The sequence below is a fragment of the Mirounga angustirostris genome, unplaced genomic scaffold, assembly GCF_029215605.1.
Source record: "Mirounga angustirostris isolate CCGP_5_RB_7025 unplaced genomic scaffold, mMirAng1.0.hap1 SCAF_2, whole genome shotgun sequence".
NCBI classification, from domain to species: domain Eukaryota; kingdom Metazoa; phylum Chordata; class Mammalia; order Carnivora; family Phocidae; genus Mirounga; species Mirounga angustirostris.
In genome coordinates, this window is record NW_026991710.1 from 44,264,989 (window position 1) to 44,386,737 (window position 121,749).

A 121,749-nucleotide genomic window follows, 5' to 3' on the forward strand; every position below is an offset into this window, starting at 1 on the left:
AAGCTCCAGATAGATCTCCTATTAGCACTTCCTCTGATACTTTTCAGGTACAAATATCTTTTCTATGTTCCCTTTTCTTTTGTGCCATTTATCACTTTTAAACATTCATGCTAATTATTACAGTGTACTCATCTCTATCAGATTATAAACTCCTTGGGGATAGAAAATTCACCCTCCCAAGAAACAAACAGAAAGCTTTGCCCCAGTGGATACCTAGTACATTTTTCTTTGTGAGTAGGAGCATAAACAACATCAAAGTGAGCCCATTTAAACAATAATTCGGACCCAGGAATTGGTGCTGACTTTCACTGAAGCAGAGGTCTGATGCATTGCAGGAGGGGAAAGAAGGAGGGCAAGAGACTTGTTGGAAGCGTCAGGAGCTAGCACTGACGCTTTGTCTCCTGCCGATGATAGCAAAGTTCTTAACGGAAGATGATCCCAGTCAATAGAGCCAGACGTCTGATTTATATAATGGAGTCAAGCAGAAGCAGTGGTCTTCCTCCGCAGAGCGACGGAAAGGGAAAAGGCTACTAGACTAGAATAACCGAGGGACTCCACAAGTAGAGCTGCCGGTGTTCAGAAACGCGTTCCCCATCAGCAAACCACAGGAGAGCTCCCGAGAGCAGCCTCCTTGAGCCTGGATGCTGAGGAGTGACGGTGGGGCGAGTGTCGCTGCTGGGTTTTGGCCGCCGCCGCAGCTGCCAGGGGCACGCTGCGCAGTGAGGGGTCTGACCGCGCACCGACCGCCCTCGGCCCTCCGCTCTCCCGAGCCTGGGTCTGGCTGGGAATGAGAAGTTAAAGGGAGCCAGGGCTGGGAGGCGCAAACCCCAACAAGAAATCTAGGGAGCGAAAGGAGAGCGACGGTGATCTTGAGCCAGGACATCAGGCCAAGTGGACCTGGAGGAAATGTCATCATTGGTAAAGGAGGACTTGGAGAACAAACTGTTTAAGCCGCTCTCGCAGAATCTCTACGAGTTTATTGAGATCGAGTTCTCGGTCCAGGACAGGTATTACCTCTGTGTGTCAGGTAATCTGTTCTTTCTGTTATGACTTCAGAATGTAAATAACTCCAAGAGGCATGGGTGGTGGAAGGACATGTTTGTATGTATTTTCCGAAATAACAACAGCACGTGTATCTTCTCGTGATAGAGCTTAACTATGCCAAGTTTAGGAATTCAGATTCCACAGGATTTTATTTTCAGTGCTAAAATGGAAGACAGAAAAATAATATCATAGTAAGAATATCTTGGTTGGCTGTTCAGAATGAAACCGGGTATGTATTTTCCTGCTTTGATTATTTTGTCTCCAATCTTTTATTTAACTCACTTGCATGGTATACAATCTTTATGTGTAAGAGCTTATTTTAAAAAATTCAACAGAGAGCTTTCTTTATATTTTTAAATACACTAGAGAATTGAGTTATACAGCTCTATTTCCAACCAGCCTGGACAACTAGGAGATTCTCCTTTTTCATGCTAGGAAGGAAAAAAAGACCTTAGATTTTCTTCTAAGGGCTTATTTAGACTTCCTGGTGGTTTATTTTGAAAAGAGAAATGATCTTCTAAAAATTCTTTCTCTTCTAGGAAGTATGCTCACAGAAACAATACTTTAATCATAGAAATTAGTTCATGAAGATGGAACTTTAACGATAAGGGGCTGCTCTCTAAACTACTTAACTAAAATACAGATTTTTCCCTCATGTTCTTAAAATTCACAAAAATTGTCCATACATGGGAATAGGCTTTTGTGCTTAATTATGATTTGCCTAACCTGCCATGTTTGTGAATTTAGACAGAAATGTTTGTGCCATTATTGAATTTAATATATAGCATTCCCTTTTCCCAATCCATGCCTTTTGCTACTTCTCAGGGGCTTAGGAGGAAAGAGCTCAGAAACTCTAAGTGTTCATTGTGGACTTTCTTTTTTAAGGCACACACCTCAACATTTTCAGAAAACAACTCCTGATAATTGCCTCAGAAGGAATCTCTAAAGTTGTCAAGTTGGAGTACTATAAGGGAAGTAGAACAGCCTTAAATAAAGTGCTCAGAATTTTTTAAAATTCTATCATTCCTAATAAGAACAATGTTTACTCAATAATAAGCATACTAATATTTATCTAACACTTTACCTAGCATATGTTGCTGTATATAAATACAAAGTATGAGGACTTGGCATATCAGCAAGGTAAAAAACTTAATTGGCCAGGAAAAAGAAAGAAATCAAATTATGGGAAAATGTCAAATGAAATAATTTTAGAAACTATATTGTATCCTAACCACGAAATCACTGTATAAGTATTTTGACTTAATATATTAGAGAAGATGTTTATTCCATCATTAATATTTAATCATTTTATTCCTCTCATGATCCTCTTTATAAAGTTAATTACTCATCATGTAACATTAGTAAACAAGTATTTTTAAGGAAAACTTATAAAAATAAAATAATCTGAACAATGTATATATCTAACTTACCAAATATATTTTAATTCCTTTCTCCAATCATATAAATAACTAAACTTGTCCTATCTGGTATGAAAAAAAAAAGTCCCCTGGAATTAAACTTTTGGAAATGGATAATGTCTTTTTTTCTGCTGTCCTTGAGTTCTAAGAAAGATACTGTGGGCTGGGGTTACCTGCTGTCTTTTTTCATACATGACCTGAATCCTTTTAACAATGATCAGAAGGTCAAGGGGTTAACATTCTTAATATGTGTGAAGGCAACCTCTTCAGGGTTCAATTTTCTCATCTGGAAAATGACAAGAGTAGGTGATCACTTTCATTAGTAAAATTCAATGATTCTCTTCTGTAAGAAGTAAGGAAGGAAAAAAAAAAGGTCCTCTCAGATGTGAAGAGAAAGCACGATTGTGTTATTTCAGATAAAAGTTAACATTACAAGTCATATTTATTCCTAATTTTTCATACTCTTCTCTGTATCACAGCCATCAAATGGAGAGCACTTTCCTTAAATGTAACATCTCTTTATGACCCTTTAAATACATTTAGGCAGACTGGTAATTTAAAATGAAGTCAGTGTGATGATTGATAGTCTTTAATCTTTGATCATGCTTTACTCAGAAGATTTCTATTGATATGAATCAAACAGGTCATATCACAATTATTGAGGCAGGTAACTCCAAATTTTGAATGTTGGCGACCTTCACAGAATAGAGACTGATGATTATAATTTTCTCTTTATTTCCTACAATCTAGCAGTTCTAAATTTGTAAGAATTGAAAGGCTAGACTAGCTGAATTCCATCAGGCACTTTTCAAACTAAAGAAGGTATGTTTAGATAAGTTAAATTTTCTACTTATCTGATCAGAATCTGTCTTTTGTAGGGGTCTCACAACCAGATGATTCTGATTTACTGTTATCTTAATATTTTACCTGATTGATGTCAAAAATCAGATGTCATAAACCCAATCTCCCTCTCTGTATTTTGCTAGGATTTACATTGAGGATTTCCTGGCACCTCAGTCTCCTCCCAACTCAGAGTTTGCATGGTCATTTCTCCTTGGGATTAGCTTCCCCTAGCCTAGAATATCATTATCCCTGTCAGTTAAAAGCAGCATCTTCTTATAGAGGATAGAGGAGCCCTATTTTATGCAGTCACTAGAAAGGGATAAGTCACTGTCCAATGATGAGTGCAAATGAATTAAAGGAATTCTGAAAGACTTGAAATAGTATATCCAGCATTTGCCATAACTGAATGGGAAGTAGCAGGGCATAGTAGAACGGACCCTGGGATGCTCGCAATCAGGTCTGGTATAAAATGTGACTCTACTTTGTCCACCTGCCGGCTGTGAAATTTGGGGCAAGATAATTAACTTCTCTGGCCTCAGTGTTGGCATCTCTGAAATGGAAATAATAACACCTACATATGCACATAGTGCTCTCCTATTAAATCCTAACTAGGGGAAAAAAAAAAACATGATAAATTATGTTCCAAAGAAATAAAATAAAAGATAGGGTTATATTTTTTAAATGTATAGAAAAATATATTTACTGTAAAAATATGCTGAAATATATTTGTATAAATCATATATACCTTAAATATTTATAATAAAAATAAAATAGACACTAAACATATATTATATTTAATATTTAATGAAAATTGAGATATTATATTGTATATACATATTCAGATACAGAGTATTTTAAGTATTCTCATATATTTAGAAAAACATTCTTCATTCATAAATATTAATTTTAAAATAAATGGAATTGTCTAGAATTATGAAAACTGTGTATATAAATTATCCATACATATTACATTTTAATGTCAGAACAGAACTTCTCTGTGAACCAGGAATCTAACCATTTTGTCAAACCATTTACAGTAAGAGTGGTAATAATAAGAGTTAAATAAGAATAAGAATAAATTAACAAGAAAAAGAAACAAATATTAGAGACCAGGTGCTTTATAAACAATAAATATTTATTTCTCACAGTTTGGGAAACTGGGAAGTCCCAGATCATGGCACCAGTAGATTCAGTGTCTGGTGAGGACCACTTCCTCAGAGACCACCATCTTCCTGTAACCTTACATGGTGGAAAGGGCAAGAGATTTCTCTGGAGTCTTTACATAAGGGGACTAATGCCACATCACCTCCCAGTGTGCCCACCTCCTAATACCATCACTGTGGGGGTTAGGATTTCAAAAATGAATTTTTTGGGGGGAACACAAACATTCAATCTATAGGGCTCAGTATAGCCCCAAAATTGATTTTATAAAAATATTTCTAGAAAAAAATATGATTTGAAAATTGTTTTTTTAATGAAATCAATACTAGCATTCTCAACGACCCCAAGACATCACCCATACATTGAAACATTTTCACTGAGGCTTCCTATCTTTGATATCTCATGGTGATTTTTTCATATTATTTCATTTCAATGATGAAAACAATTATGTAATACTAGGATTGTAAAATAGCAGTCATTTGTTTATTTAAAGCATTTCTGTGTAGCTCATTTGTGAGCTATTGTTTTTCCTCTATTCTGCAAAATTATATTGGTTCAATTAGCCAACCTTCTTTCCATTTAGTCTTATGAATTATAGTGACTGTTTTACCATGATAACAGAGGCAGTTATTAATGAGTGTTTCTTTCGAAATTCAAAGTGAAAATAAATGGTTGGTGTGAAGTTAAGATTGTAATTCTGAAAATGCTAACGAAACCGTTGATACTGGAGCAGGTTACTTTGAAATTCCCTGAGTCTATAGATTACTCACTGAATCAGCATTATATGACGGCGCCTCTGATGTTACTGAAACCAACTCTCTAACACTTTGACTATATAAACACATTTCTGTTTTAAGACAATGTGATAAGTTTCCACTTTGCCGCTGCATTAATGTGGATACGGCCATTTAATTTCAGCTGGCAGCACAGGGCAAGCATGGAAATTAGGGCTTGGGTCCACTCCAGCGTGAGTAGACTTCTTTGACTCTTGGCTAAAGACAATTCTTGGAGCCTCCTTGACTCCAGAGGATTAAAGAGTCTGCACTGTCTCTGTGCTGAATCATTGTATCAAAAGGTTGGCTTTTAAAGTGTGCTTGTTTCCTTAGTTTGGTGTTCCCGGGACAGTAGTCATTAATGTAAGAAAACTTGATAACTGGTAGGTTCTACCTTCTTAACATCTCTTTCCATCCTTTATAGAACTGCTCAAGAAAACTTTCTAGAATTTAAAGTTTAGCCTATTAGTTAAAATCCTTCAGCGACACCCGTCCTCCCAAGGGACCCCTCCACACACACATAGCTTTTAGGATCGCATTTGAACTCCTTAGCCTAGCATTCTAGACCCTTCAGGAACTACCTCCTGCCTTACCTGGTTCCTACCACCTATCCACCCTCACACTTCATGCCAACAATACCTAATACCTATCATGACTCAAAAGGGTCAAGTACTTCATGCTTTTGTACACATGCTGTTCCAGAACTCCTTCTACTACTTTCTTTATTCTGCTCTTACTTCCCTTTACAACTCAGATTACCCCCTTCAAGAAGCTCTCCCTGACCCCACCTTCTCCATTTTCCTATATTACCCTGTCTGTGCCTCCCTCATTCCCAGCACTGTGATCATGTGTGTTCTTTCTAAGCCCCTACTCCCCGTAATCTCAGGGAGAGCAGGAATGGTGCCTTATGGGAATTCATTGTTTTCATGCCTAGCATAGGGCTTTGTACAAAAGGGGAACTCAAATATTTATCAAAATAATGAAATGAATCCGTGGGCCTATAGGCAATCAGCTAACTATCATAACATGTAGATGAGGCAGTGGAATTCGCTTCAGGTTACATTTTCATATAGTATCCAGTTATTTGTCCCCATACCCATCCTCTCCCACACCCTAAGTAGCGACTGAGACAGCGAGCCGGAACAAGAACACTGTCCTTTGGTTCTGAGGTAGAGCCTTTGTCTGAACAGACACAGCTGCCTCCTCGTGGAAGGAACTGTCTCCAAGATCTTGTCCTTATTAAGTCTGACAGAATCAACTTGGCCTCCACGTCAACACTCCATCCTAATGGCTTCCTTTTTAATCCTTTCCTCTTCCCAAAGCTAACATCTAGACCAGTAGAAATGGAGAAATATACATAGGCAAAAACCCACCAATTTTTGGAGGCTCACAGACTCTGAGCCAGTTTGTTGATACTGAATTAAGATCTTCTGTTCTGGGTCTTCTCAAGGACATGGTTTTCAATCACTCCCTTCATCCCCCAGAATACACGATCCCTCCTCTTCCAAACTCGTGGAATGTGTGATCTAAATCATAGCCTTTAATCTCCTCCTGTTTCTTTTTCTAATCCTACCTAACCTGGGAACTGGCACACAGTATGACTCAGTATTAGCTAGTGCATGGAGGAGTCCTCTGCAAGTTGTCTTCTGCCCTCACCATTCCAGAGAAACTGCCCTCGGCAAAGAAATCAATGATATTCCCCAAGTCAGATTCAGTGCCAGGTCTGAACTCTGCTATACCCAAAAAAGTGACCTCACGGGATGATCTCCAATTTTTTAAAATCCTCCGTCCTTTTGATTTCCATAGCATTGCCTTGTTGGGCTTGTCTCTTCCTGCGGCACCTTCTCAGACCTCTCTGCTGACACCTTTATCTTCTCTGCTCTGTCTCACCTCTTTCCTCTGCTCTTTTCCCTATAAACTTGGTCTTGGAAACCTGTCCACACAGAAAAATCCCAAGCCCATATTTCCATTCCTAAACTATAAGCTTCCATCTCCTTCTTTTCTGAGATCGTTTATGGACACCTTGTCTGAATGTCAAAATCTAAACTCATTATTCTGCCCAACCATCTCACTGTCCGGACTTTCCTGTTTGGGTTTCCATCCAGTGTTGTCAATGCCTCATTTGAAATCTTACTTAGATTTGCCACAACTATTCTATTGCCCACATTCTGTGCCTAGATTACAACAACAGCCTCTTAAAACAAACAAAATAAACTACTTTACCACTTACTGCAAACCAGGCACTATCCTACCTCATCTATATATTTTATCTTTAATCTTTACACCTCAAATCTATGAGTTTGTACAATTCTGATGTGCACTTTACAACTTGAGCGAATGGAGATTTAATCTCTCTGAACATGAAGTAGTTTACTCAGACCACACTGTAAGAAGTGGTGTCATGATTTGAATCCAAACTGTCTAACGCCAGAGCCCACTAAGCCTCACTGCCTTTTCCAGGGATCTCCAGCCCTTCTTTGTTTTCTTCTCCAGTGTATCTTGTGCATCACTGCTCCCAGAAAAATACTCCTTTAACAGGGCACCACTGTACTAGCCTCCGGTTCAAGGAGGAAAGAGACTTATTGAATATGTATAACTGTATGAGCTTTCACTGAGCACCTGACAGAGAGCCCTCTTCTTAGATTTGTGAACCTGCTCAGACTCCCTCCGCTAGAGGATTGAAGTCACTGAGCAACTCTAAAGTTAGACTGGTTGCCTTAATTTCAGTCTCACTTGCACCTTCAGAGAGTAATTACTCCCTTCACCAGCCCCAATTCTGGAGCCCTCACTGCCCAGGCCAGAATCCCATCCCTTCCACCAGAAGGAGGATTCGGGTATCACAGGTCCTCGGTGGTCTCTGTCCTTTTTCAAATCCAGAGGTTTTCAAAACATTTTCACAATCTTCTCAACCTAGTTAATCCTATTGCCCACCGTATCCTATCACCAACCAATCTACACAGTCCACTTGTTCTAATTCTATTGGTGAGGTTCAGCTTCTATTGTCATCCATTTCCTCATGCTGTCCTTCACCTAGAGATGCTTTCAGTATCATCCCTGCCTTCCCAAACAGGACTATTATAAATCTGTCTCAATTTCTCCCATAATTCCTTCCTTAACTATTCCAGTCCTCTCCGTCCTCAGAAATCCTGTTGAACATATAGTCTGCTGCACATTGCTTATCTAGCATTATGATTGTATCTTAATGTATTGCTTTATATCTTCTTAACCAAGAGGACATGCCAAAGGGCACTTTCCAGAACCAAAAGAAAGTTCCTCAAAGACAAATTCCAGTTTCACTCTTAGAGGACAGAACCAGTTTGCAACTCTCTAAGTGACATCATCCATCTTGAAAGAAGCTTTCAGAAATTCAATTCCTACTGCAACCTCTTTATAATATACCTACATACCATTGTATAATATACCTATATACCATTATGTAGCATCACTATATATTTTGTGTGACTCATGTGTGTTAGCAACAAAACCATAGATTCTAGAGGGCATGGACTATGTCTCATACTTGTATCCCCTCTGGCATCTGTAATAGCTCTATCAGGTAAATAGCAGATACTCAGTAAATATACCTTTATTAATTCATTGATAATTTTCAATCCAAGAGCTCCAACATCAAATGTTGATTCCTCTGTCATGTTCATCTGAGACCAAAGATTTTAAGTCCAGGAAATTATTTCCCTCATTTTGTTCACATCAAATAAGCAATGATTTTTCCCATGCCTTTCAAGGTATAGTACTAAAGCTTTTTGTCTTGATGGAACAGTTTGAATGCTAAAATTTGGAAACATGCTAAAGAAGATTAAAAATCTCAAACAATACCAAACAGGTCAACAGTAGCTGCAATGCAAGCACTTCTACGTAAAAAATCTCACGGCGACTTTAAAAGAAAGCATGCAGAGTAGTATTCATATGGTCACTCTTCAAAACTGTGTTGCTGTGTGAGCAGAACTGTTTGCTTTCCTGAACTCATTTTCTATATTGTCATAAATTAAAATTCCAATTTGTTCTGGTAAATACTTTGGCACTGACTGTATGCTAATGCTAAGCCTCTTATTTCCTGCCATGAGTTGAACGCCATTCTCCACCACAAAGCTCATAGCTGAAAGCCCGTAGCTCAGTGCACCATCCGACAGACATTACCAGGGCAGTATGTAACCACGGTTGTAGCAAAAAGTAAGTTAACATATGGAGCAAATTAGGGGGCATAGTCATGAAGGTTCAGATACATCAGGATTCATCATTGGGGTACAGATACAATGAAGGCTCAAACTCATTCTATGAAAAGGAGATACATAAATACTGAAAGGTATAAAAAGTATAACTTGATGAATAATTTATTACGTTCTAAGAGTTTATGAAAACTAAATGTTTTTCTGCCCTCCAGTGACCAAAAATGAAGAAGTAAAAATAATCATGGTGAAACACTACAGAATAGGTTTAGATGAAAAATACGAAGTGACAAAAAAGTGGTCTTTGAACGATCTGCAGATGATTGATGGAAAAGAAGCAGATACTGTAAGTGTTATGTTTTGCAAGGGAGATGTGGGATCAATATGCTAGAAATCTTTGTGTTCAATATCCTACTTCATATTATTCTTGGCATATACTAAGTGTTAAGATGACATATTGTTCTTAAGTGCTATAGGTTTTTTCTGCTGGGATAATCCACGGGATTTTTTGTTCCATTTTTCTGAGTTGGAGTTTGAATTTTTGTCCATTAAATTTAAAAGCATCTTTCCCAAGGGATTCTTAACAGGTTAAACACGATCTGCCAGTCAATCCTAAAACTTTATATGATGCTTCCACCACAACCTTCTCCCCACCCCAAGTTCCTCCATTAAATTTTGGGGATTCCTTCCTCATCTTCTTCAAACTACTGTTAGTTAGCCACTTGATCCTCCAGAAAAACCAATAACTCCTGGAAATCCTACAACCTTAGAGTTGAAAGGTGGGGAGAGGGTGTATATGCCAATCTCTCCACATAACCTCTTGACAAGTGGTTTTCTCAGTCTTCCCTTGAATTTGTCCATTGATGGGGAACTCATTGTCATGTGAGGAAGTCCATTCAATTTCTGAATTGCCATACTTTATTTTTAAATTTTCTGCTATGTTTAACCAAAAATCTGCTTCACTCTAACATCCACCCATCAGTCCTGGTTTTGCCATTTGGAGCAACTTAGAAAAACTCCAATCCTCCTTTCACATAGCAGCCTTTCTAATATTTGAAGATGATTATAATGTTCCCTCAAGTTCTCTATTTTCTAGGTTAAATGTAACCATTTCATTCTTTAAATAACTTTCACATGAAGATCAAATCAGATAATATGATGGGACAATACAAATATTAAGAGGTAGTAGCATTGTTGTGGTTTCTTTCTCATGACATTGCTTCAACACCCTCACTACCCTGTTTTCTCTCCCCTGGAATGCTCCAGCTTTTCCAGAATTAAATACAATAATTTAGAATTAGTGTGACTAGTTTGTATTTCCTTCGATCTGAATTCTTTATTTCTCTTAAACACTTACCTGAAACCTCAGGTCTTTTGTGCCTGAATTACCATTTAACCTGATCTGCCATTACTTACATAGCATAAAGTTTAAATTAGGGCTCTTGGTGATTTGGCTCCTTTATTTCTGGTCATTCCCCCTTAAACTGTATACATCCACAGTGCTTAACTACTGACTCTTGAGGTTTAAAATGCCCAGGCACCTCCATCTCTCACCCCATTCCCAGATTCCCTATTGGGTAGAGTCCTACTAGTGTTTCCCTTCCCCAAAACCACCATTGCGTTGTGGATGTAAGTTACAGACATAATTCCAGAAACTGCAATTGTTGGCTTACTCTGTCTCTCCTCTGGATAGAAACCTCCTAAAAAACTGAGACCATGACTTTTGATCTCTTATCGTAGCCTTCTGCCTTATAGATATTAAGCATTCAATAGGTATTTGTGTTTTTGTTGGATCAATTAGAATTTAAGCTTATTTATTCTTTTTTTTTATTATTATGTTCGATTTGCCAACATATAGTGCATCATTAGTTTTCGATGTAGTGTTCAATGATTCATTAGTTGCAGATAACATCCAGTGCTCATCACCACACGTGCCCTCCTTAATGCCCATCACCCGGTTACCCATCCTCACCCCCCTCCCTTCTGTAACCCTCAGTTTGGTTTCCGGAGTCCAAAGTCTCTCATGGTTTGTCTCCCTCTCTGATGTCTTCCCATTCAGTTTTCCCTCCCTTCCCCTGTGGTCCTCTGCTCTATTCCTTATGTTCCACGTATGAGTGAAACCATATGATAATTGTCTTTCTCTGTTTGACTTATTTCACTTAGCATAATCCCCTCCAGTTCCCATCCATGTCGATGCATTTATTCTTTATCTTAGTGAATACCATATTCTTAGTTTAGCTTATTATTCCCACCTATCAAATCTTTTTTTTTTTTAAAGATTTTATTTATTTATTTGACTGAGAGAGACACAGCAAGAGAGGGAACACAAGCAGGGGGAGTGGGAAGGGGAGAAGCAGGCTTCCCATGGAGCAGGGAGCCCGATGCGGGCTCTATCCCAGGACCCTGGGATCATGACCTGAGCCGAAGGCAGACGCTTAACGACTGAGCCACCCAGGCGTCCCTATCAAATCTTTTAATACTTGATTTTTTAATATTCACTGTGGTATGATGCAGATTTAATGAGCACAACATGTAAGACTTGATTCAAGTCAATAATAAAAATGATGAAACAAGCAGAGCTAAGCGCCATCTGGGTAACCTCTAGGTAATTGATTGGTTATTATTACCACCACTTGTAATACCGATCCCTGCTACTATCTCACACTTAGTAAACTCTTATCAGATGCCAGGAACCACATGAAGCTCTTTTCATATATATTTCACATAATCATCACAAACCTTATAGAATTAGATTCTGTTATTACTTCCAATTTACAAATGAGGAAAACGAAACTTGAAGAGATTAATTGACTTGCCCAAGGTTACAAAGCTATTCAGTGGTGGAACTACACTTTGCCCAGAAACCTTCTTTGGACTGCTTGTTTAACATCTCTACAAATTCATATATTCATTCATTCATTCATTCATTCAGAATTTGTGGTATACCAGGTTCTACTAGGCTCTTAAGATATGGTGGTGAAATAGACATAAGCATTTAATCCTACCTGACTTACTTATTTACTTAATTATCTAGTCTGAATACATGAATTTTGCCCTTATGATCTTTACTGAAATCAATATATACTATCTGCTATTATCTTGACATTACCTAGGAATCAATCCTATTTTTAAAATTTGGTATGTTTGGCATGACTTCTTGGTGAAAGCATGCTGGATTTCGTTGCTTTTTTTTCCTGAGTACTCACATAGCATTTTTCTGATAATATATTCAACCTAAAAGTTCAACACTTAGGAAATAGTTATTATTGCATATCAATATGGTGGAATGTTACATGTCATTAAAAATCATGTTTCCAGAAGAATGACTCAGAACTCAATTGTTCACTACTTAATAAGTTTTTTAAAAGTCAGCCAAATAGGGGCACCTGGGTGGCTCAGTTGGTTAAGCGACTGCCTTCGGCTCAGGTCATGATCCTGGAGTCCTGGGACTGAGTCCCGCATTGGGCTCCCTGCTCGGCGGGGAGTCTGCTTCTCCCTCTGACCCTCCCCCCTCTCATGTGCTCTCTCTATCTCATTCTCTCTCTCAAATAAATAAATAAAATCTTTAAAAAAAAAAAAAGTCAGCCAAATACAAAATTTTTCTACTGTTATCTCATTTTGCATATTTAGAATATTTCATATTATTGAAAACTGAAATCTGAACCTTAAATTCAAATACAAAAAATACATATAGGTATATGTATTTATGCATGTATATCTATATATGAAAGAAAGCAGTATTTTAACAATAATTATCTCTGTGTGATAGGATTACATATTTTTAAATTATTATTTCTTCTTTATACTTCTATGTAATTGTCAAAATTTCTTTTTTTTTTAAAGATTTTATTTATTTATTCATGAGAGACAGAGAGAGAGACACAGAGGCAGAGGGAGAAGCAGGCTCCCAAGGAGCAGGGAGCCCGATGCAGGACTCGATCCCAGGACTCTGGGATCATGACCTGAGCCGAAGGCAGACGCTTAACCATCTGAGCCACCCAGGCGCCCCCGTAATTGTCAAAATACTATACTGCATTGAATTTTATCAGAAATCAATCTCAAGGTGCTCCTGGGTGGCTCAGTTGGTTAAACGTCTGACTCTTGATTTCAGCTCAGGTCATGATCTCGGGGTGTGAGATCAAGCCCTGTGTCAGGCTCTGCACTGATTGTGGACCTGCTTAAGATTCTCTCCCTCTCCTTCTGCCTCTCTCCATCCCCCACTTGTGCACTCTCTTTCACTCTCCACTCTCTCTCTCTAAAAAGGAAAAAAAAAATCTTACTGTGCTGTTTAATAAATAAAAGAAATATTTTTTTAAAAAAAGAAGTCAGTGTCAAGTTCACCAATCTAGTTCCAGGAATTAACCATCCCTGCCTCTTTTTTGGCCCATTTTTCTTTTCTTATTTTTCTCTCAAGTTCTCAAATATTACTGATGTCCATAATGATTTCCTACAAGTTTGGTCAGTGCCTGGGGTTGTATTCAGCAAGCCTGTCAACTTAGATTCCCTGGAAGCAGCTCACTGTGCTCTATTTTCTCCTCACCTTCCTGGCCTTAATTCCATCCCAACCTTGTTGATTCTTCCCTTTCCTGTTGAAGATCATCATCTTTTATAGTGATCTAGATACAAAAGAGAAATTGAGTATTTCTAATTTTCTCATCACTTTAGGACCCAAAAATACTAAACTGCCAGAAAAAAAAAAAAAACCCTATAATATCCAAAGAGCAGTTCTTTTAAAGATTTATTTTCTGTGGATGAAACGAAAATATCCCAGTTGTTCTGGGAATTTCTATGTCTCCTCTCTCTTGGAATTGAATCCTCAGAAGTCAGCATCTATTATATTTTTCTCAATAGCAACAATACGGTTTTAAATAGAACAATTCCAAGCCAGAGAGTTGTCAACTTTAAAATGGAATGGAATTAAAACTGAAGTCAATCTATAAAGCAGAAATCAAAAGGACTGGGGATTTGGAGAGTGATGTGGTTGGTATATCAGGAGGGCAGATGGTGTAGCAAAACATCAGGCTGAGTTGATTGAGATCTTTGTTCTTGTCCCGGCTCTGCCAACAACTACATGTGTGACCAGGGCTCTCCCTCTCTGGAAACTATTACCCCAGACATAAACAAGAAGTCACTGAGTGATCCGTGAGACCCCCTTCTAGCTCTAGGATTCTATGGAAAGAAAGAATGAGAGAAGGGAGGGGGAGAGAAAGAAGAGGAAGGAAGCACTTGTATTCTATGTGCATGCCTGCTCAGGCTTCAATTATTAGGCTAAAGTAGAAAAGTAATCATCTGTGAGTATCGCAAAGGCATAACGGGTATTATCTACAGGATAAGGAGCCAATGTTTTAGTGAGAAAACTATATAAAGAGCATGATTAGTATATGGTGATGGAATGGGTGTGATTTCCTTTTATTGAGATTTCCTGCAGAAGTGTCTTTCAAGCTGCAATTATGACAGCCAGGAAAAATTTTGCAAGGTGTGGCTCAAGGGAACACTGCATTTAAAATCACATCACTTTTGAATCATGGAACACTACATCAAAAACTAATGATGTAATGTATGGTGATTAACATAACATGATAAAATAAAATAAATAAAAATAAATAAAAATAAATCACATCACTTTGTTGGTTTTTTTTAATTTACTGGCATGAAGCAAGGCAGTATTCATACCAATATCACAATCTTTGGGGGCAGATTCGGGGAAAAAGAGCTATTATTCATTAAACTCTACCCTTGCAGTTTTTTAAATTAATCTCATGTAAATTTCATAGCAACCATATTTAAAATGAAGAGTGAAGGTCAGATCAGGTAAGTATTTTGCCCATGGTTACATCAGAGATTCAAAATGGTTATCTAACTTCAAAACTCATGTTCTTTTTCCTGCATCCTGCAAGAATTTTCCTATTTAAAAGAGAAATTGCAAATGCATAGCTGTTTCTTTATAATGTTTACACACTACCTGGTAACAAATTATTAATAGTCTGGTTTGGTCTCTCTCCACCTCTTTGTCATTTAGGGCAACATTTACCTCCACCTCTCTTTTTATAGGACTACTTCTGATCAGTTCAACACACATTTGTTGAGAACTTAGTAGTTGCCAGGGATAAGCACTAGGAACTCAGAGATAAATAATTCAAAACCTCTGCCCTCAAAAAGAGTTAGGGGTTAGACAGTTAATGAATGTGGAAGCATTTTGTAAACTGAAAAGCATTTCATAAATGCAAAGCATTGTTGTTACTGCTCTTAGTAACAGCAATTATTATTATTTTAATATATAGGACCTAGATGAGGTTTGATGTTTTTTCCTCCAAACACCTCTGCTAGAAATATAGCAACAGCCTAGAGCAATCAATAGAGGCAGTCTTAAGTAATTTGACAATTTCAGTCAAATGATTTAATGATCCCAGCTGTTAACTTCAAAGGTAATTCCTTGCTATTAATATTAACTTCAAAGTCAGCAAGCTGGTGATCTGTATCATGCTAAATGCTAATCTTGCCATCTTGTATTTCCCCCTTCTACCATTGGAGTAGCACAAAGGATCAATAAAGAAAAGGAGGAATCTTTTCTCCCCTCCAGAACGGGGGTTTATTTCTCTTTTTCCATCCCAACTTATCCTCTCAAACTCACTACTGTGGGAAAACTTGATAACTGTGCATCCTGAAACATGTTTTGTTTGAATAATTGAAAAATCACAGAGGCTTCCAAAATAATCTTCCATATTATTCTCTTTAGAAGAAATATGTTCAAAGCAGATAGCTTTGGAAAGTTCATTTGTAGGTTTTAGAAATATGTTTGATACTGATACTTTACAATCAATAAGCATATGTAAGAGAATATGAGAGAATCCCCAGGAAATCTAGCTACTTTCCTGGCTACAAGCAAAATCATGTCTCTGTTTTTCTTCTAGGACAATCCATTTTTTGATCTGCATTTCAAGAAAGTGTACAGTTTGGAAGCATACAGTTGTGCTTCTAAATATGCCTTTGCTCGAACTGTAAATAAGCTGAATCATGCGTATCTTAAGAAGGATTTACAGATTGTGAACTTTGATTCTACTTACATTAATGATGATTCTATTTGGTCCTCCAACAACAAGGATTGCTTGGTTCTTATGAGAATATGCTTTTATGTTTTCAATCTAGTGTGCTTATCCCTGTGTCCCCTGCCACTCTGAAGATGTATATCATGTTCCTTCATCAGTGTTCTATGAAGATGGTTCCCTAGGTAAATACCGATAATCGTGATCTTGTTTTTCCCCTTCATCAGTGACTATGATTTATATGAAAATAAAGTGATTTGCAGTGAAATGTGTTTTAATGCAATCATTCAACAGTTGGGACTTTGGCCTGTGCATTGCTTGGTAACTTTAGAAGGAGTTGGATGGTTTTGCCTACATTTGTATTCTACCAAAAAGTATCAAGAAGTATCTTGAAAGGCCTAAGTAAATGGAAAGACAACCATGTTCATGGATAAGAATTAATATTGTCAAGATGTCTGTACTACCCAAAGCAAGCTACAGATTCAATGCAATCTCTATTAAAATTTCAACAATATTTTTAGCAGAAATGGAAAAGTTGATCCTCAAAATCATATGAAATTGCAAGGGGGCCTGAATAGCCAAACAATCTTGAAACAGAAGTACAAAGCTGAAGGACTCACATCTCCCAACTTCAAAACTTACTACAAAACTACAGTAATCAAAACAGTGTGGTACTGGCATAAGGATAGCCATATAGACCAGTGGGATAGAATTGAGAGTTCAGAAATAAATCCAAACATCTATGATCAGCAGATTTTTGACAAGGGTGCCAGATACATTCAAAGAGGAAAGAATAATCTCTTCACCAAATGGTGCTGGGACAGCTGGATATCCCCAAGCAAAGGAATGAAGCCCCTATCTTACACCATATATAAAAATCAACTTAAAATGGGTTAAAGACTTAAATATAAGACCTGACACCATAAAATTACTAAAAGAAAATATAGTGGTAAATCTTCAGGACCTTGGATTTGGCAGTGGATTCTTATGAAGTCAAAAAGTATGAGCAACAAAAGAAAAAATAGATTGGACTTCATCAACACTGCTTTTGTATCAAAGGACATTATCAAGAAAGTGAAAAACCTACAGAGTGGGAGAAAATATTTGCAAATCATGTACATGTTAAGAGTTTAATACCCAGAATATATAAATAACTCCTACAACTCAGTATCAAAAAGACAAACAGCCCAATTCAAAAATGACCCACATAGACATTTTTCCAAAGAAGATATACAATAAGCACAAGAAAAGATACTCAACATCTTTAGTCACAGGGAAATACAAGTTAAAGCCACAATGAGATACCACTTCACACCTATTAGGATGGCTTTAAAAACAAAAACAAAACCAGAAAATAACAAGTATTATCCAAGATGTGGAGGATTGGAGCCCTTATATGTTGTTGGTGGGAATGTAAAATGGCACAGTCACTGTAGAAAACAGTTTCACATTTCCTCAAAAAGCTAAACACCAAATTACCAAATGACCCAGAAATTCCACTCCTATGTATATATTCAAAGGAATTGAAAGCAGGGGCTTGAATAGATATTTGCACAGCGATGTTCTTCGCAGCATTATTCACAAGAGCCGAAAGATGGAAACACCCCAAGTATCCATAAACAGATGAATGGAGACACTAAATGCAGTCTATCCATACAGTGGAATATTTTTCTGCCATAAAAAGCAATGATGTTCTGATACATACTACAATATGGATGAATGTTGAAAATATACTAAGTGAAATATCAGACAAAAAAGAACAAATATTGTATGATTTTACTTACATGAAATATCTAGAATAGGCAAATCCAGAAACAGAAAGTAGGTAAGAGGTTATCAGGGGCTGGAAGGAGACAAAAATGGGGAGTTGTTGCTGAATGATTACAGAGTTTCTGTTTGGGTTGAAGAAAAAGGTTTGAAATAGATGGTGGTCATGGCTGTACAACATTGAGCATATAATTAAGACTGCTGAATTGTACATTTACAAGATGGTCAGAAAGGTAAATTTAATGTTATATATATTTTACCATGATTTAAAAAAATAATAATGTAATATGCTAAAAGTCACTGAATTGTACACTTTAAATGAGTGAATTGTATGGTATGCAAATTAAATCTCAATAAAGCTGTTTAAAAAAAGGACTACGTTTAGTCTGTTAAAAGTCTACTAGAAGAAAACATGAGTGAATTTTTTTATAAACTGAGACTGGGAAAAACTGCTAGCTATCACTCAAATCCAGAAATAATAAAGAAAAAAGTGATTACATAAATATAAGAAGACTTTGCATGAAAAAATACTATAAATAATCAAATAACAAATGACAAAGTTGGAAAAAATGCAAATTATAACAATACACTAATATTTTTCATAAATGGAATTCTCCTACACTTGAGAGGTTAAAAAGACCAACAATGCAAGGGCACCTGGGTGGCTCAGTTGGTTCAGCATCTGACTCTTGGTTTCAGCTCAGGTCATGATCTCAGGGTCATGGGATTGAGCCCCACATCCAGCTTCATGTTCACTGCTGAGTCTGCTTAAGTTTCTCTCCTTCTGCATCCCCTGCTCTCTCTCTATCTAAAATAAATAAATCTTTTTTTATTTAAAGATTTTGTTTATTTATTTGACAGACACAGCAAGAGAGGGAACACAAGCAGGGAGAGTGGGAGAAGGAGAAGCAGGCTTCCGGCGGAGCAGGGAGCCCGATGCGGGGCTCGATTTCAGGACCCTGGGATCATGACCTGAGCCGAAGGCAGACACCCAACGACTGAGCCACCCAGGTGCCCCCAAAAATAAATAAATCTTAAAAAAAAAAGACCAAGAATGCAATTTGCTAAAAAATTAGAAAATGATATGAACAGACATTTCATTAAGAATTGCAAATGACACTTAAACATATGAAAAGATGATTGACCTTGCCCATAATAAGAGAAATTTAAATTAAATCTATAGTATGATCCTGTTTCTCACCTATTAGATGGGCAAAAATCCAAAACTTTAACAATATTTCACTGGAAGTGGGAAAACAGGCTCTCTCATTCATTGTTGTTGGAAATGCAAAAGGGTACAAATCCTATAGGAGAGGAATTCGACAATATCTTGTAAAACTACATATACATTTACTCTTTGGCCCAGCAATTTAAATTTTTCCTAGGACTCTATCCCAAAGATATTTTAGCAAAGGTACAGAATGACACATGCACAGGCATGTGACACTGTTTACAAGAGCAAAATATTTCAAATAGCTCAACTAATCATCACTAGAGGATGAATGGAATAAACCGTGGCACACACACACAATACAGTACTGTGCAGGAGTACAAAGTGGGAAATAGTGAAGGCGCCAGGTGTGCCCTGAGTGGAGGCTGTTGGCATGGAAAGCTGCAGGTGGGCTAACTAGAAGCAGGGTATCCTAGGTGATTGGTTAAAGACACATATTTGGCTTTCTCCAGTAGGTCCTAAGCTAGAAGTGGGGGCCAAAATTAAGGAAGTTGTCAATTATTAATCAAGTCCAGGCCACTTGGACCAGGCTATTTGACTTTCTAGGCTGATTGTTACAGATAGTAGTTTGACTTCCTGGACTGGTTATTGCACCTACTAGGTTGGCTTCCTAAGCTGATTGCTGCAGGTTGTGGGTCAGAGTTCTATTCCTGCATGTAGTTTGGCCATGGCCATTTGCATATTCAGAAATATCTTAATTATGGTGGTAGTCACATGACTGTATATGCTTGTCAAAATCCACAGAATCTAAACCATATTCTGAAGTTTGTTACTAGTAATATTGGTAATGTTATTTTGAAACAATTATGAGAGTATTGAGTATTGTAAGATAAAGCATATGTTATCATGTTAATGTCATTAGAAACTGAGATTTCAAACTTAAGAGAGAGAATACATAAGAATGAAATCAAAAAATTAAAACCCTGAAGGAGTAATTTAACTGAAAATATTAATATAAACTCGTCCTTTTAAAAAATAAGCATGCATTTTCTAGATTTGTCCACCAAGACCTTGAAGCAAAGACATCATGAGCAATGAGCATCTTAGCTTTCAAGAATCGTCTATAAACGCTATTCCTTACTGAAAAGAATGCAGATTCCTTAAAGAAATTACTGATTCTAAGTCTGGGGCAGAAAATGCACAAGATGAACATGGGACATCCTCATAGATGTCCAGGAAGAAAAGAAGCTATCAAAGTCAATTGGGATCAGTCAAAGGACAAAGGAGCCAATTTGAAGTAGCTCCCACTGGCCTAAGATGGAGAAATCTAAGCATAACAAAGAAAATGACTATAATAGAATGAAACACAGCAAATATATATATAAATCCATGAATTTCATAATATTAAAAATCTCATTTATCATCATTGGGATATCTGAAGATTGGTAGATAAAAGAAAGACTCAAGCATGTATCTTGCCTTTTCTGTAGGAACTGTATTCTGGGGAAGATTTAAAGAAGAATTCCAAGTAATAAATGCAGGAGGAATGATAGAACTAGAAAGTTGCCGTTTTGCAATCTCTAATGAAATAATGGATTTAGGCAACAATTATCAGTGAACGCTAAAACCATTAGGGGAAAGTTTATGGTGAACTTTATAATGAAGGGACCAGGCTGACACCACTTGAACCCAATGAGCCATCTTAGTATCACTAGAAGTGGGTGAGCCAACCTGAAGGACTCATGAGGCAATGAAGTAAGTACATGGCACCACCAGTGAAGGAGTCTCACCTAAAAAATGAACCTGAATCTAATCCATCTTCTAGGCCTAGCCACAGGAAATATGAGGGAATGAGCTAAATGACACCCAAATACAGAATGTGAAATTCTACAGCACCAGTGACTCAGTTTCCCTAACAAATCAATTTTTTAAAGCATGGAGGGTGGGGAGGAGCACTGTTTATTATTATCTTATTTCATAAAAGAGACTTAAGAAATGTAGTGTCCAAATACTACATGTGGACCTGGTTTGGACCCTGATTTGAATACACCAAGTATAAAAAGATAGTTTTGAAATAGGGAAATATGAATTTGTAAAGTATTAGATATCGAGGAATGGGTTGTTAATTTTGTTAAGTGTGATAAGAATGTGGTGGGTTCGTTTTATTAAAAAGTCCTTATACACTAGATAAGATAGTTAGATACTGGGATATTTATTGGTAATATGTCATGAAGCAGGGATTTATTTTCAAATACTCCAGGGAGGAAAAAACGGAAGACAATAAAAAATAGGATTGGCATAGTCATTATCGAAACTGGATGATTAATCCATGGGAGTTTATTATACCAGTCTCTCTACTTTTGTGTACATTTAAAATTTTCATAATAAAAAATTTAAAAGTACCACATCTATTGTCCTGAAACAAAGGTTGAAGATCATTTTGAAATACCATTGTCCTATAAAAGGAGCCAGAGTTCCTTGAGAAGGGGCTGGGCAGGGAAAATACTAGATAAGCCCAGAACATCTTGTGCCAGAGGATGAGGAAGCACTCAAAAAAAAAAAAAAAAAAAAACATGGATGAGGAAAAAAGACTCAGGAGACAACTTGAAATAACTCCCAATGGCCAGGGCTGGAACAATTTGAGCAAAACTAATAATGGAAGTATTGGAACACAACCCAAAGAATAAAAAAAAAAAAAAAAAAAAGAATAAAGTAAAGATGAGCACATACTGATGGAAATGAGTGCGTGAGGGGAGAAGGGAAAACTCTTCCTTACAGTACAATTCCAAATAATAAAAGCAGAAGGAATGAAGGAAATTAATAAATGTAGAAAATGAGAGAAATAGAAAATCACCAGTAAAACACCGCACAGTAATAACTGTTACAGGCAAGATCAACAGATGATGCTAAAATTAGTGAGTGAAAGTGTAAAGAGAAATAGGATGTTTTCATAGCCTCAGAGTGTTTCCCTTAAAGTATTTGTTGACTAAAAAGGGGGAAAAATAGTAACTTTACAGTGGCAGATACCTGACAGACACCCCCTTAACCAGGGGATCAAGGTTAATATCACCAGCAGTAATGGGACGTATCAATGTTGTGTGCCCCATGACATGAAGCAGAGAGAAAGGCACATCACTTTTGTAGTATTCTTCCCCAAAATCCATAACCTTATATTAACCATGAGAAAACATCAGACAAATCCGAATTAAGAGACATTCTACAAGGTAACACTCTTCCAAAGTGTCAAGGTCCCGAAAGATAAGGAAAGACTGAGTGTATTTGCTAGGGTTGCCATAACAGAGTACCACAAACTGGGAGAAGCAGCAGAAATGTATTATCTCACAGTTCTGGAGGTCAAGCTAGAAGTTGCAAGTCAGCAGGATGGGTTCCTTCTGAGAGCTGTGAGGGAAGGATCTGTTCCAGGTTTCTCTCCTTGGGTTGTGGATGGCCACCTTCTCCTTTCTCCATATCATCTTCCCTCTGTACACATCTGGGTCCACATTTCCTCTTTTCATGAGAACAATAGTCATATCAGATTAAGTCCCTTCCTAATGAACCCATTTTAACTTGATTGCCTCTAAAAGGATCCTATCTCCAAATAAAGTCACATTCTGAGGTGCTGGGGTTTAGGGCTTCAACAAATGAATTTGAGGTACAGGGGGGACACAAATTCAACCCATAACAACACTAACGAACAAATGGAGGAGTCTTAAGGGGATATGACAACCCAATGCATTATAGGATCTTAGAATATATCCTGGAACAGAAAAGGAATATTGGTGGAAAAACTGGCAAAATCTGAATAAGATCTAAAATTTAGTTACTGATATTATCCTAAGGTTAATTTCTTAGTTTTGATAATTGTACTATGGTTGTGTGAGATGTTAGCATTGGGGGAAGCTGGACAAGAAGTGTGGAGCTCCCTGTACTATCTTTGCATTTGCTCAGGAAGGCTAAATTTTTTCCAAAATAATTTTTTTTATATCAGAGAGTTGATTTTTAATCAACTGTATATGAATTGATTTCTATGAAGTAGCTAAAAGATGAACAAGGCCATCATATACAAACAGCGTCAAAATGTGGAAAAATGAGTTAGTGGTGTCTCACTCCCTGAAACCAAGTTACCAAGTTATCTAGTTGCATTGAACATGGAAATGCCCTCTAGTTGAGTACAACCTTGAGTACACCTTTTAATCAAAGCAGGCAGTTCAAATGATGATATGCTAGAAAAATCTCATATATCTCATGCCAAGTCTTACGTTGCCCTTTCCAACTAATAAAAACCAATCCATAGGGCGCCTGGGTGGCTCAGTTGGTTAAGCGACTGCCTTCGGCTCCGGTCATGATCCTGGAGTCCCGGGATCGAGTCCCGCATCGGGCTCCCTGCTCGGCAGGGAGTCTGCTTCTCCCTCTGACCCTCCCCCCTCTCATGTGCTCTCTCTCATTCTCTCTCAAATAAATAAATAAAATCTTAAAAAAAAAAAAAAAAACCAATCCATATAGCTCACATGTTTGCTTCTCAGGTAAAGAGTCAGACTGTAGTTAGCAAAAGTGACCACTTCCTACACTGGAGTGATTTCTTTATAGAGAGAATAAAGATAGTATCTTATCCCTTTTGGAATATACACAGGAGGCACTCAAGATATATGTATTTATTTTCTTGACATGTAATCCTTATAAAGGAAGTCTGACTCTTTAAGTACTTACTGAAAACCTCATCATATTACATTATTTTGTGTTTTTTCTCTCTCCCCTTTGCCTTTTCTGTGTTTTTTTTTCCAACTCATTTTTAGTTTAATTCCTCTGCAAGCTAAAATGTCCTATTTCTCTATATTCTGTTCTTAAATATATTTTCTTGTACTCCTTTTTACCCTAGCCACTGTAAGCAGTTTGAAACTCCCAGAAGCTAGTTGCCAAGACCGGCAGAGTCACCCATGTAGGCATTCAGGTTGCAAACTACACAAGAGCGCCACATCTAAAGGGGAATTTTGGATCACCCAGCTGACTTCTGCAGCACTGGGGGAGAGCTCCCTCCTCCGTAAACCCTCATCCGCACTCATGGAGATTACCTAGCACACACTCTACTCTTGACAACATTCTGAGCATCAGTTGGTAATAGCTATTTTCACAATAATGTCATATAACAGACAACTACAAATTGGAATGCCTTAAAAACAACAAGTATTCAGCTCTTGCTCATACATCTTTAGGTTTTACTGAAATATGGCTGATCCAGGCTAGGCCTGTCTGAACTGGGCCAAGGTGGCCTCCAAGCTTCAGATTGAGTTCAGATTTGCTCCACATCTCCCTTCCTCCTTGGACCAATGACTACCCAGACTTTATTTTCTTATGGTCAAAGACAAGAAATTTTTGAAAATTTTTAAAAAAGGGGAAGTCCAATTGTGCAAGCACATTTCAAAGTTCTGCTCATATAATGTCCACTAGCAAACCACTGGTCAAAGCAAGTCACCAGACCAAGCCCAAAGTCAAAGTACAGGGAAGTATACTCCACTCACCATGAGATCATCAAGAATGTAAATGTATAATAGGAATACAGGGGAGTAATAGAGACCAATTCCACAATCTAACAAACCCCTCATGTTGCTTCTCTTGCTCACCTTCTCTTGGAAGCCTGAGCCATTCTGGCTTTGTTTCCTCATCTAGATGGATATTGGAAGGATGAATGGTAGCACAGCATGCATTCCGCCTGCCTGGGCTCTGGAAATCTTTCTCAGGGGGAGTTATTCAGGTCGTACAATAATATACTACCTAATTTTTTTTTTTGAGAGAGAGAGAGAGAGAGAATGTGCAAAAGCAGGGAGTGGGGTGGGCAGAGGGAGAGGCAGAGAGAGGCTCCATGCTCATTGCAGAGCCTGACACAGTGCTCGATCCCATGACCATGAGATCATGACCTGAGCCAAAATCAAGAGTCAGACACTTAACCAACTGAGCCATCCAGGTGCCCCATATACTATTAATTAAAATTTATTTTTTTATTTTAAATTAAGTAAAGTAAAATAAATTTAATTAAGTTCATATCAAGGCATTGCATGGGTGAGAAAGTGATAGCCTCACAGGGTAGATATGCCCAATAGTCATCAGTTTTCATTCCAAAGTCCTTGAAGACATGATAAAAACTGTTCATCTTTGGGTTCCTCATGGCACATAATACAGTGCCTGCCCCTGAGGACGTTTTATAAATATAAAAGTGAGATTTTATTCTGAAAACCGGATTTATTTTTTATAATAAAGAGACCTAAATTTTAAAGGTATTTATATGATTGATTGTTGTCATACTTCCCATTTGCAAATGATACACATTTTTTTTTATCCTTAAGCAAATGGCAAATAAGCCTATGATCCTGCAAGTCCAATAACATGTTACCACTGAAGGCTGGTTGTGGGAGAAACTTGGAAACTCTCAGTTCTTGAGTAAGTGGAGCCAAGTCCTGATAAAAGAGAAGTGATGGACACTTCAGCCACTTGTTTCCACAGGCTCTGAGAGCAGCTTATTCATGATATAAAAGCAGCCACTTTTCCCTTCTTGGGAAAGTCTGAGCCAGGAAATTATTTATTAACATAATTGTTCCCCAGATATTATATGTATGGGTGCTTAAAGAGATACATTTTTAATCTTACATAATATTTTTAATCATCTAATTCTCTATTATAAAAAATCTTTTTTTTTTAAGATTTTATTTATTTATTTGACAGAGAGAGACAGCGAGAGAGGGAACTCAAGCAGGGGGAGTGGGAGAGTCAGAGAAGCAGGCTCCCTGCAGAGATAGACGCTTAACGACTGAGCCACTCAGGCGCCCCTATTTTTAAAAATCTTATTAAAAGAAAACATCAGTAAGAGTAATGACGATTGGGGCACCTTGGTGGCTCAGTCGGTTAAGCATCTGCCTTCCCAGACGCCCCTATTTTAAAAAAACTTATTAAAAGAAAACATCTGGGGCGCCTGGGTGGCTCAGTCATTAAGCGTCTGCCTTTGGCTCAGGTCGTGATCCCCGGGTCCTGGGATCGAGCCCCGCATCAGGCTCCCTGCTCCGCGGGAAGCCTGCTTCTTCCTCTCCCACTCCCCCTGCTTGTGTTCCCTCTCTCGCCTTGTCTCTCTCTGTCAAATAAATAAATAAAATCTTTAAAAAAAGAAAAAAGAGGGGCGCCTGGGTGGCTCAGTTGGTTAAGCGACTGCCTTCGGCTCAGGTCATGATCCTGGAGTCCCAGGATCGAGTCCCGCATCGGGCTCCCTGCTCAGCAGGGAGTCTGCTTCTCCCTCTGACCCTCCCCACTCTCATGCTCTCTCTATCTCATTCTCTCAAATAAATAAATAAAATCTTTAAAAAAAAAAAAAAGAAAAAAGAAAAGAAAACATCAGTAAGAATAATGACAATTGGGGTGCCTGGGTAGCTCAGTCAGTTAAGCATCTGCCTTCACCATGCTGTCTTGGTGATCACAGCTTTGTAATATAGCTTGAAATCGGGCAACGTGATGCCCCCAGCTTTGTTTTTCTTTCTCAACATTTCCTTGGCGATTCGGGGTCTTTTCTGATTCCATACGAATTTTAGGATTGTTTGTTCCAGCACTTTGAAAAACGTCATTGGAATTTTGATAGAGATGGCGTTGAAAGTATAGATTGCTCTGGGTAGCATAGACATTTTAACAATGTTTATTCTTCCAATCCATGAGCACAGAATATTTTTCCATCTTTTTGTGTTTTCTTCAATTTCTTTCATGAGTGTTTTGTAGTTCCTAGAGTATAGATCCTTTACCTCTTTGGTTAGGTTTATTCCGAGGTATCTTATGGTTTTTGGTGCTATTGTAAATGGAATCGTTTCTCTAATTTCTCTTTCTACAGTTGCGTTGTTAGTGTATAAGAAAGCAACTGATTTCTGTGCATTGATTTTGTATCCTGCCACATTACTGAATTGCTGGATGAGTTCTAGTAATTTGGGGGTGGAGTCTTTTGGGTTTTCCACATAAAATATCATGTCATCTGCAAAGAGAGTTTGACTTCTTCTTTGCCAATTTGAATACCTTTTATTTCTTTTTGTTGTCTGATTGCTGTTGCTAGGACTTCTAGTACTAGGTTGGACAATAGTGGTGAGAGTGGGCATCCTTGACGTGTTCCAGATCTTAAGGGAAAGGCTCTCAGCTTTTCCCCGTTGAGGGTATTTGCTGTGGGTTTTTCATAGATGGATTTTATGAACTTGAGGAATGTTCCCTCTAGCCCTATACTCTGAAGAGTTTTAATCAGGAATGGATGTTGTATTTTGTCAAATGCTTTTTCTGCATCAATTGAGAGGACCATATGGTTCTTCTCTCTCCTCTTATTAATGTGTGTTGGTGGGAATGCAAGTTGGTACAGCCACTTTGGAAAACAGTGTGGAGGTTCTTCAAAAAATTAAAAATAGAGCTACCCTATGACCCAGCAATTGCACTCCTGGGTATTTACCCCAAAGACACAGATGTAGTGAAAAGAAGGGCCATATGCACCCCAATGTTCATAGCAGCCATGTCCACAATAGTCAAACTGTGGAAAGAGCTGAGATGCCCTTCAACAGATGAATGGATAAAGAAGATGTGGTCCATATATACAACGGAATATTACTCAGCCATCGAAAGGATGAATACCCAACTTTTACATCAACATGGATGGGACTAGAGGAGATTATGCTAAGTGAAATAAGTCAAGCAGAGAAAGTCAATTATCATATGGTTTCACTTATTTGTGGAACATAAGGAATAGCATGGAGGACATTAGGAGAAGGAAGGGAAAAATGAAGGGAGGGGAATTGGAGGGGGAGACGAACCATGAGAGACTATGGACTCTGAGAAACAAACTGAGGGTTTTAGAGGGGAGGGGGCTGGGGGGATGGGTTAGCCCAGTGATGGGTATTAAGGAGGGCACGTACTGCATGGAGCACTGGGTGTTATATGAAAACAATGGATCGTGGATCACCACATCAAAAACTAACGATGTATTGTATGGTGAACCACATAACAAATTACATTAAATTAAATTTAAAAAGAGGGGGCGGAGCAAGATGGCGGAGGAGTAGGAGACCTGGATTTCGTCTCCTCTCAGGAATTCAGCTGGATAGGGATCAAACCATTCGGAGCACCTACAAACTCAACAGGAGATTGAAGAAAAGAGCAACAACTCTCTCATCAGAAAAGCGACCACTTTCTGGAAGGTAGGACGTGCGGAGAAGTGAATCCGAGGCGATATTCAGGAGGATAGACGGCGGGGGAGGGGCCTCCGTCGGCCGCTTCTGGCAAGTGGTAGAGCCGCGGAGCACAAAATCGGAACTTTTAAAAGTCTGCTCCGCCGAGGGACGTCACTCTGGTGGCTAAGCGGGGGGTGGAACCCTCTGGGACAGTGTGGTCTCAGGACCCTCGGGGTCACAGAAAGACCAGGGGTGCCTGAGTGCGGCAGAGCTCCCAGGTAACGGAGCAGGGAAGCCGGCTGCAGAGGCGGAGCCCAGGCGCGGGCTCTCAGCTCGGGGTTGCCAAAAACTGTGATCCGCGGCACCGTTGGGCCCCTACTCCTCCAGCAGGGACCCAACAAGTGGCAGATCCGAGGAGACTCACCTTCCTCCCCCGGGAGGAGCCATGCAGGAGCGCACCACAGGGATCTGCTGGGTTTGGAGACTCCACCCGGGGTCGGGTGCCGGAGATAGAAACGCGCGGTCACAGGCCAGGTGAGCACGGAGTGCGGCCGGAGACCGGGGAGACGGGAGTGACTGACGGCTTTTCTCTGGGGGCTCACTGAGGAGCGGGGCCCCGAGTTCTCGGCTCCTCCGGTTGGAGATTGGGAGGCCGCCATTTTCACTCTCCGCCTCCAAAGCTGTACGGAAAGCTCGCAGGGAACAAAAGCCCCGGAGAGCAAACCCGAGCAGATTACTTAGCCGGGAGGGGGCAAGGGCGGGGCAATTCCGCCTCCGGCAGAGACATTTGGAAACCACGGCAACAGGCCCCTCCCCAGAAGATCAGCGAGAACAGCCAGCCAAGACCAAGTTTACCGATCAATGAGAACGGCAGAGCTCCAGCGCTAGGGGACTACTGCACATAGAATTCACGGCTTTTTTACCATGATTCTTTAGTCTTGTAAAGTTAATTTTTTTTAACTGTCTTTTTGTCTTTTTATTTCTTTTTGAATTTTTCTTTTTCCCTTTTTCAACCAACATCTTATCAATCCCTTTTTTAAAAAAAAAAATTTTTTTTATTTTTCATTTTCAGAGTCATATTCTATCCCTTCATAGTAGTTACCCATATTTTTGGCTTATATATATAAGTTGTTCTCTCTTTAAAATTTTGAGATAGTTTCTTCTAACAGATTAAAATATACCCTAAATCTCTAGTATATGGTGTTTTCTATTCCCCTGCCTGATCACATCCTCTCCCTTTTTTTTCTTTTTCTTTTTTCTTTTTTTAAATCCTCTTCTTTCTTTTTTCAAACAACTTCTTATCAATTCCTTTTATAAAATTTTCTATAATTTCCATTTTTACAGTCATATTCCATCCCTTCATCATATCAACTCTTATTTTTGTACATATATGTTTTTCTTTCTTTAAAATTTTGGGAGGCACTTTCTTCTAAAAGACCAAAATACACCCCAAATCCAGCATGTGGCACTGATCTATATACCAGCCTGATCATATTTGATCACATTCTGGTTTTTGTTGTTGTTGTTGTTTTGTTTTGTTTGTTTTTGTTTTTATCTTTATCTTTTTCTTTTTTTTCCTTTTTCTTTTTTCTCTCTTTCCCTTTCTTATCCCACTGCTTCAGGTATTTTCTGATTTGTTTAGAGTATATTTTCTGGGGACGTGGTTACTCTGCTAGCATTTTGTTCTCTCATTAATCTATTCTCCTCTGCACAAAATGACAAGACGGAAAAAATCACCTCAACAAAAAGAACAAGAGGTAGTACCGACTGCCAGGGACCTACTCAATATGGACATTAGTACGATGTCAGATCTAGAGTTCAGAATCATCACTTTAAAGATACTAGCTGGGCTTGAAAAAAATATGGAAGTTATTAGAGAAACCCTTTCTGGAGAAGTAAAAGAGCTAAAATCCAACCAAGTAGAAATGAAAAAGGCTATTAATGAGGTGCAATCAAAAATGGGGGTGCTAACTGCTAGAATAAATGAGGCAGAAGAGAGAATCAGTAATATAGAAGATGAAATGATGGGAAATAAAGAAGCTGAGAAAAAGAGAGATAAACAACTACTGGATCACGAGGGCAGAATTCGAGAGATAAGCGATACCATAAGACGAAACAACATTAGAATTATTGGGATCCCAGAAGAAGAAGAAAGAGAGAGGGGGGCAGAAGGTATAATGGAGCAAATTATAGCAGAGAACTTCCCTAATTTGGGGAAAGAAACAGGCATGAAAATCCAGGAAGCACAGAGAACCCCTCTCAAAATCAATAAAAATAGGTCAACACCCTGACATCTAATAGTAAAACTTACGAGTCTCATAGACAAAGAGAAAATCCTGAAAGCAGCTCGGGAGAAGAGATATGTAACCTACAATGGTAGAAACATTAGATTGGCAACAGACCTATCCACAGAGACTGGCAGGCCAGAAAGGACTGGCAGGATATATTCAGAGCACTAAATGAGAAAAATATGCAGCCAAGAATACTATATCCAGCTAGGCTGTCATTGAAAATTGAAGGAGAGATAAAAAGCTTCCAGGACAAACAAAAACTAAAGGAATTTGCAAACACAAAACCAGCCCTACAGGAGATCTTGAAAGGGGTCCTCTAAGCAAAGAGAGAGCCTAAAAGCAACATAGACCAGAAAGGAACACAGACAATATACGGTAACAGTAACCTTACAGGCAATACAATGGCACTAAATTCCTATCTTTCAATAGTTACCCTGAATGTAAATGGGCTAAATGCCCCAATCAAAAGACACAGGCTAACAGACTGGATTAAAAAACAAGACCCATCGATATGCTGTCTGCAAGAGACTCATTTTAGACCCAAAGACACCCCCAGATTGAAAGTGAGGGGGTGGAAAACCATTTACCATGCTAATGGACACCAAAAGAAAGCTGGGGTGGCAATCCTTATATCAGACAAATTAGATTTTAAACCAAAGACTGTAATAAGAGATGAGGAAGGACACTATATCCTACTTAAAGGATCTATCCAACAAGAAGATCTAACAATTGTAAATATCTATGCCCCTAACATGGGAGCAGCCAATTATATAAGGCAATTAATAACAAAAGCAAAGAAACACATCGACAACAATACAATAATAGTGGGGGACTTTAACATCCCCCTCACTGAAATGGACAGATCGTCTAAGCAAAAGATCAACAAGGAAATAAAGACTTTGAATGACACACTGGACCAAATGGACTTCACAGACATATTCAGAACATTCCACCCCAAAGCAACGGAATACACATTCTTCTCTAGTGCCCATGGAACATTCTGCAGAATAGATCACATCCTAGGTCATAAATCAGGTCTCAACCGGTACCAAAAGATTGGGATCATTCCCTGCCTATTTTCAGACCACAATGCTTTGAAACTAGAACTCAATCACAAGAGGAAAGTCGGAAAGAACTCAAATACATGGAGGCTAAAGAGCATCCTACTGAAGAATGAATGGGTCAACCAGGAAATTAAAGAAGAATTAAAAAAATACATGGAAACCAATGAAAATGAAAACACAACTGTTCAAAATCTTTGGGATGCAGCAAAGGCAGTTCTAAGAGGAAAGTATATAGCAATACAAGCCTTCCTCAAGAAACAAGAAAGGTCTCAAGTACACAACCTAACCCTACACCTAAAGGAGCTGGAGAAAGAACAGCAAATAAAGCCTAAACCCAGCAGGAGAAGAGAAATAGTAAAGATCAGAGCAGAAATCAATGAAATAGAAACTAAAAGAACAGTAGAACAGATCAACGAAACTAGGAGCTGGTTCTTTGAAAGAATTAACAAGATTGATAACCCCCTGGCCAGACTTATCAAAAAGAGAAGAGAAATGACCCAAATCAACAAAATCATGAATGAAAGAGGAGAGATCACAACCAACACCAAAGAAATACAAACAATTATAAGAACATATTATGAGCAACTCTATGGCAGCAAATTAGATAACCTGGAAGAGATGGATGCATTCCTAGAGATGTATCAACTACCAAAACTGAACCAGGATGAAATAGAAAACCTGAACAGACCTATAACCACTAAGGAAATTGAAGCAGTCATCAAAAATCTCCCAAAAAACAAAAGCCCAGGGCCAGATGGCTTCCCAGGGGAATTCTACCAAACATTTCAAGAAGAATTAATACCTATTCTTCTGAAACTGTTCCAAAAAATAGAAATGGAAGGAAAACTTCCAAACTCATTTTATGAGGCCAGCATTACCTTGATCCCAAAACCAAAGACCCCATCAAAAAGGAGAATTACAGACCAATATCCCTGATGAACATGGATGCCAAAATTCTCACCAAAATACTAGCCAATAGGATCCAACAGTACATTAAAAGGATTATTCACCATGACCAAGTGGGATTTATCCCTGGGCTGCAAGGTTGGTTCAACATCTGCAAATCAATCAATGTGATACAATACATTAACAAAAGAAAGAATAAGAATCATATGATCCTCTCAATAGATGCAGAAAAAGCTTTTGACAAAGTACAGCATCCTTTCTTGATCAAAACTCTTCAGAGTATAGGGATAGAGGGTACATACCTCAATATCATAAAAGCCATCTATGAAAAACCTACAGCGAATATCATTCTCAATGGGGAAAAACTGAGAGCTTTCCCCCTAAGGTCAGGAACGCGGCAGGGATGTCCACTATCACCACTGCTATTCAACATAGTATTGGAAGTCCTAGCCACAGCAATCAGACAACAAAAAGAAATCAAAGGCATCCAAATTGGCAAAGAAGAAGTCAAACTCTCACTCTTTGCAGATGATATGATACTTTATGTGGAAAACCCAAAAGACTCCACCCCAAAACTGCTAGAACTCATACAGGAATTCAGTAAAGTGGCAGGATATAAAATCAATGCACAGAAGTCAGTGGCATTCCTATACACCAACAACAAGACAGAAGAAAGAGAAATTAAGGAGTCGATCCCATTTACAATTGCACCCAAAACCATAAGATACCTAGGAATAAATCTAACCAAAAAGACAAAGGATCTGTACTCAGAAAACTATAAAATACTCATGAAAGAAATTGAGGAAGACACAAAGAAATGGAAAAACGTTCCATGCTCATGGATTGGAAGAACAAATATTGTGAAGAAGTCAATGCTACCTAGAGCAATCTACACATTCAATGCAATCCCCATCAAAATACCATCCACTTTTTTCAAAGAAATGGAACAAATAATTCTAAAATTTGTATGGAACCAGAAAAGACCCCGCATAGCCAGAGGAATATTGAAAAAGAAAAGCAAAGCCGGCGGCATCACAATTCCAGACTTCAAGTTCTATTACAAAGCTGTCATCATCAAGACAGCATGGTACTGGCACAAAAACAGACACATAGATCAATGGAACAGAATAAAGAGCCCAGAAATGGACCCTCAACTCTATGGTCAACTAATCTTCGACAAAGCAGGAAAGAATGTCCAATGGAAAAAAGACAGTCTCTTCAACAAATGGTGTTGGGAAAATTGGATAGCCACATGCAGAAGAATGAAACTGGACCATTTCCTTACACCACACACAAAAATAGACTCCAAGTGGTTGAAAGACCTCAATGTGAGATAGGAGTCCATCAAAATCCTAAAGGAGAACACAGGCAGCAACCTCTTTGACCTCAGCCGAAGCAACTTCTTCCTAGAAACATCGCCAAAGGCAAGGGAAGCAAGGGCAAAAATGAACTATTGGGACTTCATCAAGATAAAAAGCTTTTGCAAAGCAAAGGAAACAGTCAACAAAACCAAAAGACAACCAACAGAATGGGAGAAGATATTTGCAAATGACATATCAGATAAAGGGCTAGTATCCAAAATCTATAAAGAACTCATCAAACTCAACACCCAAAGAACAAAGAATCCAATCAAGAAATGGGCAGAAGACATGAACAGACATTTTTCCAAAGAAGACATCCAAATGGCCAGCAGACACATGAAAAAGTGCTCAATATCGCTCAGCATCAGGGAAATCCAAATCAAAACCTCAATGAGATACCACCTCACACCAGTCAGAATGGCTAAAATTAACAAGTCAGGAAACGACAGATGTTGGCGGGGATGCGGAGAAAGGGGAACCCTCCTACACTGGTGGTGGGAATGCAAGCTGGTGCAGCCACTCTGGAAAACTGTATGGAGGTTCCTCAAAAAGTTGAAAATAGAGCTACCATATGATCCAGCAATTGCACTACTGGGTATTTACCCCAAAGATACAAAAGTAGAGATCTGAAGGGGTACGTGCACCCCGATGTTTATAGCAGCAATGTCCACAATAGCCAAACTGTGGAAAGAGCCAAGATGTCCATCGACAGATGAATGGATAAAGAAGATGTGGTATATATATACAATGGAATATTATGCAGCCATCAAAAGGAATGAGATCTTGCCATTTGCAATGACGTGGATGGAACTGGAGGGTATTATGTTGAGTGAAATAAGTCAAACAGAGGAAGACATGTATCATATGATCTCACTGATATGAGGAATTCTTAATCACAGGAAACAAATTGAGGGTTGTTGGAGTGGGGGCTGGAGTGGGAGGGATGGGGTGACTGGGTGATAGACACTGGGGAGGGTATGTGCTCTGGTAAGCGCTGTGAATTGTGCAAGACTGTTGAATCTCAGATCTGTACCTCTGAAACAAATAATGCAATATATGTTAAGAAAAAAAGAAGAAGAAGGTAGCGGGAGGGGAAGAATGAAGCGGGGGAAATCGGAGGGGTGGACGAACCATGAGAGACGATGGACTCTGAAAAACAAACTGAGGGTTCTAGAGGGGAGGGGGTGGGAGGATGGGTTAGCCTGGTGGTGGGTATTGAGGAGGGCACATTCTGCATGGAGCACTGGGTGTTATGCACAAACAATGACTCATGGAACACTTCATCTAAAACTAATGATGTAATGTATGGGGATTAACATAATAAAAAAAAAAAAGACCTCACATTAAATGAAGGTCTTTTATTTACTCCAACATGTAACAACAATGAGAAGGCTTAAGGTTGAAGTGTTTATATATCGATTATTTTTGAGCTCTTCACTAAGATCTTCGTAAATGGTATTCTTCAGAAGCAAAAAAAAAACCCACAATGTATATTATCTAAATACATTTCATAATAGAAATAATAAAAAAAATTAATTAATTAATTAAAAAAAAAAGGGCCCCGGAGGAAATAAAAACCAGTGTTAACAGAAAAAAAAAAAAAAAGCATCTGCCTTCAGCTCAGGTCATGATCTCAGGGTCCTGGGATCAAGCCCCATATCAGGACTCTGCTCAGCAGGGAGTCTGCTTCTCCTTCTCATTCTCCCTCTGTGCTCTCCCTTTCTCTCACTCTCTCTCTCTCAAATAAATAAATAAAACCTTAAAAAAAAAAAAAGAATGATGATTGCCAGGGACTGGGGGACAGGGTGAGAGGGAGCTATTGTTTAATGGGTACAGTTTCAGTTTTGCAAGATGAAGTTATGGAGATGGATGGTGGTGCTGGTTGCAGAACAGTATGAATGTACTTAATACCACTGAACTGTACATTTAAAATAAAAATGGTAAATTTTATGTTATGTAAATTTTTATCACAATGTTTAAATACTGGGAAAGAAAGAAAATGCTGAAAATGTTAAGAACATGAATAATCCACTGTGTTTTCAAAATTTTTCCCACCCTTAAACAAATAACCAGACAATATAAAAACCATAAACTGTCCTGGTAATTAACACTGATCAGAATATTAAGTCAAGTAAAAATACTTGTAATTCTCCACCAGTGCAGATATTAACAAGCTCCATTGTTTTACTGTCAAGAAAATAGAAAATAAATTTTGTAGGCATCCATAGATTTCAGAAACAAATCTTTGATTTCAACCATGCTGAGGGAAACTTAGTTCAGGTGAGCTCACTTTTCATTGGTGGCTAGTCCTCAGACCAAGTTTTGTACATTGTTCTTTTTTTTTTTTTTAAAGATTTTATTTATTTGACAGAGAGAGACACAGTGAGAGAGGGAACACAAGCAGGGGGAGTGGAAGAGGGAGAAGCAGGCTTCCCGCAGAGCAGGGAGCCCGATGCGGGGCTCGATCCCAGGACCCTGGGATCATGACCTGAGCCGAAGGCAGACGCTTAACGACTGAGCCACCCAGGCGCCCCTGTACATTGTTCTTATATAACCATTCCAGGCTGGACAACTTCCTGGAGGCCACTTTTACTGAATTTCTCATAACTGTTGTGCTTTCCTATTTCACGGTTTGACTATCCCTTTTTGCTCACTACCAATTTTAAATATTTTGCTTGAAAGACTGAAGATACTGTAAAAAAAATAGGTAATAAGCTTACTGCAGAAGTACCAGATTTTATATACATTTCTAAGGGAAAAGCAGTCTTGGGGACTCATTTCATGCCTCTCCTAGGAAGTCCTTGATCTCCAAGGGACTTCATTAATGGTAAAAACTATGTACACTCCCTGCCACTAAGTAATGACAGTAAGAGCAGTCTTACCTTTGTACAGTGTAAGTGTTACTTACTAGAAAGTTACTTACTGACTGTTGTTTAAATACATTACTTATTATATGTGAAAATATATCTTTCCATTGAATTTAATCCATACAAATGATAAACAGTTTAATAATGTCTTGGAATAAGGAGGGATATAAGTTTGAAGCAGTTGGAGTACTCAACATTTAATCTGATTTTTAGCAAAAATGAATGTGGTCAAGCCCATGTATTCATTTATAGTCCTCTTAATTTGCTTACACTTCTAGGGTGCAGGTCTAGGCTTGCTAGTGGCATTGTTCCTGAATTCCCCACGTGCAGAGAGGAGAAAAATCCTATGTCCAGTACTTAACTCAAGTATATATTTTTTAATTTTTTTATTCTTATGTTAATCCCCATACATTACATCATTAGTTACTTAACTCAAGTATATTAACAAAGTCATGTTGAGAAACATTAACTTCAGCTTCAAGCCAAAATATGTATGGTGGCCAGAGCAGCCAATTCCCAGAAGAGATTCAGAATTAGATGAGAGATGATCTCTGCACTTCTGAGAATCCCTCTGAATGTGTACAGGGAACTTAGCACCATGCCTTTTATTGTAATGTCACCCCACAATATGTACATTGAATAAGGCAGCTGCAAAAAAGAAGCTTGAGAGCACAATGTGATTCTGCAAGCCAAATTTTGCTTTCCTTGTATCTGTACATCTTATTGTATTACTTTCTATGTTGGTCAAATGTGCATCTGTTACCTAGCTAATATTCATGTTTGATATTTACTTAATTAATACTGACACAGGGAGTTATCACTCTCATTTAGTGGCTCTCTGACTTTCTTCTATAAAGCTGCAAAGAAATGAACAGTAATACCATAGGATATTTACATCTATTTCTAATAAAGCTTAAAACAAACACCAATTATTACATGCATAAGAGTAGACACTATTCTATCATCCTGACACTTCTAAAGCCATTTATAAAGAAAGATTGTGGAAGGTGGAGCACTGCAATTCTCATTGCTCCAAAAAAAATTACTTGGTTTTCTTTGTATTCATACTAATGATCTGACAACTCTGAGAAATTGTTCTTCCTTCCTTAGACAGAAATGTGCATAATTGAATTATGAAAAAACAATGCTAAGGGAAAGAAAAGAGGAAAATCCAAGTAACTGACATAACCAAAGTCCCCAAAAATTAGGAATAAGGAGAAAATGAAATTATATAAACTCATATGATTTCTTTAAACATATGAAGACCTCTTGGCCTTGTATGCAATTAAAATCAACCTGATTTCTCTTAGGGGACAGTTGGACTGCAGTATTAGCGGGTTATGTGAAAGTCCATTTCTGTGAGCCCTGTGGTTTCTCACTAAACAAAGTCCAAAGAGTCAGTTGTGGTTTCCACCCATTGGTGTTTCATCTGACAGCCCTGGAGACAGCAGGACATTTCTGTTCTTCCTCCCTCAGGGTTTCAAGCAGAGGAAAAATGATTCCCCTTCTGCCTCCAAAAGGTGGGAAATAAGTAAATGAGTTACTCCAATTTCTCCGAGATCATTAAGAATCCATAAGCTTCACACCTCTGCTTTACTGGAGAAAGGTATCAAGAGAGATTTCTCTGAGGAAGCAATTAACTTCAGTAATCCTGCTAATGTTGTCATCATTAATATTCGCTCCTCTTGGCTGTTTGGAAGGAGTTTCTCCCTTGGAGCTTTTTAACAGTGGAAAAATCATTTCATGCTATCCAAACATGACATTGCCTCATATGTGATGTATGTTAATATATGTGGCCTTCTGTCTATGAAAAGGAAGCAGGATCTGAGAGCCTGAGTGACTATCATACATTTTTGAAGAACATCAATCTACCCAGTCTAATCTAAATCAACCTGCATGTCATATCAGCTCTCAGTTATTGAGTGCTTACTATGTGTCGAGCACTGTGCCAAGTGCTTTACAAGAAATACCTCAGCAAATTGCATGAGAGTCCCAAAAGTTGGGGATTATTATTTTGAATTTACAGATGAGGAAACTGAGGCTCAGGAGAGTTAATTAAGTAACTTGCCTTGTGGTCATTGAACCAGTAAAGACCAGACTTAAACCCAGTTCTGCATGACCCAGTGATTATATATATCCACCATTTTATGTTGCAGAGGACTATAGTTACATAAAGAGATAGTCATTAAAATACTACTCTGTGCTTACTATGCGTTTTGGGGCTAAATAATTAATCTGTGCCTCCATTTTCTGGTCTTTAAAGTGAGTATCATAAAGATTCTTACCTCACAGGATTGTAGTGAAAACTAAATTAGTGAATACATGTAAAGTGCTTAGAATAGTATATAGAACAGGGGCGCCTGGGTGGCTCAGTTGTTAAGCATCCGCCTTCGGCTCAGGTCATGATCCCAGGGTCCTGGGATCGAGCCCCGCATCGGGCTCCCTGCTCCGCGGGAAGCCTGCTTCTCCCTCTCCCACTCCCCCTGCTTGTGTTCCCTCTCTCGCTGTGTCTCTCTCTGTCAAATAAATAAATAAAATCTTTTAAAAAAGAGAGAAAGAATAGTATATAGAACACAATAAGTGCATTGGTATGAGTTTCGGGAACTGGGAATACATCTGTGAACAAAACAGATAAAAGTCCTTGCCTTCATAAAGCTTCATTCTAGAGAAAGAGAAAGAGCAAGTAGACAAATACCATATACATTGGGATGTAATGTCATAGTATTCCAGGATGTAATAAGAACCATGAAGAGGAAAACAAAGCAAAAATGGAAGATAAAGAATGCTAAGTTGGGACACTTATTTTATTTTATTTGATTTTTGATTTTTTTTTTTTTTTAAGTAATCTCTATACCCAGTGTGGGGCTTGAACTCACAACCCTAAGATTAGGAGTCACATGCTCTACCGACTGAGCCAGCCAAGCACCCCTGGGACACTACTTTAAATAAGGTTATCGTGGGAGCCCTCACTGAGATAACATTTGAGCAAAGACTTGAAAAGGATGCAGCTGTGAGCCATGCAGATATTTAATGGAAAATCATTCTAAGCAGAGGAAAAGGCAAGTGCTGAGGTCCAGTTTGCCTGGATTTTGAATGGAGTTTGTCTGGATTTTTCATGGAACAACAAGGAGGTCTAAGGAACTAGACTAGAGTGATCAAGCAGAGTAGTGGAAGATGAAGCCCTGGTGGGTGGAGAAAGGAGCAGATTGTTTAGAGCTACTGGATGATTCCAAGCAAAAGGTAACATAATTTGACTTATCTTTTTAAAAGGATCACTCTGGAGGCTGTGTTAAGAATGGACTGTGAGGAGACAAGAGTAGAAAAGCAGAGCATAGGGGGCTGTAAGAGACAGTTTGGACAGCAGTAATTCAGGAGAGACATGATACTGGCAATAATCAAGGAAAGAGTAGCCATGGAGATGGTGAAAAGCGGTCAGATTCTGGATGTACTTTTGATAAGGGAAATCTGTGTTCTAAGGTGGCCGACCAACCCAGCAAGGGAATCCAAGTCCCGGCCCCAGAGCCATTCCGGGTTTTCCCTCCTGCCCCGCCTGCCGTGTCTGCGCGAAAGTGTATGTTTAAAAAGTGTATAAATCACCCCCTTTGTTTGTGCTGGGGTCAGACCTTTGGAGATCACTCTCCTCTGAGCCCGCCAGCATTAAATAAACCTCCTATCCTCCAAGATCTCTGAGTGCCACTTGGTTCTTCCATTGGGTGATCCAGTCCAGGTTCTGTAATATTTGGTTCCCTGACCGGGAAACCCAACCGCACTGGCCCATTGTTGCCACCAGTTTGGGGCAATGGCGGGGCGGTGACAGAATGAGGGATCATATCGGAGAAGGCACGCCCTGCCTAATTTTTGGCAGTCTCTTGCCCCGGTCGCCTCGGGCCGGCCCTGCTCTGCTGTTCCTGACAGACTCGAGGAGACTTGGCAGGGGAGGACCTGGTCACGATGTCAGATTCCGGTACAGCCTGGGGCCCCAGGACCCACACAGGCCCACCCATTGGGGTGAAAGGGAAGCCTGATCACCTCCCAGAGACCTCTTAGAGGTCTCACAGGTGGGGATTCCCAGGGAGGGAATGTAATAACTTCTGGAGTGAATGTGTGAGTGAATGTGCAGTCCGACCTGACTTGCTCAAGTGGACTGATTCTGTGACTCCACGGGTGGGCACCCTTAAGGTCCCCAGAAGCTTACGGAGTCTGAGTGGGCCCGTCTGTGATTCCGTGGTGAATGCCATACGGTCTATGGCGGCATCGGAATAGTTTCGGATCATAAGTCACAACACTGGTGAATGCCAACAGCTATGGCTAAGCCTCACCTAAGCTCCTTCGGGACACGGCCAGATGGGCATCTAATTGGTCTCCTCACCACAGGAGGCACCCACCCCCTCTTGTCTGTCTCTGCGTCACCACACACGGGAACATCACGATGGGGTCAGGGCAGAGTAAACCTACATTTCTAGAGACCATGACCAGTTTCCATACATTGACTCCTGGCTAGGAATTGCCCAGACCCTTCCCCCCTGGGTGCGATTCACTTGCAATAGGCAGGGATAGGCCAGGGTCTTAATCGCCTCATCCAAGCGACCTAAAGAAGATCGGCAAAAGCCCCAGTCTCCACAAATCTTAGCTGGAGATCCCGAGGACGAACCGATCCTGCCCCCACCTTATGCACCCCCAAGACCGTCTACACCTGGCCCTTCAGCTCCAGACACTCCACCGCCATTGGTTTCACTGGCGCCCCCAGGCCCAAAGGATCCACTTTCTCCAGGACCAGCAGCCAGGCTGCGCCCCAGGCTGGGCACAAGCGCCCTCCAAATGCCAGTAGGAGAGACACGGGAACCCGAGAGACAATGAAGACGGGACGGTCCAACCCAGCCGTTCCATGATGTATTATCAGCCCTTCTCCACCACCGACCTCCTCAGCTGGAAACATAACACCCCATCCTACTCTAAGAAACCACAGGCTATGGTAGACGTCATGGAATCCCTCTTCCAGACTCATCGGACAACCTGGGAAGACTGCCAACAGTTACTCCGCACCCTGTTTAACAAAGAGGAAAGGAGGAGAATAATGAAAGGTGCACGGCAGTACCTGGAAGAGCATGCACCCTGCAGCCTGGGCTAATACGGCCGCACCCAAAGAGGGCCCAGCATGGGACTTCACCACAACTGAGGGACAGGCCCACATCCGCCCGTACCAGGAGGCCCTCCTCCAGGGAATCCGGGCAGGAGCTAAGAAACCCATGAACATGACTAAGGTATCCTCAGTCACTCAACCACCAGGGGACTCCCCTGGGGACTACTACCGAGAGATTATGTAAAGTCTACAGGATATACACTCCATTTGACCCTGAGGCACAAGAAAGTCAACAGATGGTAAACACCTCCTTCGTGGCTCAGGCCGCCCTAGACATCAGAAAAAAAAACTTCAGAAACTAGAGAGTTTCACCAGGATAAAGATCACCCAGCTAATAGAGATTACCAATAAGGTCTACATGAACAGGGAGGTCGCAGCCGAACGGGACCCCGGCAAAAATATGAAAAAAAAAAAAAGTCAGCCTCCTCGCCGCCACCCTGAAAGAAAAGGACGACACAAAGGCAGGGAGACCTCAGCCACCGAAAGGGGGGAGACCCAGAACCCCCTTGGCAAGGGATCAATGTGCCTACTGTAAGGAGAAAAGGCATTGGAAAAACAAATGTCCCAACCGGGGAAAGGCTCAGAAGCCCAGCCGCTACAAGGAAGAGACCCAAGAGGAGGACCTCATAGGCCTTGCAGGAATAAACTCAGACTGAGGGGGACCGGGCTCTTTCTTCCTTGGCCCGCATGAGCCCATGGTCAGAATGAAGGTGGGGGGCCAACCAGTGACTTATATGGTTGATACTGGGGCCAAGCACTCTGTTGTCACCTCCCCAGTGACCCCTTTCAGCAAAAGGACTGCAACCATCCTTGGGGCCACCGGGACGTGGGCGATACAACAGCCCTTTTGCCAGGCTTGCCAGTGTGAACTCGGGGCCCACAAGGTCCGACATGAATTCCTTTATCTGCCTGACTGCCCCATCCCCCTCCTAGGCCGAGACATACTCTCCAAGCTTGGGGCTCAAATAACCTTTGAGCCTGTTGGGCACACACACTAGCCTCTGATTGAACCCAAGGCAAGGGGAGACAGGGTCTCTGGTACTAGCAATTACCACACCGAGGAGAAGAATGGAGGCTATTCTGTGCCCAGGCCCAACTGAGCAGCCCGCCGGAGTTCAAACTCGCCTTCCCTTCAGTATGGGCTAAAGACAACCCACCTGGATTAGCCCGGAATCGGGCCCCTATCATTGCTGAACTGATCCCAGGAGCCCAACCTCAGAGGCAGTCAACATCTATACTGACTCGGTATGCCTTCGCTACTGTACATACACATGGAACCATCTACAAGGAAAGGGGCCTCCTTACCGCCGCAGGAAAAGCTATCAAGAACAAGGAGGAAATACTAAAACTCCTCGAAGCCATCTGGCTTCCAAAGGAAGTAGCAATCCTGCACTGTAAGGGACACCAGAAAGGAGACGACCCCATAGCATGGGGAAATCGTCTGGCAGATGAGGCAGCCAAGACTGCAGCCAGTGAGGACATGGACAGAGCCCCTTCCCTCACCATGGCCCTGACACCCCCAGAAGAAGTCCCTCCACCCAGTTACACTAAAAAGGAAAAAGAATGGGCCATGGCTGAGGGAGCCACCCTGACTGAAAAGGGATGGTGGATGATGCCGGACGCATGCTTCTTTGTTCCAGCAGCAATTGGAGGGCATCTAGTCAAGGAACACCACCGACTCAGTCATCTGGGGAAAACTGCATTAGAGCCCTTCTCAAGAAGCACTACTACCTCAGTCACCTGCCAGCACTAGACCGAGCAATGAGTGAATGATGCATAACGTGTGCTACAAATAATGCTCGGTATGCACCACAGCCCCCGCCAGGTGTCCAGAGGATGGGAGCAACCCCCTTCGAAGATCTAGAGGTAGACTTCACAGATGTGCAGCCGAGCAGGGGGTTCAGATATCTCCTAGTAATAGTATGCACATACTCTGGGTGGGTCGAAGCCTTCCCGACTTGGACAGAGCAAAGCCAGGAAGTAGCTAAAGTCCTCTTATGGGAGATTGTGCCCCGGTTTGGCCTGCCATTAACAATCCATAGTGACAATGGACCCGCATTTATAGCAGACATTGTACAGGTCTTGACCAAATGTCTCAACATCATCTGGAGACTCCACACCGCTTACCGGCCCCAAAGTTCAGGGAAAGTAGAGTGAATGAATTGCACCCTCAAGGGAACCTTAGCAAAGTTTTGTCAGGAGACTAACCTCCCATGGCCGATCTGCTACCCCTAGCTCTCCTGCGTGCTCCCTGCACGCCTGGGACATTAGGTTTCTCCCCATTCAAATTAATATAGGGACAGCCTCCCCTGTGCTTGGGGAGCCTTCCAGGAAACTTACATCAGGTTGGAGATAAAGAAATAAAGAAGCAGCTTCAGGCCCTGGGGGTCACCCTAAATACATTACAAAAGTACACCATTGAAAGGGCCCCAATCTCCTTAGGGTCTCAGGTACACTCTTTCCAGACAGGGGACTCAGTTTGGGTCAAAGTTTGAAAAAAAAAAAAACTTCAAACTGCAGCGGACAAGGCCCCACACTGTTGTTCTAACCACTCTTTCTGTCCTCAAGGTCTCAGGTGTCACCCCGTGGGTCCACCACTCAAGAGTAAAAAAAGCTCACCATTCGGACGAGGAGCAGTGCCGTGGAGAGTCCAGCCAGACCTCGTGAACCCGCTCCGGCTTCACCTTCGACGAGACCCCACCGACTAATGGCCACCTGCTCACCATGGTCCCTGGCTCTCATCGGCATGATTTCCCTCATCTTGGGAGTTAGACTACACTGTTGCCCCTCCTGGCTGGACTTTCTTCCAGAGGCTTACTATTGTCATTGTTTATTGGGTGACCCTAGCGTATATTACTGCACTTACTTGTCCACTGGTTTCATCTGCTGACGGGTTAGCTACGATGGCTCCCTCTGACTAAGGTCATAGACCCCACTTTTACTGGCCCTCTGCTGTCTACTCCTCAGCACATTTCACCACGGTTTTCCTGGCCCCAGTCAGTCCCAGTTTTCTGCTGCCTGGTGTGCTGTTCCTCCTCACTGCCTCTAGCTGCCCGGCCAGGCAGGGGGGCAAACTCTTGTATCACTGTTACTGGCAAATGGACTTTCCAGCTTATCCCCCTCAATCCCACACCAGCGCCCCCGCTGACGTCTTCCACTGGGGATGGACACACACCAAAGGTTGACCTCCATTTTGATGGATGCCAACTTCTTGATACCTCCTGGGAACCTCATAGATGGTGTTCCTACCATGGACCTCACTCAGGTTACCAGCTGGTAGATATCTACATCTGTGGGGGCCCTACGCCTCAACAGCCAAACACCTGCCCTCAGTTCTGCTCTCAAGCCTGGGGATGCGAGTCATGGGTGGCGACTTGGCCAGGAATGGAACGATGGTCCACCAGGTGGTGCCTCAAACAATGCAGTGACATCCAGATTTCCTTGTCACGCAACACCACCCCATCTTCTTGCCCTAACAATTACCATATATCGCTCACTCTCTCAGTCCTAGAACCCAATGCCACATCATGGGCCACAGGAATCATTCTCCTGTTGGACCAGTATCACCCTATAGGGACCGACCCCATGGCCAAGTTTATGATTAAGTCCGTGTTCACCCCAAGCCTTGCAGTCAAACCCCCAGAGTCAGACAGAAAGTAACTCGCCCTGGCGCATCCCCGGATCCCCCATCCACATGCAGCAAGCATCTATAGCGCAACTGTTAGGTATGATTAATGCCTCCCACCAAGCGCTTAACCACTCAAATCCACCCCTAACGTCTGACTGCTGGATCTGTATGAAGCCGGGTCCCGTCCAATACGTAGGTATCATCCTCAACCAATCCACCTCCCACCTCCCACCTCGGCACCAGGGACCTCAGATTATCCCTTTCTGGCTCTGGTACCGCTGTATGGAAACTCTTCCTCTCCCGTCACGGGCCACAGTCAGGTCTGTGCACCTAACAACACATTTTTAGCTTGTGATCAAGGTGTATACATCTGCATCACCCCACACAATCAATCATGCACTCTTGTCAGTCTCTTAGCTGATCTTTCAGTCCTCCCTGGGAACAACGCCCCACTTATATGGAGACCTCCTAGCTGCCCCCGACGCTCCCCCGAGGCCATCCCCTCTCATGACCCTGCTGGCTGCTTCAGGTGCTGCCCTCGGCACCACCGGCGTCGGGATGTCACAGGTTCAGTACCAGGGGTTAACTCAACAACTCACGGCCGATTTTTCCACCCTCACTCATTCGGCCCTGGCCCTGCAGCGCCAACTCGGTTCACTGGCCTCAGTGGTCCTCCAAACCAGGCGCAGGGCCTCGCAAGAGGGGCTCTGCCTCTTCTTACAAGAGGAATGTTGTTTCTAAGCTAATGTGTCAGGGGTGGTCCAAGAAACTCTGACCAATTACAGGAACGAGTACATCGCCAGTGGGAAGCACTCCAGCGGACAACTTGGTGGGATTCCCTCTCCCAATGGTTCCCTTGGTTCGCCCCCCCTTATTGGCTCCCTCCTAATGCTCCTCCTCATAGTAGCATTTGGTCCTTGTATTCTTAATGCCCTTACTAGGTTTATCACTGCTCAAATTGCTAAGATCAGACTCCAGTTGCTCCCTACTCACTATCGCCCCTTAGAGAATGAAAACGATGCCCTCTAAACTAGGTGTTTAAAGGGGCATCAAAGGGGGGAATGATAAGGGAAATCTGTGTTCTAAGGTGGCCCACCAAGCCAGCAAGGGACTCCCAGTCCCGGCCCCAGGGCCGTTCCAGGTTTTCCCTCCAGCCCCACCTGTGCGCAAAAGTGCATAGATATGGAAGTAAACGTTTTTTTGTTTTTGTTTTTTTTTAAGATTTTATTTATTTATTTGAGAGAGAGAGAATGAGAGACAGAGAGCATGAGAGGGAGGAGGGTCAGAGGGAGAAGCAGACTCCCTGCTGAGCAGGGAGCCCAACGCGGGACTGGATCCCGGGACTCCAGGATCATGACCTGAGCCGAAGGCAGTCGCTTAACCAACTGAGCCACCCAGGCGCCCCTGGACGTAAACGTGTTTAAATTACCCCCTTTGTTTGTGCTCGGGGCTCAGACCTTTGGAGATCACTCTCCTCTGATCCCACCAGCGTTAAATAAACCTCCTATCCTCCAAGATCTCCGAATGCCGCTTGGTTCTTCCATCGGGCGATCCAGTCCAGGTTCCGTAACACTTTGAAGATAGAACCGATAAGATTTCTTGAAAGATTGGATGTGGAATGTGAGAGAGAGAGAGCGAGAAGAGAGAGAGACCATTAACCCAAATAGACAAAACTGAGGGAGAAGCTGTGTCTTTCATTAATCACTTTAAATCCTTCAAGAAGGATTGCAGGAAGCCTTTCATGCATCACTTTAAATGCTTCCAGCTTCACCTCCTATTCTAAGTGTTGGGCGGTGACCAATTCTGTGCAGTTATCAACTAGGTACCATAAGATCAATCAAAGTGGCCCATGACATAGGTCACCTCAATAATGTACTCTTGTATTGGTTTTTCTCCCCTATTTTATTTCCCCTGTGCCCTCATTCTGTTCCCTGAACTCATATTCTCAAATAAACTACAAGCATATAAGCCTTCATCTTGGGCTCTGCTTTCAGGCGAAACCTGGGCACTAAAACTGGCTCTAGAAAGCAAACTTTCAATACGGGATTTTGGATCCTACAACACTGATCACAAGACAGTAAGGACCCTGCTGGGGGTAAGTGGTTGGCAGTAAATCGCAAGTGGTGTTAACCCCTGGCATATAGTAACGTCACAATTACCAAGACTCTCAACTCTAGTAGATTAGAATGAGGGGCAGACAGAAGATGAAGCATTGCATTATGTGGTACATATGGTACTTCAGCATTATGGCAGCAATAATAATTATAAGATGGGCTGATGTCTGTTAACTGCTTTGGAGGTCTTTTTTTTTTTTTTAAGATTTTATTTATTTATTTGAGACAGAAAGAATGAGAGAGAGAGAGCACATGAGAGGGGGGAGGGTCAGAGGCAGAAGCAGGCTCCCTGTCGAGCAGGGAGCCTGATGCAGGACTCGATCCCGGGACTCCAGGATCATGACCTGAGCCAAAGGCAGTCGCTTAACCAACTGAGCCACCCAGGCGCCCTGCTTTGGAGGTCTTAACAAAAGAAAATGACAGGTTGTGTTCAGTCCATCGTGGCACACTGTGAAAGCTATAAGGCCTCTAGGGCCGTGTAGCCACAGAGCAGACTGTGCTAAAAATCAGCTCCAACATATAATCATAAGGGTGGCAGAGCTACAAAGAAGTCTGAATGCACAGCCTTGAAACATCACCCATGTCAAAGCCAGGTCCCTAATAGGAAAATAATGGGACCTTGAGATCCAGAATGGGGACATTTGTGTAGACATGCCTTATACTCCTAAGCCTTCAGATTTTTTGTTATCCTCTGTGCCAACAGTCTCTTTCCTCCTGATAAAGGAAAGCAACCTCTCCTTGTCCAGATATTCTGCAAAGAATATATCTGAGGCAAGCGCCTCCTAATATAATCTTATTTCCCTCAATATCCACCCCTATTACTCTCATTACCTCAAGCCTATAACCACAGTCAGATCTCAGCACAACCTCTGTGGGGGATTGCAATCCTTGCCCTAAAGTTAACTAGACCAGGATTTCTCAATCTCAGCACTTGTGATATTTGGGCTGGATAATTCTTTGTTGTGGAGGGCTGTCCTATGTATTGTAGGTTGTTAATAGCATCCCTGGCATCTACCACTAGATTCTAGTAGAACCCCTCTAACAATGACAACCAAAAGTGTCTCCAGCCATTACTAAATGTCCCTTAGGTGTCAAGATCACCCCTGGTATGGGCTACTGAACGAGACTAACTGATAAGGAATTTCAAGACTGCTACAACATACCAATATGAACCAGGGGAATATCTGTGAGAGTGAATATTTAGAGTGTTAAACCAGAGGGATCAGGTTATAAGGCTGTCCAGGGGAGAATTTATATCCTGGGGCCATTCGCCTGTGATTCTGGATTTAATGTTTTGGCAATGACATCTAGAGTCAGTTCTAATACAAGACCTTGATATCTCCTTAAAACTTGGATATGATGGTGGCCTGTGCTAAATGAGATGTTAGAATAATTCTGAATGAGTATTGAAAAAGGAATCAGAAGACAGAAACAAGAATGTTAGAATTAATTTACCAAGGCGCCTGGGTGGCTCAGTCAATTAAGTGTCTGCCTTCGGCTCAGGTCATGAGCCCAGGGTCCTGGGATCAAGCCCCTCATCGGGCGCCCTGCTCGGCGGGGAGTCTGTTTCTCCCTCTCCCTCTGTGCCTCCAGCTGCTTGTGTGCTCTCTCTCTCTCTCTCTCTCAAATAAATAAATAAATAAATAGAATCTTAAAAAAAAAAAGAATGAATTTATCACGTGAGACTAAAGAACCACCACCAGAATGTGTTTCTCAGAAGTCCGGATGTTGGAGTGAACTTGTGAAACCAAGTACCCATCGCTTGGATATGTTCCCACAAGGGCTCTAATGCAAGTTACTTAACGCTCAGGCCATTTGTCTGAGCAGATCTAATGGTGCTAGAGGGATCTATGATAGATAAAAAACACTTTGGCATTTCTGGAAAGCCCCCAGTAAGAGAGTTGCAGTTCAGGTCCCTCATGTTCTGCAAGGCCACGCCTTCTGAGTCAGAGAACTAGTCACTGGGAAAACTAGAGCTATTTATCGTGGGCCGCACAGGATCAGATCCTTCAAGTCATAAGCACACGGATACAGCAGGAATGTATGAAGTATGGAAATGGTATAGGATTGAGGCTGAGCACATCCAGCAGACACAAGTAAACTTGTGGGTGAATCCGATTCCTGGCACTTACTTCTACAGCACGGACATCTGTTCATCAACTCACTCCTACAGCCTTTTGCGAGGTCCCCATGACCACCTAACACAGAATGAAAAATTTAAACCTGGTTCGCAGATGAGTTGACATATTACGTTGGTAGGCAGGCAAAACTGGACTGCTCTTGCACAATAGCTCCACGCAAGGATGGATCTAAAGAACAAAGGTGAAGGGGAATCTTCCCAGCTGGCAGAGCTTGGAGGAGTATTCTTCCTAGATTGCTTTATAGAGAGAAGTGGCCTGAAAAAAAATCTTTACAGATGTCTAGGTTTTTCTGTCTTGCCCGCAGTGCCTCTGCCAACATCCATGATCACCAGAATTATAACATTCGTGATCAACATTATCTCAACCAAGGAATCCATTTCACAGCTAAAAACCAAACCAACCACAAAGTGACAATTATACACATCACCATGGAATCCACTGATATTGAAATATTCCTCATCACGCGGAAGCAGCCAGGCTCATAAAAATAGTGGAGTGGCTTGCTACAAACCCAGTTAATGTGCCTCTTGGGATTGAGGTGTTGTCCTACAAGATGTGGTAAATGCTCAAAACCAACCAATAAAGAGTATCCCTGAACAGTTAAAGACATGGCTCCAGAAACCCAGGAATTGGAGAAGGATTGGCCCATCTTATCAATGACTCACTTATAGATTTATGTTTCCTGACTCTCAAATTTGGGGTTTGCTAGATAATAATAATTAGTTCTCCAGGGGTTGGGTGGAGGGATATTTCCACCAGAATACACAGCATGGAATTCAGTGAACTTGAAACTCTATTACTTGGTCACCTTGGGCTTCGTTCTTGCCTTTAGTGGGCAGTTTTGAGACATCTCATGAAACTTCTCAGAAGGTCTTAAGAGATCAAGAGAGCATTCAAATGTGGTGATGACCAATGAAATAAAACATCATTATATTGCCTCTCCCACTTCCTTATTTTACTTTTCCTCCCCCTTCTCCTACTCTTGCTCCCTGGGGTCAAAACCCCAAATAAACTACTGTACATAAGCCTTTGTTTCAGCCTCTACTCTGGGGAAACCCAAGAGGGGAGAGGGGAGAGAAGAATTTAATTTTGGACCTATAAGGTTGAGATGCCTGACAAGACACGCAAGTGGAAATGTTGGGGAGGCAGTCTATACACAAATCTGGAGTTTAAGGAAGAAGTCCAGACTTCTGAAATGCTGTTCACTTCACAGCTTTGAAGAGGGCCACAAACATACAGTTGTTAAAAAGAAAAAAAAAAAAGCATAATAGGACAAAATAGCACATGCAATTGTCACATAAATAGCGTCGACAGTAAGAGTTCTAGTCTGAGCACGAAGGGCCAAATGGGTCTTCTTAAAGATAGGACTAGGGGCGCCTGGGTGGCTCAGTCGTTAAGCATCTGCCTTCGGCTCAGGTCATGATCCCAGTGTCCTGGGATCAAGCCCCACATCAGGCTCCCTGTGAGGCAGGAAGCCTGCTTCTCCCTCTCCCACTCCCCCTGCTTGTGTTCCCTCTCTCGCTCTGTCTCTCTCTGTCAAATAAATAAATAAAATCTTTAAAAAAAATAATAAATAAAGATAGGACTAGATACAGATCCAGCTCTTAAAAGGAAAATCATTTAATGAAATTGAAAAGCATTCCAAATAGCATTAACTAGAGCATATTAATCTCAGTAGCAAGTAGGTCCTTATTAATTCTGACTTTTTCCAACAAATTATATATTCAGATAAACACTGAAAGATACTTTACAGAGCTTATTTTTCTCTCCCATCCCTGACAGAATGAGTCACTTCTTCTTTTGCAGTCCCATGGTAGTCTCTTTTGTCTACCTTTGTTGTTGGATATACCTCACCAAACTATAATTTATCCCTGTATTTCATTCTCTTTCCCCAATGAGAGTGTGCCCTCTTCTGAATGGGATCCCTGCCTTTGTATCTCCAGCACCTGACACAATGCCTAGTATAGAGGTGGCACCATTTGTCAAATAAATGAATGCACATTTGAATGGATTCCTGCAGAACATCTGCAAAGGGCTGTGTTGAGCAGGAGCAAAGAAGTCACACCTTTGAATTCCCAGCACACTTAACTGACCTGTACATTTCTTTGGTCCCTTATTTTGTATCTTATTTTATATGTATTTGTACCTACCAACCTGCGAACTTGTCAGGGTAAGATTTATGTCTGAATCACCTCTGCACCTGGGTGAAGGTACCTGGCATAAAACCAGCGTCAGGAATATGGAATATGAATTATCTGTCTTGCAACCAGCAAACTTGGCATCATCTGTGCTTCTCAAACTAAATGTGCATAGGTGTCATTTTGTTAAGATGCAGATTCGGATTCAATAGATCTGAAGTGAGCCAGAGAGTCTGCAGTATCTAAACCCCTCCCCCCCCCCCCCCCCATGCCCAGCATCTGGTCTCAGGACCACACTTTGACTGTCAAGGTCACTACATCAATGGTTCTCCACCTGAGCTGCATTTTAGGATCTTCTCGGAAGATATTGAGAGTACTGAAGTTGAGTCCCGCCCCTCAGTAATTCTGATTTAAGTTATTTAAACTCCCCATGCTATAAGTAGCAAGGACCTAGGGTTAACAGACCTTTACATATACAAAAAAAGAAAACAATCGGATAGTTTCTTTTTTTTTAAAGATTTATTTTATTTTATTTTATTTTATTCATTTGAGAGAGATATATACAGAGAGAGAGAACATGAGCAGGGGGAGAGGCAGGAGAGGGAGAAGCAGGCTCCCCGCTGAGCCAAGAGCCCAATGCGGGGCTCGATCCCAGAACTCTGGGATCATGACCTAAGCAGAAGGCAGATGTTTAACCGTCTGAGCCGCCCTGGCGCCGAAATCGGATAGTTTATTAAAGGAAATTGCGGAAAATATCTCAATAAATGACTCTTCTTAGGAAAGTAATAGCATGCAACACCAAATTCCCGGATGCCAAGTCAGTCTCCGAGCGACGGAGGCCCCGCCCCTGCCTATCCTTGACACGCCCCTCAGGCGGGACCTAGCCCGCTTCGCCACGCCCATCACCTCCTCTCCTTCCTTTTCTACGGGGTCGACTTCCGGCGTGGAGTTTGTCACGTGCCCGGAAATGGGAAGTGGTGGCTGAACGGCTCAATTGAGCTCGTCCTAGTAGCGGTGGCCGTCCCGGCCTTGTCCGGTCTCTGTCTTGGAGGACCCGCCTCGGCACAGCCGGGCTCGGTCCGGCCTTGCGGTAAGCCTTGGGTCGTGGCTGCCCAGTAGTTCCGGCGGCGGTGGGCAGATGAGCAGACAGGCGGGCGCCAAGGTCTGAGGCGGCGCTTCAGTCCCGCTGCTGGCTCCGCGTCCGGGGTCGGGTACCTGTCTCTCCGCCGCCTGGCCTCCCTTCCTTTCCCCGCCTGTCTGGGTAAGGCGCAGAGGCCGCTGGGAGCATCCACCAATTCCTCGTTGCTCTAGGGGCTGGGAGACCAATTCTGACGCGTCCCTTCCCGGTTTCACCCATAAGAACCAGATTGCATTGGTGCAAAATGGCCCTGGTCATTTGCTCTTTGGCGTGGACCAGGAGAGGAGGACGTGACAGTGCCTTCTTTGTCCAAATCCACATTTTCTTCTAGATCTCTGAAGCGCATTCCCCTGTCTCTGTGCACAGTTTTCTCTTGTGGTTGACAATGCTCCACTTGCTGAGTTGCCTCGATAGCATATAGGGCCCAACCCATGCGGACTCTCACAATGACAAGCTCTTTGTCACGCAGTGTAATGGTCCAACTGAGTTTAAGGTAACAAGAACCAGTACAGAAAACAGTGGCTGACTACTTCTGGAACGTGGTCAGACATGGATTCTTAAACCTGGAAAATAGTTTTAGAGGATCTCTAGTGATTTATTCACTGACTTAAACAAAAGTACTCTAAAGACTCAACCCTTAGAATGTAAATGCCACTGAGGCACGATGTTCTTGTCTTCCTGAACATGCCCGTCATATTCATCTCTAATGTAGTATAGTGCATGGCACTTAGTAGGCATCAGTATTTGCTGAATGAATAAGGGTCACATAGTGCTTTCCATTGTGCCTAACTCCTTTATGAGGTATAACCAGTCCTCTCTTGCTTTACACTTCCCATACACTCATTGTTGCTTTCGACCAAAGAGGGACTGTGTGGTAAAGGTTGGCCACTATTACTCATTTGACCAGTTTTTACTATTCAGTTCAGGTGATCTCAAGAGGTATTTGCTGAGTACCTGCTAAGAAAGAACACAGAACTATGCTGGAGCATCTTTTCCTCTCTCTCCCTCTTTCAAGCAAGTTCTTGAGATCTACAAGCTTATGATAACCAATTGGACAGCAAGTGCTTGATTTTGTGGGAAATACAAATAGTGCTCTAGCAATTGAGAGGAGAGATCAGTTTGGATTAAGATCATTATTGAATCAATTCTCATAAACCATGAAGTGTAATTAGGGTTTGGATAGATGATACTCCCTGCATGGAAAAGCACTAAGCAAAGATGCAAAGACTGCACCTAGAAGAGGGCTTGGACTGGAAGATCTGTATTTGGGAAACTTAGGAAAATGTTGAGCAGGAGCATGTGGTGATGAAAGCTATGTTTTAATATTATTTGTTTATCCAGGGTTTGGGGATTGTGGAAACTTGAAAAGAGATAACTAGATACTGAAATAATGGATGTAGTTGATGTGAACCTGGATTAGTGTGTTAGCAGTGGGGACAGAAAGGAAGGGTAAATTATATGTAGATGAGGGGAAATCAGAAGAATGTGGCAGCAGATTTCATGTTGACAATGGAGGAGGAGAATCAAATATGACTGATTTTGAACCCAGACATTTGCTTACAGATGAGAGAGTTGGAAAGGGGAATCAGGGAAACTATAGTTGTCATGTCATTTGGTGCTATCATTTTGCTTAATTTTGAAATGCCTGCTATGTCTTTGCCAAGTTCTAGGAATACAAAGATGAAGAAGGTATGATCCTTTCCTACAAAGAGCTACTTTTAATGGGAGAAAGACTACAACTAACTAGAAAATAGGGTTTGTAAGTGCTATGTTAGCAGAGTAGAGGGTATGTTTGAGAAGTGTAAAAGAATTATTCTTTGTGTGTGTGTGACTACTTCACAGAAGAGGTGACATTTTAGCAGGATCCTGAAGAATGAGTTGGAATTTCCTAGGAGGAAAAGAATTACAGGAAAAGGAAATTGCATGAACAAAGCCCAGAGATAGAGAAGTAAAGTGGCCATTATCCAGTGTAGCTTGATCGTAGGGTGGAGTAAAGCTTTTAAATCAGTGTCTAGGCCCTGGAACATACTAAGTGATTAGGAACATGGGCACAAAATTTTGCAATAGGTGGAAAGGATGTTAGGATGGGTGAAGATGTAAAGAGATGGAGAAGAAAGCAACTGGGAAAGACTGTACTCCATGGCTTCTAAATCTTCTGCCGCATAGATGGTGACATCATTTGCTGACACTAGCGTTGGGGATTGAAGAAGATAAATAAGATTTGCAACACACTGATGGGGAATAGGAAGAGGAGTCATCAAAGGAAATGTTAAAGGGTTGCTGAGCAACAGTGGAAGTCTAGCTTTGAACAGATTTAGCTATTTGTAATGAATGCAGTGAACATAGATACATGGCCTTCTTAAGTGGTATATAGTAGCCCATAAGAAGTGGGGAAAAATACAGTTCATGGAGATTGATAAAACATGGTGAACAAGTCTACAAACAGTAAGATAATTGAAGGAGCGTGTGGGTGAACACTGCCTCCAGGCTAGGTTGGAAAAGAAATTAAGCTTGGAGAAGCCAGATAGATAATGAGAACAGGAAGGAGGGGGAGGTCAGAAGACTAGAGGCTAAGATGAGGTGGAAAAGGAATGGAAGTGGGAAGATGTGATTTTTTGTGAGAAAAGCAATTTTTTGACTTGGAGCAGAGATCAAAATTTCACAGATTGAGTAAAATATAAGAGATCCCTGGTTTCCAAAAGTGTCAATGTATTATAAAAATTTATTCTATGTCATTTATTTGAAATTCATAGTTTCTTAATTTTCCCATAGAAAGAGTGTTAGAAGTTAATTTCCTAAGCAAGTTCACATGTATGAAATACCACACATTTGCACTGGAAAATAGTAATATACATACATACAAATATATATATTTAAAAATAAAGTTGAAAAGAGATTTTAAAAAGTATTTAACTTAAGTTGGTATTTGAAAAAAGACATTGAATTTAGTGAGAAAAAGGAGATAAGTGGAAACCTCTTTATAATAGCTTTATTGAGATATAATTTGTATACTATAAAATTCACCCTCTCAAGTGTATAATTCAGTAGTCTTTAGTATATTCACAAGGTTACACAACCATCACTACTATCAAATTCAAGGGCATTTTCATCACCCCAAAAGAAACCCCATACCCATTAACAGTCTTTCTTGCCCCTAGCCCCTGGCAGCCACAAATCATTTTGTCTTTATGCATTTGTCTACTCTGGACATTTCATGTAAGCAGAATCATAACATATGTGGTCTTTTAACTGGCTTCTTTCACTTAGCATAATGTTTTCAAGTTTCATCAATGTTGTAGCATATATCAGTACTTCGTTCCTTTTTTATGGCCAAATAATACTCCACAGTATAGATGTACTTCGTTTTGTTGTATCAGTTCATTAATTGGTGGATATTTGAGTTGTTTCTGTTTTTTTGGCTATCGTCAATAATGCTGCTATGAACATTTATGTACAAGTTTTTGTGTGGACATATATTTTGAGTTCTCTTGAGTATGTATCTAGGAATGGAATTGGTGGGTCATATGGTAATTTCATATTTAAGTTTTTGAGGAACTGTCAAACTGTTTTTCCAAAGTAGCTGCACCATTTTACAATCACCAACCATGTATGAAAGAGTTCTTTTTCTCCACATCTTTACCAACACTTGTCTTTTTAATGTTAGTCATTCTAGTGAGTGTAAAGTGATAGTTAGCACATTTGGTTTTGGTTTGCATTTCCCTAGTGGTTAATGATGTTGAGCATCTTTTCGTGTGCTTATTGGCCATTTGTATATTTTCTTTGGAGAAATGTCTATTCAAATCCTTTGCTCAGTTTTTAATTGTGTTATTTGTTTTTTTATTGTTGAGTTGTAAGAGCTCCTTATATAGGAAATTTATATTTAAAGATTGAGCATGGGTTTTTATTTTTTTTCATATCATAATATTTGGTAAGCACTTCCAGAGATTTTAGAGTTTGATAACGTTCGTTCTCTAATTTCTTTTCCAATCATATGACTTTTTATTTTCATGAAGTTGATGTGTTGATATATGAAATCATTCTTCCTATGCTTATTAGCCATAAATAAGATAATTTTTAAAATCATAAATGAAACAATATGAGATAGAATGATTTTGAGAATGAGCTTAATATCTATACTCTCCATTTTTTTCAGCTGATTAAGAATGACAGCAATCAAGCATGCATTACAAAGAGACATTTTTACACCAAATGATGAACGCCTGCTGAGTATTGTCAACGTTTGCAAAGCAGGAAAAAAGAAAAAGAACTGTTTTTTGTGTGCCACAGGTGGGTATTTAGTAAGAAAAAGCTCTTGTTTGGCATTCTTTTATTGTTTTATTCCCCAGGGGACTTTTCCCCCTTGTTTTTAATATTCTCATTGTCTCGGGATGCCTGGGTAGCTCAGTCAGTTAAGCATCTGCCTTCTGCTTAGGTCGTGGGACCAGGTCCCACATCAGGCTCCTTGCTCAGCAGGGAGCCTGCTTCTCCCTCTGCCTGTCACTCCCCCTGCTTGTGCTCTCTCTCTCTCTGACAAAATAAGTAAATAAAATCTTTATATATATTCTCATTGTCTTTATAATTGGAAAAACTCTTGGGCCAACAAATTCATTTTTAAAGTTGTCTTTAATTATATATTGAGTAGATAAAATGGAATCTATAGTATATATAAGGTTCAAAGACTAACCATACAGGGAACACTCACATGCTTATCACCCAGTGTAAGAATATTACCATTACCTTTGAAGTGTCCTGTGTATCGTTCCCTAATCCCATTCCCTTCCCTCACTCATTAAGAGGTAACTAGTATCCTGAATTTTGGTTCAGTCTTTCCTTGCTTTTATCATTTTACTATATATGTTTGTAATCTCAAATAACATATTATTTAGTTTTGCATGTCTTTGAAATTTACACGAATTGAATCATAGTGCATATATCCTTTTGTGACTTTTTCCACTCAACATTATGTTCATGTTCATGAGTTTTCTCTTTTTTCATATAACTGTAATTCTTTCGTTTTCACTCCTGTGGAGTTTTCTACTCTATGAGAGTACCAGTTTACTTAAGCATCCTACCAGTGATGAACATTAGGTTTGTTTTCCAGTTTTAATGTTCAGACAGCACTTCTGTGAACATGTTTGTCCTTGTGTCCTCGTGTATACAGGCAAGAATTTTCTAGGGTAGATACTAAATGTAAAATTGCTGAGTCATAGGCATGTAAATGCTCAACACTACTCTAATACCAAATTATTTTCAAAAGTAGTTACACTGGTTTTCAATTCCACAAGCAGTGTTGTTTGGAGTTCTTTCTCTGGAGTTCTTTCTCTACATCCTACTTAAAACTTGGTTTTGACACTTGGTTTTGGCAGACTTAATTGATTCCAACCTGGTGGAAATAGTACATAAAATAGTATCTCTATGTGGTTTTAAATTTCACTTCTCTATGGGCGCCTGGGTGGCTCAGTTGTTAAGTGTCTGCCTTCGGCTCAGGTCATGATCCCAGTGTCCTGGGATCGAGTCCCACATCAGGCTCCCTGCTCGGCAGGAAGCCTGCTTCTCTCTCTCCCATTCCCCCTGCTTGTGTTCCTGCTCTCGCTATCTCTCTCTCTGTCAAATAAATAAATAAAATCTTAAAAAAAAAAAAAATTCACTTCCCTATTAATGATGAAATTAAGCATCTTTTCATGAATTTATTGGCCATTTAGTTTCCTTGTCTTAGAAATTTGCCTTAAAACCTTTTGCTCATTTCTCTGTTGTGTTGGTTGTCCTTTTACTGATTTGTACAAATTCTGTATATTTACTAATCCTGTGTTGGTTATATGCATCCCAGTTTGTGGCTTGTGTATTAGCTTTTTGATACTTTTTTTTTTAAAGATTTTATTTATTTATCTGACAGAGAGAGACACAACGAGAGAGGGAACATAAGCAGGGGGAATGGGAGAGGGAGAAGCAGGTTTCCTGCTGAGCAGGGAGCCTGATATGGGGCTCAATCCCAGGACCCCGGGATCATGACCTGAGGTGAAGGCAGATGCTTAATGATTAAGTCACCCAGGCACCCCAGCTTTTGATACTTTTTAATGAAATTTATAATTCTAATGAAATCACATTAATCAATCTGATCCTTTATGGCTTCCACTTTTTTATCTTATTTAAGATATACTTTCCTAGAAGGGTGCCTCTTGGTTGGTTGAGCGTTCAACTCTTGATCTCAGCTCAGGTCTTGATCTCAGGGTTATGAGTTCAAGCCCCACATTGGGCTTGATGCTGGGTGTGGAGCCTACTTAAAAAAAAAAAAAAAAAAAGATGTACTTTCCTGGAGTAACAGAAGTATTCTCCTATACTATGTTCTAAAAGTTTTATAATTTTGTCATTCACATTCTAGTATTTAATTTACCTGTTTCCATGTTTGTAGTGATGAATGTGAATGTACCTATTTCTGGTCTCTCCTATATCTGGTTTTTATTTTGTCTTGTTTTGGTTCTTTATTCTTCTACCTAAATTTTAGAATCCACTTGGCAAGTGCCAGATTTTGTTGGGATTTTAATTGGAATTGTTTTGAATATGTAGTTCAGTTCAAAAAGAACTTGCATTTTTATGAGTCTTCTTGTCCATGGAAATGGTGTAGTTCTCCATTTACCTAGGTCTTCTTTAATGCCTTTCAATAAGTTTTACAGTTTTAAAGGCTTTCAATAAGTTATATAGTTTTAAAGGTTTTGCCCATATGTTGTATTTATTCCTAGATTTTTGATACTATCATAAATAATAACTTATTAGCACTAATACATCTTTAAGACTTTAATTTTTTAAAGATTTATTTATTTATTTGTCAGAGAGAGAGAGCACAAGCAGGGGGAGTGGGAGAGGGAGAAGCAGGCTTCCTGACGAGCAGGGAGCCCGATGTGGGACTCCATCCCAGGGAGTCTGGGATCATGACCTGAGCCAAAGGCAGACGCTTAACGACTGAGCCACCCAGGCGCCCTGTTCCTGATTTTTTACTTTTTTTTCTTTTTGGTTTTTTATCACTGGATGTTCAATTTTATCAAATGCTTTTTCTTTTTTTAAAAAAATCTTTTATTATGTTAATCACCATACATTACATCATTAGTTTTTGGGTTTTTTTTAAAGATTTCATTTATTTATTTGACAGAGAGAGAGACAGTGAGTGAGGGAACACAAGCAGGGGGAGTGGGAGAGGGAGAAGCAGGCTTCCCACTGAGCAGGGAGCCTGATGCAGGGCTCGATTCCAGAACCCTGGGATCATGACCTGAGCCAAAAGCAGACGCTTAACGACTGAGCCACCCAGGCGCCCCACATCATTAGTTTTTGATGTAATGTTCCATGATTCATTGTTTGCATATAACACCCAGTGCTCCACGCAGAACGTGCCGTCTTTAATACCCATCACCAGGCTAACCCATCCTCCCACGCCCCCCCCCCCCAGAACGCTCAGTTTTTCAGAGTCCATTGTCTCTCATGGTTCGTCTCCCCCTCCCATTTCCCCCCTTCATTCTTCTCCTGCTATCTTCTTTTTTTTTAACGTATATTGTATTATTTGTTTCAGAGGTACAGATCTGTGATTCAGCAGTCTTCCACAATTCACAGTGCTCACCATAGCACATACCCTCCCCAATGTCTATCACCCAGCCACCCCATCCCTCCCACCCGCCACCACTCCAGCAACCCTCAGTTTGTTTCCTGAGATTAAGAATTCCTCAGATCAGTGAGGTCATATGATACATGTCTTTCTCTGATTGACTTATTTCGCTCAGCATAACACCCTCCAGTTCCATCCACGTCATTGCAAATGGCAAGATCTCATTCCTTTTGATGGCTGCATAATATTCCATTGTGTATATATACCACATCTTCTTTATCCATTCATCTGTTGATGGACATCTTGGCTCTTTCCACAGTTTGGCTATTGTGGACATTGCTGCTATAAACATCGGGGTGCACGTACCCCTTCGGATCCCTACATTTGTATCTTTGGGGTAAATACCCAGTAGTGCAATTGCTGGATTGTAGGGTAGCTCTATTTTCAACTTTTTGAAGAACCTCCATACTGTTTTCCAGAGTGGCTGCACCAGCTTGCATTCCCACCACCAGTGTAGGAGGGTTCCCCTTTCTCCGCATCCCCGCCAACATCTGTCGTTTCCTGACTTGTTAATTTTAGCCATTCTGACTGGTGTGAGGTGGTATCTCATTGAGGTTTTGATTTGGATTTCCCTGATGCCGAGCGATGTTGAGCACTTTTTCATGTGTCTGTTGGCCATTTGGATGTCTTCTTTGGAAAAATGTGTCTTCATATCTTCTGCCCATTTCTTGATTGGATCATTTGTTCTTTGGGTGTTGAGTTTGATAAGTTCTTTATAGATTTTGGATACTAGCCCTTTATCTGATATGTCATTTATCAAATGCTTTTTCAAATCACTGAGATTATCATATACTTCCTTAATTTATTAGTGTGGTGAGTAATTGTACTTGGCTTTTCAAATGATAAATTGAGTTCTTGGGATAACCTAACTCAATCATGATGTACCATATGCCATCAATTATACAGTATATTATTTTATGTACCACTTAAAAAAATGCTATGATATTGCATCAATTGTTAGGACATATTCTGATTTCAGAGATGTTAAAATGTGGGGAAAAAATGTACATCTCAGAATTGGTGAAATGAAATACTATCTTTTGTATATGGCCTTGGATTAAGCTTGCCATTGCCGTATTTGTTTGTAGTTATTTGTATATTTGTAGTTATAAGATTTTTCACCCATGTTCATTAATGGCATGGTCCTATAATTTTCTTTTGTACACTATCTTTGTCCTTACAACCAAAGCAATAAAGTAAGTTGGGAGTGTTCCCTTGTTTTCTGTACAGTGGAATAGTTTTTTATGTTTGGGATGTTTCCTTGAAAACTTGGCAAAAGATACCAGTAAAACTGTGTTGGACTAGGTTTTGGGGAAGAGATTTTTCACTTACTAATGCAATTTCTTTAATGCTTATAGAATTTTCTGTATTTTCTGTTCTTAAGTCAGTTTTGGTAAGTTACATTTTTTAGAGATTCAACCACTTCATCTAAATTTTTAAATGTACTGGTGTTCAATCCATCCACTATTCTGCTGACAGTGATTTTTAGAAACAAATTAGAGCATGTCATTTCCCTAATTAAAATCCTCTAAGAGCACCTCCACAACCCCAAAGGCCCTTTGTGATCTGAACTTTCATCTTTTTTTGTAACTTCATTTCCATCCACTCTATTGCACGAACAATCCATACTGAACCACTTAGCGTGGTTCTGAAATGGTGTTAGGCTCTTTCAAGCCCCTTTGGCTTCACATATATCAGTCATTCTTTAGAGCTCATACTATTCTTTCAAAACTGGTCTGCAGCTTTACTTCACAAGGAACCTGCCTCTGACCCTGTTATCTGACTTAGATGTTCCCTTTGATGCTCTGAGCATTCCTCAGTCATGGCAGATATTAGGAAATACTACTCCTGTTTTAGTGTCATGTACATGCACCTGACAGCTGTATTTGCAATGAGTGGATGAATGGATGAAAAATAAATGAGTATTTCTGATGAAAGTGTGTTTTACTCAACAGTGACAACTGAACGCCCTGTGCAGGTGAAGATGGTCAAAGTCAAGAAATCTGATAAAGGAGATTTCTACAAAAGGCAGATTGCTTGGGCCCTTCGAGACCTTGCTGTGGTAGATGCCAAGGATGCTATTAAAGTATGTTTTTCTTAGTTCTTTGACCTATGTTCAGAAAGCGTCTTTCATTTTCTAATGTAGTAGTATGGCTTCTAAGATGATCTAAACTTCTTGTTTTGTAACCCTCTCCTCTACCAACTCACCAAGAATTAGTCTAAAGTGTATTATTAAACCTTCCATTCTCCCACTCTTCAGTCTCAAGCTACTAAATAAGTCTGTATGCATGTTGTTTCATTGTTTTTGCTTTTTTTGAGCTTTAGTTAATGTTTGTGCACAAATTATGTACACAGGAGCAAAATAACTATTTATTTTGGTATTTAGGTTAGGTATATTTAGTATAAAATCCATGTATTAGTACACATTTTAAAGTGTTGTGAGTAGTTTTTTAAAAGCCTTCATTGTTTTGGTAAAACCTAGTTCAACATCATGTGTAACACTATAACCAAAGTGAGTCTTCCTTAGTTCATCTTCATGAATTAATGTAGCAACATCAGCTGAGGCAACCAGGCTAGACTTTTGAGGCCATGGTTTCGTATTTGTGGCTCAAGTAAAGGAAGTGGTGGTGAGTTACACACCTTATTTTCAGGAACTTAAAGAATAAGATATAAGAATGTAAATACTATACTTTTCACTGAAGCCACACTCAAACTTTAAGAAAATTGAATAATGTAATAATCATGTTAAAGGACCACATTTATTTCTGACAAGTCAAGGCTTTTCACAGCAATACCCTTTTTTCAAAAAAATTAAGTAGAGCTCCTCTGGTGAAATTCAGTCCTCCTTCCCTTCAGCCTCTCTAACCCTGCCCTGCATCTTCCTTCCGCAGGAATGTTTTGCATCACACCCACTTGTGATGGGGCTGATAGCAAGGCTTACATTAATGTAACTGCAGGTGCCCTTTGACTTAACCCTTGAAGTCTCACACATTTACTTAAAAGGCACAAAGAAATAGAAGCTACCTTTGAGGAGCAATCCAATAAAATAAAAGTCTGACTTTACCGTTTTACCTGGTACAGACTCTGGGGAACTAAAGGCTAGACGAATTGACAGGCAGTTGGCTAGAGTGTAAAATATTTTTTAAATGAAGCAAAAACAACTTTAGGAGAGCTTTGCTTGTCTAGAATATGCAATTCAGAATTCAGATTTCTAACAAATGTGGCAAATGCCTTTATTTTTTTTAAGATTTTATTTATTTATTTATTTATTTATTTATTTATTTATTTATTTATTTGACAGAGAAAGACACAGCAAGAGAGGGAACACAAGCAGGGGGAGTGGGAGAGAGAGAAGCAGGCTCCCCGCTGAGCAGGGAACCCGGCTCAATCCCAGGACTCTGGTTTCATGACCTGAGCCGAACGCAGACGCTTAAGGACTGAGACACCCAGGCGCCCCTTTAAGTATTTTAGTCACACTGGGCCACTGCTGCTTTATCCCTAAGGGGCACCCAAAACACTTTAATAAATTATTTAATAAATTCTGTTACCATGGGAAAAGATCAAGAGTAGAGACTTTCTTGGTAGGTTTCTGTTTTGGTTTTTTTGTTTTGTTTTGTTTTTTAATTTTATTTTATTATGTTAATCACCATTCATTACATCATTAGTTTTTGATGTAGTGTTCCATGATTCATTGTTTGTGTATAACACCCAGTGCTCCATTCAGTACGTGCCCTCTTTAATACCCATCCCAGGCTAACCCATCCCCCCACCCCCCTCCCCTCTAGAACCCTCAGTTTGTTTCTCAGAGTCCATAGTCTCTCATGGTTCGTCTCCCCGTCCGATTTCCCCCCTTCATTTTTCCCTTCCTACTATCTTTTTTTTTTTTTAACATATATTGTATTATTTGTTTGAGAGGTACAGGTCTATGATTCATCAGTCTTCCACAATTCACAGCACTCACCATAGCACATACCCTCCCCAATGTCTATCACCCAGCCACCCCATCCCTCCCACCCGCCACCACTCTAGCAACCCTCGTTTGTTTCCTGAGATTAAGAGTTCCTCATAGTCCCGCATCGGGCTCCCTGCTCTGCAGGGAGCCTGCTTCTCCCTCTCCATCTGCCTGCTTCTTTGCCTATTTGTGCTCTCTCTCTATCTCTCTGTCAAATAAATAAATAAAATCTTTAAAAAAAAAAAAAGAATTCCTCATATCAGTGAGGTCATATGATACATGTCTTTCTCTGATTGACTTACTTCGCTCAGCATAACACCTTCCAGTTCTATCCACGTCGTTCCAAATGGCAAGATCTCATTCCTTTTGATTGCTGCATAATATTCCATTGTATATATATACCACCTCTTCTTTATTGATTTCATCTGTTGATGAACATCTTGGCTCTTTCCACAGTTTGGCTATTGTGGACATTGCTGCTATAAACATCGGGGTGCACGTACCCCTTCGGATCCCTACATTTGTATCTTTGGGGTAAATACCCAGTAGTGCAATTGCTGGATTGTAGGGTAGCTCTATTTTCAACTTTTTGAAGAACCTCCATACTGTTTTCCAGAGTGGCTGCACCAGCTTGCATTCCCACCACCAGTGTAGGAGGGTTCCCCTTTCTCTGCATCCGCACTAACATCTGTTGTTTCCTGACTTGTTAATTTTAGCCATTCTGACTGGTGTGAGGTGGTATCTCATTGAGGTTTTGATTTGGATTTCCCTGATGCTGAGCAATGTTGAGCACTTTTTCATGTGTCTGTTGGCCATTTGGATATCTTCTTTGGAAAAATGTGTCTTCATATCTTCTGCCCATTTCTTGATTGGATCATTTGTTCTTTGGGTGCTGAATTTGATAAGTTCTTTATAGATTTTGGATACTAGCCCTTTATCTGATATGTCATTTACAAATATCTTCTCCCATTCTGTCGGTTGTCTTTTGGTTTTGTAGACTGTTTCTTTTGCTGTGCAAAAGCTTTTTATCTTGATGAAGTCCCAATAGGTCATTTTTGCCCTTGCTTCCTTTGCCTTTGGCGATGTTTCTAGGAAGAAGTTGCTACAGCTGAGGTTGAAGAGGTTGCTGCCTGTGTTCTTCTATAAGATTTTGATGGACTCCTGTCTCACATTTAGGCCTTTCAACCATTTTGAGTCTATTTTTGTGTGTGGTGTAAGGAAATGGTCCAGTTTCATTCTTCTGCATGTGGCTGTCTAATTTTCCCAACACCATTTGTTGAAGACTTTTTTCCATTGGACATTCTTTCCTGCTTTGTCGAAGATTACTTGACCATAGAGTTGAGGGTCCATTTCTGGGCTCTCTATTCTGTTCCATTGATCTGTGTGTCTATTTTTGTGCCAGTACCATACTGTCTTGATGATTGCAACTTTGTAATAGATCTTGAAGTTCGGAATTGTGATGCCACCAGCTTTGCTTTTCTTTTTCAACATTCCTCTGGCTATGCAGGGTCTTTTTTGGTTCCATACAAATTTTAGGATTATTTGTTCCATTTCTTTGAAAATAGTTGATGGTATTTTGATGGGGATTACATTAAATGTGTAGATTGCTCTAGGTAGCACTGACATCTTCACAATATTTGTTCTTCCAATCCATGAGCATGGAACCTTTTTCCATTTCATTGTGTCTTCCTCAATTTCTTTCATGAGTATTCTATAGTTTTCTGAGTACAGATCCTTTGCCTCTTTGGTTAGATTTATTCCTAAGTATCTTTTGGTTTTGGGTGCAATTGTAAATGGGATTGACTCCTTAATTTCTCTTCTTTCTGCCTTGTTGGTGTATATAAATGCAACTAATTCCTGTGCATTGATTTTCTATCCTGCCACTTTACTGAATTCCTGTATGAGTTCTAGCAGTTTTGGGGTGGAGTCTTTTGGGTTTTCCACATGAAGTATCATATCATCTGCAAAGTGTGAGAGTTTCACTTCTTTGCCGATTCGGATGCCTTTTATTTCTTTTTGTTGTCTGATTGCTGTGGCTAGGACTTCTAGTACTATGTTGAATAGCAGTGGTGATAGTGGACATCCCTGCCGTGTTCCTGACCTTAGGGGAAAAGCTCTCTATGTTTCCCCACTGAGGATGATATTCGCTGTGAGCTTTTCATAGATGGCTTTTATGATATTGAGGTATGTACCCTCTGTCCCTACACTCTGAAGAGTTTTAATCAAGAAAGGATGCTGTACTTTGTCAAATGCTATTTCTGCATCTATTGAGAGGATCATATGGTTCTTGTTCTTTCTTTCATTAATGTATTGTATCACATTGATTGATTTGTGGATGTTGAACCAATCTTGCAGCCCAGGAATAAATCCCACTTGGTTGTGGTGAATAATTATTTTAATGTACTGTTGGATCCTATTGGCTAGTATTTTGGTGAGAATTTTTGCATCCATGTTCGTTAGGGATATTGGTCTGTAGTTCTCCTTTTTGATGGGGTGTTTTTCTGGTTTGGGGATCAAAGTAATGCTGGCCTCATTAAATGAGTTTGGAAGTTTTCCTTCCAATTCTATTCTTTGAAACAGCTCAGAAGAATAGGTATTAAGTCTTTAAACGCTTGGTAAAATTCCCTTGGGAAGCCATCTGGCCCTGGGCTCTTGTTCGTTGGGAGATTTTTGATTACTGCTTCAATTTTCTTAGTGGTTATGGGTCTGTTCAGGTTTTCTATTTCTTCCTGGTTCAGTTTTGGTAGTTTATACGTCTCTAGGAATGCATGCATTTCTTCCAGATTATCTAATTTGCTGGCATATAGTTTCTCATAATATGTTCTTATAATTGTTTGTATTTCTTTGGTGGTGGTTGTGATCTCTCCTTTCATTCATGATTTTATTTATTTGGGTCCTTTCTCTTTTCTTTTTGATAAGTCTGGCCAGGGGTTTATCAATCTTATGAATTCTTTCAAAGAACCAGCTCCTAGTTTTGTTGATCTGTTCTACTGTTCTTTTGGTTTCTATTTCATTGATTTCTGCTCTGATCTTTACTATTTCTCTTCTCCTGCTGGGTTTAGGCTTTATTTGCTGTTCTTTCTCGAGCTCCTTTAGGTGTAGGGTTAGGTTGTTATTTGAGACCTTTCTTGTTTCTTGAGAAAGGCTTGTATTGTTATATACTTTCCTCTCAGGACCACCTTTGCTGCATCCCAAAGATTTTGAACAGTTGTATTGTCATTTTCATTGGTTTCCATGAATTTTTTTAATTCTTCTTTAATTTCCTGGTTGACCCATTCATTCTTTTGTAGGATGCTCTTTAGCCTCCATGTATTTGAGCTCTTTCCGACTTTCCTCTTGTGACTGAGCTCTAGTTTCAAAGCATTGTGGTCCGAAAATATGCAGGGAATGATCCCAGGCTTTTGGTACCGGTTGAGACCTGATTTGTGACTAGGATGTGATCTATTCTGGAGTATGTTCCATGGGACTAGAGAAGAATGTGTATTCTTCTCTATTTGGTCCAGTGTGTCATTTAAAGTCTGTATTTCCTTGTTCATCTTTTGCTTAGATGATCTGTCCATTTCAGTGAGGGGGGTGTTAAAGTCCCCTACTATTATTTTTTTCTCTTTTTTTTTAATTTTATTTATTTATTTTTAAAGATTTTATTTATTTGACAGAGAGAGACACAGCAAGAGAGGGAACCAAGCAGGGGGAGTGGGAGAGGGAGAGGCAGGCTTCCCACAGAGCAGGGAGCCTGATGAGGGGCTCGATCCCAGGACCCTGGGATCATGACCTGAGCCGAAGGCAGATGCTTAACAACTGAGCCACCCAGGCGCCCCAAGTCCCCTACTATTATTGTATTGTTATCGATGCGTTTCTTTGATATTGTTATTAATTGGCTTATATAATTGGCTGATCCCATGTTAGGGGAATAGATATTTACAATTGTTAGATCTTCTTGTTGGATAGACCCTTTAAGTAGGATATTGTGTCCTTCCTTATCTCTTGTTATAGTGTTTGGTTTAAAATCTAATTTGTCTGATAAAAGGATTGCCACCCCAGCTTTCTTTTGATGTCCATTAGCATGGTAAATGGTTTTCCACCCCCTCACTTTCAATCTGGAGGTGTCTTTGGGTCTAAAATGAGTCTCTTGCAGACAGCATATCAATGGATCTTGTTTTTTTATCCAATCTGATCCCCTGTCACTTTTGATTGGGGCATTTAGCCCATTTACATTCAGGGTAACTATTGAAAGATATTAATTTAGTGCCATTGTATTGCTTGTGATGTGACTGTTCTGTCTATTGTCTGTGTTCTTTCTGGTCTATGTTACTTTTAGGCTCTCTCTTTGCTTAGAGGACCCCTTTCAATATTTCCTGTAGGGCTGGTTTTGTGTTTGCAAATTCCTTTAGTTTTTGTTTGTCCTGGAAGCTTTTTATCTCTCCTTCTATTTTCAGTGACAGCCTGGCTGGATATAGTATTCTTAGCTGCATATTTTTCTCATTTAGTGCTCTGAATATATCATGCCAGTCCTTTCTAGCCTGCCAGGTCTCTGTGGATAGGTCTGTTGCCAATCTAATGTTTCTACCATTGTAGGTTACAGACATCTTGTCCCAAGCTGCTTTTAGGATTTTCTCTTTGTCTCTGAGACTTGTAAGTTTTACTGTTAAATGTCAGGGTGTTCACCTCTTTTTATTGATTTTGAGGGGGGTTCTTTGTGCCTCCTGGATTTTGATTTCTGTTTCCTTCCCCAAATTAGGGAAGTTCTCTGCTATAATTTGCTCCAATATACCCTTCTGCCCCTCTCTCTCTTTCTTCTTCTTCTGGGATCCCAATTATTCTAATATTGTTTCGTCTTATGGTATCACTTCTCTCTCAAATTCTGCCCTCATGATCCATTAGTTGTTTATCTCTCTTTTTCTCAGCTTCTTTATTCTCCATCATTTGGTCTTATATATAACTAATTCTCTCTTCTGCCTCATTTATCCTAGCAGTTAGAGCCTCCATTTTTTATTGCACCTCATTAATAGCCTTTTTGATTTCGACTTGGTTAGATTTTAGTTCTTTTATTTCTCCAGAAAGGGTTTCTCTAGTAACTTCCATGCTTTTTTTAAGCCCAGCTGGTATCTTTATAATTGTCATTCTGAACTCTAGTTCCGACATCTTACTAAGGTCCGTATTGATTAGGTCCCTGGCAGTCAGTACTGCCTCTTGTTCTTTTTTTTGAGGTGATTTTTTCCATCTTGTCATTTTAAAGATTTTTTTTTATTTGTTTAACACAGAGAGAGAGAGAGCACAAGTAGGCAGAGCAGCAGACAGAGGGAGAAGGAGAAGCAGGCTCTCCACCTAGCAGGGAGCCCAATGCGGGGCTCGATCCCAGGACCCTGGGATCATGACCTGAGCCGAAGGCAGCCACTTAACGACTGAGCCACCCAGGCGCCCCTCGTCTTGTCATTTTATCCAGAGGAGAATAGATGAATGAGAGAACAAAATGCTAACAGGGTAACAACGACCCCAGAAAAATATACACTAAACAAATCAGAAGAGATCTGAAACCGGGGGGAAAGAAAGGGAAAGAAAAAAGGAAGAAAAAAAAGAGAATATGATCAAATATGATCAGGCTGGAGAATAGATCAGTGCGGCATACTAGATTTTGGGCGTATTTTGGTCTTTTAGAAGAAACTGCCTCCCAAAATTTTAAAGAAGGAAAAGCTTATATATTTACAAAAATATGGATTAATATGATGAAGGGATGGAGTATGACTGTGAAGATGAAAATTATAAAAGATTTTATAAAAGGAATTGATAAGATAAGAAGTTGGTTGAAAAAGGAAAGAAGAGAAATTTAAAAAAAAAGGGGGAGAGAATGTGATCAGGCAGGAGAGTAGAACAAAGCCGTACACTAGAGATTTAGGGTATATTTTGGTCTGTTAGAAGAAACTGTATCCCAAAATTTTAAAGAGAGAACAACTTATATATATACCAAAAATAAGGTTAACTACTGTGAAGGGATAGAATATGACTCTAAAAATGAAAAATAAAGAAGATTTTTTAAAAAGGGATTGATAAGATGTTGGTTGAAAAAGGGAAAAAGAAAAAGCTGGACTGTGACCTAAAAAAAAATAAAAGAGAGAGAAAGGGAAAAAGAAAAAAAAAGAAAATTAAAAAAATTAACTTTGAAAGACTAAAGAATCATGGGAAAAAAGCCATGAATTATATGTGCAGTATTCCCCTAGCACTTTTCTAATTTTCATCTTTACAGTCATATTCCATCCCTTCATTGTATTTACCCTTATTTTTGTAAATGTGGTCCTGAGACCACACTGTCCCACGAGGGTTCCACCCCCCCCTTAGCCACTGGAGTGATATGTCCCTCAGCGGCGCCGACTTCTAAAAGTTCCAATTTTGTGCTTCGGGGCTCTATCACTTGCCGGTAGCCACTGACTGAAGCCCCCTCCCCCGCCGTCTATCCTCCCAAATATCGCCTTGGATTCACTTCTCCACACGTCCTACCTTCCAGAAAGTGGTCGCTTTTCTGTTCAGAGAGTTGCTGCTATTCTTTTCATCGATTTCCTGTTGAGTTCGTAGGTGTTCAGAATGGTTTGATCCCTATCCAGCTCAGTTCCTGGGACCAGACAAAATTTAGGTCTCCTACTCCTCTGCCATCTTGCTCCTCCTCCCTCAGTAGGTTTCTGTTTAAGAGAAAATATGGTAAGGGCTTTTTAGAAATGCGTATTTATTAAAGAGCCTTTTTCCTTCAATAGTTTTGCACTTTATAACCCCACTGACTTGCATAATTCACTAACATTGCTGGTGATTATTTGAATGCTTTCTCACGCTGATGCTTCATTGCTGGCTTTCTTAATGGATGTTGTTGTTTTCTTTTTTTCATTTTATGTAGGCACCTTGGCGTGTGCACACTATATATGGATATAAAACATAAAATTTTTTTTTTAAACATAAAATTTTTATACATAGCCTAACATTAGCCATTTAGTGTCACACATTGATTTGTGTGAGTGTTGCCACTGGAGCACTCAGCTTCTTTTATGGCATTATGGGAAATATTCCCAGGGAAGAGATAATTTCCCATCAAGTTTTAGATTAGTTGCCAATACTCTTAGATTTTTTTTGTAAGTGATAATGCAATTACCTCTTCATTGGAAATACAGATTTTTAATCTTTTGATGTTTCAGTTCTGCTTATTGAGCTAATTAGTAGTTTCATGCAACTGTAACGTGATTATTGTACTGATCCCTAAATTATCCCAACTGTTCACAGTAAAAGTCTGATATCCTCTCCCTTTCCTTTAAGGCATTTATTTACATTTTCCCCCCAAATGACACTTTGTATGAATCGGATATATTATTAGCCTTCCATTGGACATTAAGAACATTTTAATCTATTTTTAATTCCTTGGATGTGAAGAAAAGCATACAATACATTCATATGTTTTCATGTTTTAGATAGCAGTCAAGTGATTCTACATTCACGTGGGAAATATTAGACTGGTATGAAATCATAGCTGCAAGGTGGCTTAAGAGACAGAGAGCATACTGCACTTCTCCCACAGGTTGAGCTTCTTTGTCATTCGAAAGAACTTCAAGGCTAGCCAGCATTTTTTATTTTTGAGGCACCTTCGATCATTGTCTTTTCAGAATTGAAAACAGAATCAGTCCCTGCTTTCAGCTCATTTGTTCTTGGAAACCACACCAGGATGTAGGTTGTCTTTTTTCTCCTATGTTATAATTAGAAGATATCTTCTTTACTAAGGACTTAGTGTCAGATCACAGTTACAAATAATAGTGCATCATCATCAAAGAATAGGTGTAACTCTAAAATCCCATATGCAATTTAAAAAGAAAAATTAGGTCCACGTCAAAACTGGAGACCATTGTCATCTTATAGACTAGGAAGACAGGACACAAAGTTTTTACCTAGACATCCTATACTTCTACTCATATACTTAAGGGGCATAGGAAGGAAATTACCGAAACACTGTGTTGTTTTTTTATCCAGCTTCTTTTCGGAGGTAAACAAGGTTTTTCCTATAAATTGAATTCTCTGAACCATTCTCTGTAAGTCACTTAGCTGATTTTTAATGGAGATTTTTTTTTAAAGAACAGCTTCAACTTCTTTTCATTTTATTGAAATATAGACTTTATAATAATGAAAAAGGGATATGATCCAAAACAATATATCTTTTGTATATTTTTATTTCAGGAAAATCCTGAATTTGATTTACATTTTGAAAAAGTATATAAATGGGTTGCCAGCAGCACCGCTGAAAAGAATGCATTTATTTCATGCATTTGGAAATTGAATCAGCGATATCTCCGAAAGAAAATTGATTTTGTCAATGTTAGCTCACAGCTCTTGGAAGGTAAAGTTAAATAGAAATGCTTATGTAAAATCAAGTATATCTAAAAGTGAATATATAATTTGACGTTACTCAAAATGATTAGTACACTGATTTACCTTATATTGCAAAGGAGTTGAAAAATAATTTTTCTTATTGCGGAGTGATACTTGTTCATTATAGAAATTGATACATTAAACTAAATAAATAAAAATCACTTATAAACTTAATCCTCAGAGATAACTGCTGTTAATGTTTTGTTAGTCTTCCAATCTTTTTTCTATGCATATTTAAATACTTTCTTAAAATAAATTCACATTCTGTTTTCTAACATACTTTTTCTTATAATGAACATTTTTCATGTTATTAAATATTTACCCCAACATTTTTTCTAGTGGTACCATAATATTCCATTATATGAATATACCTTAATTTATTTAACTAATCATTTATTTTAAAATTTCCAATCTTTGCTTATTTTAAATAATTTTGACATGAATATCCTTGTAGTTGTATTTTTGTGCAGAGTATAGGTACAGTGGTTAAAAATATAACTCAAGTCAGACTGCTTGGGTTCAAATCCTGGCTTTGTTGCTTACCAGTATATGACCTTGGACTATTCTATGTTTCAGTTTTCTTTATCTCAGAAATAGAGATAATTAGTAGTATCCACTCCATAGGGTTGTTGTGAGGATTAAATTACTTAATATATGGAAGTGATGAGATCAATGCCAGATATATAGTAAGTACTCAATAAATATTAGCTCTTATTATATTATCAGGATAAAATCCTTAGATAGAAAGTTAAATAGGGTATTTTTGGTCCGTATATCTTCAGGGATGTTACTGTGGATTATTTTGTGTTATAAGATGAAAACTACTGTTATTTATTAAAAATGTACAATGAGATTTTATTCTTTAAAAATTTCTTTCATAAAGACATAAACACTGTAAGAAAATGGTTCTGTATGCCTTGTGGATACAATTTGTGTTGTATTCTTTATCTCAAAGAAAGCAGTTGAAATAACAGCTAGTATGCAGATGAATAGAGTTGTTGCTCCTCTTATTAATAAAAAAAGATTTATTCCAAATAATATATATTAGAAAGAAAACTTAGATTTGTCCTAAGTTGTATATTAGCATTTTAAAATAGGAGCTTCATTCTATTCCGTTAAACTGGAAATAGCCAATATTCAACCATTTTGACCTATAAAAATGGCCATTTCAGATACTTCAGACTATTCATTTACTTAGCCAATTACCTCTGTCCTTTTTCTATTCTGTTTTACTTACTCCTTTTCTGTTTGCCTGTGGATATTTCCCTGAAATATAGTATTCCTTCCTAACACTTAGTAATCAGTAAGCCCATTATTGGTTTCAGGTTTGATGCTTGAAACCAGCAGAGGCAAGTCACATCTGTCAGGCCCTGTGCTACTCCCCCCAGTGGAGCCCTGGAGTAGCCCTCGGGGTTGACATCTCACCAACGTTAGACCCCAGTGTCTTGGCAATTGAATATGTTAAGGGAATGACCTTCAAGAAATTGATGGTAATTTTTCATGCCTTGAATAGTGGTTTAATTTGTTTTGAACGGCTCTTATTTTATTTTACTTATTTATTTTTTTTACCATTTCGGGGTTGAACATTTTGATGAGGGAATGATTGCTATTCTGTTTTTAAATATTGTGTATCTCCAGATGTTACTCGTTGCCTATGGTGTGTTTTAAACCAATATATTTCACTGAGCCAACAGTATGGGAAAATACATACCCTACCTGGTTTCCCTCATTAAGAAATTTTACCCTGATCAATGAGAAGAATATTGCTGTTTTTAGAATGCCTAGCTTAAAAAAAAAAAAAATTTTAATTTTATAAGGCCTAAAGCAATGTGTAGACATTTTCATGTTTATAAAAGTTACCCCTAATTCAGATCAATTTTAGGAATACTGTGAAGATCCTTAAGGATCTCACTGTGAAAATCATTTTCCATAAATCAGTAACTGTTGTTTTGGTTTAGTGGAGTCCAGAGAATAGTTTTCTTAATATCTGCAAATTTGTTTAAATGTTTTAATGGATTTTGAAATCATAGCCGTTGATTCCCATTTAAAAAAACAATAAATGTGTCTAAGCTTTGGGTGATGTTAGAAAACAAATAAGAAATTATCCTTTTAAGAGATAAGTAATCATCCCAGTAAGACTTCACTGTGAATGCTAACAGTGGCAACTTTAGTGGTTTTTATCGGTGACAACTGAGTATTTATGCTAGTAAGTGGGGTTTCTCAGCAGAAGGCTTTTAAGATTTTTAAAGGAGGATTTTGTTAGCAGTTGAAGTAGAGTCAAGTTTTTGTTTGGCTTTTTCTTTTTCATTCTTATAACCAGATTTTAAAAAAGAAATCTTTGACTTAAATCCTTAAAAGCCAGCTTGAACAGATAACTCATGTGTTCTTTTTAAATGGTTTCAATCTCTTCCTTTCTAACAGTGTTTTATGACTAATCTATTGTGAGGGAATGTCTGGGTAAAGTTTTGGGGCCTTGAGTGAAAATAACTAGACTAAATGCATGAGTCACAGCTGACCTAAAAATAATTCTCAGGAAGTGATCTATTTCCCAGTTTTCTCCAAGGACTAGTCAGTGTTGTCTCTTAAAAGAAAGAAAAAATAGAAAGATAAATGTATTTTTAGTCATTGTCAGAAAAAGAATAAGAGAATTAACTCTGGAAATTTAGTTTCTGTGGATCTTTCCACTTTGTACTTGATTTGGACGTTGTCTTTTAAACTTTGATGTACCAGAAGTTCAAATGAAATATGGGTAGTATTTTAAAATTTTAAACCTGTATACTTTTCTACCCAGCTAATATTCTTTGCTTACTTTCCTCTGCTTTTTTCATACTTTTTACTCTCCAGAACTGCCTAAAGTTACAGAAGGTGCGTAACACCTTTTCTTTTTATTCTATTCCATATATTTTTTATTACTTGCCATTGTTATGTATTGTTGGTTGCATATTTTATGAAATTGTGCATAGGGACAAGTTTATTACCACAAAATCCATATAGTAATAAAATTAACGAAAGGATTCATTATTGACTTCCAAAGGACTGTTTCATGGAAGAGAAAATACTTCTGATGCAGTTATGGTCGTTTAAAATATTTATTTATTTTAAATAAACTGCTTGTGTAAGGAGCTGTACAGAATGATTTGGGCAGTCCCTGCCCCCTAGTGGCTAATAAACTGTCAGATGTGAGCTAAAATGGACTCGTTCAAAGGCCAGGGAGCTAGGTGATACCTGTCTAAAGAACTATTTATATACTGTAATCTGTAATTGCCTGTACCAAAAGTTTTATTCCCCTCCTTTTTTTTTTCTGGGACATTATCTAAATCTGCCTAATTATCATTCTTAAGAGTAAATCATTTATTACTTTGAGTTAGTTGTTTTTTTCCCTAGAACAAATTAACGTATGTCAAGTCATGCTGAATGTAAGTATTTCATTTGTATACAAAATAATGAATATTTAAAGTTCCAGAGGTGGTGATTTAAATCGTGTCCCATTCAGTTTATGAAAATCAATAACTTTATTTAGAGTTTTAGTTAGGGGGTAAAAAAAATTTTTTTTTCACTTTACCTCTCCTAACCTCAAGCTTTATATAAAATCCCACAAACTAAATGTATTTTCTCAAAAAATTGAACTGAAACGTTTATCCAGAAGACACCTTACATTTGACCTCTTGGTCTTTTGTTAAGAAGCATGAAGACTAGTTAAATTTTTGTAATTTCAAACGTCCATGCTATTGTTGCTCTTCTTACTGTGTAGACTTGTTGAGAAAACTTTTATACCTGATCTTTAGAAATTTTATTAATGCATGTGAAATTGTTTTAAACAAAGAAATGGAAAATCCATTTAATATTTTTAATACCCAAAATAAATTGTGAATACATTTTTCATTTCAACTAAAAGTTATTTGGAAAAAAAAAACATAACAAGGACAAAAAAGAACAGAAGAAAAATGTTACCTGGGGAAAAAAAGGAAAGCAAATTATTTTTTATGTGCCCTAAATTCATAGTCATTGTTTTGTTAGAGCAAAAACCACATCAGATAGGAAAAAAAGATTAGGCTTGTTTCCACATGTTTTGTTTCTGGTTTTGCATTTGTTTTTGTAGTTTAATTATGTTTTGGGAAATTGTTCTAAAGCCTATTTTAACACTTAAAAGTGAGCGAATTAGACTGCATGCTTTGTATTTGTTATAATAAATGTTACAGTAAACATATTAACATGCATTTTTTCATAAAAATAAGGTTTTTTTTTTAATATTCTGAATCACCCTTTCCTATTTTTCAGCCACTAAATGTGACCTGTGCTTATAAATGACTATAAGTACCGTGTTATTGTCTTCCTACTTTTTTACTACTTTATTTTTAATTTTTACCCTCTTTAAGAGTCTGTTCCAAGTGGAGAAAATCAGAGTGTGACAGGAGGTGATGAAGAAGTAGTAGATGTATACCAAGAGTTAAATGCAAGAGAAGAGCAGGATATTGAAATAATGATGGAAGGCTGTGAATGTGCAATCTCTAATGCTGAGGCCTTTGCAGAAAGGTTGTCCAGAGAGCTGCAGGTGCTGGATGGGGTAAGACCTTTTTATAATCTGTAAATGAATGATGTGTAGTGGATTGAGAAGACCGGTGATGTTCAGATTTTACTGCCTCAGCACCTAAGCCTTTATAGTGTGATTATTGCCATCTCTCTCTGTAAGCACATTACCAGATGCTTATCTTTCACTGCTCTTGTTCAAAAGACAGAACCATTCCTGTTAATCAGGCCAGTGAAGGCAGTTGGGTGAGGTTGGGGATTTGGGGAGGTTCTTGACACAAAGCGATGGAAGTAAAAAGTAGCCGACCAGAAACCAACTTGGGGTTGCTTTCCCCCAGCCTCTGAAACATCACAGAATAATTCAGTGCAAAAGAATAGCATTTTTATGGTTCAAAAAAAAAAAAATAGGTACAAATCAGAAATAGAAAAATTAGTTTGAAATAAGTGAATCATTTACTCAAATGGAGCAGAGTAAGGATAGTGAAAACAAGGAGCCAGGGGAAAAGGATGTTTGGCTCCCCTCCTCAAATGTTTTGGGATAGCTCTTTTTAATTTGTATGCACAGTTTCTGAGTCTACAAACTAAATGCACATCTTTAGAAAGTAAAAAGCTAAAAGACATAACTAAAAATAACACCACTAATGTGAGAAAAATCTAGAACAAGAACGTGTGTTTTTTTGTTTTGTTTAAACAAAGCAAGCATTTAAGAAAAACCCTCAGAGAATGAGGAATATTTTAAAGACAAAGAATTTTGACATTTTGTACATGAAAGGTACAGAATTTATGAGGTTGACTTCAGGCCCAGAGATTACACAAATAGTCCAAGTTTACAAGTTTATAAAACTCACTGGAAGCTAAGCCTAGAAGAAACTTCAAGTTGTTTAAGTGGAAATTGTCCTGGACAAGGTCGAGCCCCAGGTCTGCTACTTGAGAGATCTATTCAGTGGCCCAGAGGCCTGCTGACTCTTATGGTTGGGCCGCACTTACAGTTGACTTATTATGAATAGCATATAAAATAATGTGTGAAATTATAGCATCAACTGTCCAATGAAATTCTTTTCATTCCTGGTCTGGTCCAAGTTTTTTCCTCATACCCTGTTACCTGCCTTCTTAGTGTGGCTTAGTGGTTTATATTTTCTTTTCTAATGGATATTGCATGTATGTTACAAGTTATCACCTTGCTTCCCAGTTTTATGTTGGATTTGACAGCTTCCATATTTCAGGAAATTTAGAATCAATAGTCAGAGTCACTTAGAAAATGATAAGGGGATGATGGTTTGTTCCTGCTTTGCCTGGAAAAAAACATACAGTAGTTGCAAATGAAAGAGAAAAGAAAGAAGACAATAGAAGGAGCTATCTTATGGATATATAGTCTGTGGCCATGTGGTCTTATGGTCGTGGCTCTTCCACATCATGTAAGTACCAATTGTACTACAGTTATAAATTAGTTCAGTGTATCTTTCAAACACTGATATACCACTGCTACCCTCTTGACTAAGGTATTACACAGGTGGTTATACTTTTTTTAGCATTTTACAACAATGTTAAGAAGTACAGGAAATTTTTATAGCTGGTAGAATTGGAAGTGTCAGAAATGGGAGTATATCAGGGTGCCTGGGTGGCTCAGATGGTTAAGCATCTGCCTTTCGGCTCGGGTCATGGTCCCAGGGTCCTGGAATCGAGCCCCACATCGGGCTCCCTGCTTGGTGGGGAGCCTGCTTCTCCCTATTCCTCTACTGTTCCCCCTGCTTGTGTACTCTTGCTCTCTCTGTCGAATAAATAAATAAATTCTTTAAAAAAAAAAAAGAAATGGGAGTATATCAACACTGATGATACATTGTGGGACAGAACCCTACTTGTACAGTCTGAGAAAATATAAAATACTGAGGCATGGTCCCTAACCTTGATAGGGAGGCAAGTGTATCTTCTTGAAATACTGTGTAAAAACAGAACATAAACATAAAGTGATAAACTGAAATAAATGTTTAGATGCATACCAATCTTTGTTATTCAGGTATCAAAGGGATTTAGCAATATTTCATCTTACGCTTCTTTTATACATTTAAATAATATGAAGAGTTACTTTTGTTTTTCACTTTGTAGGCCAACATCCAATCAATCATGGCCTCTGAAAAGCAAGTGAACATCCTGATGAAGTTGTTGGATGAGGCTCTAAAGGAGGTAGATCAGATTGAGTTGAAACTGAGCAGTTATGAGGAAATGCTCCAAAGTGTAAAAGAACAAATGGATCAGATCTCTGAAAGCAACCACCTAATTCATCTTAGTAACACTAATAATGTAAAACTCCTGTCTGAAATAGAGTTTCTTGTGGTAAGTATGTTGATAAATTGCTACCACCAACAAAAACAAAACAAAACAAAATATAATATATAAAACCCATTTGTAAACATTTTCTAAATTCCTTCTGAGAGTAAGATTTAAAATAATTCTAGGGCGCCTGGGTGGCTCAGTTGGTTAAGCGACTGCCTTCGGCTCAGGTCATGATCCTGGAGTCCCGGGATCGAGTCCTGCATCGGGCTCCCTGCTCAGCAGGGAGTCTGCTTCTCCCTCTGACCCTCCTCCCTCTCATGCTCTCTGTGTCTCATTCTCTCGCTCAAATAAATAAATAAAATCTTTAAAAATAAATAAATAAATAAATAAATAAAATAATTCCAAAGACCTTATGATAGTATTGAGTAGCATCTTACCTGTAAATTTCCCAAAATTACATGTGCAAATGGTGTATTTATATATATTCCAGAACCACATGGACCTGGCCAAAGGTCACATAAAGGCCCTTCAGGAGGGAGATCTTGCTTCTTCTAGAGGCATCGAGGCCTGCACCAATGCCGCTGATGCCCTTCTGCAGTGCATGAATGTAGCTCTCCGTCCAGGTATGTTCATTAGAAATGATAAAATCTGACCAAGAATCTGAGACTAAACCTGTAACTTGGTATAAAGCTTTTAACAAGAAATACATGGGGCAAGTGGTTTAGGGTGACTGTAGTATTAGCTCCTCAAACCAGTTTCATTTCTTTCCAAACGTGTTTCTGTTGGCACTAAGAACTTTTTCATTTTAGTTCCTGTGATTGATCTTCAGTGACTCTAGTTAACACCATGATTTTTCTCTAGTACAGTCTACAGAACCTAGCACAGAGTTGATGCTTTGATTAGACCAGAGAGCATGAGGAGGTTTTGTTAGGCAAGTGGTTCCAAAACTTGAGTTTGCTCAGAATCATGGAGATGGTTCCCAGATCATGCTGAGGCAGGACCACACTTGGAGAACCACTGTACTACACTGTTTTCTCCTCTTGCTTACCTTTCTTTTATAAAGCAGATGAATAAACCAATAAAATTTTGGGGTCTTCAAAACAGAAATGTGGATACTGTTATAAATGTATTCATTGAAGATCAGAGAAATCTCTTTACCTGTTAAATCAGTCAGGAACTGTTCTGGTTTCAGGCCATGACATGCTCCTGGCAGTCAGACAGCAACAGCAGCGTTTCAGTGATTTGCGAGAGCAGTTTGCCCGGAGACTGGCCAGTCACCTCAACAACGTTTTTGTTCAACAGGTAATTTTATTTCAGTAATAAAACTGGCATGTTTCTGTAGCTTTTTGATATATATGTTTCCACAAAAATTGTAATGTGTTTATTTGGGATCACATTCTTTCACATGTTTATTCAATTTTGAGATCTTTAAATAAGATTTTTAAGTATTTGCTCATAGGTGTATGTTGGGCCTCAACTGTCTCCTTAGGTAGACAGTCTAGTTCCTTCTAGCTAAAACTCTCTGATTATAGAAATCAAATAAATAACTATGCTTACTTATTACATATACCATTTATAAGTTCTTATTTATAAAAGTGAGTCCAAACTTGTTACGTTTGCTGCTTAGCCTATTTTATTTTTCAGTATTTTGAGGTGAGAACCAGGACTTGACTCAAGTGTTTTAAATGTTTCATTGGCTGTATATATTTTTATATATGAGAAAAATGACTATGGCTGAGTTACAAATTCCATTTGATTTAATTTTATATAAACCCTTTGTCTACATTTTTATATGGAAAAGGAGGTTATAATTAACGTTGTGGCAATAATAATATTAACAATATTAAGAGTACCTTTGAGGGATTTGAATAGAAGACATTTTAATCTGGCATAATAGATCAGGTTTCTTACGTTTTTCATCTCTTATTAAAGTTATTGGACAAAAAAAAATTGAGAGAAATTTTGTTCAAGAAATGCTGTCTGAAACATTAGATTCTTATCTTGTTTTCACTTTGCAGTATTCTAAAACAATTGTATTTACTATATTTTATTTCTGATTAGTTTACTCAGGCCCTCCTTCAACTCTATAACAGGTCCTACTTTCTTTCGGTGCCTGTGAGTACATCAGATTTGGCTCAAGCTTTTCTCTTTTTTTTTTTCCCTATAAAGTTTGCTAAACTTAACAGCAGCAGAATCTTAAAAGATTATAACTTTACTGACCTAAGCTGCCTGTTAACCATATTTATAGCAGTTTTTTAATGTCCCATAGCAGAACGTTTATTTTGGCCAGAAAGGCATTTCATCTCCTTCTGCTTGCCTCTTTTCCTGTTATTCTTTCACTCACTCACTCCTTCATTTATTTAGAAACCTTTTACCAGGTGATTGGGATACATACCAGACATTTACTTGGGTATATAGGTGAGAGGCTGATCCTGTCCTCAAGTGGCTCACAGTCTAGGGGAGGGAGGGAGATACACTTAGGAAGGGTAAATATTATTGTAGCGGTCACACCTGTGAGCATAAAGGAAGCCCATCTAGCTAAGGGTGCAAGGGAGACATTGGGGAAGACTCTCTTAATGTTTCACTTGACCTGAAAAGTATCAATAAAAAAGTAAATCTAGAAGTCACACAGGAAATAATCAAATTTTTTTTTGCATTAGTATTTTAATATTTATTTCTTCCCAATTCCATAGTTTTTAAAAATGACATTGTTGATAGTGATGTTACCCACATTTGTAGAGGGCATTGGGAATGTTGGAATGTTGGAATGTTGGAATGTTACTGTAGGTAAACAGCAGTCCTTTCTGCACCCTTCATTGTTTGTTGTAACATGCAGTTAATTTATGATTTTGCTTCCTTGCCTTTTAAACTAATGGCTTTGTTTACTATGAATGCTTCCAGTTCTGAAAATCTAATATGTATTGTTACATGTGAGTGATGCATGTTGAAAAACCAGAATGTTGCAACAACCTAGGATATGCTGAAGAAAGTGGAGGAGGGTGTCCCAAGTACAGAAAAGAGATTTTTCTGTGTGTTGAATTCAGTGCATCAGGTCACCTGGCGAAAGAGTTGGGAAACATGGGTATTTTCTATTCCCAGTTGTGGAACAAATGAGCTGGGAAAAGTTGATTACCATATTATAGTATATCTCTGTCAATCGGCAGATTTTCATTGTGTGCCTCTTAAATACTTGTTTCCATATGTAAGAATAAGAAATGGCTTCTACACTCCAGATGCTTCTAAGAGGGCATTAAGACTAATGTGCTTAAAGCTCTACAGCAATGCATATATGAAACTGTTAATTGTATGACTACATATACATAGTTTATATATGTATGTACAAGTGCTAAAAAGTTTTAATCAAAAGTAAGTTTACTGAGAATTTAGGTAGTCAAGTATGGCATCATGGATAAAATAAGACTTGAACAGAGTCTGCAATGCAGTTTTTGGCAAATGTATGTATATTCGACTTATGTAACTACTGTATAGAAGAATACAGTGGAAATAATCTGTTGATCACAACATAACAGTAATTTAAGAGCACTGATTCCCAGTCTTTTTAAAATTCATACATCAGTAAAATTAAAAGAAATAAAATTTGGAGACTTACTAAGTCACCAATTTTTTATTTTACCAAATAAAAACTTTAAAAAAGAAATCCTGCCATCTACTTTCACTATCTTTTTGTCTTGGCACTAAACGAAAAGAATATAACTTCAGATTTCCAGATTAAATACATTTCCCTTTATGAGAAACTCTCTGCCATCATTTTATTTGTTTCTTAGTGCCATAGGCCAGTAAAAAACATCTTCGCATTTGGGAATCACTGATCCAGAGCATGCTATGATACAGCTTTCATATTAGTACTTCCACATAGCTATATTACTTTAATAAAACCTGAAATGCATTTTTTTAATATTCACTTCTTACTATATATACATATAATAGAGTAATATTTTTAACAATTGACTAGATTCTTTTGACTCTTCTAGGTCTTCTTACACACTCAGCTTCCATTGAAATTATAGACTCTTACCTATAATTTTTACACTTACAAGGGATTTATATATCTAAGAAGATATTCAACTAGAGAATCAGGTCAGTTACACTAATTAGGATTCTGATATCAAAAACACGCAGCCAAATTAAGGCTAACGAAATTGAGGAAATACTTGCATAAAATGTATGTATTTAAAAAACTATTTTGGGGGCGCCTGGGTGGCTCAGTTGGTTAAGCGACTGCCTTCGGCTCAGGTCATGATCCTGGAGTCCCTGGATCGAGTCCCACATCGGGCTCCCTGCTCGGCAGGGAGCCTGCTTCTGCCTCTGACCCTCCCCCCTCTCATGTGCTCTCTCTCTCTCATTCTCTCTGTCTCAAATAAATAAAATCTTTAAAAAAAAAAAAAACTATTTTGGTTGTCTTTTGAAAGATTCGGCTTGAAAGGATAACTCTTTTCTGCCTTTTTTGTCCCCCTTGGGTTCTTCAGAGACCTCATAATTCTGTACATTTTCTTTTGCAATATGATGAGAACTGATTATCCACTGAACTAAAAGTACAACTGGGAAAAACTGAAATTGTGGGGGGTTTGCTATATGCTTAAGCTTGGGAATTTTTCTTTCAATGTATTTTTACAGAAACATCCTATAGTAAAATAAAGCCTGTAAAATATACCACCAGTGTTCAGTTCATTTCACAAAAATTGTTTCCTTAAGGGCGCCTGGGTGGCTCAGTTGGTTGAGCGACTGCCTTCGGCTCAGGTCATGATCCCAGAGTCCTGGGATCGAGTCCCGCATCGGGCTCCCGGCTCAGCAGGAAGCCTGCTTCTCCCTCTCCCACTCCCCCTGCTTGTGTTCCTGCTCTCTCTGTCTCTGTCAAATAAATAAATAAAATCTTTAAAAAAAAAAAAAAAAAAAATTGTTTCCTTAAGCATGTTTCACCATTTCCTAAACATAGGTTAATGATCTGTAGTTAAAAAGCTTAGAGTTAGGATTATTTAAGATCAGTTTTTGTGATGTTTGTTGGAACTGTGTTCAGACTTTCTTTTTTCTTTAAGAAAACAAAAATAAACATGCCACTACACAGAAAGAAAGAGTTCCCAAATCTTGAGAATTTATTCAGCATTTGAAATGAGTGTATCATTTCTGTTTGAAAATCAGTTACAGTGGTTAAGAGTACGGCGGCGGAGCCAAACTTCCTGGATTCAAAACCCTGACTCTGCTACCTCCTAGCTGGGTGACCTTTAGCAAGTTAATTAACCTCCTTGTGCCACAAATCCTAGTAATATATACGCTAATGAAAATTTATAATGTACTAAGTTTGTAGAAAATGTGTCTGTCTTAGATTAGCTGAACACAGAGCTCGGCAGGGGGCTCAGTCCCACGACTGCAAGATCATGACCCCAGCTAAAAGCAAGAGTCAGACCCTTAACCGACTGAGCCACGCAGGCACCCAAGTTTTGCTATTTTTTAAATGAGAAGCAAAGTACTTTACAAGGTTATTGTGAACATTAGAACTTATATATATAGAAAGAGCAAGAGAGCACACCCAACATGACAAAAGGCATTCAATAAATTGTTATTGTTACTAATTTATTATTATTTATAATAAGAAACTTTATTTTTTAATTTAAATTCCATTTAATTAGCATATAGTATATTATTAGCTTTAGAGGTAGAATTTAGTGATTCATCAGTTGCATACAACACCCTGTGCTCATTCCATCAAGTGCCCTCCTTAATGCCTATCACCCAGTTACTGCATTCCCCCACCCTCAGTTGTTTCCTATAGTTAAGATATAATAAGAAACTTTAAGCAATGTCTTAATTTTTTTAATATATAAAGAATAAAGTTGTGTGCACATGAGAATTCTAGAAGTGACCGTAACTTATATTAGTGATTGAATTAAACAGTTTAAATAATGTAATTTTCCTATTTCCTATAGTTATTTTAGAACAGTTTCTCTAAAATTAAATCTTCTGTTAGCACTAATCACATTTAATCTATCTTGATAGTAATGGTTTGAAGATCATGATGTTCTTCATATTAGAAGGCAATTCTTCAGGTGATGGTGATCTTAAAATGCTGTTTGCAAAAGAAAGCTTTGAATAGTAACATGTGAAAGAGCTTTATAAATCGTAAAATCCTCTACAAACAATAATTAGTTCTTCCATTTTTAGGGGAGAAGGTTTTTAATTGAAGAACTTTCCTGACACTAAATTAAGTAATATAACTTAACATGTAATGGCCTGAATAAACAGTTGCAGAAGAACATAAACAATAATTTTGAGTCTTGAATCATTGAGAAAAATTAATGAGAAAGACTGGGATGATGAAAGATTTCTAATACTATTATTAATAAAGAATTTTTAAAAATTAACCTTTGGCAACTATAATGAGAGTTGAAGTATAGTCCAGTGGTAATAACTGTGTGTTTTATTTAAAATGATTAATTATTTTCATATTTGTTAGTCTTTACCTCACAGAAAACATGTAGGTGACCAGGCATTCCAAATATATAGAATAGTTGCATTTTTCAACACTGTAGCTCTTAGTCCACAATGATTCTTTTGGAAGATGTGATTGTTTTATATTTAGTCAGCCAGCCAACAAAGAATGTTCACATAGGTCCATGCTCCCCTATCTAAAACTCTTGGGGTCAGCTGTGTTTTTAGAATTTTTCAGATTTTAGTAAAGTAATATAGTACATATACTATGTATTATATAACCACTCCAAGAGGGCCTGGAGCAGGGCCCTGTGATTAAGCACACAATGTTCCTACAGCAAAAAATATAAATAGTCATTCCAAACACTATAAATAGCCTCATGTCAGTACAGGTCAAGTTTTGCCATTAAAATAGATTTGGCACTGAATTTAAACAGAGGTTTTAGAGCTTTTTGTATTTTAGAAGTACAGAAAGGGATTGTACACAGTATACCTTGTATATAACATCTATAATAGCTATGAACTTGTGTTGCCTCTCCCTTTCTTTTTCTTATTTTAAATTGGTCAGTCTAGTTTTCTGATACTTACCTGCTTTCTCTAGTCCAATTTCCTAAGTATCAGTAATCTTAATCTTAAGTAATATCAGTAATCTTAATCTTTTTTTCAGTAATCTTAATCTCAAGTAATCCTTAATCTTAGAAATATATTGATTATTCTACATAGTTTTATATGGAATTTCTATATAATGGGTCCTTATTTTTCTTTTTATCTCCATTTTAAATTGGGGATATAATCTTAGAAGAAGAAAATTCTCCAACAGGCTGATTTGAAAGCTTTAATGAAGAAGGAACTCAACGATGATTTTAGTACTTGGCATGTCTTATTCTCCTATCTTTCTTGCTCTAAAGTACTTCTCAATTGCTAGAGAATTCCTCATTGCCTTAGATCAGGAATTTTTTTCTGGATACTCTGTAGTTAAAAGAAATTGTTTAAAAAATCCATAACCAAAGTTCTTATTTTGTGTCTGTAGTAAAGCATATAAATTAGAGAAAATAAACCTCTTTTAAATTAAAAGAATTTAAATTCAGTGGTCAGTTGGTTTTGCATCCAACTCTTGATTTCAGCTCAGGTCATGATCTCAGTGTCGTGAAATTGAGCCCTGTATCGGGCTCCGCGCTCAACACAAGAGTCTGCTTGAGATTCTCTCTCCCTCCCTCTCCCTCTGCCCCTCACCCTGTGCTCGCTAAATAAATAAATAAATAAATAAAATCTTTAAAAAATAAAAATAAAATCATTTAAATTCAGGATATTTATAAGCTAATTTAGGTCAGCTAGTATAATACACATATAATTAGGTTTAGGTAACTTTACTAGGAAATGAGTTAACCAGCACCAAAAGTCAATCACTGTGTCATTTTAACAGAATGCTAACAAATAAGTTCTGACTAAGCAAATTAGATTGAGTCAGAATTACATCAAATAAATCCATATTGTTTTTCCTTTTCCTTGTTCTTGGGAACTTATATTTTCAAGGGGAAATTTACTCCTTTAATCTTTCAACTCTTTTAATTATTTCCTGAAATATTTCCTGAGAGTTTATATCCTGTATGACACTAGCTTTGAGTTCATGACAAATATTGACAAAGTAGCAGAGAGAGCTAGATTGTTTCCAAAGAGGGCTGGGAAGATTTTTATTGTGTTTGTTTGTTTTTTAGATACCAATAACTGGTAGGCATTTGCAGTTTTTGAGTCTGGTTAAAATGATTTTGTTAGATATGTTTTTTGTTTTTGTTTTTGTTTTGTTTTGTTTTTGCTGGTATTGTCTTTTTGTTGTTCCATGAGTCATTGTTTGCGTATAACACTCAGTGCTCCATGCAGAACGTGCCCTCTTTAATACCCATCACCAGGCTAACCCATCCTCCCACCCTCCTCCCCTCTAGAACCCTCAGTTTGTTTTTCAGAGTCCATAGTCTCTCATGGTTCGTTAGATATGTTTTTAAAAGAAAATGGAAGTGTGACTCACATGACTAAGGTTCCAGTTCTTCCCTCCAGCATGACCTGAGTAAATCACTTAACCCTTTAAGTTTCAGTTTCTTCTAGAAAATAAGCTCATTGGAACAGATAATCTTCCAGGCCTATATTTTTCAAAACAAAAGTCAGGATGCATCATCTAAGACTAACTGATAACTTACTAATTTATTTACATAACAGCCTTGTCAAGGTTTTTAAATAAAATCATGTGTAGTTATTTAACAAATTTCTAGAAAAACTAAAATTACACTATTATTAAGTATTATCCAGGAAAGCCCAGGATATCATCATCTGTGTTGCTTCCTAGTTCTAAAAGTTTATATCCTGTATGTCCTTATCTGTTGTTTTAAATATTGTAGACTCTAATAGTAGAAATACCATAGATGTAGACAATTTGTTTTGAATGACTTCCCTATTTGATGTGTTTCTTGATACAGTTGTATCATGAGGTTTATTTGCTTAGTAAATAGCAAAATGTATGGTATGGGAGAGACAGCCTTGATTAAAACATTCATTGTCAACTCCTTTAGAAGATGAAATGGGTAGTTGATTTATCCCAGAGTGCCATTCTTCCATGTTTATGATTATTTCATGGTGATGAGGTTCGGTAGATTTACACCGGATGATAAAAGAAGACAAGTAAGTACTCAAGTTTTTATCCTTCTCTCTTCTTTTGCTTTTCTTTGGCTACATTTGGTCATTGTATAGACTTTTCAATTGCAACATGTTTCTTTTACTGTCAATGTATTTATTGACTTATTTACAATATCACTCTAGGGTCATGATCAGAGTTCAACTCTTGCTCAGCACTCTGTTGAACTGGCTTTACCCAACCATCATCCATTTCATAGAGACTTGCTTCGATATGCCAAGTTGATGGAGTGGCTGAAGAGTACAGATTATGCAAAATATGAGGGACTAACAAAGGTATGAGTTTGATATCAGTTACTCACTGAGTATGGAATATAATCTTCTAGAATCAAGATGTCATGTATTCAGTTCCCCAAGTGACATTTGAAGTACTGTAGTACCTTCTTAATGAAGCAGAAACTAATTGAATTTCTGAGTGCTCATTAACCAGGCAGAACACTTACTTTATTTACTTGGGTAAAGATGAGCTAAATTTCGAACTTCAGCTTAATATAGTAATAGGCTGTACTGTGGCCTTAAGCATCATTCAGTTTAGTTAAATGCAATAATTATTTCCTGAATTTCTTTACAAGCAATATAGAAACTAGAGACTAGAAGATATATAAGTAAGGTGTTTGCCCTCTAAGAATTCATAACCTGTTCGATAAAGCAAGTGCAGAGTGCCTCTTTATTAAGCAAGCATTTCACTTTTCCAGGCACATGGGGCCTAACAAACAAGCCCTACTTCTAGAGAGCCTCACATCTGACTGGGAAGAACAATTACACTTAAAACAATCAGCAAAACATTAAGTGCTAAACTGAAAATGAGTTTAAATGCATGGCAGTTTAGAAAAGAAAAATCCATGTCCTGAAAACTTCAGGGCAGAAATTGGACTTGAATTGAGTTTTATTTATTTATTTATTTATTTTAAAGATTTTATTTATTTATTTGAGAGAGAGAATGAGAGACAGCACAAGAGGGAAGAGGGTCAGAGGGAGAAGCAGACCCCCCGCTGAGCAGGGAGCCCGATGGGGGACTCGATCCCGGGACTCCAGGATCATGACCTGAGCCGAAGGCAGTCGCTTAACCAACTGAACCACCCAGGCGCCCTTGAATTGAGTTTTAAATAATGAATGGGATTAGATAAACCAGAAAAGAGAGAAAGGATATTCCAGGGATGAGGAGCAAGATGTGCAGACAGAGGTAGGAAAATACGCCCTTTTGTCAGGACAATGGAGAATGCAAGCCTATGAAGCAGAAATTTCATATTCTGGAGCAGTGAGAAATTATGTTGAAAAGATGAGCCATGAGACCTAACAGCATTCTTCATACATGGGAAAAGACTAGATGAGGCAAATTCATAAGAACCTAATATAATAATTCAGATGAAATGAAATCTGACCCAGGAAGATAGTGGTAGGAATAGAGAATAGAAACCAAAAGAGAGATTCCAAGGATGGAAGGGACAGGATGATGCCAAACTTTCTAGGCTTGGAGATTAGAAGAGCAGTGCCAGAAACGTCAGCAACTGGAGAAGATGAGTCATTGATTCATATATGAATTGAGCACCTGTTATGTTCTAAGTAAGTGCTAGAGATGCAGCACCAAAGGAAATGGGCAAATGCTTGCCTTCTCAAAGCGCATGGTTTGGTGGAGAAAGACTTGACAAAAAAGTCAGTTGTGTAGTACGTTAGAAGGTACTGCTGAGTGCTCTGGCGAAAATAAAGCAGGGAATGCTGGGACTGGGGGAAGACTATAGTTTGAAATAAGGCATCATGAGAAGATAACATCTGAGCGTAGATTTTTAAAATGAGCAAGGATGTAGGGCGCCTGGCGGGGTGGGCTCAGTTGGTAGAACATTCAACTCTTGATCTCAGGGTTCTGAGTTCGAGCTTCATGTTGGGTGTAGAGATTACTTAAAAATAAAATCTTAAAAAAAAAAAATAATAAGCAGGGCTGAGCAGTGCGAGTTTCTTGGGGAAAGCTTTCCAGGCACAGTACAAGTGGTCTATGGCAAGAGCATGGCTGATGTCCTGGGGGAGCAGCAAGGAAGGCACTGGGGTTGGAGCCCAGAGCACCAGGGCCTGGACCTTAGAAGGAAGGTAGGAGAGGTAAAGTGGGGGTGGGGCAGGGCAGATCTGGAAGGGACTGTGTGCCATGGTAAGGACTTGGCTTTTACTGTGAAGGAGCTGGGGGAGGGGGTTTTGGTAGGCTTTGAGCAGTAGAATGACATGATCTGATTTAGCTTTAATAAATGGCCATTGTGGCGGGAAGCCATGGGTACAATACTTTTCTGGCATTTCTGCTGTGACCTTTAGTATTGGAATTGACTATGTCACTTAGGGAGCTGAAGAATTGCTACCTAATTCCAGTATATAAATAGCTATATTTATATATCAGATATAAGAGCAGTTTACTTAAAATACTGAAATACCCTGAAAAACATGTAAACTCTTTTAAGTTTTTATGAATTTGGAGTTTAAAAATAAAAAAATTAAGTAATGCATAACTTAATTTTAATAATTAGTAATAATTTAATTATGTGGACAATATGACCTGAAAAGATGTTCTTGAATTGGAAAGAGTGATGTGTTTTGTTTCTTGGAGTGAAAACAAAAATATTGAGATTGTTAATATAAAAGCTCTTCCCCTCAACCCATGTGCTTGTGACAGAAAATTTCCTAACAGAATTTAGATAGCAAAATCATCTTATTTTTTGCTAGTTTTGCTAGCCAAAGTTTTTCCTAGTTTTACTCAAAAAGTGGTGTTATCTTTCAGAGTGTTCTATAATGAAGATTATTCTCTCCCAGGAAACTAATGTTTATACATGAACCCATTTTATTTTCATACTTACTGAAATAATTATTACAACTTCCTCTAGTGTTAGGTTCATACTTCATGAGAAGGCAGAGGATTAGGTAGAAATTTATGAGCACTATGACGATAAAAAAGCAGGTTGTACATTCCTATCAATGTATCAGTATGAACACACTTGGCATGAGGACATTCTTGAATGTATATCAGTCTTTATGTTTTCTCCTCAAAGTGCCTTTGCCTACTTAAAGTAAGATCTGGTTCCCTTTACTTCTAAACTGAGATAAGAAAGAGGACATAAACCTTGGTAAAATAAATAATATTTTAAAAGTATAATTAAAAAAATGCTTTTCAAAAAGAATATAAGTATCCTGGGGTATTTATATATATCTTATCTGGTCAGCTATTTTAGGTAAGACTACTTTTGTTTCTCAGAATTAGTCTTTTAAGTGTTCTGCAACTCTACTGTTATGTTATATTTTGTTTTGTTTTGTTTTGTTTTCATTCAACAGAATTCTGATTTGGAGATATCTTAAGGAAAAATATTTACAATACTGGAATTCTTCTTTTGAAGTTTTAGGAGGATTAATATTTTGAATAATTAAACATTATTATATCTCCTTAAGAGTTTTGTGCCAACAAGTGCTTTGTCCCCTAGTGAATATTCAAATAAGTATAAAGTAATCAATAAGCTTTTTGCCTAATTGTGTTCTCAGTGAGTATTATTGCCCTATCTTTATATATAATGCAGTACTCATGAATGTAATTTAAGTGAAGAAACAAGGCAATAGCCAACCTAGCAATGATTTATGGAATCATTCTCTGCTCACAGTATAGTTTTGATTGACAATATTACTGAGCTTTGTAAATGAAATTGACTTATTACCCAGGAATGTTACTTGATCCTGTGGTTTGAACTTTTGACAGACTATGTATTTTACCTCATAATCTAATTTGGTTGCTGAAGTTATCAAAAACAGGAATTTTATTAAAAAGGAAGAAGGAAGAGAGGAATGAAAGAAGGAAAGAAAGAAAGAAGGAAACAGACAAACCAGTACTTCTTTAGTAAGAAATAACAATTAAATGCAGATACTGTTTGCACTTGATTGGGTGTACACAGCTCTCATGCTTTCTGGCAGGAAAAAGAAAAGGCTTTTTCCATTCTTTAAGGAATAAGAATCAGTAGGCACTGCCTCAGCTCTGCTTAGGGCTGAATCTGAGCAAAGCCCCGAGTTTTAGTATACATAATTAGAGCTTAGGGAAATAGCTCAACTGCCCAGATTCCTTCCTCCCCAGGACTACAACCCCTATCTGTGGCTCTGGGTTATTCATGTAGGGCAGTTAATGATAGAGATATTCCATCCATGCTTGGGGAGGAAATGAGCTTTCCTCTCCCAGTAATCTTCCGAGGTTGACGGTCAGTCTTGAAGATTACCCAGATTTCTTCTCTCAACCTCAGTTCTGCATTTGTGGAATTTACCCATTTGTGTAAAGAAAAAGTAAAATACAGAGATCTTGGTAAGACTGCACAGTCAACACAATGTAAAGTTGAAAAGACTGCCTGAAACAACAATATTTAAATTCCTAATAGTTAAATGTAAGGTGCTGTGTTCAAGGTGCTAAGAGGCACCTCATAAGAGACATCCTTCAGAATTTGGTAAATGAATGAACTGATGGTTACACCTGTCTGTGGTCTTTCCCACCAATGAGTTCTGCTATGTAGCTGGAAAAAAGGTATCCAGTCATTCAAGTTGCAGTGGAAAAGGGTGTGATTTTCAATAGTCTGCTCATGTCACTGTTTTCTAGATACCAAAGAGCTGTTTTGAAATTGTTTAAATTGCTTGGGTAGTAATTGCACTTTAGACAATTCGGGTATTGGAATGCAATCTGTTAAGTTGAATGATTTGAGTAAAAACCACGGATGAAGATTTCACAAATTATATGAAACTCACTTTCTGTTTGTCAACTATTTACTGATTTGCAGTGATCAGTATTTTTATGAGAATTTAAACTTGAAAAAGTGAGACAGCCCAGTGAAATAGGAATTAATTTTAGGGTATATTTTAATTTATATTTGCTTTTAAATTTATGCAAAGATCATAGGAAAGAATTGCCCATTTGACTAAGTTTTCCTTACAGAGACTATGTGGGAGATATATATGGCCTACAAACTGAAAAACCAAGGATTTATATACTATGTTTCATCCAAATACTATTTTATAAGGATATATCTATAAACTAAGAAAATCAGTGGTAAACTATGAGTCAGCATACAAATATTCACATAATATATACCTTTTGAAAGGTGCACCTGATGTTTAAAGCAACATAAACCTGCTCTAAAGCTGAATGTATTGGGGAGTCTAGGTGGCTCAGTTGGTTAAGTGTCTGCCTTCAGCTCAGGTCATGATCCCAGGGTCCTGGGATTGAGCCCCACATCGGGCTCCCTGCTCCTCAGGGAGCCTGCTTCTCTCTCCCTCTGCCTGCCGCTCCCCCTGCTTGTGCTCTCTCTCTCTGTCTCTGTCAAATAAATAAATAAAATCTTTAAAAAACTGAATATATTAATTTGAAATTATAAAGGAAGCTGAAGCTTAGATTCCATGATAGATTTAAAAGAATAACCAAGTATAGTTTTTCTCCTGTGGATTTATTTAAATTTAGTCAAACTGTGTATGGCATTTAACTTAGGACTTGGTAAAATATAGGGTCTCCCACTGGTGAAGAATCCTTCCTGAGAGCATAAAATATTTTTATGTGATAGTAAGCAGATATGATGAGGAAATGAGTTTGTAAGCATACAAACAAAATTATAGATGTTTCCATTTGAGCTAGAATAAATCCAATTTGTTTTTAAAAAATGATTGTGAAAACTGTAAGATGTGCTAATTATAATTAAGTTCTTATTGAAAATAACTTATTTTGGTATACCTAAATACCCTAAGCTTATTGAAAATAGCCTATTTTTTTTTAAAGATTTTTATTTATTTGACAGAGACACAGCGAGAGAGGGAACACAAGCAGGGGGAGTGGGAAGCAGACCTCCCGCTGAGCAGGGAGCCAGATATGGGGCTCGATTCCAGGACCCTGGGACCATGACCTGAGCCGAAGGCAGTCGCTTAACGACTGAGCCACCCAGGCGCCCCGAAAATAGCCTATTTTGATATACCTTAATACCCTAAGTTGACAGGCAACACTGACTGAATGTGCTCTTTTGTTGCCGTTGACAGTGTCTGTCGGTATGATTGTTTTTAAAAGCAACATGGCAGGATGGAGGAACAGTTATAAAGAGTCCCATATTCCTTGGCCCTGTATTTCCACCCTTAGGATATGATTCCAAGAAAACAATTCATTAAATGAAAAGGTTATTGTAACATTGTCTATCATAGCAAAACATTGAAACCACTTAAGTGGCCTCTGCTAGGGGATTGATTTGCTGAATTGCGGTACATCAACAAAGCATAACACTGTATAGTCATTAAAGTGTGAGACTGGAGAAACATGATTGCTCTGACCCAAATATCTTATATAGTATGAGTGCAACTCTATTTAAAATATATGAAAGATAATGCATAAAAATGAAAATATAAATGTGATTATGTTCAACTTCATATTTTTGTGAATTGCTGTTTTGACGCCTGTTTGGTTTTTTTTTTTTTTTTTGAGACAGAAAATAGCCGACTTTTTATATCCTATGAAATACATCAGGATTTTAGACCAGAAAATTTAAAGCAAGCACGAAGGATTTGGGGGGGCTGAATTGTTATATTTGTTTTATTAATAAGAAGTACGTGTTACTTTTATTTTAAGAATTACATGGATTATTTATCACGACTTTATGAGAGAGAAATTAAAGATTTCTTTGAAGTTGCAAAGATCAAGATGACTGGCACAACTAAAGAAAGCAAGAAGTTTGGTAAGCTTAGACACCTCAGTTCATTGTTTTTATTCTATTAAAAGTGGTTTTATTTATGACAAATAATTCTAAGACTTTTCAGAGCAAGGTGGAAGAAGATACAGTAGAATTAATGAAAAAGTAAGTCTGATGCGTTGGTTTGATTTATAGTTACTTTACAGAACAAATATTTGTATCTGTAAATATGGCTTTTACTAACATTCTGTAGTATATGAATCTGACAGCAATTGTGTATTCATGCCATAGTTGAAAGCATCTATTCATAGGAGAAGTAGCTGACCAGAAAATGAATTGCAGTCTGGTCGAGAAAGTACAAGGCTAAGAGACGTGTTGAGAGTTCAGTTTCCAACTTCCTAAAAGGCCTTTTTTAGCAGTTGGTGGCAAGTCATTGATCTCTTAAGTCATTGCTCTTTATAGGGAAATGAAAGTAATTCCTGGCTTCTTACTTCTCACTGGCTATTTTGAATCAAAAAGAAAGTTTGTGTTTCCTCCCGGGTCAAGGGGCTGTAAAAATGTCACCCAAATTTCTCCTGTGATTATACCTTATTTTTCCTAGGAGATATTTTTCAAGCATGCTAAAGTTGTTGCTTCTAAATATGTTAAGTGGACAGACAAATATGATTTGAAAAGATAACCAGTGAAAGTATCAAGTTGCGAGGAAGGTGATTTGCCGAGGCCACATTCTGCTCTTGCATGTACCCATCTCTGGAGTTCCTTTTTGGATGGAGTTCTGTGCCTATTCAAGTCAAAACCTGGCCTTAAATGGCTACAATGTGTACTCCCCAGTGTGTCTGCATAGTTCCCCTTTAGAATAATGAGTTTAGCATTTGCTTGTTGAAATGAGCCTATGCCCTAAGCAACTTCTGGTAATCAGGAAACAGGATTGAAATTGATAGCACATCTTCCCCTTCTTTTCCTTTAGGACAGAGAAGACTGTCTTTAGTGGGTAGTTATTTAGTAATTCACTGTTGTTGTTGTTGTTTTTTAATTCAACTCTAATAAATTGATTATACTAGTCCAGACTTTTGAAATGTTTTGAATCTGTGTACAAATATGTTACACTTAGGTAAAGATACTGATAAGAATCTTGGGACCATAGGCTTTTGGAAACAGAAATGCTAACTCATCCTAAAGGTTATTGTTCTTAAACAGCAGTGTGTTTATATCCTTGTTAATGTTTCACTGTGGGTATGTTATGCTTTTTTTTTAAGTAAGCAGCATATTAATTCAGTTACATGTTTAATGTTTTCATTTAGTATATTTGTCACCACTTGTTAGTGAACCATTGTATTTTGAGAGAACTCTTCTACAGTATATGAAAACTGGAGGCAAAAGGGAAATCTTTCTAAAATTATCTCCTCAGGAGGTCATTAATCCCAGTAGCATAAAAGTTTATCAAGCATAAGGTTCACATTGAGATAAATGACATAACAAAAATGTAATTTGAAATAAGTATAATAGTATCTTAATGGTATCATTGCATTAACCTGAAAATTAAATTTTTTCTTTTTCTTCCTCTTGGGAAGTTCTGAAATTATTTTGTTTAAAATATTTTTAAATTAGAAGTTTAGAAGGCACTTTTATAGTTTTAAAATAGCATTAAAATCATATTTATTCTTATGTATCAAATAGTAACAGGAGAGTAATTTGTAATGGTTGATGGCACCAGAAAATCATAGTTTCAGTTATTTTGATATCAGCTACAAGAGAAGAAAAACTAAATAATAAACAGAATTCAGAGGAAAAGTTAAATACAAATGACTTAAATTCTAAATAAGGTAGAATGGAAATTTTTTTAAATATCTTTTCAGTGATTCAAAATGTGTTTAAATCAGCTTTTAATAGTAATTATAATTAAAATAGAAACCTGAAATTTTGTAAAGATAACTTGTCCATGAATCAAAATGAAGTAATTATAAATAAAATTTAATTTTTTTTGTTTTTTACTTGCTCTGAAAATTCTGGGTCATAGATACTAATAAGAATAGAAAGTCAGATTGAATGTACTTTACAAAAGGAAATGTATAGTCAATATAGTCATAGAGATACAGGTGAATACTCTTCTTTTTGAAACACTTTTTTTTTTTTTTTAAAGATTTTATTTATTTATTTGACAGAGAGAGACACAGTGAGAGAGGGAACACAAGCAGGGGGAGTGGGAGAGGGAAAAGCAGGCTTCCCGCTGAGCAGGGAGCCTGATGCAGGGCTCAATCCCAGGACCCCGGGATCATGACCTGAGCCAAAAGCAGACGCTTAACAACTGAGCCACCCAGGTGCCCCTTTTTGAACCACTTTTGACTCAACTTTAACATCACTTTAATTCACATAATTCAGAATAATGTTAAAATACCAGCAAATATCTTTTCTTTGTGTTAAGGTCTTTACATAGGTAATTGCCTTTTTTAATTAATAGGTTTACTTTGATAAACTCAGAAGCATGGAATTTTCCCCTCAAGAATGATATTTTGGTGAGGTTTCTTCCCCTCGTGTTCTACAAATGTACTTAATGAAATGGCAGGCAAACGAAATTTAGAAATTATTTTTAAAATCACCAATTTTTTCTTTCTATAGCTGAAATAACACATACACACACATATTATTTTAGTCCCTTAACATACGCATTTATATAATTACTGCCTCCCTTGTATTTAATATTCCAAAATCTTAAAAGTGGTATGTCAAAATTATTTTTCATTCTATGTTTCTCCACTAAACTAAGAATCTTGTTGGTTCCTAGAAAATTCATTTAATAAATATTAATTACCTATTATATAATAAGCACTGCTAGGTACTGAGAATGCAGCAATAGCAAAGACCCTACCTCATGAAGTATACAGTCTAATGAGGATTATTTAAAGATATTGAAAAGGTTACCTGAAGGGGCACCTGGGTGGCTCAGTAGGTTAGGCATTCAACTCTTGATCTCAGTTCAGGTCTTAATCTCAGGGTCATGAGTTCAAGCCCCTACTTTAAAAAAAAAAAAAAAAAAGGTTATCTGAATATTGCTTGTTGCTGATAAATAATATAGGCTTTGATGAGCCCCAAATTATAATTAATTGGCACTACTAGTAACTCTGTATTCTTTATTGGGTACAAAAAAAAGAAAAAAAAGTGTATGAAGTGTCAGGCTTTGCTCTGAAACTGGTGAATTTAGTATAGTGACACCTTAAGGCCTCCAGAAGGTACTGTTCGGATTGGACAGCTAGGAGCTCCAGCATGATCCCTGCTTACCACTTTAATGTCTAGCCTTGGTGTTTCATACTCCCTTAAGCTTCATGTAGCTAGGGCTGCACAGATAGGCATATCCCTGGTATGACAAGTTAGTAGCTTTTACTTGGGTTTTGCCTTAAAGTTTGGTAGGGATAGTGACAGTTGATACATTGTTCTCTGTTTTTAAAATATTTCCAGGTTATAGTTATATTCTTTATTTTTCTCTTTAATTCTATAATTTCTTTCTTTGCCTTTCACATTAACTTCTAATTTGAGTTTAGAATGTTTCACAAGATCTCTATAATTGATCTAATAAATATTATAGAGAGAGAAGTTTTAGAATAAAAGAAATGCCAAATAACCCTAAAAGAGCTCAAATTCCTGTATTAAGTCTGTTCCTTTGGCTTTAGCCTCCTATCAACCCATCTCCTGATAATTAGTATTTTGATATATACTTTCCATTCTAGGTGTTCATAAAGCCAATTACTAAGTAGTTCAGCTTGATATTTTGAAATGAATTTAAAGCCCCGCTCATGTAATTTTTTATCATATATGGTATAACATTGTTCAGTACAATGGAGACTCCTCTCAGGAGTTTTCAGGGAGTGAGAATGTTGATGCGCTTAATGTTTAAGTCTACAACTTCATTCTAATAAATTTCCACTTTATTAAATTTTTACTTGACCATATGATCTCACTCATATGTGGAATTTAAGAAACAAAATGAACGAGCAAAGGAAAAAGAGAGAGAGACTAATCAAGAAACAGACACTTTAAAACTATAGAGAACAAACTGATGGTCACCAGAAAGCAGGGAGGGATGGGTTAAATAGGGGATGGGGATTAAAGAGTACACTTATTATGATCGAAATAAAATAAAATAAAATGACTTTTAAAAAATGTAAAAAACACTTTTACTTGAACTGTTTTTTTTTTCCAGAAACCAAAACTTACAAATGTAGTCTTTTAAATTTTAAGCACACTAGCTCCATAAACTTAAAAAAAAAAAATCATTTAGAAGTATTGGGGGAGGGGTTGACAAATATAGATATTTTTACTTGAATATTTGATTAAAAACAAAACATTAGACTAGTAAAGTTTTTTCTCTCAGAATTTGTCAAACAATAGCTGACCAACTAAACATATGTTGCACCTCTTGTTACTTGATGCTCATGGTTCTTTGCATGTGTCTTTTAAACTAGAGCTTTAACTTCCTCTTGTGCATGGTTTGTGCAAATTGCAGTTTATTAACTTGTCTTTGTCTTTGATGCTTGCAACCTAATCCATCACAGCTACACTGCCTCGAAAAGAAAGTGCTGTCAAACAGGAAACAGAGAGTGAGTATGCTTAGTGTATTAGTAGGTATTCTCAATGCATGTTTGTTTAATGTCTAGAAATTAGTTTTTGTCTTGAAAAAAGTTACACCAAAAAAGTTACACCAAAAATATTGATTGCTCTGAGTTGCCAGGTTCGATGAAAGAAAACCAACATCATGGTTGTGGTATGGCTACATTCAAGAAATGTAATTCAAAATCTATGGTGGGTAGTCAGAAATTTATGAAAAGGCTTAACCATTAAACTTCTTTTCAGGCTGTGTTTAGAAATTATAAAAATTCTTTTAAAAAAAGAAATTATGAAAATTCTTATAGATATGGTCAGATTTTGCATAATGAAACAAAAGTTCATCTTTAGTTGTCCTTATTATGTCTTCATCTGTCCCTTCTGACCATCAGCAAATAATATAGGTTAACTGAGAAATATTTTAGAAGATTAAAAAAATTATTTATTGTTTATATTTAATTCTGAATAAAAATGTTACATTTTCTTGTAAAAATGAAAGCCTTTAATTCCTTGATGGATGTAGAATATTGTCCAGCCACATTGTTCTCATTTTTCCTCAAAGATGTCCCATATTATATAGTTCATGATGTATGTATTATATTTTAGTTGTATTTTAAGTATAACAAGTTTTCAGGGTGGTTTTTTTCTCTTCATTTTGTATAGTTTTTAAAGAGCTGTAGTTAATCAGTTCACTTATTATAAAAGCAGAGTTTCTGCGTTCAGGAATGTTTTAAGTTGAATCATATGTAATTGACTTTTTGTAGGGCAAGAATGATCGAGTATTGGCAGATTTGTATGGTTTACCCCAATATTTTCATTTAATGTGGAGGCGAGTAATATTGGGATATGGCCATTTTCTTCAGAAATAAAAAAAAGTCATTAAAAAATAAAAAATAAAAAAGTCATGTTAGCTAGTACATTAAGGAGTCATTGGCCTTCATCCATATTTATGTCTTTTGAGTAGGAAGGAAATCTTCATCTACTTTAGTCTAGAAATATGGCAACTTTGGTGGTACTGGGCAGGGTATAGATTATGTGATCTTTAAGACCCCTTTCAGTCCTATTCTGTAGATTGTGGTTTCACTACTCTTTGTAATATGCTCAAGAATAGGACACAAATGTTAATGAGAGAGCAGGACACTCTACAACCCACCTCATGCAGTAGACTTGTGCGATAAGAGCACTGAAGATGAAGACAGTAGAAGACAGCCCTCATTTACTCTATGGGTCTTTGATTCATGAAGGTCACAACTGTCAAAGTTTTATTATTTCTTAGGTCTTCATGGAAGTTCTGGGAAATTAACTGGATCTACTTCTAGTCTAAATAAACTCAGCGTTCAAAGTTCAGGGAATCGCAGATCTCAGTCATCTTCTTTGTTGGATATGGGAAACATGTCTGCCTCTGATCTCGATGTTGCCGACAGGACCAAATTTGATAAGGTAAAATAATATAACAAGTATGTCTTAAACATTAACATTAGTTTTCTAATAGCAGTTTGTTATTGCTTTAAGTGTGTTCAAGGACTTGGGCTATGTTGGTTCTCTGAATTAACCATATTTTGAATTCTGAATTTGAAAAAAATACTAGTCAAATGGCAACTGAAGTCTGTATTATCAACTCATTGACATAACAGCTTTATTAAAATTCATTATAAATCATTAAGAGTTTGTATCTCTAAGTTCTTTGAGCCAACTACAAAGTAAAGAGGAAATAACAGCTTTTATGAAGCTAAACTGTTGTCTGCGATGCATTAAGTTTAAAAAGTTTGTCTCTGTGTTCCTCTTTCCAGATTTCAAGTGAATAATTATTGTGAGTTTTATTTTAGGTATGTCTGGCCCTGTTAAGCCTTGATACTTCTGCATCGTCCTATCAATCTTGGAATAGTTTCTTTTGGGATTCTATTAAGATTATACATAAAGCATCTATGATCTCTACAGAAAAGTGAATTAAATGTAGAAGATTTTTTTAAGCGTTTGGTGCAGTTCATTTTTGTTTTCTTCAGATCTTTGAACAGGTACTAAGTGAACTAGAGCCCTTGTGTCTGGCAGAACAGGACTTCATAAGTAAATTTTTCAAACTGCAGCAACATCAAAGTATGCCTGGAACCATGGTATGGCTCACATTTATTTATTGGCTAATATTGATAATCTGTAGGATAATTAGCCTAATTAATTGTCACACTTTCAGTCTCAGAACAGAAAAAGAAAAAAATTATGATGTAAGGATTTTTTTCAGTAATTTTTGTCATACCACAAGATAATAAAAACAGTGATAGTTGGAGTTGGAGCATCTTATTTAATACTCCAGATTGTCTTCGACCTAAATATCCTCTAACTTAGTGAGGGGGAAATGTCTGAATTTACTTTGTAAAAAATATTATTCAAAAAGAAATTTCAGCATTTTAGTAGTCACCAGGAAAAAATATAATTTTCAAAAGAAAAAAATATTTGAGTGTGTATACCATGGTCTAGCAAAAAAAAAAGAAAGAAACAAGCCCCAGATTTGTTACTAACTAGCTCTGAGACCTTAAATCCCCAGTTTTCCTCATCTGTACAGTGAATATAGTAATACCTGTTCAGCATGCCTCTCAGGTGGCATAAATGTAAGAAAATAAAATGAGAGGCTGCTGCAATATTTTGAAAAACTTAAAAGCACAATGCAAATAAAATCATTTTTAAATTAAGGTCATCTTGGGCGCCTGGCTGGCTCAGTTGGTAGAGTATGCGTCTCTTTATCTCGGGGCCATGAGTTTGAACCCCATGTTGGGCATAAAGTTTACTTGAAAAAAATAAGGTCATCTTAAAAAACAGAACCAACATAAGCAATCATAAAATGAATTTGTTGTTATAAGTGATAGTGATAGTAAATTTGCTTATTTGTTAGCCTAAGAATTTTTAATAGCATTTTTTAAATGCCAGAGTTTTATTTAAACATTGATGAAATTTCTTTAATTTTTGAAATTCTCTCTTAAAAGTTGTTTCTGGTTTTTTGAGCTGCCCTCCCCCATTCTCACACCCCCTCTGAACCTCCTGTACCTTCTCTGTCCCTGCTTTCCCCTTATGTGCATACACACAAGCACATCTTCTCAGCCCACAATAATTCTCAGATAAAATCTAAGAACAAAACATTTCATAACCATTCTTTTTTTTTTTTTTTTTTAAAGATTTTATTTATTTATTTGACAGAGACAGCGAGAGCAGGAACACAAGCAGGGGGAGAGGGAGAAGCAGACTCCCCGCCGAGCAGGGAGCCCGATGCGGGACTCGATCCCAGGACCTTGGGACCATGACCTGAGCCGAAGGCAGTCGCCCAACTAACTGAGCCACCCAGGCGCCCTTCATAACCATTCTTAAACAACATACTAAATTATGTAGTTTTATCAATAGTACTACCTTTAAAAATCATTATTTTTCATAATGTATTCTCTCCTAGGCATTTTAAGACTGAGCAGGCTTTTGCTGTATAAACTAGTCAAATTGTTGGTCTTTTATTATGTAAAGTACCTGAATAATTTTTGCAGACTGAAGCAGAGGACCTAGATGGAGGAACATTATCCCGGCAACATAATGCTGGCGTGCCACCGCCTGTCTCTTCTGAGTATGTGTTTGTTACTGTCATTTATCAGGTGTGGGGGGACTTTAAATTGAGCCTGAAGGAGTGTTGTTCAGTGAGCAGCCAGATGATTCTGGTAATGTGACAGCACTCAGAGCACTGACCTGTGTGCCCAGTGTCTTCTCAAACATCTTACTGAGTTAAAATTGGTCCTATTGTCTGACCTTTCCACTCTTTTTGGCTCTAGTAATCACAGAAAGGTGCAATCAGTTTTAATGTTTGCTGGTAAGAAGTAGCATTTGAATTGCAGGGTATTTCTCAGAAATTACAAAAGCACATTTCATGATCCAGCTTTACAAATGACATGAAGTTGTACTTTGAGTAATAAAACTTAACTTCAGAAAATATTTTTATGTTGGAAAAAAATATTTTTATGTTGGAAACTGCTGTAGAATCATTAGGTCATCATATTTGGACATTTTTCATTTAAAAATGTAAAATTTTAGTCATTTTGTATATTTGCAATGGATTAAAGTTAAAGATCAAGACAGGAAACCTGTAATAAATTCCTATACTTTCTATGTTTTCTGAACAGGAAAGATATGATCCGTCAGATGATGATTAAAATATTTCGCTGCATTGAGCCAGAACTGAACAACCTAATTGCATTAGGAGACAAAATTGATAGCTTTAACTCCCTCTACATGCTTGTCAAAATGAGTCATCATGTGTGGACCGCACAGAATGTGGACCCTGCTTCTTTTCTGAGTACTACATTAGGAAATGTTTTGGTGACTGTCAAAAGGAACTTTGACAAATGCATTGTAAGTTTTTTTTTTAATAAGAATTCTAATCATTGCAAAAAATAGGTAAATGTATTTATTTATTTATTTTTTAAATGTTTTATTTATTTATTCATGAGAGTGAGAGAGAGAGAGAGAGGGGCAGAGGCAGAGGGAGAAGCAGGCTCCCCGCCTAGCAAGGAGCCTGATGCGGGACTCGATCCCAGGACCCTGGGATCATGACCTGAGCCGAAGGCAGACGCTTAACCATCTGAGTCACCCAGGCACCCCAAAAAATAGGTAAATGTATTTAAATCAAGAGGTTTCCAGGTTTTCCCTTGAGTGATCTACTATTCACATCCCTCAAAGCCCCGAAGCCGAGTGTTGGCTGCAATTTATAGGCACAGAGTTAGCTGGATGCTACTATGCCAGCTAGTTTCCCTTCTATACTGCATGTGAATCTTGGCAAGTTCTGGAGTAAGTGCCATACAGGCAGCCCCTGCTTGAGAGATCCACTAGGTAACTGAAATCTCAGTTAACTGATGGGTGACCATAGATCACATAAAGCAATTGAAACTATCATTTGGATTTATTGTTGTTGTTCTTTTTAAAATATGTTCTGATAAGAAAATTAATAATTGGATTAGTTTAATTGATTCTTTAAATTATTTAATTAGGTTTATTAGTTTACTAGTTTAACAGCTTTAATTAATGATCATATTGTTTTATTTTAAGAATATAGTGTTCTTTGGGGCGCCTGGGTGATGCAGTTGGTTAAGTGTCTGACTCTTGGTCTCCGCCCAGGTTATGGATCATGAGATGGAGCCCCACATCGGGCTCTGTGCTCAGTGAGAGCCTGTTTGTCCCTCTCCCTCCCCCGTTGCCCCCCCCAAATAAATAAATGAATCTTTAAAAAATTCTTTAAAAAAAAAATAGAGAATATATTGTTCTTATGTTAACTTCCAGCAGTCATTATGTTCTTCCTTCTAATAGGAAAGAAAAATCATTAACAATTTTATTTTTGTCTGCTAGGTTTTGGTAAGCTTGTAGGTATGAATTGGGCTGGGCCAGGTTCTAAAATAAAAGCTTCATTTTATTAATGTAGTTAGCATGTCAACCATTTGAATATTTCTACTATGTAACTTCTAAGTTATATCCAGCTCTTGAATATCCATAAAATAATAGGAGATAAAAATATTAAGGGCAATTAAAATCCACATCATTTTTGTACTTGTGAAAAATAGTATTTATTGAGCTTTTAAAGTATAAAGGCAATCTCCGTTCACTATAGAAACTTAATGTTGCCTCAACAGGCTTGTTAATCCTCTTTCCTTGCCACATAACTTCACTTGGTATTTGAAATACTATGAAATTTGACCGCTTAAGGCTTACCCTCTTCCCTCTCCCACCTTCTCCCGCGGTGATGCTAAACCTAGAGGGTCTGCTGCAAGCTGAGAGCCAAAGAAAAAAGTAAGAGCTGCCAACAGCTAAGATAATGAGTCCTGTATGACATAGCAGGAACACTAAATCATGAGGACACTACATTTCCAGACTATGAAGGCTTTGTTGCTTTTATCAGTAAAATATAACTCTATGAAACACCTGTCAATCCAACAGAGCATAATTGTTAAAAGCATAGGATGTAGTGTCAGATAAATATAGATGTGGGTTCAGATGGAGTGCTTAGCACACTGCCTTGCACAGAAAAAAACCTTACTAACTGATGGCTCATAAGGGTGGTAGTAATTAATAATAGTTCATTAAACAATGTTCATGTTATTCTCAAGACAGAACAGTGGAAAAAGAAAGTAAAATGAACTTAGACAAAGGTGTAAACTCAGTATTTTCTCCTAAAATTGTATGTATTTCTGAAGGCTCTATCTTTTGTCACTAAAGGGACATCTCTCTGTCTCTTATTTTTAACTGATGTCTTCTCACAGTGTCTGGTGGATAGTGTGTACTCAGTACTTGTTATGTTTTGGTATTTGGGACAAGATTAGGACCTAAGGCATACCTTGAAAAGGTAATAAATGGGCCTGTTTGTCAGATGGCTGCAGAAAATGGAACCTGAGTTTGGCTCTTTCAGCTGGTGGCCAAGCTCAGAGTATCTGCTATTCTTGAAAGAACGGGACTAAGAAAGCTAGCCTAGCCTGAGCTAGAGCTAAAGTTAGGAAGTAAGTGACACATCAGGTACTACCACGCTGGGCTCTGCAGTCCCATACATTTCTTATCTGCACTTAATTTGCTTTTCAGGATTCTTCACACTATAGTGATAAGGATTTACGCTCTTAAACCTTTAAGAATGATACGATTTGGTTAAATTGCCATGGACAGAGGATGGATAAGTAATATAGTGATGTGTGCCTCACATCAAAGTTGTAGTTTTAGTCACTGAATAACCTCTGTGTCAAGCAATCAGCTGCAAATAATGTATACATTGAGCTTGAGAAAAAGTTTATTTCTATAAGATTTAATTCATTAATGGCTTTTTTGAGAGAGAGAGAGTGCACACGCACACATGCATGTGAGCTGAGGGGAAGGGGCAGAGGGAGAGGAAGAGAATCTTAGGCTCCACGCCCAGCACGAAGTCAGTGCAGGGCTCAGTCTCACAACCCTGAGATCATGACCTGAGCGGAAACTAAGAATCTGATGTTTAACCGACTGAGCCACCCAGGCGCCCCCAATGGCTCTTTTCTTAAATGAATGCATTGTTTCTCTTCTACCAGTTACAACGCCAGAAAAGATAACTGTCATTTAGAATATGCCCTGTTGGGATGCCTGGGTGGCTCAGTCGGTTAAGTGGCTGCCTTCGGCCCAGGTCATAATCCCAGGGTCCTGGGATCGAGTCCCACATCCGGCTCCTTGCTCAGCAAGGAGCCTGCTTCTCCCTCTCTCTCCCTCTGCTTGTGGTGCTCTCTGTCAAATAAATAAAAAATCTTTTAAAAAATCAATAAATAAAATAAAATATGTCCTGTTAATGTTTAAGTATATTCAGGCTATAATTATATCCTGTGCCTTTGTGTGCCACACTGAACAAAAATCTTCATGCAGCTTAATAACCACCATAGACCAGCATTCATAAATTAGTGTTTACTGTGTACCAGGCACAGGTCTAAGCACCTTGCACACATTATCTCATCTAATCTTCACGACCTCCTCCCGCCTCCATAAGGTAGACTCTCTGAGAGGTTATGTTACTTTGCCCGGGTCAATGGTAAAAAATGATGGAATTAGTATTCTTACCCGGACAGTCTGGTTCCAACACCTGCAGCCTTACGCTCCCCTCTCTACTGCATCCATTTTTACTTTTCACAATGATCAATACCGATGAAGTAAAATACAAGGATACCTCCAAGTTACTGCAGGCTCGGTTGGTCCAGGCTCCTGCAATAAAGCGAGTGTCACAATAAAGTGAGTTATTGGAATAAAGTGAATTCAGATGAATTTTTTGGTTTCCCAGTACATATAGAAGTTATGTCTATATTATACTGTAGTCTCTTAGTGTTCAGTAGCATTATATTTAAAAAACAATGTCCGTAACTTAATTTAAAAATACTATTGCTAAGAAATGCTAACCATCATCTGCACTTTCAGCGAGTTCTAATCTTTTTGCTGATGGAGGGTCTTGACTCCATGTTTATGGCTGCTGATGATCAGGGTGGTGGTTGCTATAGGTTGGGGTGGCTGTGGCCATTTCTTGAAATAAGACAACAGTGAAGTTTGCCCTGTTAATCAGCTCTTCTTTTCACAGTTTCTCTGTTTGATACTATTGTACCCACAGTAGAACTTCTTTCAAAATTGGAGACAGTCCTCTCAAACCCTGCCGCTGCTTTGTCATCTAAGTTTATGTAATATTCTTGATCTGTTGTCATTTCAACAGTCTTCACAGCATCTTCACCAGGCATCGGTTCCATCTCAAGAAACCACCTTCTTGACTCATCCATAAGAAGCAACTCCTCATCTATTAAAGTTTTATCATGAGATTGTAGCAATTCAGTCACATCTTCAGGCTCCACTCCTAATTCTAGTTCTCTCACCGTTTCTACCACATCCACATCTGCTACAGTTACTTCCTCCACTGAAGTCTTGAACCCCTCAAAGTCTTCCATGAGGGTTAGAATCCTGTTCATGTCTTACTTTTGTCCTCTTCCCATGAAGCACAAATGTTCCTAATGGCATGTAGAATGATGAATCCTTTCCAGAAGGTTTTCACTTTCTTTTGCCCAGATACATCAGAGGAATCACTATTTATGGCAGCTTAGCCTTACAAAATATTTTTCTTAAATAATAAGACTTGAAAGTTGAAATAAGTCCTTGGCCCATGGGCTACAGGATGGATGTTGTGTTAGCAAACACGTAAACAGCATTAATCTCATTGTCCTTGTCCATCTCCATCAGAGCTCTTAGGTGACTAGGTGCATTGTCAATGAGCAGTCATATTTTGAAAGGAATCTCTTCTTTTTTGGAATAGTAGGTCTCAACAGCGGGCTTAAAATAGTCAATAAATCATATTGTAAACAGATGAGCTGTCATCCATATTTTGTTCTATTTATAGAGCACAAGCAGAGTAAATTTAGCATAATTCTTAAGAGCCCTAGGATTTTTGGGATAGTAAATGAGCATTGGCTTCAACTTAAAGTCACCAGATGCATTAGCCCATAACAAGTGAGTCAGTCTGTCCCCTGAGGCTGTCCCCTGAAGCCAGGCATTGCTATCTCTAGCTAGGAAAGCCCTAGATGGCATCTTCTTCCAATAGAAAGCTGTTTTGTCTACACTGAAAATCTGTTGTTTAGTATGGCCACCTGTATGAATGATCTTAGTTGGATCTTCTGGGGGAACTTGCTACAGCTTCTCCATCAGCACTTGCTGCTTCACCTTGCACTTTATGTTATGGAGACGGCTTCTTTCCTTAAACCTCATGAACCAACAGGTTGGTAGCTTCACACTTCTGCACCTTCCTCACCTCTCTCAGCCTTCACAGAATAAAAGTTAGGGCCTTGCTCTGGATTAGGCTTTGGCTTAAGGGAATGTTGTGGCTGGTTTGATCTTCTATCCTGACCACTAAAACTTTCTCCATATCAGCAAGAAGGCTATTCTGCTTTCTTACCGTTTGTGTGTTCACTGGAGTAGTACTTTTAATTTCCTTAAAAAAAAACTTTTCCCGTGCATTCACAACTTGACTGTTTAGCACAAGAGGCCTAGCTTTCGGCCTGTCAGCTTTTCACACGCCTTCCTCACTAAACTTAATCATTTTTAGCTATTGATTTAAAGTGAGAGACATGAGACCCTTCCTTTCACTTGAACATTTAATTGGCCACATGTCCATATTGTGTCTCAGGGAATAAAACTGTGTCTGGACTTAAGGAGAGGGAGAGAGAGAGGGGAATGGCTGGTTGATGGAGCAGTCAGAACACACACATTTATTGATTAAGTTTGCCATCTTTTATGGGCATGGTTTGTGGCACCCCAAACGAAAGATCACTGATCACAGATCACCATAACAAATATAAGAATAATGAAAAAGTTTGAAATATTGCCAAACAGTTACCACAGTGTGACACAGAGGCGTGAAATGAGCAAATGCTGTTGGAAAAATAGTACTGACAGACTTCCCAATACAGGGTTGCCACAGACCTTCGATTTGTTTAAAAAAAAAAAAAAAAAATGCAGTATCTGTGAAGTGCAGTAAAGCAAAGTACAATAAAATGGGTATGCTGTAGCAGTAAAGATAATATCAAGTGGTTGACAGTATTCCAGGACTTTCTAATAATAATGCCTATAGCCTACAAAGAATACTTTTCTAAGCCACATGTCCTAGGATTTTCAAGTTATGCCCCCAAAAGCATTTATGAAATTTTAGGTAGAAGTAAAAATGTCTAACAGTATTTGGCAGTGTAATTCTTATCTAGATCCTCTGAGAAGTACACAGAACCATAATTGAATTCATGGATCTTTTTGAACCCAAATATCTAGGTTTTGTCTATATGAGACATCCCTTTTGTACTTTGTCACCGTCATACACAAGCACTTTGCTGAAATAAATAGAGAAAAAATAGGATAAGTAACTAATAGATACATGGCAAACCTATGTAGTGTAAATCCATTGTAGAAATGCCTGTTCTCCCTCTCTGTTCTCATATCCAGAAATGAAAGAACTGGTCTATCCAAACACAAATTTTAGGCTAATGAGAATTGGAAATGACTATGATTCTCAAACTTGGCCACATGGCCACCAACTAAAAATAACCTAGAGAAATCCTGTACCTGCCCTGGTTATCTCCTCTGCCCCAAAATGAGCAATCACCTTATACTTACCTTTCATGAATGATAGAATTGTTTAGTGCTTGTTTTCACTTTGAACAAAAACTTGAGCTTCACAAAGCTCAAGTTTGATTGTATCTTGTTTTAAATAATATGTACTTTTTAATCTATAAAAGTAGTGTTTCTTGGTTATCCCTGTTGTATTAATCTGTAATTAGTAAACATCCAAAATGTTCTAGGTACTAAATTATGTCCTTCCCCTATAATATATACGTTTGCTTATGATTATATGTTGTTTCTAATGTGCTTGGCTATTTCTCTCACTTGCTTTCTGCCTAACTGTAGAGTAACCAAATAAGGCAAATGGAAGAAGTAAAAATCTCAAAGAAGAGTAAAGTAGGAATTCTTCCATTTGTTGCTGAATTTGAAGAATTTGCTGGACTCGCAGAATCGATCTTTAAAAATGCTGAACGTCGTGGAGATCTAGATAAAGCATATACTAAACTTATCAGAGGAGTATTTGTTAATGGTAAGCTTTGTTATGTACTAAAGAATTTTTTGGTTGGTTGTTTTCACTATTTATGGTCATTTAAGTTATTTTCCATATTCTATAGTCTTACTTAAGTTTTCTGAAAGTAGGTATTTCTTGAACTTTACTTTGAATTAACTATAGCTATGAATGTACTATTTCTAACTTGTGCTCATAATAATTCATTTCCTTGTTTATTCAGGAGGTGTAGTCTGCTGTAAGATTGATCAAACCGTAAAATTCATCACAGTGAACAGTTCTGTAAATAGAAGAAAATGGAGGGGGGACAGTTAATAAGAGTATAATAGACTAAGTACTTGGTTACTGATGAAGCCTGTAGTAATGTGCCTCTCCTTAGGGTATCAGCCTAAGAATGGTGATTTCTCCACTTATTCTCAGTATCCCTCTGCCTGAAAAATCATATTGTTCTTTATCAAGGGGTACACAATTTATCAAAATACTCTAGAAACAAATAAAACTATTGCTCATTCTATATCACAGTAGAATCATTCTGGATCCTGGTCACTACCCATCACAGTCCCTGTGCTCTAGAAGGATTAGGCAGATGACTATAGTAGTTGGACCAACCAGACTCTCCGTCTCTGCCAGGGATCTGAATCTTGAAGAGAGTGACACTTGAGTGAAATGAAGGCCCTTGGAGTTAAAATATTCCAATGATCGGGGCGCCTGGGTGGCTCAGTTGTTTAAGTGACTGCCTTCGGCTCAGGTCATGATCCTGGAGTCCCTGTATCGAGTCCCGCATCGGGCTCCCTGCTCGGCAGGGAGCGTGCTTCTCCCTCTGGCCCTTCCCCCTCTCATGTGCTTTCTCTCTCTCTCATTCTCTCTCTCAAATGGGTTTTATGTACTGCTTATCTTTTCAGCAGTACATAAAACCCATTCATATTCATCAGGAACCACTTCTATTTTAGTTCATATGGGATTATCACTATGCAAAATTGGAATTCCTTTTTTAATCACAAAAAAAACAACCTTTTTAAAAAATCTAAAAATGGAATTTTACATTTGCATTTTAGCAAGAGTCTTCGGGAGATGATAGGCAGTATAACATGAAGCAAATCAATTTACCTCTTTAGGCCTCAGTTTTCATATCTGTCACATAAGGTAGGGTAATGCTAAACTACTGTCTTCCTGTGGCAGATCCCACAATTAAGTTACAGAAACTGTATGATGTGCCATTTAACTTGAAATAAATGATCTGATTGCATATATTCAGGAACTTTAAAAGCTGAAACAATTGACAGGAAGTGGAATCATCTTACCAATTACATATGACATTTTCGGTGGAAGCATGTCTAGGGGAAAGATAGATAAATTACATGATTGAATGTTTGTATGGTAGATATTTCTTTTTTTTTTTTTATTTTTAAAGATTTTATTTATTTATTTGAGAATGAGAGAGAGCACATGAGAGGGGGGAGGGTCAGAGGGAGAAGCAGACTCCCTGCCAAGCAGGGAGCCCGATGCGGGACTCGATCGAGGGACTCCAGGATCATGACCTGAGCCAAAGGCAGTCACTTAACCAACTGAGCCACCCAGGCACCCCTGGTAGATATTTCTTTTAAAATTCAAAGTAACTTTGGGGCGCCTAGGTGGCTCAGTTGATTAAGCATCCAACACTTGGTCTCAGCTCAGCTCAGGTCTTCATCTCAGGGTCATGAGTTCAAACCCCAGGTTGGGCTCCACTCTGGGTATGGAGCCTAGTTAAAAAAAAAAAAAATTTAAATTCAAAGTAGCTTTGCTTTGTCTGACTGTAAAGTAATATATGCTCATTATACACCCCCAAAAATCAAAAAACAGATTTTAAAAATCAAGAAAAAAACAAAAATAATTTGTAGTTTCATCAGGAAAGATAACATTTAATTTTTATCCATCCAAATTTTTCAGTATTTCTCCTTCATATATATGTGCATATTGTGTGTGTATGTGTGTGTGTGTGTGTGTGTGTTCTTGAATGTAAAAGTTTTATCATACCTTACACTCTGTTTTGGAACATGCTACTCTATAAATTTTAATGCCTCTCCTTGTCAATTTATATTATAACTGTAATCATTTTTAATGATGGCATAGTATTCCATGTATCATTATTTATTAAATCTCCTATTAATAGGCATTTAGTTTGTTTCCAGTTTTTTGCATATATTTTTGTATTCTTGTCCAATAGTTTCCTTGGGGTAAATTACTGGAAATGGAATTACAAGGTCAAAAGGTTTACATATATCTCAAGGCCTTTGCCAAACTGCCTTAGAGAAAGGTTATACCAGTTTAGTGTTCTGAGCAGTTGGTGAAAGTTTTCATCACATCTCATTAATGCTGAATATCAGTCTTTTTTTTTTTTTTTTTTAAGAGAGAGAGAGTGAGAGCAGGAACACAAGCAGGGGGAGTGGGAGAGGGAGAAGCAGGCTTCCCGCCAAGCAGGGAGCCTGATGTGGAGCTCAATCCCAGGACCCTGGGATCATGACCTGAGCCGAAGGCAGATGTTTAATGACTGAGCCACCCAGGCGCCACTGAATATCAGTCTTTTTATTCTTTGTCAACTTAATAGACTTAAATTGATTTTATTTATGGTTTTTTTTTTTTTTTTTTTTTTTACTATGCAAGAGCTTTGAAATTTCATGTCAGATTTATCCATCTCTCCCTTTATGATTTTTGGACCATCTGTAAAAAAGTCATGCTATCACAAAATTATTTTGTTTAAAGATTTTATTTATTTATTTATTTATTTATTTATTTGACACAGAGAGAGAGAGCACAAGCAGGGGGAGCTGGAGGCAGAGGGAGAAGCAGGCTCCCTGCTCAGCAGGGAGGACTTGATCTCAGGACCCTGGGATCATGACCTGAGCCAAAGGCAGATGCTTAACCAATTGAGTCACCAAGGCATCCCAAAATTATTTTTTTAATTAGTTTTATTTTCCTTAGTACTTGTGATTATATTTGTTTGCTTTTTACATTTTTAAGTACTTGAGCGATTTAGAATTTGTTTGGCTGAAAATGGGAAATAGGAATCCAGATTTATTAGTGTATTCAAAAGGACCAGGTGGTTGTCCTAACACATTCTGAATAATTCATCATTTCCCCCACTGATTTGAAAAGCCACCTTTATTATATACTACATTTCCATATATATATATATATGACTATTTTAGAGTGATTTTTTTATTAGGGCTAGGTGGATATGAAGACCCTTCAGAATATCTTAAGTCCAGAAACGTGCTTACTTCTTAAACTTACAAATGAAAAAAATCACATAAATATTTTTATAGCTAAATATGGTAATACTCATGTCAGGATGTTATTATGTTTTTTCTTTTTTTATTTTAGTGGAGAAAGTAGCAAATGAAAGCCAGAAGACCCCCAGGGATGTAGTTATGATGGAAAATTTTCACCATATTTTTGCAACACTTTCTCGTTTGAAAATCTCATGTCTAGAAACTGAAAAAAAAGAAGCCAAACAAAAATACACAGATCACCTTCAGTCTTATGTCATTTACTCTTTAGGGCAACCTCTTGAAAAACTAAATGTAAGTATATATTCATTCAGTAGTATTTTCCTGATTTTGAACCTCTATACATATATTTACATATGAAAAACATAAGACATTCATCCTAAGTTTGCTCATGTATTGATGCAAAGGTTAATGAAGGGGAGGGACCCAGTTATCAAAGGTTCCAGTGTACTAAGATACTGGTAGATGCTCTGTATGTTCTTATTTTAATTGCTGTAAACAATGATGTGGGCTGAGGTAGTGTCAACCCATTTTACAGATGAAGAAACTGAAAGTAAACTTGCTTGAAGTTACAGTAACTGGCAAGTAGCAAAGCTGGTTGATGAACCCTAGATTAGGCTTTTCCATTATACCACACTCTCTTATTTCATACCTCACAAATGGCTGACCTTTAACCTTAGTTCAGATGAAGATTTCAAAAACTTTATCAAGATAAAAGGAAAACCAAAAATTGTTTTTTTCATTGCCTTTTTCTTTCCCTTCCTTTCCTGAACTGAGTCATTCCCCACAGCATATTTGATCATTAAAATTAAGAAAGGATGGTTTTGGGGCACCTGGGTGGCTCAGTCGGTTGAGCCTCTGACTCTTGGTATCAGCTCAGGTCATGATCTCAGGGGTTGTGAGGTCAAGCCTCGCATCAGGCTCTGCACTCAGCAGGAGTCTGCTTGAGGATTCTCTCCCTCTGCCCCTCCCTCCGCTTGCATGCTGTCTAAATAAATAAATATATAAATATATTTTTTAAAAGATTTTATTTATCTATCTGCTGTCAACAACAAATACTTAAAATATATTTAATCAAGTACAGAACCAATTCCTTCTAAAACTTAAGAACAGATATTCCTTTAGGGTAAAAGGTCTGTCTTAGACCTAAATCCTATGTGATACTTAACTGCAACATCAGAGGCATTCCCTGTGAAATCAAATTTAAAGCAGAAACATTGCTACATCCTTTAATATTTAACATTGTTATGGAAGCTCTAGCCAATGCAATAAGACCTGAAACATAAATAAAAGATATAGAAAGAAGAGTTAACGGGGCATCTGGGTGGCTCAGTCAGTTAAGCATCTGACTCTTGATTTCAGCTCAAGTCATGAGCTCAGGGTAATGAGCTCAAGTGCCCGCATCAGGTTCTATGCTGAGAGTAGAGCCTACTTAAGATTCTCTCACCCTCCCCACCCTGCTCACATGCACTCTTTCCCTCTCTCTCTCTAAAGAAAAAGAGAGTCAAGATTATAATTACCTGTATATAATACATTGAAATTACTGATCCATGAAAATGTAGCAGGATTCAAAATAAATATATAAAAAAACAATTTATTTTCTGTGTGTCATAATCAATTAAAAGTTTATGTAGAAACAAAAATTTAAAAGCACCAGGAATAGACTTGTCAAAACAATTATTAGCAAAAACATAGTAATAATAATAATAATTTAATGAAGAACAAACAAATAGTAATTGCCAAGAAAATTTTAGAGAAAAATAATGAGAAGGGGATTGGCTTTTCAGTATTAGATCATATTGTATAGTGCTCAAATACAGGCATGCCAATCAATAAAACTACATATTTAAGAAACATATATTTCAAAGACAACCTGAGATGAATATTTATAACAATCCAGTAGTCAGTAATATAAAATATAAAATACCTTTTTAAAATCAATAAGAAAAGCAGTAGTATCCCAATGTATAAATGGGCAAGGGTTCTGAATATACTGTGAAACATATGAAAGCAGGCTAACTTCATTTATAGCCAAAGAATTGTGAAATAAAAAAACAAATCTTTTTCACTCATCAAAATGCAATGATTTCTTTAAGTTGTGATAATGCTGATGATAATATGGTAAATAGCAGTCTCATGTACTGTTAACAGAAATAGAAATTGATTGAACTTTCCTGGGAAGCAATTTATGTGTATGAAGAATCTTCAGAATACTTACCATTATTCTCCTCAACTGAGGAATTGTAGTCATAGAAATTTGTGCTGAAAAGTAATCAGTAATGTGGGTAAATAGTTATGTATGAAAGATACTTGTGACAATTGTGTTTATAATAAATTTCTTTTAATCTGAGTAGATTTTATCAACTTAAAAAAAAAGTGAAAAATGTTAAATATCCAATACTGGAGGAATGAATGTATAAATTATAGTTCAGTCATTAGATGGAATATTATGCAGCCATTAAAATTTATACTTTGGAAAAAAATATAAATATTACGTAGAAAATACAGCATGTGGGGCGCCTGGGTGGCTCAGTTGGTTAAGAGACTGCCTTCGGCACAGGTCATGATCCTGGAGTCCCAGGATCGAGTCCCGCATCAGGCTCCCTGCAGGGAGTCTGCTTCTCCCTCTGACCCTTCCCCCTCTCATGCTCTCTCGCTCTATCTCATTCTCTCTCTCAAATAAATAAAATCTTTAAAAATAAATAGATAAATAAATAAAATACAGCATGCAATATTATAATCTCACTTATGTACTCACATCAAAAGACGAGAAGGAGGGGCGCCTGGCTTGCTCAGTCGGTGGAGCATATAACTCTTAATCTCAGGGTTGTGAGTTCAAGCCCCACTTTGGGTATAAAGACTACTTAAAAAATAGAATCTTTAAAAAAAAAAGAAGACTAGAAGGAAATCTAAAATGTTAACACAGTGAATAAATTTCACTGTTTTATAAGCAGGGTTTTTTAAATTTGATAATAAAAGCAGTGCTTAGCCATTATTAATTTTTTTTTACATTTTTATTTTTATTTTAGTTTCTTTTTTTTTTTCTTTTTGTAGTTTCAAGTTTTTATTTAAATTCCAGTTAACATACAGTGTGATATTAGTTTCAGGTATAGAATTTAGTGATGCATTACTTACATACAACACCCAGTGTTTATCACAGCAAATGCCCTCCTTAATACCCATCACCCCTTGAGCCCATCCCCCCACGCACCTCCCTTCTAGCAACCCTCAGTATGTTCTTTGTAATTAAGAGTCTCTTATGGTAGGACACCTGCACAGCTCAGTCGGTTAGGCATCTGCTTTTGGCTCAGGTCATGATCCTGGGACCCTGGGATCAAGCCCCACATTGTACCCCCTGCTCAGTGGGGAGCCTGCTTCTCGCTCTCCCTCTGCCTGCTATTCCCCCTGCTTGTGTACTCTCTCTCTCGCTCTCTGTCAAATAAATAAAATCTTTAAAGAAAATAGTCTCTTATGGTTTGCCTCTCTTTTCGCCCCTTCTGTTCATTTCTTAAATTCCACAGGAGTGAACTTATATGGTATTTGTCTTTCTCTGACTTATTTCGCTTAGCATAATACTCTCTAGCTTCATCCACACTCTTGCAATGGCAAGATTTCTTTTTTTGATGACTGCATAATTGTATATGTATTCCACATCTTTTTTCATTTCCTTGAAGCATTTCTTTGAAGGCGTTGAAGCTCGAGTAGCACAGGGTATAAGAGAGGAGGAAGTAAGCTATCAACTTGCATTTAACAAACAAGAACTTCGTAAAGTCATTAAAGAGTATCCTGGAAAGGAAGTGAAAAAAGGTCTAGATAACCTCTACAAGAAGGTTGATAAACATTTATGTGAAGAGGAAAACTTACTTCAGGTATGCTTCGTTCTGTTAACCATCCTAGATTGCACATCTTAAAATGTTTTGCTTTTCTCCAAACAAGTCCTCTAGAAAGGCTACAGATTTTCTAATTTTAGTGCAGGAGGAAATTTCCATAAAGTGCCATAAAGTACAGACCAGACTAATGAGTTGTGAGGAAGAAAGGAATAATATTTATAATATGTTTATATGGCTATTCCTAATTATTTTATATTTCTACTGTATTGTTTTGAGGCATTAGTTGTTTTTCTTTTGTTTGGGGGTGGGGCAGAGTTTTTTTAGGCTTTTTGTTTGTTTTTTAGATTTGAGGGAGTAACTAAATTGAATAGAGTATAGTACAGTGGAGTAATTCTGAGCATGGGAGCCAGAGTTAGAAATGGGTTCATAATCTGGCTCAAGATTAAGCTGCATGACTTTGGGCAAGTCACTTAACCTCTCTGAGCCTCAGCTTTCTTATTTGAAAAGTGGAAATAATACCTCTGTCATAGAGTGGACACTACTATTATTGTCATTGACATTTTATAGGTAAGAAAATCAGAGCTTAGAGAGGTGGAGGAACATGACCAAGATCCCACAGTGAATGGATGGTAGAGCCAGATTTAAACCCCAAATTGGGCCATTTTTCTTTATGAACCATACTGAAAGGCCCAGAGATGAGGGAGAATAATTGACTTCAACATCATCAAAGCCTTTATTGCATTTGTGTTTGCCTCTGAAAGTCAGATAGTTACAGATAAAGTGAGAGGAGTCGCAGGTGGAAGAAACACCATGAGCTAAAAGATGTAAAGCAAAAAGTGTAATACTGTTTAGTACGTAGACTTAAGGTGACAGGAATTTAGGATTTATGAGATTGAGGGTTTACAAGGAAAAATCCTGGAAGAATACATTCCCTTATCTGTTGGGTAGTGATGACGGTCATAGCACCCACCCTCACCAGGTAGTCATGAGACTTAAATAGAATAATACGTATGTAAAGTACTTTGTACTGTGCTGAGACAGAGTAAGCATCAATAAATGTCACCTGTTAGTATTAGCTAATATGTCAGTGTATATATCAGATTCTGCCTTGATAGTTATCTACATAGTAGTTTCCACTGCTAAATCATAAATCACTGGATTATATATAATCTATCTCATTTTAGTATCCCTTATGGCATCAAGCAATGTTTTGTATCATCAATTTTAGATAAATGTTTAAACTTTCATCTGGAATGAAATTTAAGCAGTAAGTGTTGCATTTCATCTAATTACTAGTCTTAGTTCCATGTATAATTGTGCATGTACACATCTCTATTGGATATTGTAGTAGCTATAATAATAGCTAAAATGTAATGAGTGCATACCGTGTCAAACACTGTTCTAAGCACTTTATATACATGCACTCATTTAATCCTCACAAGAAACTTATGAGGAAGGTATTATTGTTACTACCCTGGTTTACAGATGAGGAACTTGAGGCCTAGAGCAGTGATGTAACATACTCAAGGTCACATATCTTGTAAGTAGAAGGAGCAAAGATGCATGTTCTTAACCATTACACTCTGCTAAAATCTTAGAATTTATCTTGACATTATTTCTACGTACTTGATTATATATTTCCTTTCATAATTTAATGACTTGTATCTTCATTTTTATAATAGGTGGTGTGGCACTCTATGCAAGATGAATTTATACGCCAATACAAGCACTTTGAAGGTTTGATAGCTCGCTGTTATCCTGGGTCTGGTGTTACAATGGAATTCACTATTCAGGACATTCTAGATTATTGTTCCAGCATTGCACAGTCCCACTAAAAAAGAAGAGATAAATGAAAGAAGTGTCTACTATTTTATTTATATATATATGGGAAAAGAAAAAGATTTAGGTGCTAGGGAGCCCCTGTTGCTTTACGTCAACAGACTGGGTAGGAGGAATGGTTATATACAACTTGCCTTATCTGTGTGATTAATAACACGAGACCTACCTGTTGCAGGTGGTCACTTGGCCCTATGTGCTAACAGAGGCATGTGAAAGGAAGAACAGCAAATTAAGTGTCCCAGAAAGTGACAAAACCATACTTTTGACAAGTTTATTTAATCCATTGTGGTAGAAAAGGTACAACTCCAATAAATGTATCATTAAATGTTTAAAAATTAAAAAAAACTTCTGAAGAAAAGATAAATGAAAAAAGCACTCTGAGTACACCAGACATTATTCAAAATTATCAAGTAACTGTTTTGAGAACCCAGACTTAGAACTTTATGTATTATTAAATGTCAGATAAATGGGTAATACCATACTACAAATATTCAAGAGCAAAAGTACCAATTTATGTAGCAGTTTTATTTGCCCAATAGGTTGTGTACTAACTTAAAACATTTGTCTCATCACAAAATGCCTTTAGCATTTTTCTGTGACTGAACAGAAAGTTTTCTTTTATTGCCTACTTTCTTGTATTTGTCAGTGGTTGTCCTGTGTGTAAGGCATCAGGAGTTCTTCATTTTTCACTAACTCACTATTGCCTACAAATCATGGAACTACTAAAATAATTGTACAGAATTTTTTTCCCCTCTGTCTAACTAATGTGTATATGGATAAGGGATCTTGTGATGTTCAGTTGTAAACTTAGATTCTGAGAATTATGTGACTGTGTGGCAGTGAATCTGAAATAAAGAAATTTTCAAAAAAATTTTTTTCGGAAAAGTTAAAATTTGATATTCTTAGATCTGTTCTATGCTATTTTTTTATAAAAGCAAATTCTTACAAAATCAGTATACAAAAATTAATTACATGTTCATTTACCACAAAACACTTAAAAGTGTAATAAGAAAAATAATAATAGCATCAAAAATATTTAGTATTTAGGACTAAATCTCACAGAACACTGTACTATGGACTGAATTGTGCCTTCTCAAAATTCATACGTGGAACCCCTAACCCCCCCCAACAGTGTGACTGTATTAGAGAGAAGGCCTTTAAGGGGGTGA

The 121,749-nt window shown here is 38.2% G+C and overlaps 2 protein-coding genes across 6 annotated transcripts; both read left to right on the forward strand.

The window, feature by feature from the left end:
• The first annotated feature begins 906 nt into the window (after positions 1-906).
• Positions 907-16,839, forward strand: EXOC1L (exocyst complex component 1 like). The gene is made up of 3 exons (XM_045879453.2): positions 907-1,027; positions 9,639-9,769; positions 16,335-16,839. The coding sequence occupies exons 1-3, from the start codon at positions 907-909 to the stop codon at positions 16,599-16,601; spliced, it is 519 nt and encodes a 172-aa protein (XP_045735409.1). The 3' UTR covers positions 16,602-16,839.
• Positions 16,840-53,161: 36,322 nt separating this feature from the next.
• Positions 53,162-121,454, forward strand: EXOC1 (exocyst complex component 1). 5 transcript variants are annotated; one of them, XM_064584512.1, is made up of 20 exons: positions 53,162-53,314; positions 57,516-57,649; positions 62,969-63,099; positions 73,168-73,327; positions 77,736-77,923; positions 79,990-80,217; positions 80,648-80,780; positions 81,350-81,459; positions 82,219-82,272; positions 89,410-89,559; positions 95,885-95,990; positions 100,493-100,537; positions 101,818-101,981; positions 102,545-102,652; positions 104,063-104,139; positions 104,690-104,918; positions 111,483-111,666; positions 115,006-115,205; positions 118,586-118,780; positions 120,424-121,454. In XM_064584512.1, the coding sequence occupies exons 2-20, from the start codon at positions 57,526-57,528 to the stop codon at positions 120,574-120,576; spliced, it is 2,739 nt and encodes a 912-aa protein (XP_064440582.1). In that variant the 5' UTR covers positions 53,162-53,314; positions 57,516-57,525; the 3' UTR covers positions 120,577-121,454. The 5 variants fall into 5 exon arrangements, with proteins under 5 accessions (XP_064440582.1, XP_064440583.1, XP_064440584.1 ...); XM_064584513.1 differs by lacking the exon at positions 100,493-100,537; XM_064584514.1 differs by lacking the exon at positions 82,219-82,272.
• The last annotated feature ends 295 nt before the right edge of the window (positions 121,455-121,749 follow it).

What these genes read in the sequence shown, in the direction of transcription:
- EXOC1 (XM_064584512.1), top strand. Translation starts at nt 57,526, where the DNA reads ATGACAGCAATCAAGCATGCATTACAAAGAGACATTTTTACACCAAAT. An exon ending in AATATGAGGGACTAACAAAG is followed by an intron (nt 89,560 to 95,884) that starts GTATGAGTTTGA and finishes TTTTATTTTAAG; the next exon opens with AATTACATGGATTATTTATC. An exon ending in CCACCGCCTGTCTCTTCTGA is followed by an intron (nt 104,140 to 104,689) that starts GTATGTGTTTGT and finishes TTTTCTGAACAG; the next exon opens with GAAAGATATGATCCGTCAGA.
- EXOC1L (XM_045879453.2), top strand. Translation starts at nt 907, where the DNA reads ATGTCATCATTGGTAAAGGAGGACTTGGAGAACAAACTGTTTAAGCCG. An exon ending in GTATTACCTCTGTGTGTCAG is followed by an intron (nt 1,028 to 9,638) that starts GTAATCTGTTCT and finishes TCTGCCCTCCAG; the next exon opens with TGACCAAAAATGAAGAAGTA. An exon ending in ATGGAAAAGAAGCAGATACT is followed by an intron (nt 9,770 to 16,334) that starts GTAAGTGTTATG and finishes TTTTTCTTCTAG; the next exon opens with GACAATCCATTTTTTGATCT.